This window comes from Lygodium microphyllum, chromosome 6, assembly GCF_053477565.2.
Source record: "Lygodium microphyllum isolate KBCC chromosome 6, Lygodium_microphyllum_v1.1.10, whole genome shotgun sequence".
In the NCBI taxonomy this organism is placed as follows: domain Eukaryota; kingdom Viridiplantae; phylum Streptophyta; class Polypodiopsida; order Schizaeales; family Lygodiaceae; genus Lygodium; species Lygodium microphyllum.
Window position 1 is genome coordinate 69558701 of NC_141140.1, and position 144179 is coordinate 69702879.

General features: G+C 41.3%; 1 protein-coding gene across 2 annotated transcripts; it reads left to right on the forward strand.

Moving 5' to 3' along the window:
• The first annotated feature begins 41872 nt into the window (after nucleotides 1-41872).
• Nucleotides 41873-105050, forward strand: CPB (Subunits of heterodimeric actin filament capping protein Capz superfamily). 2 transcript variants are annotated; one of them, XM_087679610.1, is made up of 8 exons: nucleotides 41873-42229; nucleotides 42475-42545; nucleotides 71611-71724; nucleotides 71844-71929; nucleotides 72074-72147; nucleotides 72233-72355; nucleotides 104207-104344; nucleotides 104476-105050. In XM_087679610.1, the coding sequence occupies exons 1-8, from the start codon at nucleotides 42101-42103 to the stop codon at nucleotides 104602-104604; spliced, it is 864 nt and encodes a 287-aa protein (XP_087535736.1). In that variant the 5' UTR covers nucleotides 41873-42100; the 3' UTR covers nucleotides 104605-105050. The 2 variants fall into 2 exon arrangements, with proteins under 2 accessions (XP_087535736.1, XP_087535737.1); XM_087679611.1 differs by having other exon boundaries at nucleotides 41881-42229; nucleotides 104249-104344; nucleotides 104476-104984.
• Nucleotides 105051-144179: the final 39129 nt, after the last annotated feature.

The following is a 144179-nucleotide window of genomic DNA, read 5'->3' on the forward strand; positions in this document are numbered from 1 at the left end:
AAATTGCAAGAAAACTACCTTGAAACTGCAAGGAGTCTAATCTTGAAAGTGCAAGGAGTCTGATCATGAAACTACAAGGAGTCTAATCTTGAAACTACATGGAGTCTAATCTTGAAACTGAAAGGAGTCACGTATTTACAAGTTGTATACTACATTGAATAAATAGAGTTGCAGAGATGGCAAATGCTGAAAAAACTAATAACATAACTCAAATAGTGGGTGACAAATTAGACAATAACAACTATACTATCTAGAAGTTCAAGATGGATAACTTTCTCATTGGCAAGGGCTACTGGGACTTGGTTACAGGTACGGAGACTGAGAGCCCAAAGTCCCCTATAGGAATGCAACTCCTAATCAGCTTAGGGCACATCGAGCATGGATTGAGAGAGCTCGTAGGGTACTACATTGGCTATCCCTATGTATTTCTAATACTATGGTTATGCAAATAATGAATTGCAACTCACCAAAGGATGCATGGGATATTTTTATGAGATACTATGGTACTACCACTAGTGCCAAAAAAATACAATCGAAGCAAATGTTTAACACAATGGAAAGGAAAGGACGGTCCATTCAGGACTATGTGATTGAGATAAAGATTATTTTGGGTCAGCTCTAGCATCCATTGGGACTAAGGTAGACGATGAGGATTTGGTGGCTGTGACCCTGAATGGTCTAGGGCCTAAATAATACAAGTCCTTTGATACATCAATTTCAGTCAGGGCTGAAATGCCTAACTTTAATGAACTTGTATCCTTGCTTATCCATGAAGAAGTGAATTTGGGTTTTGCTACAAGGTCGAGTAGCTCTAAAAGCAAAGATGTATCTTTTTACTCTAATCAAAAAGGCCATGGTTATCATGGAAGAGGTTCTAGCCATGGTAGGGGAACTCATCAACATGCATCTCAGGGATTTTTCGATAGAGGTGGTGGATACTCCTGTGCAAGGGGGAGATCTCAATCTAGGGACAGAATATCCTAGCATACTCAGTCTACTCATGAAAATGCTAATAGGGATAAAGATTACCATCTCTTGATTGGTTTATCCATACGAATCTCCAAGTCATCCATCAACTTAACTAGCCATGCAGCCTCACATGTAGCTAATGTTGCACCCCTATATTCTGCTTTTGTACTTGAGAGAGCCACAATAGGTTGTTTTTTACTACTACAACTGACCATGCTACTTCCAAGACCAAATGCATATTCGTTGGTCGCGATCTCCTGTCATACATACAGCAAACCCAATCTACATCACAATAACTTGTAAGCTCAATAGGCTTACCATGCTCATAGAATAGCCCATAAGACAATGTACCCTTCACATATCTCAAAATCCTCCTCTCAGCATCTAAGTAAGGTTTCCTTGGCTATTGCATAAACTAGCTTATCAAACCAATTGCATAACTCAAGTCCAATCTAGTGATAGTGAGATAGATGAGACTACCAACCATCTATCTATACATAGTCACATTCTCTATCACATTTCATGTATCAACAACCAACTTTACATTTTGCTCTAGTGGTGTGTCCATGGGTTTGCATTCTAGCATGCCATACTTCTCCAACATATTATGTGCATACTATTTTGATATCATCCATGTCCCATGAGATGTATGCATAACTTCAATGCCTAAGAAAATTTTCAATTCTCCCAAGTCTATAATCTGGAACTCTTTCTACAACATAACTTTTATGTCATCAATGACCTATATGTCATCACTTGTGATTACTAGATCATCTACATAGAGCACCAAAATCACAAATCATGTCTCTGTTTTCCTGGTAAATAAGTTGTGATCAGCGTCGTCTGATCAACTTTGCCTTGCTGAAATCCAAGCGTCTACAAGTAGGAAGTAATCCTAGCATTGTAAGCTCGTGAAGCTTTCTTTAAGCCATACAATGCTTTCTTTAATCTGCATACATACCAGGGATAGTTGGGATGCACATGCCCTCTGGCTGATCCATATAAACCTCTTCTTCCAAATCACCATTTAAGAAAGCATTTTTAACATCCATCTGATAAAGATTCTAGCCTTTGGGGATGCATCCAATGCTATAATAGTCCTTACAATTGCCATCTTAGAAATTGGACTAAAGGTTTCCTCATAATCTAGCTAATACTACTGGGCCCTTCACTACCAATCTGGCTTTATACCTCTCTAGTGAGTCATCAAACCTACATTTTACTTTATAGACCCACTTGCATCGAATAGGCACTTTGCCCTTAGGAAACTCTATCAAATCCCATGCTCTATTTTTCAACAAAGCCTCATAGTCATTATCCATAGCCTTGCACCAGCTCTCATCCTTAACTACTTCTGCAAAAGATGTAGATTCTTTTTATTTCAACACTTCTGTCATGTATGCATAATGTCTCACTGAGCATCCATTGTAGGTAAGCCTATCCACAAGCTTCGTTTCTCTTTGCAATCTTCGCAAAATGGAGGTGAACTAGATTTTTCTCTCTCATGAAATGGTACATATCTCTGCTTAACTTTAAGTGTAACCACTATAAATATGCCAAACTTGCTATCAAGACTCTCACTAGAGTCATATCTTGAAGTCAATGGACCTATAACAACATCAGAAACATTCTCTTTTCCTGTATCTCTTCCCCTCACTGACATGTCCATGTTGGTGGATGGAGATCCATGGTTGTGTAGCCTAAGTCTCCAAGGACTTACACTGCCAGATGCATCCTGAATAGGTCCACTAATAGAAGAAGTCCCTCGCTGTCCATTTTCAGCATATGTGCCACCCTGTGAAGTGTCATCATATATTGCAGCCTGCTTGGCACCATATGAAGATGCTAACCTATCAAATATGATATCATGGCTAAGAAACATCTCTCGTGTAGTCACAAAAATCCACTTATATGCCTTTCTTTCTTGTGAGTATCCAATCAAAGCACACTTCACTACTTTAGGGTCAAACTTCTTCTGTTTGTCATCAGAAACATGAACATAGGCAATACTACCAAATACTTTCAAATGTCATATGTCAGGCTTGTAGCCATATAGCTACTCATAAGGTGTCTTTTCATGTATTTCTATAGTAGGTGTTCTATTCATAACATAGATAGTTGTAAGTGCTGCTTTAGCCTAATAAGATAAAGGCATATCCTTCTCATTGAACATGGCCCTAGTTGCCTCCATAATCACCGTGTTCTTTCTTTCAGCAACTCTGTTTTGCTGTGGAGTATAGTTGCAAGTTAAATGCCTCCTAATCCCATGCTTTGCTAAGCATCTTTCAAACTCCTTTGAGACATACTCTCATCACCATCAGATTGTAAGCATGAGACATAATACTTAAGCTCTTTCTTAGCATGAGCTTTAAAATCCATAAAGCTCTCCAACACCTCATGTTTATGCTTTAAGATATATATCCATGTGTACTTACTATAGTCATCCACAAATGTCACATAGTATTAAGACCCACCAAGTTATGCATTATGTGCAAATCCCCAAACATCTAAGTGCACAAACTGTAAAGGCGTGTTGCTATTCCGTGTATTCCTGGAAAAAACCTGGATTGTTTCCCAAGCTAACATATTAAGCATACATGTCCCAAATTAGCATACTTAAACCTTGGTAGGCATGTAACAAGCTCCTTATGCTGCATATTTTTCAATTTTTGAACATTTATATGTCCAATTTGTTTATGTCATATATCAATGTCTCGATTACTTGCCTCATCATGAGCAAACATAGTAGCATTCAACTCATGTATGTTTACATCCAGTGTAACCATCCTACCATGTCTCTAGCCTTTAGCAACCAATCTACATCCTCTGCCATACTCATTTATGAAGCAACCATCTCTATTAAATCATACATGCAAGTTTTGCTCAACCATTTGACCTATAGATAACAAATTCTTGGTAATCGATGGTAATGCAATACATCATGCAAGTGCTTTTTCTTGTCATAAGGCATAACCAAAGGAATAATCCCTGTGTGTGCCATGTCATGCTAAGAATCATCTCCAGTACATACATAGCCATTAGCACCTGATTTCAGCTCAGCAAGCCACTCACCATGTGATACCATGAGGTTTGAGGCACCAGAATCTATATACCACACATCAACAGACTTTCCTTACCACTTGCCCTTGTTGCATACATGAGTCATAGCAAAGAGTTTTTCACTAGTCATAGGCTCTACCTGACTAGAAGATGCACAGTGATCTTGTTGTCTACCCTTCTGATCAGCCTACTTCTTCGAACACTTTTGCATAGTGATTTCATGAGCAGTGTGCTTTTAGCAAGCAATCCAATTTATCATGCTAGCTCAAAGCACATAGAGGTACATTACCATTTCAATAAAGAAATGGTGCTTGGACCTCATACATGTGAAGACTGAAGACCAAGTGGTAGATATATTTACCAAATCCTTTGGCAGAGATAAGTTCACTCATTTTAGATCATTACTTGGGATAGATGAAGTGACTCTGAGCTTGAGGGAGACTGTTGAGATATACAAGCTCAATTTACCCACCATGAATCTATCTAGCAGTAGATTAGATGTATGACATGTGTGTATAATAAAGTCAACCAAACTTAGCTAGTACAATTAGACTAAGTCTCTTTACACTACTTGAATTGGGTTGTAATACATTGTACTTTGTGTTACTCAATTAGAAAAAGTGTGATGAATAATGAAGAAGAAGAACATTAGAGATGTCTGCTCTCTGTTGCCCCTATCTCTCTCTCATCTTTCTAACAAGTAAGCACCTAGGGAATTGTACCACAAGTTTGATGCCTTTATGCATTCACGTGGATATTTTTGTAGTGATATAGATCCATGTTTATATATGAAGAAGGCTCGTGATGGAAACCTTATGATTTTGATCCTCTTTGTGGATGATATGTTGATTGCTGGGAGTGCTCATGATGAGTTAGATGCCTTGAAAGGGTTTGCTCAAGAAGAGCTTTAAGATGAGGAATATGGGACAAGCCTCACATATTCTTGGGATATGCAATATGCATGATCGCTCTAAGGGGCTCCTCTATTGTCACATAAGAAGTACATATGAGTGCTAGTGTTAGCATCAATGCCAATGCAAGTGCCAATGCTAGTGCACATGCATTTACAAGTGCACGTTAGTGTATACTAGTGCATTGCAACGTTCCCCCTCCTCCCTTCTCCTTTCCTTTGATCCTCCTTTATAAACAAGTGTGGGTGTTGTGGTTGGAAACGAGAGGAAAAAGACAATTTTAAGCACATGCAAGCATGGCATGTGATGTCCACTTGTGTGTACATTAGGAGGTAGTACTACACACTAGTGCACAATGTGATCTAGTGAAGTCAATCTAGCAATGGGTGCACAATGGTATGCATGTGTAGTGCAAGTAATTACACAAGGCTATAAGCAAGGTGCAGTGCACTAAGTGGGGCAGTGCACACATGTGTGTGCACTAGGTAGTGAACTAGTGCACAATGCACATATATGTAGTGCTCTAGAGGATGTGCAAGGCTAGGGTTAGTGCATTCTAGTGCACTAAGATGGAGAGTGGAGTGCAACCGGTGGTATATTGTCATCTTTGGGGTGCAAGTGTACATGCACTAGTGTACTTGGGTGATGGGCTATGTGTAAGTGTGCATGCACTAGTGTAGTGCACTAGGCTTACTGCACTAGGGTGAAACTAATGTACTTTGGTGTGCAAGGTGTTAATGAGTAAAAACTAGTGCACTTTGATATGCAAGGTGTTAGTGAGTAAAAACAAAAGTGCAAGAAGGTGGGTTTAGTACTCGTGTGTACCAGTGCACATGCCAATGTCAATGCGAATATATGTGCATGTGCACACTAGTATACGCAAGTGTACTATGTGGGTGCAAGTGCAAAAAGGTGTATAGTAGGATGCAGCAAGTTCATCCAAGCACCTCCACAAAGTCGGATTAACATTCAGGGTGATGCAAACACATCGCTAACCAAAGTCGGCCAAAGCCGTAGTAAGCTCAAGACGGTCAGCAATTTTTCCATGAGATTGCCTCAAGATGTCGAGTTGTGTTTACAACAAAGTGAAGGAAGTGGAAAAAAAGGCATCAAGAGGAAAAGCGCAAGACAAAAAAAAAAGGAAAATATGCCCTACAAGAGAGTGAGCCTGAAAGAAATCTAAAAGCATCGGAACAACCTCTAGAAGTACTAGACGCAACCATGAAAGCCGCAAGAAGGCACATCTTTAAATATAAAGGCACAGCCAAAACCTCTGTAAAAGAGTGCCAAGCTCCCTCCTATGCAATTTATAACCATGAATGGGTGGTAGGACTAAGCTAGGAAGAGAGGACGACAATGGGAAAAAGGTCCTATGGCCAGCCATGTAAGAAAAGGGGGATAAGGGGATGACCGCCCAAAAGGGATTTAGGGTTTTGTATATAAAGTTTAAAAAGTAAATGAGAGCTCATTCTTGGCGTGTGGCAAAACGCTTCTTCTTCTTCTTCTCTTCTTTTGTCTTCTTGATTGTGCTTGAGTGAGGTAGTGAGGGAGTGAGTGTGTGAGAGTGAGGGATCAAGGAGAAGAAGCTCCCCATCTCCTCTCTTTATCTTCTTCTCTTCTCTTCTCTTCTCTTCTCTCGCACGGCTACGGAGGATGGAGCTTGATGAAGAGGGATTGAGGTTGCTTGAGCTTGTCTCAAGGATCGTGGAGCTACCGGTGTGCAAGAGAGAGGAAGGTACTCAATCAAGCATCAAGGTAAGCTCACTACACCCCATGGGTAGGGATAGCACGTCGGCTATGTGAGAGGTAGCCATGGCTGCTTGGCTTGAAACTCTTGACCAATAAGCAGTCCGTAGGTCCCGAGGGTTGAGCTAGAGAGCTCCCTTCATTTTGGTTCTATTGCCGGGACCAATAGATTCAAGCCTTGAGCACTGGGTGCTTCGAATCGAGCATGGAAGTAGGGTTTCATCCCCAAACTAGTGCTTGAGGTAGATAGGAGATTTAGGCATTTTAATCTATGAAATAAGTAAGTATTTTGGATTTATGATGTGTAGATGAGCAGGATAATTCAACACGAGCATTGTCTTGTGATTTTTGTTTGCATTAAGGTAGAATAGGACTAATAGACTGTGAGAAAATAGTAGGGTTTTGCTGATGTAAACAGGGCACAACCAAGAAAGAGCGGGAAAAAGATAGGCTTCCAAGCCTAATCACTAAGGAAGGTGAGTTGGGAGAGGTAAGGACTGAGTAAGGCACGACCCTAAAACCCCAAGGATAGGGGGAAAGAGCTCATTTCTACACACTGAGAGTGAAAGAGAGAGCTTGAGAGAGAGAGAGGGTTACAGATCAAGGAAGAGATCACTTGGAGCTTTTCAGCCACCCCAGGTAGATACAAAATTTCCTTGCTATGTATTTGCTCAATCTGGAAAGTCTTCTAGGCAGCCACAACCACTGTGTGGAGAAATCAATCAAGATGCATCGTGACGCATTGTTGGGTTTGCAATCACTGTGTCCTCGACTCCCATAGTTGGGTAGTCAGACCATCCCCAACTGGGAGAATCGGACCATCCAACTCCAGGAGTCAAACCGCCACCCTAGGTCCGATCAGACCACCCATCTAGTCAAATACACTTTGACAATCAGACCAACCCCTTTGGTTCGATCAAATCAACAGTCCAATTGAACACCCACCCGCCCACCTGTCCAATCGGACGACTTTTCCAATCAAACCATCCAACTGGTCTAGTCGGACCACCACTCAATCAGACACCTAATTGCCTCTTGGACCAAACTCTAAGTCGGACCAACCCGGTCCAATCAGACGTACCACCGTCCCACCACCCCCCAGGTTAGGACCAATTGGAACACATTCTCGAACACCCCCAAAAACTCAACACGACTCGTTGAAGCCAAAGACTAGAGAAAACAGCAACGATGCAGTCTAGAAGCAAGCTCTAGCAAGCTAGCCAAGAGACCAATGTGACTTAGAGCCATTCTAGGTCATGGACAAGCCAAGGAGGTAGCCATATCTGTATGATTGTTTTGTTTTGTTTGCGCATCCCACAGTGACTTCTTTTACATAAGTGCACCAAAAGGAAGAAAAGCCTAAATTTGCATTATTCACATTAGAGCACCCAGCACTGAGTGTACACAAGTTGAGGATTGTTTTCAATAACAAGGAACGCAGTCAGACATAATAACTCGAAGGAACCCACCAATAGGAGGAGACCCCAAAACATAGTCAGGTGTCTCAGAGCCCCATTAATAGGACCCTTCAAGACGGCGACAGAATAGAAAAAACATCAAGATTGAGGGCAAAGTGCTACCAGAGCTACTTGGATTGATCGATGACCTCATGGAGCAGGAAGCAGGAATGATGTCAGGAGCAAATGTAGATCAAGGAGACGATCAATTGGACTTGGGTGAGTTCCCAGTCGCTGTCCAAGACATGGTCAACGAATATGACCTGCTCACCAGAACAATAATCCATGGTAGGCCAGTAGAGGAGGTAGTGGCAAGCCTAAAGAAAGAGAGGAAAGCAGTTAGGAAAGCACTACAATGCATAGCGGCCTATAATTGCAAGCAGAGAGCTAGGAAGCTGCAGCAGGACATAAACACAATATTAGTGAGTTTGGGAATCTCCCAATTCCCATTTTTTGAATACTAAAAAGGTGACACCCGTATAACATGCCCATAAGTTTCTCAAAACCATATGATGTGACTATCATTGGAAAGCACTTGAAAAATTGAATCTATTGAGCTATAGAGCGCTCAATTTGGAGTTATATCGTTCAAATTATGAAAAATCAAAAGATTTGACCACATATCCCAAACTTATGGAAAATTCCCATATTCCCCAATATGGTGTTCATAGATGTGCACGAAGTACGATGCATGCTAGCCTTAGCCAGCAAAAGCAAGGCAAGACCAAACTCGAAGAGTGAGAAAGTGCTAGAGGCAAACCTCACAATGAGCAAGCTTGTGACCAAGCAGCTCATGGACAACACGGCTCTGCTGAATAGAGTGTAGCAACACTAGCGACCTCTCTACTCTCAGGCCTAGGAATTACTCAGGGGGCAAAGAGCCAATCAAAAATCCCTACAATAGCTAAGCAGCTGGACAAATACTAGCCTAGTAGTGACCTATACAGTTTTGTAGAGCAGTTTGAGCAAGTTTGTGGAGCCAACGGTCTCACGGACCTTGCACAACGCTCCTAAGCATTTGGGCTCCGCTTAGGCGATAAAGGTAGGACATGGTACACCAACTTAGACATGGTGGAGTATGCAAACTTTACCTAACTAAAAGATCTCTTCATTAAGAGATTCTTGGAAGTAGGATACTCTGATAACCTCATAGTTCGACTGATAAACGTCAGTCAAAAGGACAAGAAGGACATAAGAGACTACATCACTCATGTGCACAGCATCTTCAAGAGAATCCCCATGAATGAGTGACCCAATGAAAGAGCTATCTCCACCATGTTCATAAATAGAATCTGCAAGAGGAGTTGTACAAGGCTTTGGCAAGTAACTCTAGCTTGCAACGAGACATGTTAACTAGGGACTTTGACAAAGCAATTAGGGTGGATGACCAGCTAAGAGAGAGTAGCTCTCGAACACCCCTAGCACACGAACGCAAGACAAGGGGAAGAGTGTAGATCAAGGCCAGGAGCTAGTCGAGGTGAGAATGCGACCGCATGTGCAATGTGTGCATTGCGGCGACAACCACCTTCCAACTAAGTGCTAGGATCCTAGATCTAGGCCTTGTGCGAATTGTGGTAGGTTCGCGGCCATGATGCCATGGCACTGTAGGTTGCTTAAGAGATTCCCCTATGTTCAACAGTACAATCTACCGTACCTAGGGAATAAGCCACAAAATTTCTTTGGAAGAGGAGCCCAGCTAGTGCTCCCAGCACCAATACGACGCAAAACCCGTCATCCCTAAGATGGAGATCAACCCGACAGTGAGTATACCCAAGCCACCAGGACCCTACATGATCCATCCATCAAGTGATACTCTAGTCCATTACATGGAGGACCCTAACGAAGATCAATCCTACATGAGCCCTTACATCTTGTATGACAAAGAGGGTAGTCTACTCCTGATGGATTATCAACTAGTACCAGTGGTGGCATTAGGTAGAGGTAGGGGAAGAGGATTCACAGGGCCAACACAAGATCCGATCTCATGTTGGACTTGCGATCACCCAAGCCATATCTCATCGCGCTATCCAAAGAGAGAACAAGCGAATAAGGAAAAAACTAACCTCAGATGTGTTGAGTGCAGCATCATTCATCTCTTTGTCGATTGCCCTAGATGGAAGCCATCACCTAGCTCGGCAATCGTGCCATCAGTACCCTTGGGGTTGTTCAGAGTCAAGACATTCGAAAGCGAGGATACACCCATCCCTCTGCATGTCATGACCAGAGCACAGACAAAGCAAGCAGGCATATCACTGCCAGGTCCTAGCAATTTAGATGCAGCCTCAATAGGAAAGAAGAGCCAAAGGAGAAGGAAGAAAAATACTGATGCAAAGGTCACACTTAAGACTGAGGGTGCAACAACACTAGTGACCAACAAGAAGGTCACGAATGCAGAGGCAAAGACTACCGCTCCAAAGACGGTAGAGAAAGGAAGTGCCAAGGTAGGGGAGTATCCTCATCCTAGGCACCAACTTGAAGCAATAGCCAAAGTAAAAGAGTGGGTAAAAGAAGCTCAGGAGCACCTCAAGCATGTTGAGCCTATATTAGAGGACAAGATCAAGGATCTCTCTAGCATGAGCATGCCAGTCTTGCCTGCACGACCAAGGTCGAGAAATGCACCCATGCCACAGGCGGCCCCTTTGAGGCCAAGTTTAGATGCTATGGACCAGCCAGTCAATCAAGACCAATGGTCAAGAGGCACAACAGTAGGAGAGAGGCAAGCAACCAGCAACCCCCTCGCAATGTTGGTAACCACCACAGTGACTCTATGTGTCAGAGACCTACTCAAGCAGCACCCCACGCTATGGTAGGAGTTGAAACATTGGGTGGAAGAACCGATGGAGGATGTTGTAGCTGACTTGCAAGATCATGATGCAATCACGCAGATACCGAGCTTGACACTGCACTCAATGCCAAAGTCACTACATATCAATGCCTTGTGGGAAGGCATTGAGATGCACATAGTCTTGCCTATCCTAACCTTAGGAGACGTAACACAGAAGGGAATCGTAGATACTAGGGCAAGAGTGAGTGTGTTGAGCCATGCAGTGCTCCAGGCTAGGGGAAATCTACATGTCAAAATAGCTAAGTTCAACATCACTCTAGCTAACAAAACGAAAGTAAGGCCATTTGGAGTCTTGAAGAATTGGCCAATGAAGATCGTGGGTGTCTAGTTCTCTGTGAACTTCATCATCCTGAAAGGAGTGGACTATGACATTCTACTAGGCCGTGAGGAATGCTCGAGTCATTGAAGACTGGGGCAATGGTTTAATCTTCCTATGAATCTAAATGGAAGCAGTAAGGGTCGAGATGGACACTTGGAAGATGACCCCTGTCGACCTAGATGCCATCTCTACGATGCTTAGAGGCGACAAGCTAGTAAGGAAGTCTTACGGGCCTCTGACCAAATACATCCCTTGTCCTAAGGATGAGTGAGATTGGATGCATGTCCTATCGACCATCGATCTCCCATTCTCCAACGAAGAGGGGATGTACAAACAGGCTACAAAAATAGTGAGCATGTCAAAGAAGAAGTCCCCTAGTGCCACTCTGGCATGATGGCCAAGAGCTCCAGCAGTCCCCTAGTGCCACTTTGCATGATGGCCAAGAGCTCAAGCAGTTGACCAAGGCCTATCTCTTTCCATGTTCCTAGCAATAGGCTAGAACTTCACAAGATCCTCAAGTATCCGACAAGCAAATTGACTGGCAACCTCGCTGCTAATCTCAAGCCTCTCATAGACCTCTTGGACAAACCTAAGTGGAGATGGACCAAAGTGCATGATCTGAGCTTATTGTACAATTGGGCTTTAGTCACTGATGAGGAAGAAGCTAGAGATGAGAGTCTAGGAGATGATGAGCAGTTAGAAGATGGCGATTCCGATGATGAGTACAAGGATTGGCTCTCGGTTATTAGTGAGTAAAGCAAGGAAAAAATAGACACCACAGAATATGACACCGAAGGAAGGGTAATAGAGCAGATAAGAGTAGACTCCAAGCCCCAAAGAGGGAATGCCTCCAGGGTTGAGAGAGAAGTCATGCAGATGGAGTGTGATTGCTCCTAGTTGGAGCATGTTGGAGCAGTGGAGTACAAACAAGTAGGAGTGGCCCAACCACTGACAACACCCTTGCTTAGGACAATAGATGCACCCTCCGAGATACAACCACCAGGGGAAACCCCTTCCTCTAGTGAGGATTGCAAGTTTAATTCTGAATCGGAGGTTAGTATGGACAGTGACCCAGAGATACCCCGACCTCCTAGGACTAGACGTACCAACTGGGATCTGCCAATCCACCTAAGGCACAAACAATTGAAGGAAGATAGGAAAGGATAGACGAAGAAGTCAGAGGCAGAACAATAGAAGAAGCTGTAGGACCTACCAAAATGTTTCACGAAGTTTAAGAAAGGTGACAGGGTAGTGATCTTGCTGGGGGCAAAACGACAAGGACAGTAAAGTGAGCCGATCGAGGGACCCGCCAAGGTCAAGGAAGTCAACTTGGCAAGGGAAGGCAAGAAGCCTCGACTTGTGTTTATAGCTAATGACCTGACCAAGGGGGAAGAGGCCGATCTCATTGCACTCTTGCAAGAGTACATGAACATGTTCACCTGCTCCTTAGATGACCTCAAAGGAGTGGATCCTAGAATGGTGACACATAACATATCGATGGCCCTTGATGCGGTGCCTATAAAACTACGATCGTACCCTATGAATCCAAAACATGCCCAAGCCGTGAGGGAGGAAATCGATAAGTTGATGAGGGCAAGATTCATCTATGAAATAGAGCACACATACTGGGTATCATCGATCATGATAGTCATGAAGAAGAATGGGAAGATACGAGTGCGCGTGAACTATAAGAAGGTTAACATTGCAATAAAAAGGGATAGTTACCCATTACCATACACGGAGCACATGCATAAAAGGGTAGCAGGCAAAGAGGCCTATAGCTTTCTAGACAGCTTCTCAGGATACAACTAGGTGCAAGTACATCTCGATGATAGGCACAAGACCACGTTTGCTACTGAGTGGGGTGTCTTTGCTTACATTGTGATGCCCTTTGGGTTGATGAACACACCTGCAACCTTTCAACTGGCCAATGTGCACCATCTTCAAAGATATGCTTAGATGAGAGCTAGAGGTGTTTGTAGACAACCTATGCGTGCACTCTAGTTGGGCAGAACACTTGGAGAAGTTGCAAGAAGTCTTTGAACGATGCAGGCTTTACAACCTGTCATTGAACCCCTTGAAATGCCAGTTCTAGATCAAGCATGGATGCATCCTAGGGCACATGGTGTCCAAGAATGGCATAGTCACTGACTCTTCAAAGGTCAGGGTCATTGTCGACTTGCCACCACCAAAGGACTATAAGGGAGTTCAGTTTTTCTTAGGTCATACCGAATCACTTCATGTTGAACTACACATTGATTACAAGACCATTGTATAAGCTACTGATCGTGTTTGAATGGACTAATGAGTGCCAACGAGCATATGAGGAGTTGAAGAAGGCTCTTACAACTGCACCCATCTTGCGAGCCCCAGACTGGAACATCACCTTCCACGTGCATATAGACGCATCTAAATTTGCTATTGGAGCTATCTTGTGCCAGGCTAGTGAACATAATTTGAATTACCCCATGATTTTCACTAGCAGGCAACTCAATGACACGGAGATAAACTACTCCACCACATAAAGGGAGGGGCTAGCCATGGTGTTCACTGTAAAGAAGTTTCAAAACTATCTCCTAGCCATGCCTTTCACTTTTTTCGTAGGCCATCAAGCATTGTTGTATCTCTCATGAATAAGCCATGTGGTATTGAACACATTGCTAGCTGGTTTATTCTTCTTCTAGAATTTGATTCTCTGTGGTGGTATCCAAGGGCAAGTAGCACTACATGGCTGCGCCGGAATACCTATAGGAGAAGTTGTTGGACAAGGCATAGCTGACAATTTATCGGACACGCATCTTTTTAGCTTGTCTAGCAAGAAAGATTTGTTCAATGCGATCTACCACCATACTGAGCGGATGATATAGTCTAATGGCTAGCTGTTGATAAACCTATTGAGAAGGCCAAGCTCAGGAGACTTATTCTAAAAATCCAACCTTACCAGTTGATAGCCGGTTAACGTTATAGGCTAGGGCAAGACGGGTTGCTATGGTGATGTGTGTGCGAACATGAAATGCATGACATGTTGAGTGAAGCGCATGAAGGAATTGCTAGAGGCCACTTCAGTAGGGATACGACGACTCATAAGGTGCTGCAATCTCAGTTGTGGTGGCCCACCCTATTCCGTGATGTTGCTAAGTTCGTAAAGCATTGCGACGAGTACCAACGGAGTAAAGTTCCTGCACAAAAGGATAAGATGGAGTTGACACCTATCATTGCATGACAACCCTTTGAGAAATGGGGAGTTGACATCATTGGACCCGTCAGTCCCACAGCACAATACTCATAGGCTAGATACATGATCATAGCAATTGATTATCTCATGAAATGGGCCAAAGCACAAGCCACCAGGAAGAACAATGCTAGGACCATAGCGAAGTTCTTGTGTGAGCAAGTTATCTCACAATTTGGTTGCCCTATTGAATTAGTAAGATGGAGTTGACCCCTATCATTGCAACCCTTTGAGAAATGGGGAGTTGAATTCATTGGACTCGTTAGTCTCACAGCACAATACTCACAGGCTAGATACATCATTGTAGCAACTGATTATCTCACAAAATGGACCGAGGCATGAGTCACCAAGAAGAACGATGCTAGGACCATAGCGAAGTTCTTGTGGGAGCAAGTTATCTCATGATTTGGTTGCCCTATTGAATTAGTAAGCGATCAAAGCACTCACTTCATCAATGAGGTGATTGCCCACCTCCTCTCAACCTTCTTAGTCATCCAATAGAAATCCTCACCCTACTACCTCAAGCTTATGGGCAAAAAGAATCCATGAACAAGATCTTAGTCAATGTCCTTACGAAGGTAGTTTCTACCTCGCAAAGTGAGTGGGACAACAAACTTATGGCAACATTATGGGCTTATTGGATGGGGCCTATAAAACGGCTGTGGGACAAATGCCCTTTAGGCTAATCTATGGGACTGATGCAATTTTTCCATTAGAATTCTTTGTTCGTAGCTTGAGAATAGCAATGCAGGAGAGATGGGAAGGGAAGGAATCTTGGACCACTGCCTCATGGAGTTGGAACGACTCATTGAGACTCAACTCCTAGCCACCCATGCCCTAATTTGTGAGAAAGCACAACGGAAGATGTGGCTCGACAAGCATGTCAAATAACATGACTTTGAGCAAGGAAACCTTATTTTGATCTACTCGGTAAAGGGCCACAAGTAGAAGATGAAATTTTGAGGGTTGAGACCTTTTTGAGTGTGCACCATTAGTAGGACGAGCAACGTAGAACTTGAAACCCTTGAAGGTGAGGGATAGGCTTCTTTAATGGCAGTCGCATGAAGAAGTACTACCCTCCCACACACCCACTGCATGAGCCCCTTATGCTAGAAGCCCTTGTCAATGTCCCCATAGCCACCATCACCAAACTAGAGGACGAGGATGAAGAGGTAGTAGCACTAGCATACCTACGCATCATGGCCACTGCTCGACACACACATACTTTTGAGGTCTTAATTGACAAGGGAGCTGACTTCAATGTCTTGACTCACGCTCATTGGACCCTCATTGGTCAAACACAGTTACAGCCCACCAATACTAAACTTAACCCATTCGGGGAGCAAGCCATATGCACTCCTAGGGAAGTGCAAAATTACAGTCTCTATCGAGTCTAATAGCCCATTAGTCATCTTTTATGTATTGCCAAACACAAAGGATGCAGGTCAGGAATCACTATTAGGGCACGCTTTCAAGAAGCAAGCACACTACAATGCAAATTACGATCTGCAGCATATTCACCTTGTCATTGGCAATGTTCAAATCAGGATAGCTTTCAGCAAGGGTAGCGAGGCTCCACTCAAGCCTGCTATGCCACTAATAGAGCTACCTAGGACCAAGGCTAAGGAGGGGGGTCGTGACTCATCACAACCCACCCAGATTACAAAACCACCACTGGAGCCCCAAGAGGAACACCAAGGAAAAGGGAATTCTCTTGCAAGAAAATCTATCTTGTAACATCAACAAGCTTTTTTATTAGGGTTTATACGATCACAATGAAGAAAAGAACACCAGGCACAACAAATCTTCATGCAGCATCATGTAGATCTCCCACGGATTTGATAGAATCAACCATATTCTCCAACATCTTCACAAAATCCATCAATATAACAAAGAAAGCAAAGGAATACACCATCTTTGAATGGAAATACATCACATAGTATTCATCTTCAATATCTTCATAGTCTTCTCTCTCAATCTCTCATATACAATCACTCTGTTTTGATAGAATTGACTATCTCTGACTCTCTCTCTCTCTCTCTCTCTCTCTCTCTCTCTCTCTCTCTCTCTCTCTCTCTCTCTCTCTCTCTCTCTCTCTCTCTCTCTCCATCAATAATACATCATATCCTCACTACAACACTCTCATAATCACTCACAATAATCCTTCTTAGGTCATGGATATCCCTCCCAAGAGGTATGTCTGATATGAAGAGTCACCAGAGCCACTACAGTGTCCTTTCATAGCTCACCAATGTCACTTCACTTCAGTCTTTACTTGAGTCTTCAACAGCTACTTCTTTCACTTCTTTTAGCTCTTTTGCACTTGTATTCACCTCTTTCCAAGGCTAGAAAACTTTCCCAAGCTACACATACATTCTACAGAACACCTACAGAAGCATATAGAAGGTCTACAGAACAGTCACAATACAGTACCAGAACAGCTACAGTACAGAGATAGAAGCTCTACAGAAGATCTACAGAAGGTTACAGAAGGTCATCAAAATCTCATAACTCATACCAAACCATTCCAAACCTTTAAAAACTATTCAATAAGCTTCCAAATAATCTCAAACCCTATCAATCAATACTCCATCTCTCCTTACAGAGAGAAAACGGAACAAAACAGAACAAAACAGAAGCTCATCAGGACCTATCAGAACTTCATCAAAACTTTACATCTCTACTAATAAACATCATGAGCTTAATAAAACCATTCCAACCTATCCAAAACACTTCCAAACTAATCAATCGTCTCATAAAATCAAACATTCAACTCTCAAAAACAACAAAAAACAGGTCATTTCAACACTCAACATACCCCCACACTTAATAAGGAAGCGTCCTCGCGAGCCAGGAAAAAGGGAATACAAGTTCATTCAAAAGCTCAACTTGATCTTCAATATCTCTTCAAAAACAGTCCATCCAACCACGACCCCAACTTATCACCTGTATCTGATATAAAAATACAACGAAAGGAAAACCCTTTATACATTAACACTTCTTATCAAACTGGAAATCACAACAAACTTGTAAAGGATATAAGAGGTTTCTTCTTCTTCTTCATCAGCATCTTCAACTATTCAACCAGCAACACCATCACCACAATTCTCCAAAAATGTAGCTCGCATGAAAGCCAATCGAATAGGCAACCACCACGATCGTATTACATAAATTAAGCCACAACATAAACACTACACACAACACAACCATCTGAATGACTTCTCCAAAAAGAGATATTTTATCATTAAAAATCATCCATTATACATGGCAAAGGTATCAATGAAGATGATCCCTCTTGAAAGATTGGTGATTTCAGAAATGATCCATAGACAAAGATTCATCTACAAATGTCTTGGGAGGATTCTGAAAAAACTAAAGACAGCACATCCTTTCCAATATGACAAAATATCTGCTAGGCAAACACAGGGCATGAAAATATAGGACATCCAACTGGTGGGAGTCAATATTTACATTGACATTCATACAAAGTTTTGGAATGGCCTTTTGATCATTATGGGAATGCCTATGCATATACACCAGGTACCAAGCAAAATGAGCTGTTAATCTCACCGAAGGATCCAGAGACTGTAAATATTGGTGAGCAAAATGAATATAGTTCTGGTATGCTTGACTGGCAGTTATCCATTCTCCTAGAATTATTGGCCAGTTTATCTAAGGTCCTGTAAGAGAATCATTCGAGCTCCATCCCCTTCTTCTGGAAATCTGATGATCAAACCTGTCATAGTCACTAACCAACTGAGGTGGTTGAGATATAGAAGTGGCAGGAGATGGAAGTGGAATAAGGAAAAGTGGATGAAGAGATGGGCAGGCAAAATCATAAAAGGAGGAATAATTTAAAGGAGTGGCTGAAAATTGTAGGGAATCACTTAGGAAGGGTGTTAACTAATAAATAGGAAAGGTAGAAGGTACATGAATGGATGGAGAAGGACATGGTGGAGAAGGGGAAAATACTCTATCCTCGATAAAAGAACAGTATGTAAATATGGGAATTTGAGGAAAAGATTGAGGTTGGAAAAGAAGGGGTAAGATGGTTGTGGAATTGGTTTGATAGAGGAAAAGATATATATCATAACGGTGAGCCATTTGTTGGTAATACAGTAGGGTAGGAACAGAAGGACCTAAGATAGATCTTCTCTGATAGGCATCAAAAAAGGTAGAATCAAATGGATTATGTTTTGAAAGATAAGCTAAGAGATCCACCCTCAGTTGATTAGTGCTCTGTACATAGGTAGGGGCTATGTTCTGTCTTTGATTCAAGACCACAGACTCAATCATGGTATGCCATGAATTATCAGGGCAAGTAACCATTTTGGAGGAGTAACTCTGAAACATGTCATCTATTCGTAACTCCAAATGGTTGACATACAAAACAGCTTGTAAAACCACGTCTCCCACATACCAAGCCATATCCACTTCAATTGGAATCAACAAGTCTCCTCATAGATACATATATGACATCAACATGGTATCAGTCATTACAGAATCTTCAAACACCATATGGACCACCTCTATCAGCAACTCAGAAGACCAAGCCCCACTCCAACCATCCTCTAGAAGAGGAAGATCCATTGTGGAAAGCTTCATATAGAATGCCAACTTCTGTAATTGATAGTGGACAAAGAAAGAATGGTCCGAAGGAACATATTCCTGGAATTGCTCAAAAGAAGACCATAGCAAATCCATTTGAGATTGCAATCTTTCCACTTTATCTTGAAAGAGAGGACACAAGGTAGCATGTCTCTGAAGAGCTGCCAAGTCCTGCTGTGAGAGAGAAGGGATCAAGGGAACATGAGGGCTTTGAGGAACAAACCGTGACTTTGCCAGTTGATCTTGCAACTGCTTGATTTGGGAAGCTTGTGATTCCATTGTGTCATTAGCAATCTGTAAGGCTGAAAGTTTGACATCTAAAAGAGTTTGGAACTTGTGCGCTTCTTTGGACATCCTCTCCTTCTCCTCTGAGAGGCTAGTAACCTCTGATTGAGCCTCTAACTGAATCTTCAAAGAAGATATCTCATCTCTTTGGGTTTAAATCAATTGCGTTTGTTGCTCCATCTGCTTAAACAAATCTGCTAGGGTATCCTTAGCAGAGGCTAACTCGGATGTTGCCTTATGCAACTGGTCCTTAGACTGCATCAGTTCTTCATAAAAGGAAGCGTACAGCTGTTGAACACAGGCTGTCACTGACAGCTCAATGGAACTTTGAATGTCTTTACATAGGAAAGGAATGGCATCTCTCGAGACTAGACTATTCAGTGAGGGGACTGATATGTCCAACGAACCTTCTCGATGTGCTCTGAACAGGTTATTACATGTGAGATAACCATGGAGATCACTGCCAGAGGTAGCAGGAATGGGCACTGAAGGAAGAAGTGAAGGAGCTTTATCTGCTACCCGCTTCAAGCGTTTGCGCTGTATGACCAGGGGAGGCAGAGAATCCAAATCCTCTATATCAATTGGTTCTGACTCATCTGAAGGTGAAGGAGGAGGTACTGGATCAGATGGAGGAGGTGGAGGCACACTCTTCTGTAAACCTAAGTAGGTCAAGAAGGCAGACAAGTACGATCCATAGGTGACCTTGGTAACATTGCCTCTGGTGACTTTGACGAAATGTTGATCCATCTTAGTGAGTAGGTAAGTGCTCCAATCAATAGCTACTCCTTTTAACACCATCCTTGAAGCTGTAAAGAGCTCTTTGGACAAGTAATGGGATGGCATTTTTACAGGCATAAACCTGTCTTGGAGAAACTGACAGACCAACTTCCACACAGGATCAGTGATCATGGAAAAGGAAACTCCTGAAGAGTTGATCACCTTCTTAACATCCAGAATTTCCATGGTCTGCTTTTGTAACAGCTTCAAAATCTCTTCGTTAGAGAAAAGCTGGCAAGTTGTAACAAAGGGTTCACCTTTGGAGGGAAGAGACAGAGCCTTCCCGAGGCCTCGAGGTGTCAAAGTCATGGAAGTACCCTGGACCAGTCCCGACTTCTTGCTGTAGGAGGCCAGAAACTCGTCACACATCGATGGATCCTCTGGAAGCAATGGAAAGGAGGTAGCCACAAAAGTTGCGAGTCCCGCCTTCGTGAGAGGCTCAAAAGTGAGTAGGGAAGAGTAATCCCTACTGACTAGTGGGACATACTGGATAGGGGGAGGAGCGTGAGGCGCCATTCAGATAGTTACACACACCACAAACACAGACAATCAAGAAGAATGCCGACAAAGCAACAGACAAAAACCAAGGATAAGATATCAACCAAAACGATAAAACGTGACTCGACCAACTATCCCCAAGCAAACCATAGCCTAGAAAAAATTCGACATGACCTCTAGATATATGCGATCGAAAGCTTCATGTTATGCAACATGCAAACACCCAAATCCCCGTATCAGGCAATAAAGAAAAAAAAACTACACACCGTACCCTTAACCGTAACAAAGAAACTGAACCAAAACATAACAACAACCCACACATATCAAGACCACAACTTTGATAATCAGGTTTGACCATGGAGACAACTCCGAAGACTTCGCATACCCATCCCACGAAACGAGTTCATTAAAAAGGGGAAATAAGTGCAGTGACGGGGAAATTAATTTTAATGAAATGTTCATTTTAATAAATTATTAAAAAATGGGTGAATTTTTATTAAGTGATAAATCTTAACAAGAAAACGGTGGTTCCTTCTTAAAATTTTAATTACCAATTATTAGGTTAGAGTGCTTTAATTCGAATCCTGGACTTCGATACCTAGACTGGGTCTCTAAATGCAAATTCATTTATTAAAAATTAAGGCGATGTGGAGCGCTTTTTTGCTAGCGCATGCTTTTGTGACGGCTGGTTTATTTTAATTAAAAATATTAAAGTGCCTCTTAAGCACACTTAGCGCGTGCTAAGTGAACGGCGGGTTAATTTTTATTGTGTGTTTAGCGCGAGCGCGCGCCATGGTGATGTTTAGGGTTCATTTTAAAAATTAACCGTGGATTTTGGGATAGCAGGAAAAAAAAATAAAAATATAAAAGGAAAAATACCTGGTAGTGGGTGTATGTGAATGCAATGAATGCGCTCTTCTCAATCCCAAAAATGTATCTGGATGTTTTTCTAAATTTTTCAGTTGGTATTTTGAATAAAAAATGTGTTTTTTAAATTTTAAATGAATTTAGGATTTAATGAAGTATTTTTACAACTTAGAAAATATGCCAAAAATAAGTAAAAATATTAATGGAATTTTTTGGCAATTAAAATGGATTTTTTACCAGTTTTAATGAATTGTTTTCATTTTTTGGTATTTTTAAAAGAATTTTTAATTTTAAAATGGTCTGAATTTATTTTTTCTTGAAATTTCAGTTCAAAAAATAGTGCAATTTACTGCAAAAAGATTGGGAATTTTTCAAGATTTTTCTATAATTTTTTTTGTTAATTTTAAGTGTTTTTTAATGATTTTTTGGTAATTTTTCAATGTAGTTTGAAGGTTTTCGGGTTTTTGGAATTAAAAATCCGAGAACATACCCAGAAATAGGTTGCGTGGCAGTTGCGTGTGAACAGCCGGCTACACACCACCTCACGAACCACCTAACGCGCGTCCCCGCGCGTGAACATCCGCGAATGGTCTCCCGCACACGATCCCGCACAATCACAATCAACCACACGCGCGTGTGTCAAGGGCTGAGAAAAGGGCCTGCGGGTTTCTACGTCTCGAGGGGGAACAGGGGTTTGGAGGGTGGGGTCTGCGGGTTTCTACATGACGGGGGCTTACAGGGGGGTGGGTGTGTGTTGTGACAGTGGGCTTAAGAAGGGGTAAGGTTTTGCGGGTCTGCGGGGGAACAGGGCTTATGGGGGGTTAGGGGGGATTTGTGTCAATGGGGGGAAAGGGGGCTTAGATGGGGGGGTGGGGTGGGGTGGGGTGTGTGTTTGGGGGGAAGGGGGGCTTAGATGGGGGATGTTGTGGGTGGTTGTGTGTACAGGGCACGTGGCGGGCACTCGACGGCAAAGGGAGGTAGGGAGGGGACCGTGGCGGGAGGTAGGCATCAAAGGCGGGGCCCAGCGGCGGCCAATAGGAGGGCGACGGCGGCAGCAGAGGCTGCACGGCGGCAGAGTCCACGTGGCGAAGGCGGGGCAGGCAGGCGACCGGCATCACAGGCGGCAAAGGGGCGTCCACATGGCGGGCGCGGGCGTCGGTGGAGCACCCGACGGGTAGGGCGGTCATCGTGGAGGAGGGGGAAGGCCACAGCGGGGCCACATGCGGCGTGGGAGAGGGGCACACGGCAGGCAGGGCGGTCGTCGTGGAGGAGAGGGAAGGCCACAGCGGGGTGGCGTCGAGGATAGGGCGCAGGGCACTCTGGCGGCGGGGCAGATGGCGCCGTGGAGGAGGGGGAAGGAGAAGAGGAGTAGGAGGGGAGGGAGAGGAGGAGGAGGGAGCAGGGAGACAGAGATAGAGGGGAGGAGTGGGCACGACAGGGAGAGGGAGGGAGAGAGGAAGGGAGGTAGTTGGGGGGGGAAGGGTCGGGGAGAGAGAAGGGTGGGTTGGGGGATAGGGAAGGGTGTGGGGGGCTGCCTGAGGGGAAGGGTAGGGGGGAGGTGCCCGTGGATGGGTTGGGGAAAGGGTGGGGGGGTTGTCCATGGGGGTGCCCATGGGAAAGAATGGGCGGGGGGCCCCATAAAAGAGAGGCGTACCCTCGTCCCACGCGCGTGCGCAGGGCGGGGTAAAAAAATTTGCCGTAACGGGATCGAAATAGCGCCGGGATGGCGGGACGGGGCACGCAGATGCGACCGGGGCGCGTGGAGACGCGTGAAATCGAAAACGGGCACGTTCACGCACGGGACGAGTCACGCGAAAACACAAAAAAAATTAAAAAAAAAGGAATATCTCCCAATCCGAACGTCAAAACGAAATGTCATAAAAACAAAACTTGGGCAGGACGGCAGGGGGAAGACAAGAAAAATGTGCAACGGAGGTTATGGGGGGGTAAAAGGGCGTTCACATACAAAAAACACAAAAAACGGGTCTAAAAATGCAATTAAAAATTAATATCAAAAGATCCGTGCATCGGAACGAGGTGTAGGAAAAAGGAAATATGCGCAGAAAGACATGCCTGACAATCCTATCACATCAAAACATAGTTCCGACTAAGATAAGACGTGTTCACGTGGAAAAAATCCAAAAAACAAACCCGAAAATGGAATCGGAAATTAATATTGGATGAACCGCTAGCCGAAAGGACATGCAATAAAAAGGGAAAATGTCTGCAAGAAGGGGGGGTACAGGATTGTCATATCAAAACATAGTTTCGGCAGAAGTAGGAGGGTTCACATGCGAAAAACACCAAAAATACGCTCGAAAACACATTGAAAAATTAATAGTTAAAAATTTAGAAGTCGAAAGAGGGTGGAGGAAAAAGGAAAAAGGTGGAAGAAGGCGCGATGGACACGGCTGTCAAATCAAATTGGAATTCCGATGCAAACAGGGCAGGTTCACATGGAAAAATGTCAAAAAGACGTACGAAAAAGGCTCGAGAAACCGCAAAATTAATATTAGACAAAGCGTGCATCAAAAAGACACGGAGTAAAAAGGAAAAATGTTAGGGAGAAAGTGATTGTCAATGCTATGACATTAGATCACGGTTTCGAAGCAAGCAAAGCGCATTCACATGGAAAACCGGCTAATGTGCGTAAAATACTTCATAATTAATAACTCGAAAACCGTGCACCAGAACAGGGGTGGGTAAAAAGGAAAAATGGTCAATTAAAAGGGATGAAAAGGTTTGTAAAGTCAGATTGGAAGTCCGCTGAACGTAGGGTGTGTTCACATGGCAGGACCGCAAAATCAAGGAATAAAGGAAAACTGCAAGGGAACAGCCCCAAGGGTGGGTGGAAAATGGATGGGTGGGTGGGAAGGGACCTCATCAGGGTAAAAGCAAGTCATGGCATAGAGGCATTAGCATGTTAAGACATATGCAGAAGGGTAGGCAATGTAGACGCGCAAGGACGCATCTCCACACTTAAAACCTTAACGGATAGGGTTAACCGAGCAACAGGGACCTAGGACCACATAACAGACCATCCGCTAACGTCTCCACACTTAAAACATGAACGTCACTGAGAACAGAAGGTGTAGGGTTAGAAAAACTTGGCCCATGTTATCGAGAATCAAGATTGATTGTCGATGGCACGTCCTATGTTGTTGTCGACTGCAGCAGGAGGTACCAAGGCATCTCCACAGCACACGTCCTTCGTGGCAGGGACCACGCAGCAGCACCTAGGGAGGTAGCTGGTTGAAGGAATCACAGGAAATTTGTCGATGATGAGGGATATTGCACGCAACTCACAATCACTCATATGGAATGAAAGAACTGTCACTCGCCCCAGGACTAATATCACTCGAGGAAGAATGATTGAAACCCATATCTCGTACCCGATTTAGAAATCGACAAGGGAGATGATGCAGAGGGAGTATGCCAAGGTGCCCAGTTAATGGTACATTAGTGCGTCCAACCCGGCTGGCATAAGTGCAAGGAGGAAGGCAAGGAAGCCTTACAGTGCAGTGTACAGAACAGGGTGACGTGTCTTGTGATGACGGTAGAGACCCATTCCGTGGGTGCATAGGGAAACGGGAATATACATGACTCCAAGTGTCGTAACGTCCCTCAATCTCACCTCTCGGTAATTGATTGAAGAAACGCCAATCACACTCAGCCCACCCTCTGTCTCACGCTCTGCTGATAGATACAGGAGGGCAGCCCTTTCCTGAAACCCATTGATGTAATCCTCACAGTCACTTGTGCAAAGGTTGTATGCCTTGTATGCATTTGATGGTGCAACTGTGCATCCCGCCCTGTGCTGGCATAAGGTGCGTGAAGAAAGGCCAGGGAGCCTTATGGTGCAGTAAACAGAAACAGATTGTGCTTTATGCATTGAGAGGCCCATCCCATGCGTGCAACACTTCATCCACGCTCCTCAACTCTCATTTGATTTGAAGGGAAAAGACTGGTCACTCGCCCCACCCTCTGTCTCACTCTCTGATAGATACAGAGGGCAACCATACTCACAACCCCATCCGGTTAGGATGAAAGCGCACATCACTCGATTGTTTGTCGATGAAGAGCGCGTCATCAGTTGTTGAAGAGGCGTACCCAGGGAGGTAGCCATCAAATCGAACATTGTGTTGGATAGGACATGTCGTCTGCTAGATGACAGTTAGACGCTCTGCAGAAAGACACAGGACACAGCGTACCAAGGGAGGCAGCTGCAGAACTGGATCCTGGGGATATCAATTGATGAATCCACTTTCTGGACTGCTGGGTATTGCCACCTTTTCCATAGCCAGCTTCTCGCCCAAGGGTGTGTGCCACCTTTTCTTGGAGCGAGGCCTGCTATGACAGGGAATTTCTTCCTTTTCTCCCATAACAGATTTTTTTTTCTTGTTTTTTTTCTTCTTCTTTTTTTTCTTGATTTCCCCTATTCCCGAGGGTGTCTCCACCTTTTCTCGAAGAATAGGTCAGCATGACAGGGACCTAAGTCCTTTTCTCCCATGACCGAGATGTATATATTTTTTTTCTTTTTTTTTTCTCTTCGAATTAAGGAAGGGAATGGTAGAAATACTATTTGTCAGAACCAACCTCGCCACTGGCGCTGGTGGAAAATAGAGGATAAGAGATCAGGGCTGGAAGGTGGGGCTGAGGGGACAGAGGGTTGTGTCCACTTCATCAGGAGTGGCTGAAGAATGGCTATCAGAAGTAGCATCATAAGAGTAACAGTGCCACGCCAACGAGGGAAAGGATCAGGTGACCGTGATTGTCAAGATCCCCAAGGAGGAAAGTACTTCTTCAGGCGATATCCATTGATCAGGAAGGGATCATCAGAGGCATCAACGGTCTGCACTTGGACAAAGCCATTAGGGTTGACAGCAAGTACCTTATATGGGCCCATCCACCGTTGTTGAAGCTTGCCAGGAAACTTGCCAAATCGTGAATCATAGGCTAGGACCAAATCACTTTCCTTGAACTCCTTATGCTTGATGAAGCTGTCATGGTAAGCCTTGCATCGAGCTTGCGTGGCTTCCATGTACTGGAGAGCCATCCTGCGAGTTTCGTCAAACATTCTAGGTGCAGGAGACAGCATTGCAGTGAATCATCGTCCCCCAAACGCTCTTTGATAGCCACTCTCAAAGAGGATAATTCCAGTTCAACAGGGAAAATAGCTTCTGTACCATACACCAGCTGGAAGGGTGTCTGTCCTATTGCTGCTTTATGGGAGGTTCTATACGCCCAGAGGGCCTCTGTAAGTCGATCATCCCAATCACGACGATGTGCGGAAATTGTTCTTGTCAGGATCGAGCAGAGGATTCGATTCGTGACTTCGACTTGGCCATTGGCTCTGGGGTAATAAGGAGTGGACTTGCGATGGTGGATCTTATACAGCTCTGTCAACTCTTCCATGACTTTATTAATGAAATGAGTGCCTCTGTCACTTACTAGCTCTAAGGGACTGCCAAAACGGGTGATGATATTCTTGTACATGAACAGGGCCACGCTGTTACCATCGTCCCGCTTTAGGGCTTTAGCTTCACACCACTTTGTGATATAATACGTACATACGAGGATGTATCTGTTATGTTTCCTTCTGGTGGGAGGATCGATCGGCGGGCCTACGAAGTCAATACCCCACTTCTCAAATGGCTTCAAAGAAAGGATAGGTTGCAGTGGCATGGCACTTGTTTTCGTGGGTTTTCCCATTCTCTGACAAGCATCACATCTTTTACAGTAATCATAAGCATCCTTATGAATGGTAGGCCACCAGTATCCTGCTAGCAGAGCCTTCCTAGCTGTGGCTTCTCCTGCAAAGTGGCCTCCACATGGCTCGTCATGGCAAGCCTTCAGAACAATCCCAATCTCATCTCCTGCAACACATCTTCTAAGCACTTCATCTTTGCCTTTCTTGTACAATGCACCGCCTAACAGGGTGTAGGGGGCTGATTCTAACATAAGCTTCTTCCTTTCCCGACTAGAAATGCTAGGAGGGTACTGTTGGGTTGCCAGCAGATTGGCAATGTCTGCATACCAAGGAGTTACAGTTTCTACCAGGAATAGGGAAGCATCAGGGAGGTCTGGATCATCCTGCTCCTCGTCTGCAATTTGTGGGATACGCGACAAATGATCAGCCAGAACATGGGAACGACCAGGCTTTGTAATTACCTCAAAGTTGAACTCCTGGAATAGAAGGAGCCATCTCATCATTCGTCCTTTCACATCCGCTTTGTTCATCAAGAAGGACAGGGCCTCATGATCCACATAAAATTTAAAGTAGGTAGACAGGAGGTAGTGGCGGAACTTTTCTAGGGCAAACACCATTGCCAAGCACTCCAGCTCTGTCACTGTATAGTTCCGTTCCCTATCAGTGACTTTTCGGCTTGCATAATAGATGGGTTGATCCAGCTTCGAGGAGCCCTTCTAGCAAAGAACTACGCCTAAGCCTTCAATAGATACATCAGTGTGTACATGAAACTCCTTTGTCCAGTCAGGAGGTTGCAGAATGGGTGCCTCAATCAAACACTGCTTCAGAGTGTTGAAGGCTTTGTCACATTCTTCTGTCCAAGTAAACTCTGCATCTTTCCTTAGAAGCTTGTGCAAGGAGGTTGCCTTTGTTGCAAAATGAGCTATGAACCTTCTGTAGTAACCCACATGGCCTAGGAATCCCCTCAACTGTTTGAGGTTGGTGGGTGCTGTCAGAGCTGCGATCTTTTCGATCTTTGCAGGATTTGTTGATATCCCTTGTGCAGAGATAATGTGGCCCAACAGAACTCCAGAAGAGACCCCAAAGATGCATTTGTCGGGGTTGAGGGAAATCCCATACTCCCGGCATCGATCAAAGCATTGTTCCAGGTGTCCCCAATGTTCGCGGATCAAACTATAGACACAGAAGTCATCCAAATATACCTCAATAAAGTCGTGTAGATGATTTTGGAATGCGGCCATCATGATTCGCTGGAAAGTAGCAGGGGCATTGCAGAGCCCAAATGGCATCACTCGATAAGCGTAGGTCCCCCATTCTGTGGTGAAGGTTGTTTTGGATTGGTCTTCTTCTGCTATCTGCACATGGTTGTATCCACTGAATCCATCCAGAAGGGAATAAAGCTCATGTCCTGCCACTGTGTCCAATAGTTGGTCTGTGAAAGGGATAGGAAAGTGATCCTTCTTCATCTTGGAATTCAACTTGCGAAAATCCACACATATGCGAAGCTTGCCATTCTTCTTGGGTACAACCACGATGGGTGAAACCCATTCACTATTTGCCACTGGATAGATGAACTCGACTTCCAGAAGCTTCAACAGCTCTGCTTTCACCAATGTGGAATAATTTGGGTTCATCCGCCTCTGTCGTTGCCGTACTGGCTTGGCATCAGGCTCCAAGTCAATATGATGCTGACATATTGTGGGATCAATCCCCTTTAGGTCTTTATAGGACCACGCAAACACGTCCAAATTCTCTTTCAACAAGTTGCACAAGGTTGACAACTCCTCTTCTGGGAGGCTGCTACCCACCTTCAAATGGCGTTCAGTGCCATCTACATCCACAAAAGTTAACCGCCTTTCACCTTCTACTTCACGGATGAAGGTCCCACGGACCGCTTCTAGATATAGATCCGACTCCTTCAAGGGAGTGGTGTCCTCTTCTGATGTCCCACTAGAACTAACTTCTTCTTTTGGTGGAGACTTAGGTTGCTCCTTGAGATGTTGAAATGGGATTAGAGCCGTTTCGGGTTTGGTTTCAAGATTAGTTACCTCTTGGCTTGGAAACTCATCTTCGGATGATACGTCCAAGAATGTCACATAACAGGGACCTACTGATGCCTGTTGGAATTGTGAGACTGGTGCTTGTTGGCACGGTGCATCATCATCATCTTTCTTTGGCAAGGATGGGTGAGGACGGCAAGAGCCACTGCTGAAAGACGGCTTGGTCTTCTTCAACCATTTCTTATAAAGATTTTGCATATGAGAAGATCCATTTACCAGACCAAATGATACCATCGCCATCCTATCCCACAGCATGAGCTCATCTGCTTCTGATGCCTCTGGAACTTCTTCTTCATATATATCCTCTTCGGGTGGGATAGACTCTTCTATCTCGCTTTCATAACCTTCCTCTTCCATATCATCTCCATCCTCTTCTGTCTCTGTTTCTGTCTCTGTCTCTGTCTCTAGCTCTGTAGGAGCTCTGTAAGAGAAGAACAGGTTCTCTGTTTCATCTTCTGCCTCTGTCTCTGGCTCTGGCACTGGCTCTAGCTCCGTCTCTGTAGGAGCTCTGTAAGAGAAGAACAAGTTCTCTATTTCATCTTCTGCCTCTGTCTCTGGCTCTGCTATGGCCATGTAACAAGGAGAGCAGTACATCCATGCTTCTATCTCACTATCAGAAGTGATTTCGGAAATCGTTCGTGGTTCAGGCAGTAAGTATTCATCCATTGGATAATGGCTTTGCATCTTTTGGGAGTTGGCTTACAGTATCCACTGTTAAGGAACGGGCCACTGTTTTCTTGGGAAGGATCTGTTTGACAGCATCTTTGTCTGCTGATGTTCCATCTGTAGCCTCATTAGGGGAGTCATAAGATAATTCCAAGGAGGTGGATCCATGCCCTTTTTGAGCACCATATAGCTTCAGCACCACTTTGTTGGGTCCTCTACCCAAGGTCAAGGTTCCTTTGAACCAATCTGTCTTTGCTCTGGCTTCAAAAAGCCATGGTCTGCCCAATAACAGAGGGTAGAATGTATCATAAGAGTTTGGCTTCACCACCAGATAGGTTAGCCAATAATCTTTTCCAACCACTGTAGTCTTCACATATGGGAGAATGCCCAAAGGCTTGATTCTGCTCTGATCCGCCAGTCTGATGAGCCATTGGGTTGGTTGCACACCTTGTAGGCCGAGATCCTTCATTGTCACATCCGTCATAATGTTCACTGATGAACCACCATCAATTAGTGCATTTGCAATGAAGCAGCCTTCTATCCACATGCCAGTCTCTGGGGTACTCGAATCTAGGAAGGCGTTAGTCACGTCCACTTCTTTTACAGGCTCTGGAGCTTTGTTGGACTTTGTTGCTGTTGAGGGAGCAATCCTTAATCCGCGTCTTCTTGTCAGTATACTTTTAAACCGTTTTCGGCAACTGGGAGACAGCATCAATAATTGTCGGAATGTGAGGTTTGGTTTAAAGGTATCTAGATCTCTGACCAGATCGTATTCCTTAATAGGATCCACTGGCTTCTCTAACCGGTTAGGAAATGGGGCAACACCCATTTTCATTTTCCTTGTTTCTTCCAACAAGGGCATCATGGGAACTTCTTCTGCCACTTGTGGCACTTCCTCCTCTTCTATTTCCTGGACCTCTGGTCTTGTCTCTGTGACTCTCTGTGGCACTGTGGTGCTCTGTACAGCACTGTCAGGCTCTGTTCTGTTCTATTTTTCTGGTGGAAGATTGAACTTCACTGTTCTGACAGGAGGATTATTTTCTTTCTGGTTAGGCGGTTCCTTCTTCTTTGCACGCGTGATGGCAACAACTTCCAATTCCACTAAATTGGAGGTAGGCTCTTGGGCCTTGGCCGGACTATCAGTAGCACTGTTTTTCATTGGGGCTGGGCTTGGACAGTCTTTTGCAGTGTGGCCTTCTCCTTTGCATCGACTGCATAAGGGTTTGTAATCCACCAACCTTCTGGGATTTGGACCATTTGGTGAAATGTGTCCCTTTTCTCCGCATCTGTAACACTCCACTTCTGATCTCTGACCACCGCCAGACTGTCTTCCTCTATAACTTTGGGATGGAAATCTTTTGGGTCCGAAATTAGGACCAAACTCTCTAGGCTTGGGTGCATTATGCCTAGTAGGTCAAACGAGAGTGCTATCTTTAACATTGAGAAGTTGAATGGCACAAATTGTAGCTATTGAAGGCAAAAATCCGGTAGGTTCTAGTGCAAAAATTTTAGATTAAGCCATTAAGCCATTAAGACATGAGGTTGTAAAGCCTGAATGCTTTGATGCAAGTCTCTAAGCAAGTCTACTCTCTAAGCAAGTCTACTATAATGTTGTCTTTGATGGGTAGACCACTTACAGTAATTATGGGATAAGATTTGTAATGTATATGATAAGCATTGGTTGAAGTAACTCATGGACCTTCATGTGAAGGAGGGGACCTCCATGTTCACCCATGTGAATGAGTTTCAATCTATTTTTAGCCACTTGTCTTTGTAGGGAATGGAATTTAAGGACAATCTTCCTCCCTTGTTCTTGTTGGTTACATTGCCTGAGTCATGGGGTATATTTCGTACTACTATCTGTGCAAATATGGCTACTGATGGGCTAAAATTGTACGATGTAGAGGGTGTACTATTGAATCAAGAGACTAATAGAAATAATGTCGATCCTTCCCACACCTCTCATGCTTTGATAGTCAGAGGCAATAATGGTTGGAGCGGTAATGATCACCATGGGAGAGACTCTTAGAGGTCTCATTCTCAATCATGTGGATGGTCTCACAATAAGTCCCATGGCTGTAGGTCTGCATTGGCTTATCACTATTATGGTTGGAGTGGTAATGACCGCCATGGGAGAGACTCTTAGAGGTTTCATTCTCAATCATGTGGACGGTCTCGCAATAAGTCCCGTGGTTGTAAGTCCGCATTGACGTATCACTATTATGGGAAGAAAGGTTATATTCAGCCATAGTGCTATAAATGCATGATGACAAGCACAAGAAAAGGGAAAATGATAAAGTGCGAGAAAATAATGATAATCACAGCATTGTCCCTAGCAAGTCTAGTGTCAAGGTTGAAGAGGTTAATGCCATGTAGATTAATTCTGATGTTGACAACATACTTGCAGCTTCTTCTCTTGATGCATCACAGTTGAATGATGCCTTGTCAACCTATGCTGAATGTTGGTTGCTTGATTCAGGGGCTTCATTTCATGTCACTCCTCATTGAGAGTAATTTCACTTCTATCGTAGCATGACAGGATCTGTCAAATTGGATAATGACTTGGCATTGGCTATAGTTGGTATTGGAGATGTCCAACTGTAGTTTCCTTAAGATAATATGTTTACTTTGCCTGATATATACCATGTTCTGGCTTTTACTAAAAGCCTACTTTCATTTGGATAGTTGAATGATGCAGGTTATGCTATCTCTTTTGGTGATTCCTCATGAAAGCTTACCTATGGAAATCTTGTCATGGCACGAGGTGCCAAGTTTGGCACTCTTTATTCCTTACTTGTATTTGGGTCTATCAACCATGTTTTGGCTGTATCATTATGGAATCATTGCCTTGGGCACATGTCATTAAAGGAAATGAAAATGCTTACCCATTTTCAATACCTTCTACCCCTTGACAAAGTGTTTTCATTCTTGTGATCATTGTCTTTATGGCAGGCAAACTTGTAATTCATATAAGAAGTCTGGCATTACACACATGGGTGAGCCTTTGGCTCTTGTTCATTCTAATGTTTGTGGACCTACACCTTGCAAGTCTTTAGGCGACGTGAAGTATTTCATTACTTTCATTTATGATTGCTCACATAAGGTTTGGGTATACCCCATAAAGCAAAAATAAAAAGTCTTGGCTACATTTTAGTGTTGGCATGCTTTTGTTTAGAACTAGTTTGGGTGTAAAGTAAAATGCCTATGTTTTAACAATGGGGGAGAGTATGTATCTAAAGCCTTTGAGTAGTTTTGTGATGAGAGGGGTATTAAGCATCAATTGACTACCCTATACACCCCACCCCCGAATAGTATGGTTAAGCACATGAATATAATAATTTAGAAGCGAGTTTATAGTATGCTTAGCCAAGCAGGCTTGCCACAACACTTTTAAGCTGAGGCAATTAATAATGCCATACATTTGATTAATTAATCCCCATGCACTGCTCTTGACTATCAGGTTGCAAAGGACATATGATATGGAAAACCTCCATCATATGCTCATTTGTGTGACTTTGGTTATAAGGCTTTTTGCCATGTTTCCAAAAACAAGCACAATAAGCTGGATTCTAAGTCCATGAAATGCATCTTTCTTGGTTATGGGGGTACAAGTGAGATGGGCTATTGCCTATGGCGTCCATAGGCTCATAAGGTTATCCATAGCCATGACGTTGTTTTTCATGGGAAAAAATGCATAAGCAGCCTGAGCAGATCATTGAGATACATAGGATAATATTTTAGAAGGAGCCTCCTGTTACTGTACAGCTAGTTAGATGGCCTATAGCAACTAATGCTCTAGTGGCCCAGGACCATGATGTTAGGCAAGAGGTACATATCCCACATCCTATTTTGTAGTGGTCTACTAGAGATAGATGCCAGCCTGATCGGTTTGTGCCCTCTATGGATTATGTATGGTGACAAATGCTAGCGAACCTCTTACCTATGATGAAGTCATGCATAAAGGTGATAGTCACTCTTGGGAGAGGGCCATGCAGTCAGAGTATGCCTCGTTGTAGAAAAATCATATGTGGGATTTGGTTCCTTTGCCTAGTGGAAAATGTCATTTGCCATGCAAATGGGTGTACAAGTTGAGGAGTACCCCTAGATACCCCAAGCCAACCTATAAGGCCAAAGTGGTTGCTAAGGGTTTTAAGTAGGAGCATGGTATGGACTTTGATGAAGTCTTCTCTCCTGTCATCAAGATGACTATCCTACACTTGGTTTTAGCTTTGGTTGCACAACTTGATTTGGACCTCTATCAGATAGATGTCAAAACAACTTTCTTACATGGGGACTTGCATAATGAGATTTATATGCAGTAGCCTAAGGGCTTTGAGGAAAAAGGCAATGAGCACCTAGTATGCAAGTTGAGAAAGAGTCTTTATGGCCTTAAGCATGCACCTAAAGAATGGTACCACAAGTTTAATACCTTTATGCACTCACATGGATATATTCGCAATGATATGGATCCATGTTTATACATGAAGAAGGCCTATGATGGCATAATCATGATTTTAGTACTCTATGTGGATGATATGATTTTTTTTGCTGGGAATGCTTATGATGAGTTGGATGCCTTGAAAGGTCAACTCAAGAAGAGCTTTGAGATTAAAGACATGGGACATGCCTCAAATATTCTTGGGATGTCTATCACACATGATCACTCTAAGGGTCTCCTTTACTTGTCATAGAAGGAGTATATCCATAAGGTTCTTGAGAGATTTCATATGTAGAATGTTAAGCCGATTAGCTGACCTTTACCTTCTCATGTGAAGGTTAGTTAGGCTAATTGTTTACAGTTTGATGAGCAGAAGACTGAGATGGCCAAGATCCCTTATGCGTCTCCAGTGTGGGTAGTTTGACGTATGCCATGATAACCACTCGTCCCAACATAGCATTTGCAATGGGAGTTGTGGCGCCTTACATGGCTACACCTGGCAGGTGGCATTAGGATGCCATGAAGGGTATTGTGAGGTAACTTAAGGGCACTACATATATGTGCATATGTTATGATGGCCAGGATACAAGAGTTGTGGGTGCACTAACTCTGATTATGCAGGACATGCAAACAGTAAGAAGTCCACCTCTTGTATGTCTTCACCTTTGTTGGAGGTGTTGATTAGATGTCTAGAGTGTAAAATGCATGGCTCGTTACACTAGAGAGATAGAGTATGTTGCAACCACTAAGGCTTGCAGGGAGGCTCTCAGGTTGCAGACTATGATATTATTGATATGGTCTCTGCACTGTATTCGGATTCTGTGAGTGCCAAGAATTCGATCTTTCATGCGAAGACAAAGCACATCGAGGTGTGATATCACTTCATCAAGGAGGTGGTAGAGGACAATTCTATTGAGCTTGTTAAGATCTTGATTGATAAGAATCTTGTAGATTTGCTCACTAAAAGTTTCTCAACAAAATGTTTTGCCTTCCTTGGGAAGATGATGGGTGTAAGATGAGATGACATCTATTTTTCACCCTGTTGTACTTTATGTACATTTGTACTTTGCCACTTTTTCTCATTCTCTACTTACTAGGGACACATTTGTCTTTGACTAGGAGGTTGTTGGGGGTAAAGGCACCTGTTTCTAACCACATGTATTTATTACACTAATAGTACTCACACACCTGTATACTATAGATGACGGGCGCCCATCACTATCACTTTATTCTTTATTCTTTTAGTGATATTTGAATAATGGAAGGTTGGTCACACATTGTGATTGTTGGAGTTCCCACATATGGTCTCTCTCTCTCTCTCTCTCTCTCTCTCGCTCTCTTGCTCCGTCTGTCATAGCTCTTCCTTCTCCTTGTGTGGTTCCACTACCTTTCAAAAGGAAGTGTTTACAAAAATATCATGAAATGACGTAATGTTCCTTCATGGTATGCTAGTTATCTTCATTATTCTACAAAACCTTTACTCATGAAAACAAGATTGCTACCTAAGTGGGTTGAGTTATGGGTGTGTACATGGGTGCATGAGTTCAAACCTTGGGTATTTTCTTCATCACTATGTGACATGGAGAAGGGATTCCCTAGGTGTTTGGGATCAACATGGTTGAGGGGATTGCACAAATCTCTAGATCAATCTCACTTTTTTTATGTCACACAAGTAAGCCATGTAAGATTGAAATGGCATCGACTTTTAATGTGGATAGGGAACGGCATCATACTGAAATTGCCTCTAACTAGGCTAATTAAAAATTAAAATTTTTTGATGCTCATTTGGACTTGAAATCCTCTCCAAATTTTACATGTGTCTCCAATTTTTCTATTAGTTCATTTGATGCATTCATATAGGGAGTTGCATGTCTTTCCTAAAACAAAGCCCTAGGCAACATATCATGTAGGATCAAAGACTCATGCTTGACTTGAATCAACCATTCATTCTCAAGGATTTTTTAGAAGCACCATGTAGGATCAGAGAGACTCATGCTTGAATCACCCATGTGAGTCAAGCTCATCAATATAAGGGTGAGAGTTTGCCCTTTTGTATGATTTCTATCTAAGGGCACCATGTCTTCTCTTCAACTCTCATTATTGCCTTTTATTGAAGCCAAATGACTAAATGGATGGCCTATTTGTGAAATAGTAGTTGCATATGGCTCTAAGGAATAGAAATGCATTTTGCATATGATCAATGGTTTACTCTAAAGCCACATTCTTTGGCAAATCAGAGAGAAACCTACTACACTAGCACGAGAGCATGATACAAGGGGCTAATATCAATGCATGCATTGTCTCAAGGTTATTGAACAAGTAAGAATTAGAGATTGCAATATTATCCATCCTTACACTAAGCATAATAGTTTGTGTGTTAGCCTAGAAATATTAGATTTTTGCAATATGTTAAGAGTCATTCAACAATTTGTTCACTATCCAATTGGTAAACTTAGAGTGCCTCATCCACATCTACTACTAAACTAGTTATTAGCAAGACATTTTTTTGAGACATCAAAAGTCTACACCATTAATTAGACTCAACTAGATAAGGAATCAAAAAAATCGCAATAAAACATAAGACACAACTTATGTTTGAGTGGTCCACTAAACATGCATTAAAACCATCAAAGTCTATTGTTGATATTTGTGTAATCAAGGTGGCAAAGGGCTTTGTAGATATAGAAAGATTCAAGACTTGAAAAAAATGTGATTGTTCATTATGGCCCAAAGTGAAATATATGTAAGGAGGGGAGAGTGTCAATGTACACATCCATGTTGTTCATTTTAGACATTCCCCAAGCTCAAGAGAAGACCTACATCACCTCCTAGTTCACCAAGTGCCATTCAAAGTTGCATGGATAATCTATTTGATGGGGGCACATATCGTACATGGCAAAAAATGAGCTACTATTCAAGCTGAAAAAAGTTTTCCTTCGTTTTAAATCTCATATATGGATTACCCTATAGCATTCTTCAAAATTTGCATTGATTGTGAGTACACAAAACCATCCAAGTTAACCAAATGCCCTTCTTTCTTCTAAGGACCTTTTCCATTCATTCACTCTTTAGAACCCTAGGCCAAACCTTTGTGAAATAATATATAGGCTACCAAACGGAAGCCTTATGAAGGGAGTGAGCCCTAAAGTGGAAGCATGAAGTGGAAGCAAGAGCTATGGTGGAAGGAGCAAGAGCAAGAGAGAGAGAGATACACACAAGATATGGGAACTTCAATAGTCACATTGTGTGACTAATAGCCTTCCCTTTATTCAAATGTCACTGAAAGAATAAAGAATAAAGTGATAGTGATGGGCATCTGCCACACCTGCAGTGTAGAGGTGTGCAGGTAACTAATACACAGTGTGGGTGCTGTCAATGTAACTAATGTATGGGCGGCTAGGCAGAGGCACCTTTACCCCCAACAATGAGGACTTTCATTTCTATCAAGCATCCCCAAAAAGTTTACATGACTTTCAAATTCTCCATGATTTTGATAGTCCAAATGATGTTATTGCAACTACAAGATCAAAGTATTCATCTTCATTATATGTTTCATTTGTAATGTTTACAATAAATAAGTGACTAAAACTTGATGTATATCTCACAATGACTAGACCTTGATGTATATGGAGGCAAAGGAGCTTCTCACTTGAGAAGGAAGGTCTTCTACTTCCAATCCTACAATCTCATGGCAAATAATGAGATCAAGAGACCATTTCTTTTGATCATCCAAGATAAGTGAATGTTGGAGATAATGATACATTTGCCTACCAAAACTGCATGGGCATTGATGGCACTTTTTAAACCAATGTGTGTGGGCTTCCACTTTATGCTACAGTGGCACCTAAACAGTTAGGCCTTCATATCACATTGTGTTTTGTGATTTGTACACGTGCTCATGTTCCAATCAAGAGAAACTGGCTTTATGGATAAATCTCCAATAGATTTTCTCTTGCATGAACCTTTAGACATTATTATTGACAAGTGTTTCCTCAAACTAGCTATAGCAATCCTTACTATTGGATTCTAGACCACCACCCAGTGAGGCACCAAGCAAAATACCACATTCTATTGTGTTGGTTTCATGCAATGAAGACATGGGTTGAGAATCCTTTTGTAGATGTGCTTTATTTGTCTTTTAGGTTACTTAAGAAACCTACTTGAGCATATAAGAGACAATGACATGGGAATTTGGTCATTCTTATGCAAATATGTAGGTGACAACAAAGTCTCATGATGCGATTTATTCATCTATGTCAAAATTGATACACTTATGCAAGGAGGACAATTTCAAAGCCAAATACCATGTCTAAAGGTACATTAAAAAATGGTTGGTGTAGTGAAGCTTAAATTTGAAGAAGACATTGGCCCAAGTTCAATTGTCTCTTTCAGTATGGTAATGTGGACACAATCAACCTAGTGGTGAGACTCTAGCAATACATAAAGTAAACATGGCTTAGTTGTTGAATCAATCACAGAAGACATGCCCTCTACATATCAATAAATGCAACAATATCATTGGTAATCTAATTCCACTTATAAAAGTTGATATACCCATGAAGGGAATATTTGTGGAATTTAAGTCAATGTACATGTGTCATGGGATTGGAAAGCAACCATGGATGTCATTACATGTGCCAACCTACATCTATGAGCCCCGTCTTGACAAGTCTCTTTTGGGATACACACTAGACAAGCCGCACCACCAAAAGGGTGCATTGAGGCATAAACATCGATGTGGAAGTCAATGCCTGCATTTCCCCAAACACAAATGCATTTATTACTACCATTGCACAAGGACCCTTGTGTTGTATATATAAATATAAATATAAATATAAATACATGTATTATTATATTTAAAATATATATAATAAATAATAACAATGATATACTTGATATAATTGTATGTTAATCCAATAATAATGTAAAAAATATAGTTATTAATATATTAATTAATTATTAAATAAAGATGTATAATGTATATAAAAATTACTAAATAAATTAGCATGTATGTATGTATGTATGTATGTATGTATGTATGTATGTGTATACATACATACATACATATATACATACATACATATATATGTGTGTGTGTGTGTGTACATACATACATACATACATGCATATATACATACATACATACATATATATACATATATATATATACTAGACGAGGACTCCTATAGCCTGATCAAGAAGTATTTCTGTTAGCACATTTCTTCTTTTAGGTTTTTATTTCCCCATAGTTGGGCGTGTAAAAAGGAGGGAGCTGAGCGTAGTGACCCAAGGAGAACAGGGCATCGGCCTCAAGTCCTGTCTCGGTACCTAAGAACCTACCAAGCCCTCGCGAGGTGACACTTAATTCTTTTTTGACGCTCACTTTTATTTTCGCTCCAACCTTCCTTACTTTCTTCTTTTCCAGTGGTACGCCACCCTTAGGAAGACAAGGCATTGGCCCCGAGTCTTGTCTCGTCCCCAAGAACCTACCAGGCTTTCGCAAGGCGATGATCAACTGCCATATACATACATACATACATACATACATACATACATACATACATACATATATATATATATATATACATATATATATATATATATATATATATATATATATATATATATATATATATATATAATAGATTAATTAATGTACTATTATTTTAAATTATTATTATTATATTTAATTATCCTCCACAATACATATATTATAACTATTAATATTTTAATATACTTGATTACATATATAATAATTAACATATATAATAATATAATTAATTAAGTATTAATATATTAATATATTATAAATAAAAGATGCATAATTATATTTCAATATGATTATGTATGTAAGTTATTAATGATTAATTATGAGAGAGAGAGAGAGAGAGAGAGAGAGAGAGAGAGAGAGAGAGAGAGAGAGAGAGAGAGAGAGAGAGAGAGAGAGAGGAGGAGGAGGAGGAGGGAAGAAGAAGAAGAAGAAGAAGAAGAAGAAGAAGAAGAAGAAGAAGAAGCAATTCTCAATATAGTTTATGGGTTGCTAAATTTATGTAATATTATAGCCTAAGTGTGTGAGGATAATATGCATGCCATGATAGGCTCAATGTGTGATGCCAGGAGGCATATTTCACGGTGGATTCCGTAAACTTTGATGACTGGGGCTCATACACAAAGTGGATTCTTTGTGCGAGAAGTTGATGGGGACGCCTGTCCTTTTCGGGCGTTTCATTAATTTAGTGTGTACATGGGTGATTCCATAGCGGGTGATTCCGCAAAATGCATATTAAATTAATAAACGTTTATGAGTTTAGAGTTCGCACTCGTAATAAATTAAGGTTAGGATTTATTTCTAACTATTTGATTTATTTATGTAGCTGAAGACTGCTAGGTATTCACTTTTGTTGGTTTAATTGTATTATTTTACTAACGATTGTGAATGCTTCAGTTGATGTGTAGAGATAGCAACAGTGGCAGAGGAAAGCATTGGAGGATAGCGAGTATTCGATTTATGGATTATAGTTTGATGGGCGCATATCTTAGGCATGGCGCCTATATTTTGTCGCGCCTATTTATTGAGGCGTTGGATATTTATTATTATTTTGTATGCGCATGGGCGCACGATTATGTTATTTCTACTTGGACATTGTATTGGGCGTGCCAGACTCTTTGGGCACCGTCCATTAGCTTTATTCCTATTTGTGTTAAAGCAAACTCAAAAGTTAAAAGCTTGCTATTTTGTAATTTGGGCTATTATTTGAGCTTGAAGATGAATAATACATAAAATACATGCTTTGTGGAGCGCTCACACAAGGCATGGGGGGAGATTGCACCCAATTGGTCTCTTGCTCTTGTCGTTCATGCTTTTTACCTTGTAATTTGTGCAAAAAATAGAGTTCTATTGTTCTTGGGGACCTTCCGGCATTCACTACGCGAGCGTACAACATCCGATCTGCGCACCAATGTGAGAGGATATGCATGTCACAATAGGCTCAATGGGAATAGAAGTCACCATAAATGTGTTTGTCTTTGATAAATGGTTATAAAGGTTATTTAGAAATATTGTTTAGGTTTGATCTTGTTAATATTGGTTGTCCACTCCTTATATATTGATATTGATGGGTGTTACATCCTTATATATTGCATTTTCGTGCGTTCAACATTGCACTAGTTTTAGTTGCCAAAGATTTTGAAGTTCAGATTATATTCCTTATATCAACCTCCAAGAATTGTCTTGCTACATGAAACATGCTTTCGAACCTCGGTGAGGAGTATTGGAAAAACATCAGTGCGAAGCACTCGAAAAACAATAGTACGAAATGCTAGGAGAATCTAAGTATGGAGCACCTAGTTGGATTTAACATTAGGTTAGTCCTTGCGCTAGGGTGGTCTTTCATGATCGAGATGTGTGTGATTCTTTGGCTATTTGGGGGTGCCGGGGTACTTCCTCATCTTATTGATTGCGACCTTCTCAAAAACATTAAAAGGAAGAAAACACTTGCTTGCAAGCTGCGATAGTAGATACAGAAAAAACGCGAAGCACTGAAGGGGTAACGGGTTGCGTTGGCCGGCTAGGTAGGTAGGTGCAGGTAGATCGAGAAAAGCAACCGGGCAGGCGCACAGAGAGAGAGAGAGAGGAGAGAGAGAGAGAGAGCATGGAGGCTGCATTGGGCCTGATGAGAAGAATGCCTCCTTCTTTGTCTCGGACCGCTCTCTCTTCCCTGCTGCTTCTCCTTCCCAGCCATTCTTCGGACCTCCTCTCCCTCGTCGATCAGCCCCTCGAGGTAAGTAATCTTCAGACCATCTGCCAGCCTGCATTATCTCTATGTTTCTCCTATCGATTCCGACTGCTAATGCATCATTCCAATAAGGCGATCCGTAATGGACTGAAATGCACAGGCTGATCTGCGCTGGTCTTTATCACCAGCACTGCCGATTCTGTTATAGACCACCATAGTAGCACGATTCATACGTTGGTCTGGTGTCTACAAAGATGTCGGAAATGTTTTGATTGTTTTTGATCTGACAGGTTGTCTGGGACGACGAAAGTGGTAAGCAGTTTCTTCTTTGCGACTACAATAGAGATGGCGATTCATACAGGTAGAATCGCATTATTCGTTTTCTATTCTTCGAGAGAACAAAAGGATCTAGATTATGAATCTGCTAGTTTCAAATTGCCATTGCTGTCCTTTAAATTGGTGGTTCAGAAATCTTTTCCTGTGGAAGATTCTGAAAATATGTAGGGTTTAGTTAACTTTGACTTCAGCCAAAGTTGTAGGAGTCAATGTGTGATGGAGGCAAATGCACTCATTGCCATTGATACACAGAGAAATTTGAGGGACACGCTCAGAAAAGATGATGCAGAAACTTTGTGACGTCGAGAATCAGGGCATACAAGGGTTTATGACAATCTTACAACTAATTATGATAACTTTTTAATATTATTGCTCTAGCCAGTAGTACATTAATCAAGCTAGGTATTGAAGTTGAAAATGATGATTAGAGTACTGACACAGAAGCATTCCGTCTTGATTTGCTATTGGGATTCCATTTCCAAGTTCTCACGACCTATTATCAATTATATCATATTGCCATGATTGTTAGAAATAAAGCGTTTCATCTGTGCGCAAGAGAATTCATAATGGATGATTTTTTGCAATTTATTGTGGATCCACATAGTTGGCTTGTTGGCTAACCGATTGAGAATATTATGGTCAATCAGCAAATTAGAAGGATCAGTACCTTGAATTGTGGGCTAGATTCAGACATATTGAGGTCTAGCGCAACATCATGAAATCATCTAGCGATGGCCATTGAACAATCATGATATAGCGATAGATAATGAATTGCTCGACATGTATGCCAAGTGTGGCATGCTTGCAAAGTGTAAGCAACATTCAATGAGCTTCCAAGGTGGGAATTAAATCTCTTAGAATGCATAGATTGATGGATATTGCGAGCATGGACATGGTGATGAAGCTCCAAAATGCGGTGAAGAGATTCATGCTGCCGCCTCCTCCTCCTCCTCCTCCTCCTCTACTTTCCCTCTTCTTCCTCATGGAGTGCATGAATCAAGAGGGAGTGACAGAGTGAGAGGAGCATCTAGAGCTTGGAAGCAAGGATGTGTGTTGCCATCTTCTTCCAGATGACAAAGAGTAATGAAAAAGCCAACATGTGCCCTCCTCTATTTGAGACCGGTTGAAAATGTAGTCCAAAACATTGATTTAAGGCATCACATTATTCTCTCAAGTCTTTTGCCTTTATTGAGTGCACTTGCAAAGATGATGATCTTTTGCTTGTACAATGTCATTAAAGAATGTGTAATGCAATCGGGTATCATCCATATATCTTTCTCATCGGTTGGTCGTCGGCAATGGGACTAGTGGAGGTGCATAATGTGGCCAAGAAAGCATGTTAGAAACGGATCATGTGATAGGTGAGAAATGTTTGCTAGGCAAGGTGAATCACGGGCAGTAGATGGTCTTTATGATTGTGGTAGGAGGCCCTTTTTGGGTGCAAGGCTGAAATCAACCTTTTTGTGCAAAGGCATTTTTTGGTGACATGGCACAAACCTTAAGTTGACTGAAGTGACGATTAATAAAAGTGACGGTTGCATTAGTCTAATGGAAAAAAAGCAACTTTATTTGATGATTAGAAGTATCAACTATTTGATGTGTAAGCTATAAGAATTCCTAGGCATCAATAAAAATGGATTGATGGGGAGTTGAGAGATCATCATGGTGGTGCATTGTGGCAATTAGGAAACACATGTCCTTTTTTTCTTTTTGTGATGAGTTGCAAGAAGGAGTGAGCAAGTCTACTCTTTGCTAGAATGCACGCGAGATTGAGCTGAGTGTTCATGGCTTGATCAAGGGGAAGATTGTTTGGGGTAGATTGGGATGGAGTGAAGAGCTATCTTGGATAGGATAGTTAGGCATCTTTGTGGATTCGAAGTGTTAATTAGAGCTTGGGCTCATGAAGTTGGTACTTGTACAAATCTCTATTTGACTATTGCAATAAAGATTTGAGGATCTTTTCAGCCTTTTTTGGGTTCCCTTATCTTTTGTTGCATCACTCATTAGGAGTACGAGTCTTTACAATTGGTTTCAAAGCCAACTCTTAATGATGAGTGACAAGCGAATGGGTGGTGGATTTAAAAAATTTGTGCTTCTTCTTTACAACAGGTTGCATGGTTTTGCTTTTTCGACCATGGGTGCTTTATATGAAGATGCTTTGTACAACGATCTCACGATGCAAGTGGAGGCTCCAAGTGCCGTGGTAGAGCCGACACGCTTGGGAGGCTGTATCACTTCGTCAAGAGCTCATACTCTCCAAAGTCACACGACTTCTTGTTTGATGCTCTCCCAACCTTGAGGGAAGGTTATTAGAGTGCAAGGGATGCGGAAGTATGGTGGACAAGACTAAAAGACAATAAGTACGAGACAAGAGGGAGAGAGAAAGGAGACAGAAGAACTCTAGAAAACAGTAAAAAAATGTTGAAATGAAGAGGGCAGATGTACAAGGGCTGTCGATGTATCTCCTTGAGCCGTGTCTCTCTTATTGGCACTTGAAACACAAGCGATGGAGGGCAAGCTACAAAGTGCCTATATATAGCACAAAAAGATTGCAATAAAATATGCAAATCAACTTACAAAATTGGCCGACCAGTAGGCAGCCATCATAAATGCAGCTGATTGGCTGCATGCAGCCCAAGAAATCAATGATTTGTTATCAGGCTGCCATATAGCATTGCCCCTACTTGTAATCAAGTGCCCGTACATTGTGAATGCTGAAAATGCCCAAATAACTGATAGGTAATGCGTAAGTGCTCCTGAGAGAATTGACTGTAGCAATTGTATCTTGAGAATGCTACTCTAGGGGATGACTAATCTCTAACACCCTCTCTAAGATCCTAGACATAGCATAAGGCTCAAGGATTAGGGTGTTGTCGGAGAACAACATGAGGAAGCGCCTTTGTAAATAATTTTGCTAGATTATCCTCTGTCTTATAGTAAACCACATTAAAAGTCTCATCCAAGATCTCTCGAATGAATTGGTACTGTATCTCAATGTGCTTTGGCCTAGCATGAAATACAATGTTTCGTGTCAAAGCAATGCACTCTCATTGTCACAATGAAGGGTTGTAGGACCTGTTTGAGGGTAGCCAAGCTCTCCTAGTAACCTTCGAAGCCACATTGACTCACATGTGGTAGAAGATACCGCTCTATACTTCGTCTTTGTGGAAGAAAGGGCAACTATGGGTTGCTTCTTGCTCCTCCACGAGATAACACCTGCACCCAAAGTAAAGCAATATTGTGTCATTGACCTTTGCTGGTCAACATCTCCGTCGTCTAGCTCATAAGAACCAAAGTTGAATCTCCAGTACTTGTGTCTTTGTGGAAGAAAGTGTAATTGTGGGTTGTTTTTTGCTCCTTCATAAAATAACACTTGCACCCAAAGTAAAGCAATATCTTGTCGTTGACCTCCGTTAGTAAACATCTCTAGTCCAATCTGAATTCCCTTTGCAATGATCCATGCCTTGTGCTTATCTAAAGTGCCATCACTAGGTGGGTCCTTCTAGGTCTCTTTAAAGGTTGATGATCAGCAAGAGGAAGATGAATTTGATGACTTGTTTAAAGATTAGTTGAGGTCAACAAATGAAATGTTTACGCAATTGGCAAATGATCCTCACTTCATACACTTTTTGAACCCATTAAAGGAGGGAAGCAAAGGCAAGAAGAGAAAATCGTCTTCGAGATCTTCAGGGCATCAAGATGCACTGAAGTAAGAGCCAATACAATAGCATGATGTTCCAAATGTGGGTAGTAAGCATAAGCAAATGATGCCAGTGTGGCAAGTGATGCATATGCAAGGCCAACTTGGAAGTGCCAATCCAATGCTTTTTGGACAACAAGGTATGCATGCAATTATGGGGTATCCAAGTTACTTTGGTGGTGGCACTAGTTTCCATACTATGGTGGGCTTGGGATTGCATATGGGGATTTATGGCACAACTCCTTATGGTATGTAGCGACCAATGCATGGTGTGCAAGGCCTAGTGTATCCAGTTATGGATGGTAATGAAATTAGCACCCTTCCCCTGAAAATCCTTGCAATCGTCCTCAATTGCCTTGCTAGATGTATCAAAAGTAAAATAGTGGATTGGAATTTCCAAAAGACATCATAGTTAACATAACATTGCGCACTACTTCTCAACCATTCCATATGCCCAACACATGCTAAAAATTACCAGCCAATCATAACATGACATAATACTCACAAAGAATCTAAAAAACATTGCTAGATTATCAAGTGACATGTCTATCTCACATGAGCTCAACTCATCTGGCAAAACCAAACCATAGCATAGCATAACCAAGCATGAACCATGGCTAAAACATCAACGACATCATAACATATGCTGTTGTCCATGGAATTAGATGTAAACCATTGAAAACTGAGCATAATTTGATCATAAACTGATCTCTTGCTGATTTGAGGACTAATAACAAACTGCTGCAAATGTGGCTTCAAATTGATCACAAACTCATTGCAAAAATTGACCAGTAATCAATGCAAAAACTGATCCCAAAAGTAACCATAAACGATTCTCAAACGGATAAAAAATGATCAAAATTTTTGTCTCCAAATTGAGGTAAAATTCATGCCAAATTGATCATAAGCTGATGCAAAAGTATAGTTTTAGTGCCCGGGTGAAACTCATACTCATTTGCATACATCTCACAGCTCTATTTTTGATCAGTTTGAGAACTGTTTATGGTCACTTTTGGGATCAATTTTGCATTAGTTACTGATTAGTTTTTTCAATCAGTTTGGAGTCACATTTGTAGCAGTTTATGATTAGTTCTCAAATCAGCAAGTGATTAGATCATGCTTAGTTTTCAATGGTTTATAGGTGGTTCCACGGACAACAGTATGTTAGCAAATGCCATTGATAGTTTCAGCCATAGTTTATGCTGAGGATATGCTCTACAATGGTTTTGAAGTGAGAATAGCCGAGAAACATGAGTTATGGATGCATGCAATGGGTTTCTAGCAACAGTTTGGAAGTATTTCTCAGTATTATTTGATGTTTATGTAGACTAGAAAATTTTAGTAAGCTTTGGGGCATAATGGGGGGTTAGACAAGAGTGTCAATGTTGTGACCTTGATGCTTTATGGAAATTCTTGTGCAGTATGCTTTTGTTTTGGCACAATGCAATGTAATTGAGGACGATTGTAGGGATTTCAAGGGGGGAGGTTTTTAACGGGGATGTGAAATTTTGAGATGCTTTAATCTTATTGATAATATTTGATTAAGCTATTAATCAAATGTGCAAGGTTGTTTAAGCACATGTGATGCACGTGGTAGATATTTCATAGTAACAGGCCAAAGACTCCGAGAATATAATGGGTGTCAAAGGCAAATGTGGTGATAAGTTATGCTTACTGGGTCCTGTTGGTCAGTTGGAATCAAAATCGGCCCTTAGACAATTATTTGGCCAATAAGTGTCGGTGGTGATACTAGGGACTAACATTAATTAATTAATTAATTAATGCCAGTCTAAGGGTCAACAGAGGTTGGGGACTACTCCAAATTGCAAATGGTCTAGCGAATTTAATCATGAATGGGCACATTTGATTTTGGGTAGGGTCAGAAGGGCTAGAATTAATTTTCAGCATTATTTAATTCTGAAAATGAATTAAATGGCTGGATAATGTTGAAAAATAGGTTTAGAAGATTGCCACTAGGCCAAAATGCCCATGCAAATTGAGAAAACGTTTTTGGGGGTTGAGTCTCAACCATTTGGTTAGTTTATAACTTGGGAGAGAGAGAGAGAGAGAGGGAGTTGTCGGTCCATTTTTTGATCAGAGAATAGCAATTTAGCACTTTGAGAAGTATAGGAATACTTTCCTTGGGAAAGAAAGTAGTTTTTGAATAGTACAAAGGCTTGTATGTTGGAAAACACTATAGAGACATCTTAACATGGCCAAGATATGTGAGACTTTGTGCTTTGTTTCTTGAAAATGAAATACAACTTGAGAGTGGATAGGAGTTGTCTAAGTTGCTACATGCCAAAAGGCATGCTGTTGTAAATATTTTGCTTGACCTCCATTGTGTGCAAGTTTACATCACTTGGAATTGGATCCATCTCCAACTTGATGGTAGGGGACAGCAGGGAGTCATCTTCTAAGGACTGGCAATAACATTGTTGATCAGATGACATATTTTGGAGGTGCCTAGTAGTAGGTGACTACATTAAATGTAGGCTGGAGTAGGCAACAGACTGAATCTAGGGTTTCTTCGCAAAGAAAATCAAATTTCTTTCTCATCGTGGCTTTCTCTCACCTTCCTTAATCCATTCTCAGGAGATCTTAGCATTTCTTAGTGATTTTGAGCAGATCTCAACGAAATTTGGTGAACAACAGAGAGATCTTTGGTAGGATTTAGTAGCCACCTTGGGAGTTGTGCCAACAGGAGAAGGGATTGTACATTGAAATCAACAACTGAAATTCGTGGAATTAATAGGGATTTCAGGTGCCAAGCCTTCCATTGTGAATTGGGGCAATATTTAGTGAGTTGAACGTTTCATTTGTGCAATTCCTAGGTGAAAATCAAGGGGCAATTGGTCCAAATTTCTTGCTGATTATATGTATAGCAAGGGGGTTTTGGATTAGCAAAGGAGATTGTGGAATTTCAACTTGCACTCAATGCATTAGCAATTATAAGATAAATAAATATCACAAGGGGTACCAGTTTTGGGGTGAGCTAGATGTTCAATGTTGAAGATTAAAGTGGTAAATTGTGCATTTTCAATTTATATGAATTTAATGCTTGCTGTAATTAGTGCCTCACTACTCTATCCTAGCAGGAAGGTTGGTTGCAAGCCGATTCTTTTCTTACCTCTCCTTGTGCCAAAGTCTATGGAAGATCCACTGAGGTTGACTCAATGAGTGAAATTTGGGGGTGAAGCAATCTCCTTCTCCACTAAGAGTGGAGCCTAAATAAGCAGAGGCTTGGAAGTCATTGGAGTAGGTGCCCAACTGTCATCCGGATCTCCAATACCGCCTTTGTAGTGGAAACTCCACTATATCTTGACTCGTGTACACCTCTCGGGAAGTGGGATCATAAAGCTTGTATCCTTCGGACTATGATCTATATCCCACAAACATCTATTTCTTGGGAAGCTGGCTCAAACTTGTCCCTCTTCTTCTTTGGGATGTGAATATAGGCATCACACCCGAACACCCTAAAATGTGAGACATCCAGCTTTTTGTTCAAAGTAAGTCTCAAAAGGGTCCATATCATCCATGGTTGAAGTAGGGAATCGATTATGGATGCGGATGGCGGTGGTCACTGCTTCGGTCCGTAGATACTGAGATGTCTGCCGATACTCCATCATAGTTTGCGCCATCTTGATCACACATTGATTCTTCCATTTCAATTTGTCATTCTCTTGAGGGGTACACATACTGGCAAGCTCTTGGTGAATGCCACAATCTGCACAGAAATGAGTTAGCTCTTGGGAGACAAACTTCCCTCCCTTGTCACAATGTAGGGTCTTGAGTTTGCTGCGAGACCTGTTCTCTTCAAAGATCAACCAATCCTTAAGGTGTGAGAATGCTTCGGACTTCAAGGCCAAGAAATACGCCCATGTTATCTTGCTAAAATCATCAACAATTAGCATAAAATACAAAATCCCCGTAAGGGGCTTTGTCCTCATGGGTCCACATAAGTCCACCGAAACAAGCTCTAAGGGCTTCTCAGCCAGTCGTGAAGCCTTGCTAGGAATAGTATCTCTATGTTGCTTACCATGAATACAAGATACACATGGTGTGTGGCTTACTTGAATCTTTGGCAATCCATGTACGGGCTGAACACGAGTTGCCTTTCAAAAGTACTCATAGTTGAGGTGGCCAAACCGAGCATGCTAAACGTCTGTCTGAGTCTATGAAGAAAGAAGAAGAGAAGAAAAGGTAGAAGAAGACCGCATCTTGTAGATTCCATTCTCCTCATGTCCTGCACAAAGAACTTGTCGAGATACACTATTAAGAACTTAAGAGTTCTTATCAAATTGGATTGTCAAACCAAGAGTATAGATCTTACTCACTAAAAGATGTTACTCAAGACTTGGCACATAGAGCATCTCTGATGTGTGGGCAATGCCTTGCCCATCTAGAATCAGTTGTATGTCACCCTTGTCTTTGATGGGGATTGAAGAATTGTTACCTGTAAGGATTTGCCCATGTATTGAATGCATACATGCAATCTCGAAGGAGTCATGTGGCGGGAAGCGTCACTGTCCACAAATTGTGGGGCCATCATCATTGCATTAGTGGCGGTCAGAGGAACATCCTTTGTCATCTCCAGATGGAGGAAGGCGGTCAATGAAGGAGGAGCCATCGCTCTTCAGTCCTTTGTGGTCTTCTCCTTCTTGGAATTGAATTGGCGCAGTAATTGAGAAAGAGAGTTATTGCCATGTCCTTTGAGGTAATCACTTACCTTGCATTTTGGACCTGCATCTGCAATTGCCGAAGCTCATTGACATGCCCTTGCATAGAAGAAGACTTGGTAGGACTTAAAGTCCTCATCTAAATCTCTAGAGGCACCCGCTTCATCATGGTCGTCCAATTGTACATTTGATCTAGCGCTAGCCATATCTTCTGAGGCATGGCCAAGTGCTCGATGTGGGCAATGGGGGCTAGAGTGCAAAAGAGAGAAAGAGGAAAGAACGGATATGGGCATTCAATCTGTCCCAATGTGCATGTATTTTCATCGATTCGGCGTTTCTCAGCTATAGAAAGCTTGGAGGCATCACAGGTTGTAGGATGGTCTATAGTCTCGGTCACGAGTTCTGCAAAATCATAAGACTCCAGTATGGCAAGCACGATTACATGCCAAATGCAGTAATTCTTCCCATGGAGCTTTTGATTGAAGGAAGAGCCGGTAACACGGGGACCTTATGGTCCATAATAGCGTGAAACTTTGCGTCAATGTCGGCTGACATTGTAAATGGAATGATGTGTACAAAAACAAGGGCAGCCCCCTTTGATGGTGCACGGTGGTGGTGCCTACTAGGGCTTCCTCTTCTCGTCCTCTTCACGTGTCGGAGGCAATGAAAACTCAAAATCTGCTGCAAAAGGCTGAAAATGCATCCTTTCCTCCTTCGCCAACGGCAAGAACCTGCAAAAAACAGGATCTTCTTCGTTCTTTGTGTTGTACCTATTCACCTCAGCCTCCAAAGGCTGAAAACACAAAGTTTTGGCACGAAGAATCCTCCCGATCAGGTCTGCCCACGATCAATTAGCCCTTCTATATTGCTTTGATACCATGTTAGAGTGCAGTGAATGCAGATGTGTATGGACAAGACTGAAATACAATTGTTGATATATCTCCTTGAGCCGGATCTCTCTCACCAACACATGAAACACAAGTGATGGAGGGCAAGCTGAAATCAACCTTCCTTCTTGGAAAGGGTGGTGAAATCTTGATCAAGCACTTAATTACAGCAATTAGCAAATTCACAAAAATTGAAATGCACACTTTACCATACAATCTTGGACATTGGACACCCAATTGGCCCCAAAATTGGCGTCCCTTGTGGTATTTCTTTATCTTGTATTGCGATCGGATGGAATACAATTGAGATTTCTTAATCTCCTTTACTAATCCAATGGCCCCTTGCTGTCATAAACTATCAACAAGCCTTTTTGGGCAATTTGCCCCTTGACCTTTACCTAGGAGTTCTTGGAATTGGACTCTTGACTTGCCAAATGCTGCCCTAAATCAAATGGAATGGGCTGGCATCTGAAATCTCTGGCAAATTCTTGAATTCCAGCTGCTGATTTTAGTCCTCTATACCTCCAATTGTTGGCATGGGTCCCGAGGTGGATTCTAAAACCTGCTCCTATTGTAAAATAGGGTTTACAGCAGAAATTCCTTTGTTGTCCACCAAATTTTGCTGAGATCTTCTCCAAATGGTTGAGATTTGTTCAAATTATCAGGGAATGGGTTGGAGAAGGTGAGAGAATGCTATAAACATAGTTGTTAGGTACGAAAGGTACGGTACGATAAAATAGTTGCCGGCCCTAGGAGAGGGCAACTCTGCTATTGCTCGTCTTCTGGAGGGTGTTGGCTGTTGTCACTTGCCCTAGATGGGATAGGCATTAATTGATTAATTAATGTCTAGCCCCTACTGTCACCACTGACACTTATGGGCCAATCAATTGTCTTAGGGCCAAATTGATACCAATTGTCATCTAGAACCTAGCTACCATAACTTGTTGCAACATTTGCCTTTGACAACCATTGTTTCCTTCAGGTCCTTTACTTGCTACCGTGAAAGATTTGCTATGTACATCACATGTGTATCTCAATATTACACATTTGATTATTAAATTAATCAAATGTCTTAGCATAAGCAAAGCATCCAAAAAATTCATGTCCCTGTGATAGACCTCCCCCTTGAAATCCATTCAATTGTCCTTGATTGCAATGCAATGCGCTAAAGCAAAAGTATGATGCACTAGAATTTCCATAAGGTACCACAGTCAACACAACATTGGCTACTATTGTTTAACCATGCCACATGCCCAACACTTGTTGCAAATTTCCAGCGGGCACAAACATAACATAAAATTGAAAGATTGTTTAGAATTGCTGCTTGAAACCCATCAAATGCATCCATTTCTCATGTTTCTGAACTTTTATGACTTAAGAACCATAGTAAAGCATAAACAGAGCCTAAACCATGGTTGTACTGTCAATGGTGTTGTGCTAAGAAATGCAATTAGCCATGGCCCCAAAACATGCTTATTTTAGGCTTATTTTAGCCAAAACCCTAAAATGGAGAGCGGATCAATAAAGTTAAGTGGGAGAGGATCTAGAATCCTAATTTTCTATAAATTGGTAGCCAGCCCTCCACTCTTTTACAATCTCGTTTTTGCGGGTTTCAGGTGTTACCGGCTTGCTGTTTACGCCTTGGTCACGGAGGACATCTCAGCCCTTGCTGTCCATCACTGTTCCCTACAGTCTGGCACTTGTTTCCAGCCCTCCACACACTGATTGCTGCTGTCTCTGCGTGGCGACTGACTGTTATTCATCTGCACTGCTGTCGTACAGACTGCCACGCTAGCAAATTGTTGCGTTTTCAGGCTCCAGCTGCCGCCCTGACAGTTTTCTCTCTCCTGTCTGCAGTCGTTTTCAGTCTTTCTCTCTCCTACAAGCTGTCTTGCCTGCGTTTTCAGTCTCTCCTACAGGCTTCGTTTTTAGTCTTTCTCTCTCTTGCAAGCTATCCTGCCTGCGTTTTTAGTCTTTCTCTCTCCTGTAGGCTCCGTTTTTAGTCTCTCTCTTGTAGGCTGTCCTGCCTGTGTTATAGTCTCTCTCTCTTCTGAAGGCTCCGTTTTTAGTCTTTCTCTCTCCTGCAGGCTCCGTTTTTAGTTTTTCTCTCTCTTGCAAGCTTTTCTGCTTGCGTTTTTAGTCTCTCTCTCTTGCAGGCTCCGTTTTTAGTCTTTCTCTCTTCTCACTACTGTCTGCATCAGATCCAACTTCTCATTGCTGCGTTTGTTGGTGTTCGACATCCAGAGGTTGCCTTGCTGCGATTCGAGATCCGTTCAGAGTACGACATGCTCTCCAGCTCATTACCCCTGCTCTGATCCTAGAGATATAGAAGTTCGGGGTTCAGTATTCATTCATTGCATAGTGTGTTTGCTGCATGAGCATTGTATTATTAGTAGTCATATCATTTCATTTATTCATTGTGCTCATTGTTTTTGAGTTACTCTAATCCTAACCCTAACTGTGTTCTTTTTATCAGTCTGTGCTTTGTCGTACGGTTTTTGTTTATGTTTCCATGTTAGGGTATTTTTCTTTACATGGTATCAGAGCTTGGTACTCTTTGAGAAACCTAGGCCTTTGATCTGAAAGCTCTTTGCAAGAAGCAAGAATAATAGTAGATTCAAATGACTTCGAACGTATCAACACCTATTCAGTCTCCAGATCAGCCTATGTCGAGAATCGAGCGAGAGTGGACCGATCAACTTGCTTCACAAAGTTCCGACATGGTGGGAGAAACATTTGAGTACATGGAAAAAAAGATATGCAAGCTGATCTCTGAGGAATATAAACTGATCATAGCCTATTGACAAAAGAAGATTGAGAAGCTCGACCGAAGGATTGCCATTTAAGAAAAACTTCCAAATGAAGGTATGCATGGATTTCACTCTTTAGATGTTGCGCGTAAGTTTGATGATGTTGGAGGGCCGTCGAGACCTCCATCAGGAATGGGCCCCTCTCTTAGAGAGCAAGATCCGGAGTATGTTCCATTTTTTCAGACTCTTCCGTCCTCTCCGTTGCAAGGTACTTTTGATTCGTCTTTTGTGCCTTCTTTTTTTACTTCTTCTGTTTTGCAATATACTGGTAGAGATCATGTGGAAGAAAGAGTCCAGTTTGTTGACTACGGAAAAGATTCTCTAGAGGACCAATTCTTGTATGTCAGTACACGTTGCGGGGATTATAAAAAAAAGCCAGGTAACTCTTCTTCTGTCCTTTCTTCTTTTCCGTCTACTTTACATAATCAGAATGAATTTGGTGTTCCTTTCACTTCATTATATGGTGTATCATCATCTTCACAGTTTTATTTTCAATCTTTAAATGATAAAAATGAACAAAAAGAATCTGCATCTCATACACCTCACTTTCAAAACCCACCCATCCCACCACATTCTTCTGCTGCTTCACCACTTCCATTTACACCATTTACATTTCCATTTCAGACACCTCATGTCGCACCGCACATCACTCCGGGGGGTTATGAAAACATAGGCATATCCTTTAGGACCTCATCCTTCCCTCAGCCAGGTGGTGTTTCACCTACCTTATACACACTTTCGGGATCATTGCAGTGTGGGTATCCCACTCAGTCTCTCCCGAGTGTGGATTAGTTGCCTTCACAGTTTGCCTCCATGGCATTGCCTAGTGGACCTTCTGGTCATAATGCTGTGTTCCAACTTTACTTTGGACAAGGCTACTGTGTCCTAGTGCCTCCACTTACACCGGCACCTTATGGAAACATTCATGTTCCAGTGCCTCGGCATGAATCGGCACTCATTGGATACTCACAGCCTACTTCTGCCTACCCACCTCTTTTCCCTTCTTCTTACTCTTATTAGACACTCTCACCTCCACCATCTTTCCCACCATCATCTTACTCCATCCACCCAACACCTCATGGTTCTAGCTCATCTTCTGCCAAGAATGCATTTAATGACAAGACTCGTTTTAACGGGTCAAACTTTACTACTTGGTCGAATTTGATGAGACATGCCCTTGATTCACAGAACCTATGGGATCCAGTGCAGGGGTTGGAACCCCAACCCGATCCCGCATTTGTTCCATATGAGGTCGTCCGCTTATGGAAGGTTAGGAATGTCTCCGTTATTGTCAAGCTAATGCAGGGCTTATTGCCAGAGTTTCATTCTCAGCTTCAGCATTTTGACTTAGCGTCAGAGCGATGGGCCCACTTGACTGACCACTATGCGGCTTAGGATAAGACCGATCATATTAACTTGACCATGAGCTTCAGCTTTTCAAAATCACTGACCGAGATGACTTGAGAGTCAAGTTGGCTGAGTATCGGTGTCTCCTCGCTGAATTCTCCACTACGGGGACTCCCAAGTCCTTTGACAATGAGGTCACATTGTTCCTAAATAAACTCCCCAAGAAATACTTTAATTTTGTTGAAGGAATAGTTTCAAAGCCTACCATGCCTACATTCTATGAATTTGAGTGTCAGCTGTTGCGTTACGCACGGTTGTTCGATTAGTTTCATATGAATTCTTCTTCAGAGGGGGCTCTTCTTGCTCATTCTCAGAAAGGGCAACAAGGGAAGGGCAAACCAAACCAAACCTCCACTCAAAATCAAAATCAAACTCAAAAGCTAAATCAATCTAGGGATTCTTGAGGAAACTCCCAGTCACAACTCAAACTTGGGTAGCAGAATGTACCTAAAAAGAATAGGTATTGTCAACATTGTCAAAAGGTTGGCCATTTTGACGACGAGTGTCGATCAAAGGCACGATACCAAAACCTAAGTCTTAGACCCGCGCCCCTCAGTCGGGTAACCCCCAGCAAGGGAGGCAGGGTGATGGCAAGGAGCAGTTTAAAGGTCAGACTCACACTGCCACCACACAGTCATCTCAGTCGACAACGTTCTCAACTCCAGAGGGCTTGTCTGACTGGTCTGTAGAGGCCCATATCGTCTCCATAGAGACATTAGATGCGAGTCTCGTCCATATCTGTGAGTTGTCTCCTGATGAGGTTACTGTAGAGGCCTACACGTCACAGTCGAGCACTTCAGCTCCAGTTTGGATTGTGAACAATGGAGCTACACATCACATGACTCCTATAGAGGACATTTTCCGTACCCGAGCCCGTGGAGTCGGGCGGGTCTGTGTAGGAAACAACTTCTCGGTCAAGATTTAGGCTCAAGGTTGCGTCAGTTTTGCCACTAACAAGGATCCAGATTTGGCTTGGCTGGGCAATGTATATCATGTCCCTCAGCTTGGGGTGAATTTGTTATTTGTTTAGCAACTTTGCCGGTTGGGGCAAGCAGTTTTCTTTACAACGATCATAGTCGAGGTCCTTGACTCTCTAACTGGTTTAGTGATTGCTCGCGGTGAGGCACAGCCTAATGGCCTATACCACATGATATACTTTTTGACCAAGACGACCGTCAAAGGCTCCGAGTTCCATAGCTTCCAAGCCTTAGCCACATCTCGGGAGTCTACGCACAATGAGCGTCTTTGGCATTTTCGCTTAGAGCATCTTGGTTATGACTCACTTTATGAGTTGTCACGCCGTGAGCTGGTTGAGGGCCTTCCACGTCTAAAGCTAGCTCGAGATGTCTGTAAAGCCTGTCAGCTCGGGAAGCAGCATCGTATCCCGTTTCCTCAGTAGTCTACACATAGAGTTAAGGATCCTCTTAGACTGATTCACGTTGATCTTTGTGGGCCGACATCCACTATTGCTTTGAACGGCGTACTGTATTTCTTTTTGATAGTGGATGATCATTCTCGATACATATGGGTGTACTTCCTCAAGTATAAGTCAGATGCTTTCACATATTTTTCTGCTTGGGTGTTGTTGGTTTGTAACCAGTCTGGTCGTCGTGTTGGGTGCATTAAGAGTGATAGCGGTAGTGAGTTTATCTCCCACGAGTTTTTCGAGTTTCTACAGAAGCATGGTATTTCTCGCCAGCTCACCTCTACCAACTACTCCTCTCAGAATGGAGCCGTAGAGCGTAGGAACCGCACAATCATGGAAATTACACGCTCTATGCTGTTCGTAGCAGAGCTTCCTGAGTGCCTTTGGGTCGAGGCTGTTAACACTTTGGTGTACATCCTCAACCGGTGCTTGATTGTGGCTCTTCCTCAGAAGACCCCGTATGAGGCATTTTTTGGCTCTCGGCATGTTATTTTCCATTTCAGAGTCTTCGGGTGTCGTGCGTATACACACACGCCTGATGACAAGATAGGTAAGCGTACTCCCTGAGCTGATCTCCTTATTTTGGTGGGATATTCCTCTGAAGCGAAAGCCTATCGTTTGTTCGATCCTCGGACAAACAAGGTGATTGTTAGGTGGGATGTTGTTTTTGACGAGAGGGATACCCTAGGACAGCCCTTTGATGCACACATATATCGTTCTGTTGTAGGAAAACTTCTTTGGTTAATTCACACTAGGCCAGATTTAGCTTACTCAGTTAGCATACTCAGTCAGTATTTCACAGCACCTAGGATGTCACATTGGATTGCATATCTTCGTGTGTTGCGTTATTTGCGGTGTACTTTTTCTTATGGCTTGACATATGGTTTTGATTTATGTTTGCAGGGGTACACTGATTTTGATTGGGCAGGAGATCCTGACACCCAGCGTTCCCATGGCGGCTACCTCTTTACCTTGGGCGCGGCTCCCATTTCTTAGTCCAGCCGTAAGCAAGAGACGGTGGCGGCTTCCACGGCCGAGGCTGAGTACCGGGCTCTCTTCGATGGTATCAGCAAGGCCATCTATTTGAGGAGTTTACTGGCGACGCTTCATTTTCCATTGCTCTTCCACAGTTGTCTATTGCGACAACCAGAGTGCCATTGCCCTTGCGAGCAATGCAATTATCACACCACGGACACGGCATGTGGGAGTCCACTTCCACTTTTCCAGAGAGCAGGTTGAGCTAGGCACTATTCGCCTAGAGTTTGTGCCTTCATCAAATAATTTGGAAGATATCTTGACCAAAGCGGTCAACTGGCCGGTTCTTCAGTACTTCTTACCTAGGATCGGCTTGGGTACACTCTCTCCTACTTCTTCAGCTTGACGGGGAGAGGGTGCTTTTCTCTTGCTTTCCCTTCTAGGTTGAGAGGGGACGACTCCTACTCTTGATTCTAACAGTGATGATACTTATAGTTTTTTAGACATTACATTCACTTATTCTTTTATATTGTATTATGGGCATTTGTAACTTCATCCGCACTATCAGGATGACCTAATTGTAAAAGGGCACTTAGACAAGTGAACACTTCCCCTGCGAGGGCATCGTCCTAGTGGCACCGTTGTATAGCATATTGCATGAGCATGACATCTTGCATCTCTCTTTGCATTATCCTATGCATTGGCATTCTGGTCATGTCAACATGTATCTGTGTGCATTTATCCCTTTTCGGTCTTTTGGAGTGGTCGACTCTAGGATCCACCATATTCGTAGCATAACACATGGTAGTTCTTCTAAAGGCAGTTTCCCTACCCTTGCGTGCTTTGCTTGTCTTGCTAAGCCTACCGTTTTTTTTGCCTCTTAGATATTCAACACATGATTGGCACATACACTCACTTTTATCATCCTTAGGCACTTATTCTCGTTAGTGCCAGAGATTGGCTTGCCAGTTTTGTGAATAACTTGGGTTTAAAATTCTCTTTATCTTTTCCTATCTGTCACTTAATCGACTGCTGCCCCTATATTACTCATGTATTTTCAAAACACTTTAAAAAAAAAAGTCCATTGTTGATTCTATCCACCTTTGTAGGCCTTGGTAGGCCCTTGGGCAGTCGATGAGCACCCTTGGTCCGATGCCCTGACCTCTCTGGGGTGATCACTTGGGCTCCCTTGGTAAGATATCCATTGCCTCTGTAGTCTTGGTAGGCCACTGGCCAGCCGACGTGCACCTTTTGTTCGATGCCCTGGTTGCTTTGGGGTGAGACGCCTTGGGGTGAATCAAAATTTAGGTTGGCCTACTTTTCTCGCCCTATTTTGGGCCTGAGAGGGGGTGTTGTGCTAAGAAATGCACTTAGCTACTTAAACAGTCCCAAAACATGCTTATTTTAGGGTTATTTTAGCCAAAATCCTAAAACAAGGAGCGGATCGAGAAAGTTAAGTGGGAGAGGATCTAGAACCCTAATTTTCTATAAATTGGCAGCTAGCTCTCCACTCTTTTACAATCTCGTTTTGGTAGGTTCCAAGTGTTACCAGCTTGCTGCCCACACCCTGGTCATGGAGGACATCTCAGCCCTTGTTGTCCATCACTATTCCCTACAGTCTGGCGCCTGTTTCCAGCCCTCCACATGTTGATTGCTGTTGTTTCTACCTACAACTAACTGCTGTTCATCTGCACTGCTGTCGTATAGTCTGCCATGCGAGCAAATTGCTACGCTTGCAAGCTCCAGCTGTCGCCCTGACAGTTTTCTCTTTTTTGTCTGCAGTCATTTTCAGTCTTTCTCTCTCTTGCAAGCTGTCCTGCTTGCGTTTTCAGTCTTTTTCTCAACTGCAGGCTCCGTTTTTAGTCTTTCTCTCTCCTGCAAGCTGTCATGCCTGCGTTTTTAGTCTTTCTCTCTCTTGCAGCTCCATTTTTAGTCTTTCTCTCTCTTGCGGGCTCCGTTTTTAGTATTTCTCTCTTCTCACTATTTTTTGCATCAGGTCTAGCTTCTCACTGCTACATTTGTTGGTGTTCGACATCCGTAGGCTGCCTTGCTGCGATTCGGGATCTGTTCGGAGCACGACACACTCTCTAGCTCATTACCCCTGCCCTGATCCTAGAGATACAAGAGTTCGAGGTTCAATATTCATTCACTACATAGTGTGTTTGCTGCATGAGTATCGTATTATTAGTAGTCATATCATTTCATTTATTCATTGTGTTCATTGTCTCTGAGTTACTCTAACCCTAACACTAATTGTGTTCTTTTTATCAGTCTGTGCTTTGTCGTACGGTTTCTGTGTATGTTTCTGTGTTAGGGTATTTTTCTTTACAAATGGCATTCACTAGACATGTTGCTGGCCATAGAATAAGCTGAATACCATTGATAATTGAGCATAAACTGATCATACGCTGATCTGAAAATTGTCACAAACTGATGCAAATGTAATCCCAAACTAATCTCAAGCTAATCATAAACTGATCTCTAACTGAATGGAAAAGTATAGTTCTAGAGCCATGGTAAAATCCATACTCATTTGCATACATCTCATAGTGACTAGTATACTGAGTAGTGACCTCATGGTAGATATACTATTAGTATAGTATCTTGGATGCATGTTGAATACATCCGAGATCCACTACATACAAGAGATGACCATCATTGGAGGAGTGGAAGTGCTATCTCCCCCTTGAGCATCAGACATTGCTCTGCTGAACTTGATTGAGCCCAAACCAAAGTCGGCTCTATCTTAAAAGTATCAAGGCAAAGCTATAACAATTAAGGATGGTTTGCCAAGTCATCCCGTTGAGATCTTTGAAGTGCATACTTGATCTTTGCATAGGCTACATCCAAACTTTCCACATAGTGATCAGCCTCAAAGATATTATCCTTAGTGTGCAAGATAGGTGGTACCTTTTTGCCACCCTTAACAACCTTGAATGGAGTTAAGCCAGTGGAACTATGCACCATATTGTTGTATGCAAACTCTACTAATGACAAATATTGCTTCCACCTTGTCTTATGTTTTGATACATAACACCTTAAAAGATCTAGCACTGTGGAATTTGCCTCTTGAGACTTACCATCTAGCTGCGGATGGAAGGATGATGACAATTTTAGCATGATACCCATATTCTCAAACAACCCCTTTCAAAATAAATTGGTCATTGGAGGATTTGAATCACGGACAACCTCAAATGGAGTTATGCTAGTGGAACTATGCACCATATTATTGTATGCAAACTCTACCAATGACAAATACTACTCCCACCTTGTTTTATGTTTTGATACATAACACCTCAAAAGATCTAGCACTGTAGAATTTGCCTATTTAGACTGACCATCCTCAACAACCTCAAATGGCATTATGCCAGTGGAACTATGCACCATACTGTTGTATACAAACTCTACCAATGGCAAATACTGATTCCACCTTGTCTTATGTTTTGATACATAACACCTTAAAAGATCTAGCACTATGGAATTTGCCTCTTCAGACCGATCATCTGTCTGTGATAGAAGGATGATGATAATTTCAACATGGTACCCATATTCTCAAACAACCCCTTCCAAAATAAACTAGTCATTTGAGGATTTGAATCACTAATGATGGACTTTGGCATATCATGGTACTTAAATATATGCTGCAAAAATAAGCATGTCATATGATGAGCCTTTATTTTCTTCCTCACCAGAATGAAACGGGCTTGTTTGTTGAACTTGCAAATGATAGTCCATATCCCATCATTCCCAATATGTATCCTAGGAAGCTCAAAGATGAAATCCATAGCCATGCTTTGCCAAGTCCCATCATTCCCTATATGTATTCTAGGAAGCTCAAATATGAAATCCATAGCAATGCTTTGCCAAGGTCTGGAATAGACAAGGGTTGTAACAATTTGAGCATCTTTTGCCTATCATGCTTTACTTTTTGACATTGATGTATGTCCTAACAAACTACTCTATATTATGCCTCAAAGCTAGCCAATGAAAGAAATGCTTCATTGCTTTAATTGTTGCATCGATCTCTCTATGCCTTATATAAGGAGAAGCATGACTCTTAATGATCACTCTAGGCCTCAACTGCTTTGTGATACATAGTTTCCATGTATCATCAAAAGACCATCTCTAAGCACAAAGTGCTCATGCCTCTGGCTATTGCAAAGTTGATCATACACATCGGTAAAATTTGAAATAGTAGCATATTGATCCTTCATGGCATCCAACTCAGTGTAATTAATGATACTGATGGCTGAGATCTGAGGCTTGCGTGATAGTGTATTTGATGCTAGGAGGCATATTCCACGGTGGATTTCGTGATTATATTTATTTGCCGGGGCTCGTATATAAGGTGGATTCCTTGTACGAGAAGCTGACAGGGACGCTTGTCCTTTTCAGGAGGCAGATTAATTTAATGTGCACGTGGGTGATTCCACAGCGGGTGATTTTGCAAAATACATATCAAATTAATGGACGTTTATGAGTTTAGAGTGCGTACTTGAATTAAATTAAGGTCAGGACAGAGTTCCAATCTATTTAATTATTTTGTAGTTGAAGACTGCTAGGTATTCACTTGGGTTGGATTTTATTTTATTATTTTCTAACAATTGTGAATGCTTCAATTGACGCGTAGAGCAGGCGGCAGTGGCGTTGAGTAGCATTGGGCGATGATGTGAATTCAAATGTCTAGAAGAATCACCATTTTTGATGGGTACGCGTCTTATCACTAAAGGTGTGGCGCCAATATTTATTCAAGCATGCTTGACAAAATATTGATTATCTTGTATATGCATAGGTCCCCGGTTAAATATTTCATTATTTGACATTTGTATTTGGGCACAACCCGATTTTAGGACGCCCAAATGTCTTACTTTATATTTGGGCAAAAGCAAACACAAAAGCAAAAGCATGCTATTTGTAAAGTGAGCTAAATGATAAATAAATCTATAAATACATGCCTTATGAAGCGCTCATACAAGGCATGGGAGGAGATTGCATCCAATTGGTCTTTTTGGTCTCATTTCGTGCATTGATGCGCAGATCGAATGCTGTATGCGTGCGTAACGAATGTCAGAAGGTCCCCAAGAACAAAGAACTCTACAAAACCTTCATAAAAGCAAAAGGGAAATTGCACGACATGAGACCAAAAAGACCAATTGGGTGCAATCTCCCCCCAAGCCTTGTGTGAGTGCTTTTGGGGATCTTCCGACATTCGCTACGCACGCATATAGCATCCGATTTGCGCAGATTAGATGTATGCGTGCGTAGCAAATGTCAGAAGGTCCCCAAGAACAAAGAACTCTACAAAACCTTCATAAAAGCAAAAGAAAAATTGCAGGACATGAGACCAAAAAGATCAATTGGGTGCAATCTCTTCCCATGCATTGTGTGAGTGCTTCACAAGGCATGTGTTTATAGATTTATTTATCTTTTAGCTCACTTTACAAATAGCATGCTTTTGCTTTTGCGTTTGCTTTTGCCCAAATATAAAGTAAGGTGTTTGGATGCCCAAAAATCGGGCTGTGCCCAAATATAAATGTCAAATAATGAAATATTTAATCGAGCGCCTATGCGCATATAAGATAATAAATATTTTGTCAAGCACTTTAATAAATAAGCATGCTTAAATAAATATTGACGCCACACCTTTAGTGATAAGGTGCGTGCCCATAAAAAATGGTAATTTTTCTAGGCATTTGGATTCATATCATTGCCCGGTGCTACCCAACGCCACTGCCGCTTGCTCTACACATCAACTGAAGCATTCACAATTGTTAGAAAATAATAAAATAAAACCCAACAAAAGTGAATATCTAGTAGTCTTTAGCTACAAAATAATTAAATAGGTTGGAACTTTGTCCTGACCTTAATTTAATTCAAGTGCGCACTCTAAACTCATAAACATCCATTAATTTGATATGTATTTTGCAGAATCACCCGCTATGGAATCACCCACATGCACATTAAATTAATTTGACGTCGGAAAACGATAGGCGTCCCCGTCAACTTCTCGCACAAGGAATCCACCTTGTGTACGAGCCCAACAAATAAATATAATCGCGGAATCCACCGTGGAATATGCCTCCTGGCATCATATCCGCGGGGTGGGATGTATTAGCTACAACATTCTTTTTACCATCAATGTGTACAATCTAAAAATGAAACACAGAGAGAAAATTTGCCCATCTCATATTCTTCTCTGACAACTTTGTTTGCATCAAAAAGTACCTCAATGTTTGATGATTTGTTTGCATTGTAAAATCAGCCCCTAAGAAGTAATGTTTCCGCGTAGATAGTGCATGATTATAGCTAAGAGCTCTTTCTCATAGACGTGCAAATTCCTCTTTGCATTGCGGAGAAGATGTCTCTCATAAGCAAGAACTCGGCCATCTTGCATTAAAACAACCCCAAAGTTGGTTTTTATATGCATCACACTAGACCAAATGACTTCCTTGGATCGGGCAACACAAGCATAAGATTTGAAGGCATCTTTTTTTTAAACTTATCAAATGCTGAAATTTCTACTATTGTCCATCTAAATAGCACATTCTTTTTTTGCAAAGCATGCAATGGAGATGCAATTTCAACAGAATCATGTATATACTTTCTGTAATAGAAGCATAGACCCAAAAAGCTGCGGATCTCATATACATTTCTCTAATGTTGCCATGAACGTATTGCCTCAACCTTTGTAGGGTCCATATGAATACCATCAGTCAATATAGTGTGCCCCAAAAAGTGGATTTCATGCAAAAAGAATTCACTTTTCTTGTCATTAATGACTAACTTGTGCTTATGTAGCTCATTGAACACCATGTCCAAATGCTTTCTATGCTATGTCTCATTCTTTGAGTATACAATCGTGCCATTGAAGAAGGTGTCCATAAATTCCCTATGTGGTCTAAAGATGCCATCCATCATCCAATTTAAAGTGGAAGGAGCATTCATGAAGTTCAAAGGGCATGACAAGAAACTTATACAACTCGAAAGATGTCTTGGAAGTTGTCTTACGCACATTCCCCAGTCTAATGGGTATCTGATTATACCCACTTTTCAAATCTATACGGTTGAATATGGCTGTCCCTTGCAAAATCTATCCATATCATCATTGATCCGAGGGATCATAAATAGATTTTTTGTTGTGATTTTATTCAAAGCACCATAGTCAATGCATATACGCCATGATGCCTCTGTTAGCAGATATTAGTCAGCTCATGGTGTGAGTCTGTGTGCAGAGGCTGGGCATTTTATGTAGCATTTTATGCAGTATTTTATGGCACATTTTTGTGGCCATTTATGATGTATTTGTAGCATTTATTGCTGGCCGACCAGCATTAAATGCTGGCCGACCTGCATTTTATGCTCCCCACTTTTGTGGCTATTTATTGGGCTCCTCCTCCACAATCTTCAGTCATCAGTGGAGATCCTTCTGAGAGAGAGGAGCCGGTGCTGAGGAGCCCACGCAGCCAGTGACTCACCGTTGTATGCTGTTGTCTCGTGTTCGATATATGGATTCCATTTCCCGTGCATACATCTGAGTTCTCATCTGTATTGTGTTCTTTTCTTTTCTCTTTTTGTCTTGTGTTTCAGCAGTTTATTTCAGCACATGTTTATGCTTCCACCGCTACTCCACTTCTGACATGGTATCAGATTTCAGGCTGCAACCTATTTGTGCTGTGTTTTCTTGCCGATTTCAGGATTTACACCCTTCTTGCTGATCAGCCAGCTGTCCTTCCTGCTGGCGACTGCTGATTTGCTGCTGGCGACAGTGTTTCAGCATTTGCGTTTTGCGTTTTTCTGGTCAGATTTGCGTTTACTGCTGTTCCACTCTTTGCTGCCCGTCTTTCCTTCATCAAACTGCTGGCAACAGTCTTTAGCCCCTGTTTCTTCAGTTTGCAGCCTGTGTTTTGCTGTTTACAGCATTATTTTTGCCTGTTTTTCTGATTATTCAGGCCGTTTTTGCTGTTTTTGACAGTTTTAACCTGATTTTTTCACTTTGTGCAGCAGCTTTTGGCTTATTTTGGTCAGCCTTTGGGTTATATTGCATGTGAACTCACTATTTTTGGTGTTTTTGGTTGCGTTCTGGCTGTGCTCACTCTCTCAACGACCCTCTTTTCTTCTACTTCTCTTCTTATCCTCTCCATATGGCTCCTCCGTGCACTTCCTACAAGCTCCCCCCGGAGTTTGATGGAGTGGCCAATGCTTTGCGGGCGCAGACATCATCGACTCCTGTCAGTTTTACACATATGACCTCGATGCTTCTTGAGCATGAGGCATCCTTGAGATTACAGGGGCGGCTTCCGGCACATTATGGAGGTGAGGCTTATGTAGCTTCAGAGAGGGGTGACGGGAAGAAGAAGTCGAAGGCCCAGTGTTACCACTGTGGCAAGAAGGGACATTTGCGGAAGGACTGCAAGAAGTTAGCGGCGTCCAAGAAGAAGGAGAAGAAGTCGAAGCGGGATGCGGACTCCTCCGATGAGTCATCATCTGCCTCTGATTCTGACTCCGATCCTCCAGCCTCGGCCACGGCCAAGACGCGGAAGGGATCGTCTTCGACAGATCGTGGGAAGGGATTGATGGTCCCTTCCACAGCTGCTTTCTAATGATGGCATGATGTCATCCCTCACGACTCCTCGGTGCCAGAGAGGGAGTGTGAGCGGGTGTTGGTGGGGCTGCAGTGCCTCATCTATATTTTGATACAGGTGCACAGGTTCCAGAGAGGGACGTCCCTGACGCATCGACGGTATCTGGCAGTAAAATCCTAGAGACTGGTGTTGATTTCTGGGTTCATGATGAGCTGTTCTTCTTGACAGAGAGCGAGAGGCTTTCGTCTGGAGCTCACATGAGGGGACACTTTGGTGGTTTGGCCAAAGGCGGGAACTCCATGGTCACATGTTCAGAGACATGTTTGGCAGATTGGCTTTGTATGTCCTGAGTGACATAGGTGACATTACACAGAGAGCTGCTATGAGTCTTCTCTATTTTCAGGTGTTGTTGGTACGATCGACATCGACATCAGATACTCTTCGAGGCTTCTTGGTGGTGGGCTGGCCACTCACCGCTTGGACATCCATGGTCCTTCTGGTGTTTCTTTGTTGTGTAGTTTATGATTCTTCATCATTGTACTATTTTATTGTATCAGATCACACATGATCTGAGAGAGGGTGTTAGCAGATATTAGTCAGCTCATGGTGTGAGTCTGTGTGCAGAGGCTGGGCATTTTATGTAGCATTTTATGTAGCATTTTATGCAGTATTTTATGGCACATTTTTGTGGCCATTTATGATGTATTTGTAGCATTTATTGCTGGCCGACCTGCATTTTATGCTCCCCACTTTTGTGGCTATTTATTGGGCTCCTCCTCCACAGTCTTTAGTGCTTCAGTCATCAGTGGAGATCCTTCTGAGAGAGAGGAGCCGGTGCTGAGGAGCCCACGCAGCCAGTGACTCACCGTTGTATGCTGTTGTCTCGTGTTCGATATATGGATTCCATTTCCCGTGCATACATCTGAGTTCTCATCTGTATCGTGTTCTTTTCTTTTCTCTTTTTGTCTTGTGTTTCAGCAGTTTATTTCAGCACATGTTTATGCTTCCACCGCTGCTCCACTTCTGACAGCCTCGGGCCCACCAAGTCAAGAGAGTTGATGGAATCTTGGCAATGGAACCATGAAACTAGCCTTCCTTCTTGGAAAGGGTGGTAAAGTCCTGATCAAATACTTAATTACAGCAATTAGCAAATTCACAAAAACTGAAATGTAACTTTACCATACAATCTTAGACATTGGACACCTAATTGGGCCCAAAATTGGTGCCCCTCGCGGTATTTCTTTATCTTGTATTGCAATTGAATGGAATACATTTGAGATTTCTTAATCTCCTCCACTGATCCAATGGCCCCTTGCTGTCATAAATGATCAATAAGCCTTTTTTGGCCAAATTGCCCCTTCACCCAAGAGTTGTACCAATTGGACCCTTGACTTGCCAAATGCTACACCAAAGCAAATGGGATGGGCTGGCATTTGAAATCTCTGGCAATTCCTTGAATTCTATGTGCTGATTTCAGTCCTATATGCATCCAATTGCTGGCATGGGTCCCAAGGTGGATGCTGAACCCTACTCCTACTGTGAAATAGGGTTTACAGTAGAGATTTCTTCGCTGTCCACCAAATTTGTCTGAGATATTCTCCTAATGGCTGAGATTTGTTCAGATTATTAGAGAATGGGTTGGAGAAGGCGAGAGAATGCTTTAAAGAGAGAAATATCTGATTTTCTTTGCGTGGGACTCTCTAGAATGCAGTTGCCAGACCTAGGACGTCAGCTGATGGCTAGAAAATGTAGTATAGCACAGGCTGCCAGGTGGCTACTGGCATTGTGGCAGTTGCGATCAGTTCTAGTGCTGGTGATGATGTGGCAATAATGGTGGATAGAAATTATGAAAAAATTTCGTAGCTCATGGCCTCCATCATCATCTTTTAGATGCTAAAGTTGTCGCCATCTAGCTTTTGATCTTGCAAATGGGGACCTTGTGGTCCATGTCCCAGTTTGCTGGACATCCTTCTCTCGCCTTGAATTCTATCACGCTTCTTAGGTGGCCCTCCTTTGACTTAGAAAATGTGGGTGGCTAGGCCCTTTTTCACTTGATTGCTGAGGCTTCTTGACTATTGAAGGCGATGAAAACATGAAATCTGCTCCAAAGGCTGAAAACACAGCCTTCTTAGTACTTTTGCTGATTCCTTTGCAAAATCAGACCCGCATGCCTTAGCCCTCTTGATCAGCAACAAACATGACACTCCTTCCTCCATTCACGTGCTCATCAACTTGCCCTAGCCATAGCCCGATGTGCAACTCTCCTGCTCACACTCGTATTCTGGAAACATATCTCCTTTTACGTGCTAAGAACTTCTCTTATGGCCCACCTTTGTACAACCCTTCATTGCCTTAATACCATGTTAGAATCTAGCATCGTGGAAGTGGAGGCATAGGCTGAGAGAAAGTAGAACGGAGAGAGAGAGAGAGAGCGAGAGAGAGAGAGAGAGAGAGAGAGAGAGAGAGAGAGAGAGAGAGTGTGTGTGTGTGTGTGTACGTTATAGAAGTATGCACTTAGCTCGATATCACAATATTCTTATGACAAATGTATAAGACTACATGGGCATGGGCCCTAGGCTATAAATAGCGAGCAAGAGAAGATCATAATGATTAGGCTAGGCTGAAACTGGCTGACCCGTAGTTCTAAATGTGTTGCTAGCTGTTTGAAAACGTGTCCGACTACCCACTGACTTGCTTGATTGCTCATCTTGGCCGATTGGCTACGTGACTGCATTGTACCTTGGCCGATTCACTGCTCGTCGACTATACTCTACCTGCCTGATGCCCTTCCCCAACTGTTCGACTACCCTTCTACTTGTTGTCGAGGGGATGATCCTCTAACAAATTTTAGCGGCTTAACAAAGTAGTCATGGAAACCATCCTTCCTTCTGGGATGGGTTGGTAAAGAACTTGCTTATATACTAATTATAGCAAGCAGAAAATTCACATAAATTGAAAATGCAAATGTTTCCATTTAATCTTGGACAATGGATACCTAGTTGGCCCCAAAATTGGTGCTCCTTGCATTATTTCTTTAACATGTATTGCTAAAGGTTAAAGTACATTGAGATCCAACTTGATCTCCTTCAATCTTCAATACATCTTGTTGGCTGAAATTCAATGCTGCCCTGTTGTAAATGACTAATTGACTGCAGCCAACCATTAACGAGAGCCCCACATGCAGTCACCTGCCCTTGTGGGCCCCAAACTTGTTGTCACTTGTCTGTAGACAGCTTATAGGGGCTATCACTTGCCTCTGATGGCCTCCTAATCAGTTGGGGGTAGCTCTTCGACAACCTCCAATGGCTGGGCTGATCACCAATGGTTGGAAAATTGTAGCAATAGCTCTCTCTCCCCTCCTCTCCTAACCTCCACATGCTGGAATGAGGCTCCACCAGCATCTAATAGCCTTTCCCTCACTTGCATGGGCAAGTTTTGCCAAGTGGCAAGCTTCCAAATGCAATTTTCAGCCTAATTAAATTCATTTTCGGAATATTAATTCTGAAAATTAATTTAATCATTAACTCTTGCTCAAAAAAATAACTGTGCTAGCCAATAGTTAAATTGGCTAGGCCAATTTGTCATCCAAGTATTCCTAGCATTTGTTAGTCCTTGAATTGGTATTAATTAATTAATTAATGCCTAGTGTCTAATGCCACCACTAACATTAAGTGGCTAATAAAATAATCTAGGAAAAAATCTGTAACCAAGTATCACTTAGTACCTATTAAGTACAACTTATTGGAACTTTTGCCTTTGACATCCCCATTGACATCTCGGGGTCCTTGGCTTGTCATTGTGAAATAACTAACTTGCATATCACATATGCACCTCACATTTGCACATTTGATCAACTCTTAATCAAATGCTAAGCAAAGCATTAAAAATTCACATCCCTATGGCGGTCATCATCTATGCACATGTTTGCTGTGTACTGCAGTCACCTCCATTTATAATTGAGCCCATGTTTGCTTAGCTATCCTAAAGACTGATAGTCATGAACCCAGGATTCTGTTTACATCCTGAATTGATATACTTTTTGTTAAAACCCAGTTTTTTCTATAAAAATGTTGTTGTATCTACAAACAACTCCATCGACGGATATTGCCCATGTTGTTGAGTCCCCTCCTTGCCTAGCACCAGCAGCTTTTGAAATCTCGTAGTATCCACAAACAAAATTTCTAGGATATTGGATTAAGTCCTAAGCATGCAAGATGCCCTTTTGGTCGTATAGCAAGTGTTGGTGGGTTTTGGTATACCTGAAGAATGGATGATTTTATTGAAAGATAGGAAGAATGTTCAAGTAGTTGAAAGTACGAGGGTGTGTGCTATTTAGGTCTTTTCCCCTCTCCTCCAAAAAATATTTATTCAATCAAACAATCCTTCTTTTAAACAAAGTGATATATTTCTTCAATCAAACAACCCTTCTTTTAAACAAAGTGAGAATCCATGCCACCCATGGCACAATAAGTTGTCCTTACTGTTTTGAAAATTCTGTTGAATTGTTCCTTAAATCTGTTCTTTCTTAGACCTTAGTTGCTTTAATTGCAAAAAGTAAATTACCACAAGCTGGATTCATCATTTGTTCTTCACTCACAATCTGGTGAATATTTGTTCTTCGCAGGTCCCCGTGGTCTAATACTTACATTCCACCTCTAGAAGATGGCACACAACCTTCTCCTGCCCTGCGTGAACTTGAAATCGAAGCAAATGATATCTTTGCTTTATATCGTGACCAGTGAGGTCCTACCGTCCTTGCCTTGCCTTTTCATGTGCCCTTGTTTGCATTGGTTAGTTGTTGTGTTTAAGTTTTCTAGCAATTTAATGAATCATCTTGCACCTTGTACAAATTATCAGATATTATGAAGGTGGGATCTCCTCTGTTTACTTCTGGGAGACTGATTCACCACAAGGATTTGCAGCTTGCTTTTTGATTAAAAAAGGTGGGAGTCGCTATTGTAGTCTGAAGTCTTACAGTGCTGCCTTTAAGGACAGTTGAATGTACAAATCGAAGTTACTGTGGATCTGAAAAAGCAAGTGTCAGTTCTCATTTCCTGTACTAGCTGAATAATTTTTAAGGATGCCAGATGGTTCACAAAGTGGAGAAGGTAGGAGAGGGTTGCTAGAGCAAGGCTTATGGGATGCCATTCATGTCATAGAGGTGAACATTTTAAAGCTGCAATAATTTTGTGAGTGTCTTTTCTTAGAGGCTCATCAAACATGACCTTATGAAAGTTTTATTTTAGGTGGAGAAATCTGATGATGACATCACAGCTCATTACTGTCTAACGAGCACTGTGATGCTATCCATGACATCGAACACTGGATTGGAAGGGTATTTTAGTCTTTCTGGATCAATCACTCGTCAGGTATTTATGGTGTTAGTAAGCAAACCTATCTTATTGTCATTTTGGCGCAATGTAGCATTGTGAGAACTTCAAATTTATTGTTAGGATATCAGTGCTCGTGTCTTTATAGTATTGATGTAAGATGCAAAGGGTGAACTGGCATCAGCTTCCTGCTGACAACAGAAGTGAACCCATTTTGCAACTCTCTGCATGCTTGCATTCGACCCTGCTTTCTCGCTTCTCTCACATGATGTCTCCAGAGTTCACATGACAAAGAGATCTTTTCTTTGAATAAGAAAGGTTTTCCACAACATCTGTGATGATAACTGTTATTAAGTTGCATAGTCTAGGGTAATGAAAGGAGATAGGATGCATGCCCCTTGCTTTCTTGGCCAGGTAAGAAATAGCCAACAGTGGCTACCTCTATAGGGAGTCTTAACTGATCTGTGTGTTGGACAGTTGTTTGCTACATGCATTTTCATTGACAGTTGGAGTGCATTGGCTGTTGCAAACAATGAAGTTTTTCATGCTTTCACAAAGCACACTGAGGTACTCTATAAACATTTTAGGGAAAGGCTTTATGTAGGTGAGATTAACATAGTCTATGTGGCTACACTGGATAACATAGCTGACATGTTCACAAAAGTTTCATCTAGAGTAATCTGCACCGGAATATGCTTGGCATAGAAGACTTTTAGCTGATGTGAGTGTTGGACAAGTGTATGCTGCATGAATCTTCATTCATGGTCAGTGCATGGGTCATTGCAAGGGATCAAGTTTTCATGCTTGCATTAGGGAAAACTCAACATGGGGGAGATTGACATACTCTGTTTTACTAAAATATTGTAGGCGTTAGTCCTTCAAGTTGTCTGGGTGCTAAAATATTGTAGGCGTTAGTCCTTCAAGTTGTTTGGGTGTGATTGCACTCTATGACCAAGCCTTTTCAACTCTTGGCAACAATGGAAGAATACATTACACACTTTTTTGTGTGTGGTCCTGCGAATTGTCTCCTGATCTAATGTGAACCCAACAAGGAAAAAATTGCGCACTGGTTGGCAAGTTGAGTGGAGACAATCTGAATCTCCTTTTGGTACTACATTCTAGAAATTGCTACTAATTGAGACATGATGTTGACAAATAAGGGTATTGATGGATACAGACGCCATTCTCTGCTTGACGTAGTACTTCCAAATGCTTGTGATCATAGTGCCAGCCTCTGGTGATTGAAGTGCAAGAATTGAGAATAGAGGACTAGAAAAAATACTAGAAAATCTTAGAAAATGCTAGGTTGGAGCACTAGACCTATTGGCATCAGCTCTTAGTCAAGACAACGTGATACACTAGGGAGGCATGGGGTGATAGGATATATTAAGAGGTGCTTAGAGATGGAGACAAAGTAGTGTGCTATGCTAGTTACGTAGAAGACGAGTGTCAGGCGATGACCTTGACATGAGGCTCTGAAGAAGACGGTGAAGACCCGAGGAAAGGAGTCCGATACCAAATGAGCACGAGCCATCGTTTCACCTCCTAGCCTTGCCTAGTTCTTTGCTGGCCATCTTCATCGTGATCCGATTGCCAGCCGCAAACCTTGGTGAGTCCTACTATTCTTGGACTCTCTTTGGTTCTAGGCTCCCCTAAACCCCGTTCGGGCGCCCAAGACCCCGGACGGTCATCCCATCCTCGTGCATGTTTCCCTTAATTTACCTTATAATGTAACATTTCCTTCCCCTTAAGAATCGGTTTCGTCCTCGAAAACAATACTTGGAAGGTCTAACTGTAAATTGGGAAACCTTTTCTATAAAGTACTTACTCGCTCCCATGTTGAGCTTTCTACTGAACAATCTTTCCACTTAACCAAACATTCTTGATAAATAGTATTCCTTGTTCGTCTATTACGAACATTTAATATTCTTTCTGGTTCATGTGGATTAGATTGGTCATTTAATAGCTCCTCAATGTTATCATTTAAGATTAGATTATCCAAATCACCCAGCTTCTTTCTTAATTTACTTACATGAAAAATTGGATGTATTTTACTACCAGCAGGTAGTTGGAGCTTGTAAGCCAGTTCTCCCAGCTTTTTAAGTATTATGAAAGGACCACAATATCTGGGTGAAAGCTTTGGACATTGTCCCTTTTTCATAGTTTTAGTTTGTTCAGGTACTTTAAGATAGACCAATTCTCATTCTTTAAAGGAGATGTCTCTTCGGTGAGGATCTGCATATGCTCTAGCTCGATTTTGAGCTTTTTTAATATTTTCTTGAGCAAATTTTAACATATTATTCATTTCTTGCAAAAAATCCTTAGCTGCTTGAACCTTTTCCTTATGCAGTCCTACTACAAAAGGAGCTCTGGGCTGAAACCCTTACATTAACATAAATGGACTATATCCAGTGGAAGAGTGCTTGGCACTATTATATGCAAACTTTGCTATTGGTAGATACTCTTCCCAATTAGTTTATCTTTTACTTACATATGCCCTAAGCATATCTTCAAGGATTTGGTTAACCCTTTCAGTTTGCCCATCAGTTTGCGGATGATCCGCCGTACGCATGCTAAGTTTAGTATCCAACTTCCTAAATACCGCACGCCAAAATTGACTATCAAATTTTCTATCCCGATCAGAAATTATATTTGTCGGAAGGCCATACAATCGGTATATGTTCTCTACAAACAATCTAGCCAATTCTGGTGTTTTAACATCAGTTGAAGTTGGAATGAATCTAGCCATTTTGGTCAACCTATCCACAATCACCCACAGAGAGTCGTGTCCCCTTTGTGTTCTGGGTAATGCGACAGTAAAGTCCATGGAGATACTCTCCCATTTTCCCGAAGGAATCTCTAGTGGATGGAGAAGTCCTCCCATTTTCAATCTTTCAGCTTTATTAACTTGGCATTTATTACATTTGACCACATAGTCAAGGACGTCCTTATTCATTCCAGGCCAATAGAACTGCCTTTTAATAAGACTATAAGTCTTATTAACTCCTGGATGTCCCGCGCTAGGGGTATCATGACACTCAAAGAGTATCTGATGCCTTATTTCTGTTTCTTTCGGGACACATACCCTACCCTTGTAGAGTAAATAACCATTATCAATGGTAAAATTTTTCCACTTGAATCCGGTTTGAGCAACCTCTAATACTCCATTTCCTTGTTGAATATCCTTAGATATTCCTTTCTCAGTAGAAGCACTTTCATTTGGATCCCCATTTTTTATTGCTTCCCATATGTTGGAATATGCCGGATCAACCTGGCATTTTCCTTTTAGTGCCTCCATTTCTTCATTGCATGTACTATTGCATATAGCTCCCTCTCATAAACAGAATAATTCTGTTTTGCACGGTCTAATTTCTTGCTTTCAAAAGCAATTGGTCGACCTTCTTGTAATAAGACCGCGCCTATCGCCTTATCACTGGCATCAGCTTCAACCACAAATGGTTTATTGGGATCCACAATTAATAGTACTGGAGCTGTAGCAATAGCTACCTTAAGTTTTTGAAAACTTTCATTTTGGTCTGTTCCCCAATTAAAACTTTTTCCTTTCCCTTTAAGTTGGTCTGTCATTGGAACAACTATTTTGGCATAATCTCGAATGAATCTACGATAAAATCCAGATAAACGTAGGAAGATCTGTAGCTCTTCCAGGTTCCTTGGAGATGGCCATTCAATAATTGCCCTTACTTTTTCTGGATCCATGTTGATTCCTTCTTTCGAGATAATATGCCCTAAATATTTGACCTCTTGTGCAAAGAATTCACATTTAGTTTTTTTCGCTTAAAGGGAATGTGTTCTTAACAGTTGGAATACTAATTGTAAGTGTTCCAAATGTTCTTCTTTTGATTTACTAAAGATCAAGATATCATCCAAGAAGACTACTACAAAATGTCCTAGATAGGGCCGTAAAACACTATTCATCAGCTTCATAAAGGTAGCTGGGCACTAGTGAGGCTAAAAGGCATCACTGAAAAATCATAATGCCCGTATCTAGTACGAAATGCTGTCTTGGGAACATCTTGTGCCTTAATTCTTACTTGGTGATAGCCTGATCTTAAATCTATCTTTGTGAAGAATTTTGCCCCTTGTAATTGATCAAAAAGATCTTCCATTCTGGGCATAGGAAATTTATTCTTCACCGTTATTTTATTAAGTGCTCTATAGTCAACACAAAGTCGCATAGAACCATCTTTTTTCTTTACTAATAAAATTGGTGAAGCCCAAGGTGAATTACTGGGTTGTATAAACCCTTTGTCAAGGTAATCCTTAATTTGTCTTTCAACTTCTTGGTGTTGTGTTTCACTTAACTTATATGGTGGTTTAGAAATAGGGTGTGTATCCTTATTTGTGTCAATTGGGTGATTTATATCACTCCTAACTGGTGGAAGGCCACTTGGTAAATCAGAAGGAAACACATATTTAAATTCATCTAACAAACTGCTCAATTCATTATTTACATTCAACTCACAAACATAAGAAAATTGTTGCTTTATATTACAGAAAGTAAAAGTGTTTTGTACAGAAAGGGACCATAACATATATACATCACAAGCTTCCTTCTTTATCAGCTTCTGAACCTTAGTGGAACACAACAAAGGATTATTAGATACTTCATGTTCACCTTGAATGACAAAAGTCTTACCATCCCTTTCAAATTCCAGTGTATTATGATGGTAACTACGTTTTAAGGATGGTTCTAATCCCCATTGCCACTCCCTTCCTAGAGCAATATCAGCTCTTTCCATGTTCATAATTTGAAAATCAAGTTTATCTTTATATCCTTGAATCTCAATTTCCAAATTGGATACCATTGTATCCCATATTTTATTATCTTGATCTTGCATCATACGAACAACATATTGATGCCCACTCTTTTGTTGGGGAAGTTTCAATTTTTTGACAAGTGCATAATTTATAAAATTATGTGTAGCAGAGTCATCAATCTTGACTCTAACTCTCTTTCCAGCTATCAATCCATGCACTCTAACTAAATCATGTGGCCCAAAGGTAGGCTGCCACATAGAGGTTGACATACAACACTTGTGTTGTACATCCATGTGCAAGACCTCTAAAGATTTATACCTTTCATGCCCCTTTAATTCTAAGGTCTGCACTATATGGATTTGCTTTTCTTTTCCCTTGCTCTTGTCCTTATCCTTTCCTTTGTCTTCCCCCTTTTTCCTTTGAGGGAAATTCCAAGCAGCATGGTTAGGGGATAGGCAATTGAAACACAGCTTTTCTTTTTTGGCCTTATCAAAGTCGTCTGGACTTAACTTTGGCCTTACATATTGTTTCTTTTCAAAAGATTGTTTTTTTACCTTTAAAAAATGGCATTTTTCTTTTAAATTTGCCCACAAATTTTAAGGTTTCCAATTTCTTAGACTTGGGCTTCGTATAAGTGAGACTAGTGAGTGTACCTGGATGCATACTATCTTCATTAATTAATGCAAATTTAATTGCCTCTTCTAGCGTCTTAGGTGACCTCCTTTTTACTTCCTTTTTACAGGCTTTATCTAGTCCCCTAATGAATCCTCTTGTCTTTTGAAATTCATCTATTCCTTCCAATTTGAGGATTATCTCACGATATTCCTCCAGATATGTCAGCAGGGGTCTTCCCTTTTGTCTGACATAATCCCAATCTTCCCAATTTCTTTCCATTTCATTTTCAGGAAGGAATTCTTTCAAAAAGACGGATTTAAATTGAGCCCAAGTTTCAGGTATTTTATTTGCCTCCTTTAAAGTTCGCCACCATTTATATGCTTTGGGTCCCAAAGTTAAACTAGCCTCCAGTGCTTGGAGATGTGGTGGAGTATTTTTAAGTTTATGTAAATCTTTCCATTTTTGGAGGAAATTAAAGATTGTATCTTTATTTCTATCTTTTTCCTCCCCGGGAAATTGAGGGGGTTTCATATCTTTTAGAATTGGATTATCCCAGAAGACGGTGAAGACCCGAGAAAAGCAGTCCAATACCAAATGAGCACGAGCCATCGTTTCACCTCCCAGCCTTGCCTAGTTCTTTGCTGGCCATCTTCATCATGATCCGATTGCCAGCCGTCAAACCTTGGTGAGTCCTACTATTCTTGGACTCTCTTTGGTTCTAGGCTCCCCTAAACCCCGTTCAGGCGCCCAAGACCCCGGTCGGTCATCCTGGTGCATGTTTCCCTTAATTTACCTTATAATGTAACAACGAGCTATACAAAGTATGAGGTCGTTATCATTACCTTAGCATGAGGGATTTTCCATGAGTTAGATTATGTCATTCCTTGATGATGAGAGATACCTACTAGGACTTTACCTTTTGGAGATCTACAAACACTAAGGTTCATTGATTTGGTCGAAGTAGTGGTAATTTATGTACATGACAAAAGACATTAGACACTTGTAAACTTCTTTAGGGCTCCACCTCCACTATCATATACTTTGGCATTCACAAGCTAAAGTACTGGACTGCGTAGAGGACTGTGCATGTTGATCATTGACAAATCTATAGAGATAGAGCTAGGTGACCTAGTTTCCCTAGGGCTAGGTGACATTGTGGGACTCTCTAATTATCCAAGCTATCATTTTCCATCATGTATGGCCATTCTCAAGGAGACTCATCTCATTAGACAATGTGAAAGACATTAGAGATCCTCATAACCCTACATTGGTATAGTAGAGGCTAGAGCCAAGAGCTTTTGTACATTGTACACTTTAATGACATTACTTTTGTTGTCTTTATTAAATCCATGGTGAGATATACCATGTGTCAGCTTTGTTTATCACTTTAATCTTATACATTGAGTAGACATTAAGCCTCCCTTTGTGTGTGTGTGTGTGTGTGAAGCAAGCATACATACCAGCATGCATGCACATGTGAACATGCTCATAAATTCTTGCTCTTGTAGGAGGCTAGTCTTTGTGAATGCCCATTAAGATGGGCTATAGGAGGATGTGAGTGCTCACCAACCCACTAATACATGCCAGTTAGATCTTGTAACTCTAGAGCACAAGATTACCCTTGTGGGGGCATACAGGTGCTAGCCTAGCTCATAAGATCCAAATATGTGGTCCACCATGATATTTCTATTTCCATGTGGGAAACATGTATACTTGCTCAATTGTGGCGAGCTCCTTAGCTAGTTATAGATGAGGAAATGACACTCTGAACCTAGGTTGTGACTCCAGTAGCTCTTAGACATAATATGATAGCCCAAGTGTCAGTAGCAAAAGTATATGTAATCACCTTTCACCTGTTTGCTTCTTTGTTAATCGTAAAATGGATAGGCGGCAAAATGACAAAATAATTGGCAAAAGCAGACAAAGGAGGCAAAAGCAAAGAGAAGTGCAAATCAAGCGAAAGTCACAAGTGAATAATTTTGGGTCAATGTCCGTAGTCGTATAATTATTTGTAATATTATTTTGAGAGCTAGGTGTAGTGCCCTTGCAAGTTGTAATATTTTTTGTTGAGAAGAAAGACCCATAGCTTGGCAAGGGCACAGGTGCTAGCTTTCATTCACTTTTGTGACGGTCAGTGTAATCTAAGTATCCATGTATAGCTCGACAAGGGCACGAGCACTAGCTTTCATTCACTTTTGTGATGGACAATGTAATCTAAATACGCATGCATAAACCGGGAAAGATCGGCCAAGAGCCAAATAGGAGAGATGGGCGCCCAACTTAAGTGGAAGCCCAACCTCAAAGCCCTATGTAAAAATCTAGAAAGTGTATGGATAAGCTCATTCTTTTGGTGTGCAAACTTGAGAGCATGCTTCTTCTTCTTGCTTCTTTTCTATCTATTTGTGCTTCATCTTGAGAGTGAGGGAGAGAGAAAGTGTGAGAGTGAGGGACTTGAGAGGTGAAGCCTCTTCCTTGCGCGTGCTCTTTTCTCCTTTCCCTCCTTGGGTGAGAGGGGGATTCAAGGAGAGATCAAGTTTTCTTTCTTTTTCTTTGAATTTCCTCTCGTGGATCGAGTGCTTGCAGATTCGATCGGGGGCTATGGAGTCAAGGATGCAAATTAAGTACCATTGCATGGATGGTGGAGCCACCATGGAGCCTTTTCTTCACGATGTCGAGGAGAAGGTAAGGCAGTGAGTTCATTATACTCTTGTCGGTTTCTTCATTCTTGCTTTCGTGTGGTTTGGGAGAGGAATGGATAGATTGATGAGTGTGGAGGATTTGTGGGCTATGTGAGAGGTAGCCATTGCCAAATCGCATGAAGCACTTGAAATAATATGCGTCTCATCAAGTCCGGTGATCGAGCTTGTGAAAGCTTCGACATTTTGGTTTTGTTGCTGAGACGCGATGGAAGCATCCGTGATGGCATACATTCTCTTTATTATGCATTGGAATAGAAGCACTACCCCAAAACAAAATAGGAGCGCGTACTTTGAAATAAATTAGGTGTGGTTTTGAAATGGGTATGGGATAGCGTAGGGTGGTGATTCTTAGATGAAAATGCGGAGTTAGAATAGAATAGGGAAATTGGAAGAACCTTAGGAATGACCTTAAATAATAACAACTAGTTTTAAAAAAAATCTAACTTCTGGTTCTTCGTTCAATACTTCGTGGGATTTGAGGGGCTTGCTTTTGAGATTGAGGTAAGGGTTTTGGATAAGCAAGGGGTTTGAGCTACCTCGAAACTCTCTGTAGCATGTTTGTTTTAATTTGTTTCACGAGTTTTGGGAGCTCTCTCCCCTTATCTGTCTTCCTTGTCTCTTCCATGTCCTCTATCTTGATACACTCCATGGAGAGCCATAGGGCACCTTGGTAAAAGCTTAAGGCCCCAAGGCCTTTAGTCACCGTTCAATTGAAGGGCATAAAGTCCTAGGCCTAAAGGCTCCATGGTCGACCGTAGACCTTGTTTGATTTGGATGGCTTAAGGCTATTGCCTTAGGCCATAAGACCTTGGAATGAATTTACTTGAATGGAGTGAATCAAGCCAAAAGACCTTTTGTTACCACAATCGGTTGAAAGACCTTAAGCCTTGGGCCTTGTCTTAGGCCGTAATCACTTAGCCCAAAAGGCCTTTCTAAATAATGTTTGGCCGCTCAAAGGATTTCTCATATGTTTGGTAGAAAGGCCATAGGCCTTTCATGGAAACACTTGACTGAATAGACCTAGGCCTAAAGGTCTTGCAACAAACAAATGGCCTTGCTATTCTGTTCTTAGGCCATTGAGACTCATTGTTCGGCTAGAGGTCTATCTGTTAGGCTGCTTGATATGGCCGTAAGGCCTATGGCATTGGCCAATTAGCCCTCCCTCCCGCATGGCCGATTTACCTGCCATCCCACCTCTCGACTTAATCGTGATGTGAATGGCCAATTAGGCCTCCCTCCCACTAATGGGATCACGTATGGGCTCCCTTCCACATATCGGCCGTGAGACCATGAGAACCTGGCTCGGGAGAAAGGCTTCTTCTATGTAGCCAAACTGACCAATGGCTGAATTAGCCAATGAGGCCGAATTGTTTAAAAGCGGCTGATGAAGCCATCATGAGGCGGCTGATAAGAGCTGCCACCTTGGTGTGTTGAGGCCCTTGTCTCCTCATGAATTGGTTCCACACTTACCCACTGTTGAGCTAAGAAATGCATTCTATGCTGATTAGCCACTTAAACAACCCCAAAGCAAGCTTAGTTTAATGAAAACCCTAAAACAAGGAGCGGTTCAAGAGAGTTTAGTGAAACCCTATTTTGGGAGGGTCCATCCTCATCTATAAATAGACAAGTTGCCCCCATTCAATTTCAATCCCTTCTATGCAGGTTTCTCACTTGTGAGTGCAGATTTCAGCCATTAGTCCACACACATGTGATTGTCCAGCCCCAACAATTGTTGCCACACCTTCCTTTGCATTTAGCGCTCCTCCATCAGCATTGGCAATAGTTTTTTGACCCTCCTCTGTGTGCTATTGGAGCTCCCACAACTTGGCGGTAGACAGTGTATGTTAGTCCTCTTTTGCTTGCGTTTGGTGTCCATCAGCATCAGGCAACAGTTCCTACATTAGGCGACAACATCCCTACATTTGGTGCTTTAGGCCCTCGTGACGCTTGCATTTGCTGCATTCTCTGCATTCTACACTCCAATTGGTGGTCACAAACTTGTGATCCATCTCTAGTGGACATCACTCTCCAACACACTGCTCTGCTCTCGGGGACATTGTACACTCTTACATTCATTTACAGCATTCATTCACTTCAGAGTTGTGTTCTTTCTATCCCTTCTTCCGTTTGTGTTTGAGCATCTGTATTTGAGTTTTGAGTTTTGCGTTTAGGGTTTGGGTTTGTGTTTTGCTCTCTGTGTTTGTGTTTCTCTCATTGTGCTTCTGTCATGGTTGTACACTCTATGTTTCCTCAATGCAAACCCTAGCGGTGCCTCCACACTCTTCTTCACACCTACTTTGATGGCCGAGTTGGAGTTGATACAAAGTCATGCTAGAATCTCAAGGTGGTCTGGGGAGGGATTGTCAGAAGTGGTGCAACAATGGAAGCGTAAACATAAGCTGTAATAAACTGCTGAAACACAAGACAAAAGAGAAAAGGGAAAGAAAGAACACAATACAGATGAGAACTTAGATGTATGCTCAGGAAATGGAATCCATATATCAGACACGAGACTGTCGCATACAACAGTGAGTCACTGGCTGCGTGGGCATCAGCACTGACTCCTCTCTTCTTGGGAACTCTAGGTGGTGAATTGACTAACTGAGGAGGAGGAGCCCAAAATAAATAGGCACAAATAATGCCATAAAATATGTTAGGTTGACCAGCATTTAATGCTGGTCGACCAGCAATAAATGCCCAATATGGCCACAAAATGACACAATAAAAAATACTTAAATAACCTAAATAATGTGCCCAAGCCTTTGCAGCTCAGATTCACACATGAGCTGACATATTTGCTAACACCCTCTCTCAGATCATGGGTAATCTGATACAATAAAATGAGAATGAATCATAAACCATACAACTTAGAACCACCAAGTAGAACCATGGATACCCAAGCAATGGGTGATCAAGCCACCACCAAGGTGCCTCGGAGAGCACTTGATGTCGATGGCAATCGTACCAGCTTCGAAAAATAGAGAAGATCATAGTAGCTTTCAAAGTCTGTCAACGATGCCTCTGATGTAGCACACGTGACCATCTTGTCACCAATGCCGTAGCGCATAAATGACCATGAATTCCCCTTCTTTGACCAGACTACCAAAGTGTCCCCTCATGTGAGCTCAAACGAAAGCCATCCGCTCTCTGTCAAACAACTAGCCCATCATGAACCTGGATGTCAATCCTAGCTCCAGGATTTGTACTTGCTAGACTTCGGTCGATGCATTAGGGGCGTCCCTCTTTGGATCCTCTGCATTTGTATAGAAATATAGATGAGGCACGATTGCCCCATCTCACCACCCTCTCACACTCCCTCTTTGGCACTGGAGAGTCGTGAAGGATGACCTCATCACCACCACTAGAAAGTAGCTGAGGAAGGGGCCACCTAGCCCTTCCCATGATCCGAAGAAGAGGATTCTTTCTGCGTCTCGGACTTCACCTTGGTCGGAGGATCTGAGTCCGAATTTGAGGTAGATGATGAGTCATCGGAGGAGTCCACATCCCACTTCGTCTTCTGCTCCTATTTCTTCCTAGAAGCCACTAACTCTTTGCAGTCCTTCCGCAAGTGGCCCTCCTTGCCACAATGATAACACTGGGTCTTCGACTTCTTCATCTTCAAACCCCTCTTTGAAGCTGCAAGAGCCTCACTAGAATCTCCATGGAATGTATCATGAGTGGATGAGCATGGAGGAGCCATCTGTAGAGGATTTAGAAGAGGAGTAGAGAAAAGAAGATATTTGGAGAGGGAACATAGCCAAAACACGAGCACAGACTACAAAAAACAAGAGTTCACATACAGTATAACCCAAAATCTGACCAAAAGAAGACAAAAGATGTTGCAAAAAATAAACAAATCAGTCAAAAACTGCCAAAAACAGCTTGAAGGTACAGTTGTCCAGCCAGGGAGGAGTCAAGAACACCAAAACGCAGGCTGAATGCTGCTACAAATGGGCTGGAGAACTATTGCAGCAGCCTGAAAACTGAAAACATAGGCAATAGAGGGGTTGTAGATAGTAGGCGATGGCAAATCTGTAGAAAACGCAGGTAAAACAAGTTGCCTGTATGGAGCAGCGGTCACCTGATCAGCAAGGGTGAAAACAGTCCTGAAATCAGCAAGAAAACACAGCAGGAGCACAACTCCTGAAATTTGATATCGTGTCAGAAGTGGTGCAGCAATGGAAGCATAAACATAAGCTGTAATAAACTGTTGAAACACAAGATGAAAGAGGAAAGGGAAAGAAAGAACACAATACAGATGAGAACTCAGATGCATAGCAGCTAAGAAACACGTTTCTTTGAGTTTGAAACTTACGAAATGTTTCTTAAAGTATGAAATTTTTTTGAGAGTAAAAAACATAGTTTTTTTATTTTTTAAATTTTCTTTTGGTGAGTTGGAACTCAAAACATGGTTTTTTTGACAAAAACTATTGGGCAATGTTAAACATGATGATGATGATGTGTGATGACTCGTGAGGACTCAAGATTTTGGATAAGAGATTGATTTTTTTGTGATTTTGTTTAGTTATTGGACTTTGTCAATCTAGTATCTATTCTTGTCTTGAGATTTGAATATTATACGACTTTAGTCTCATTTATGAGTTATTTATGATATATTACGATTCATTCTCGATTTTGACATTTTGTCAGTTTGTTTTGAAATGAGAATCATGGTATTGCAACTTGACTTAGTCCATATTATAGATAGGCTATTTACATGTTAATTTCAATTTTCTTTGTATGATATGTATGAATCATAATGTTTGAGTTCTAAACTATAGTATAGCTTGTCCAAAGACTAACTTTGATATAAGTGACAAGTCAATAATGGATCATGGATATGTAATATATAATGTATTATTCTCAATTGACTCTATTATCACTCAAACTCAATTAGCCATTCTTTGTTCAAGAGAGAGAACCGTAGAGGTCTAGAATCTCTTTCCCCAGTCAAAACTATTAAAAATCCCTATATAAAAAAACCCGCGTTTCTTATTTTACCCCCTTTTGAAAGAAACTTATGAAACGCATTTCTGACATTTCGTTTCTAAATGTTTCTAACATTTCTGGCTGCTATGCTCAGATGTATGCTCGGAAAATGGAATCTATATATCAGACACGAGACTGTCGCATACAACAGTGAGTCACTGGATGCGTGGGCACTGACACTGGCTCCTCTCTCCACAGGAACTCTAGGTGGTGAACTAACTAAGTGAGGAGGAGGAGCCCAAAATAAATAGGCACAAATGATGCCATAAAATATGTCAGATCGACCAGCTGTTAATGCTGGTCATCTAGCAATAAATGCCCAATATGACCACAAAATGACACAATAAAAAATGCCTAAATAACCTAAATAACGTGCCCAAGCCTTTGCACCTCAGACTCACACATGAGCTGACATATCTGTTAACAAGAATGGGGATAGAAGCCATGGAGGAGGAGGATATCGTTACTTGGGGTTGCTTGCCTGCATCGTGAAGAACTAATCATGACCGCCCAAGATATGTAAGAAGTGGTGTTGCAACTTCTTACGAGCTTGAGAGTCACCTTGCACCTAATCCCGACAGCTGCAAAGGGAGCGGATGATACAAGTCCAAAGTTCTACCAAAGTTGCATATGTAGACATGCACTTCTCACTCATAACCAACTCGCAACGTGCCTTCTAGATGTGCCAAACTATGAGGCTCCCAATAATCTCCCATACCTCCTAATGCATTGCTATTGGCTCTAATACTTGCTAGACGGTAGTGTCTCCAAGCCGACCATAGCATAGCAACTTGCCTTGATTGGAAAAATAGTATCATGCATCTTAGCCTTATATAGTAATTTGCAGCCCTAGCTAATTGCTTGCTAGTAGCTAGTAGACCCCCCCCCCCCCCCCCCCCCCTTCCATGGCTTCCCAGAAGAGATAAATCCTAGGTTGGGTGCCACTAGGGGGAGAACATGGCATGCTCCTCTCCACATCAATTGTGCTATCTCGCAAGACTAGAGATAATCCTTTGGAGTTTCCAAGTGTTGCAGTGGACAACATTTGTAGAGTGCATCTAACTGCATTTGAAGTAGCCAAAATCCTAGACTTGTATAAAGCAAATACCCCTTTGACCCACTCCTGGGGGAAAGCCCAATTGTGCCATAGTACTTTCCAGTGACTTTGTCATAGGCCCTCTTGAAATCCAATAGAAGTACTGCCATCCTGTGGTCACTATGTTGAGCCCACTCAATGGCCTCAAAGAAGCTAAAGATGTTGTCTAGGATGCTCCTATCCTGGACGAAACTTGTTTGTGTCATGGATGATGTTTGGGAGAATGGGGTGAAGCTTGTTGTTGGGAATAAAGGCCCTTGTGCCTTTAAATGTGCTCGGGTGTGAACACACCCTTAGCACTTGTACTTACTCATATATATATATATCTATCTAAAAAAACCTAATGGTACACTCGTCATTGTACCTAAAATTGTGCTCACTCTCTGCTTTTGCTCTCTCGCACTCTCTCTATCTCTTCGTGACTAAGGAACACCCACTGTCTCGATCTTCGTGCTTGACACATCACTACAAACTGGTATCAGAGCGGGCAAGAGATAGCTTAGGTGTTACAGGAGTTGCAGGTAGACTCGATAAGTGTCAGTAGGCAGTCAGGTGCAAGCAGGAGTCTCTTGCAGGCAATAGTCGCAGGCAGTGAGGACGATCGATAACTGCAGGCATCATGGGCAGTCGCAGGTAGTGAGGACAGTCGACAGCCGCAAGCATCATAGGCAGGCGTAGGCAGTGAGGGCAGTTGATAGGCGCCACGTGAGACTCCAGCGAGGAGACAAGATAAGCGAGGCATAGGTCGCGTAACGTGACCGGCAGCAGAAAGCTGACGGGTGACCTGCGGACGGGACGACCAGCGGGTGGCCGTTTGGCAGGTGTGATAGGTCATGGACCTGAACGGCTATTGACCCGACTTGGAAAATTTGGGGATTTGTCCAGATTTGGTATGAGCAAGATGCAACAGTGATATCTGTCTCAAAAATTGTAGGAATTTGTGACATTTTGCCTTCGACATTTGGGGCTTTTCATGTACATGCACAAATTGGGCTGAAATTTACCCAATTTCTTGACATTGATGCACATTGGACCCTGGCAACTTGGGGCTTTTGCAGTTTGGGCAAAATCTGTGCAGCATTTGGTCATTTTATGTATACGCAGGTCAAAATCTGTGCAGCATTTGGTCATTTTATGTATACGCAGGTTCAATTCCACTCAATTTGGACATCAACACTTGGTAAAATTTAGGGGTTTTGCTGAAATTGCTCTATTTTGGCAAAATTGGCCTGTTCTATGCATGACAGAGAAAATGCAAATGTGTGGTTGATGCTTTAAGCACAAAAATTTTAGGGCTTTTGACTGTTCGTGTCAAATTTTATGCCCATGGGTACATGTACAACAGAAATTGCAGCTAAAATTTGGGATTTCTCATGTAATGTGATGCATATGCCCTTGGAACAGCTGTAATCAGTTGTGGAATCTGTAGCACATGGTTTGGTGCTTCTGAAAATTTAATTACAGATCTGAAATCTGTGCTTCTAAGTGGTCATTTATTGTTGGTTGGTACTTGTTTGTACCTTGGTCACTTGGATGATAGTTTTGGGCCTGCATTTGCTGTTTTTTTTTGGGTCACATTTGGGCTGAGAATCATGGCTGGCAGCAATGATAGCAGTAATCTAATGCACATAAAGAAGCTTGAAGGAGCACATAACTTTGTAGTTTGGCAAAAACAGTGTTATAATATCCTGTTGCAAAAGAAGCATGCAAAGCCCATTAAAACCAAAAGGGCAAAGCCCGCGGACATGGGGCAGGAAGATTGGGATGACTTAAATGAGCTTGCATGCTCAACCATTGAGCTATTGATTTCCGATGCCTTGTTGTTTAACATTGAAGGTTTGGATTCTGCATATGCTATATGGACTAGACTGGAAGGACTGTATGCACAGAAAAGTGTTGCAAGCAAAGTGCATTGGCTGAAAAAGCTTATGGATTTGCATATGAAAGAGGGTATAGCAATGTCTACTCACTTGAGTGAGTTTAACTCTCTTTTCAGCTAGTTGGCTGCCTTGAAGTTCTAGATTGATGAAGAATTTAAGGCTACGTTCTTGCTTTGCACTCTTCTAGAGAGTTGGGATACATTTAGGATTGCTATGAGCAATTCGAATGTGGTTCTTTTGTATGCTGATGTAGAGAGTGCTCTACTCATGGAAGAAATGAATCGGCAAAACAATGCATCTAGTAAGTCTTCTAGTGCTTTGCATACTAGGGGCAGATCACAACAGAAAGGCAAATCTGATATCAAGGGACGCAACAAATCACGTGGCGAAGATGTTGAATGTCATCATTGTGGCAAGAAGGGTCCCTTCAAACGTGACTGCTACAAATGAGAGAAAGAGAAAGGAAAGAGCAAGAAGACAGATGATAGCATGGAAGAGAAGAAAGACAGTCAGCCTAAGAAGAGCAATGCCAAAATTGAAGAGGTGAATGTAGTCACTCATGACAGTGATAGTGGGAGTGACATACTCTTTGTCTCTTCACACTTTGGTGCACATGCTTTACTTGCGGATATAGATGATGACATGCATACTTGGATTCTCGATTCAGGTGCTTCCTTATCGTGAGTGGTTCTCTGCCTATACAGGGGGTTGACATGGTGTTGTCCATCTTGGGGACAACTATGCATGTGAGATTACAGGTATTGGCAGTGTGTAGTTACAGTTTCAGCATGGCTCTGTCTTTACACTTCAGCATGTACGGCATGTACCTCAGCTCAAGAAGAGCTTGATTAGTATAAGGTAGCTAGATGATGATGGCTTTCATCAAGGTTGTCTCCGTACGGTATGATCCGTACAGTACGGTACATATCCGTACGATTTAGTATGAAAAAATGGGCACTTTTTGGCCACTCTCCTTTAAGTCTACAACTTTCTTTTTTTCTTTCTCATTTCTTTTGTTTTTCTTCATTCTTTTTTCTTTCTCCTCCAAGCATCTCTCTCTCTCTATCTCTCAAGCTTCTCATACTCTCTTTTTATCTCAAGCCTCTCCTCTCTCTCTCTCTCTCTCAACCTTCTCTCTCTCTCTCTCTCTCTCTCTAGCCTCTTTCTCTCTCTAGTTGCACTAGTACTATGTACGAAAGATTTGATACTATACCATACTTTAGGTACCGTACCTTACATATTAGTACCATAAGTATTACATGGTTATTTCCTAGTGTCGACACTCTCCGATCTCTGTCGACTTTCTTTCCATAGCACGAGAAGTCTTTCTCACCACCCAACCGTGCCTAGGAAGATGTTGGAGAGAGAGAACGACATCATGACTCCTTCGTCGGCCGTCATACCCAGGTGAGTGATACTATATTTGAACTCACTTACTTCCTAAGCTTCCCTTAACCCCATACGGGCGCCCAAGGCCCCCAGACGGTCATCTCTCATGCTTGTTTCCCAACAAGTTACACAATAAATGTAACATTTCCTCCCCCTTAAGAATCGGTTTCGTCCTCGAAAGCGATACTTGAAAGGTCCAAATGTAAATTGGGAAACCTTTTCCTTAAAGTACTTACTCGCTCCCATGTTGAGCTTTCTTTTGAATAATCTTTCCATTTCACCAGATATTCTTGATAAATAGTATGCCTTGTTCGTCTATTACGAACATTTAAAATTCTTTCTGGTTCATGTGGAATAGATTGGTCACCTAATAGCTCCTCAATGTTATAATTTAAAATTAGATTATCAATATCACCCAACTTCTTTCTTAACTTGCTTACATGGAAAACTGGATGTGTTTTACTATTAGTAGGTAGTTGGAGCTTGTAAGCCTGTTTTCCTACCCTCTTTAAGTATTGTGAAAGGATCACAATTCCTGGGTGAAAGCTTTGGACATCGTCTCGTTTTCATGGTTTTAGTTTGTTCAGGCACCTTAAGATAGACCAATTTCCCTTCCTCAAAGGAGATGTCTCTTCAGTGAGGATCTGCATAAGCTCTAGCTCGATTTTGAGCTTTTTTAATATTTTCTTGAGCAAATTTTAACATATTATTAATATTCTTCCAAAAATCCTTTGCTGCCTGAACTTTTTCCTTGTGCAGTCCTACTGCATGAGGAGCTCTGGGCTGAAACCCATACATTAGCATAAATGGACTATATCCAGTGGAAGAGTGCTTGGCACTATTATATGCAAACTCTACTATCGCTAAATACTCTTCCCAATTAGTTTGCCTTCTACTTACATATGCTCTCAACATATCTTCAAGGATTTGGTTAACCCTTTCAGTTTGCCCATTAGTTTGCGGATGCTCTGCGTGCTCATGCTAAGTTTAGTATCCAACTTCCTAAATATAGTGCGCCAAAATTGACTATCAAATTTTCTATTCCGATCAGAAACTATATTTACGGGAAGGCCATACAATCGGTTTTAACATCAGTTGAAGTTGGAATAAACTTAGCCATTTTGGTCAACCTATCCACAATCACCCACAGAGAGTCGTGTCCCCTTTGTGTTCTGGGTAATGCGACAGTAAAGTCCATGGAGATACTCTTCCATTTTCCCAAAGGAATCTCTAATGGGTGGAGAAGTCCTCCCATTTTCAATCTTTTAGCTTTATTAACGTGGCATTTATTACATTTGACCACATAGTCAAGGACATCCTTATTCATTCCAGGCCAATAGAATTGCCTTTTAATAAGACTATAAGTCTTATTAACTCCTAGATGTCCCGCACTAGGGGTATCATGACACTTAAAGAGTATCTGGCGTCTTATTTCTTCATCTTTCGAGACATATACCCTATCCTTGTAGAGTAAATAACCATTATCAATGGTAAAATTTTTCCACTTGAATCCGGTTTGAGCAACCTCTAATACTCCATTTCCTTATTGAATATCCTTTAGATATTTCTTCCTCAGTAGAAGCACTTTCATTTGGATCCCCATTTTTTATTGCTTCCCATATGTTGGAATATGCCGGATCAACCTGGCATTTCTCTTTTAAAGATTCAAGCAAATCGGAAGTGAAGTGAGTAAAACTCAATTCATTTATGATGGGCATTCTGTTGAGTGCATCAGCCACTATATTATACTTTCCTTTTCTATACCTTATCTCATAGTCGAACTCTTGGAGGAGTTCGGCCCATCTGGCTTTACGCCCTTGTAGATCCGGTTGGTCATTAAGCCACTTAATGCTTTCATGATCCGACAAGATCAAAAGTTTGGCACCGTACAGATAGTGCCTCCATTTCTTCATTGCATGTACTATTGCATACAACTCCCTCTCATAAACGGAATAATTCTGTTTTGTATGGTTTAATTTCTTGCTTTCAAAAGCAACTGGTCGACCCTCTTCGAATAAGACCGCGCCTACTGCCCTGTCATTGGCATCAGCTTCAACCACGAATGGTTTATTGGGATCCACAATTAATAGTACTGGAGCTGTAGCAATAGTTACCTTAAGTTTTTGAAAACTTTCATTTTGGTATGTTCCCCAATTAAAACTCTTCCCTTTCCCTTTAAGTTGGTCCGTCATTTGAACAACTATCTTGGCATAATCTCGAATGAATCTATGATAAAATCCAGATAAACCTAGGAAGATTTGCAGCTCTTCCAGGTTCCTTGGAGATGGCCATTCAATAATTGCCCTTACTTTTTTTGGATCCATCTTGATTCTCTCTTTCTAGATAATATGCCCCAAATATTTAACCTCTTGTGCGAAGAATTCACATTTAGTTTTCTTCGCATAAAGGGAATGGGTTCTTAACAATTGGAATACTAACTGTAAGTGTTTCAAATGTTCTTTTTTTGATTTACTAAAGATCAATATATTATCCAAGAAGACTACTACAAAGTGTCCTAGATAGGGCCGTAACACACTATTCATCAGCTTCATAAAAGTAGCTGGTGCATTAGTGAGGTCAAAAGGCATCACCAAAAAATCATAATGCCCATATCTAGTACGAAATGCTATCTTAGGAACATCTTGGGCCTTAATTCTTACTTGGTGATAGCCTGATCTTAAGTCAATCTTTGTGAAGAATTTTGCCCCTTGTATTTGATAAAAAAGATCTTCCATTTTGGGCGTAGGAAACTTATTCTTCACCGTTATCTTATTAAGTGCTCTATAATCAACACAAAGTCGTATAGAACCATCTTTTTTCTTTACCAATAAAATTGGCGATGCCCAAGGTGAATTGCTGGGTTGTATAAACCCTTTATCAAGGTAATCCTTAATTTGTCTTTCGACTTCTTGGTGTTGTGTTTCACTTAGCCTATAAGGTGGTTTAGAAACAAGGTGTGTATCCCTATCTATATCAATTGGGTGATTTACATCACCCCTATCTGGTGGAAGGCCACTTGGTAAATCAGAAGGAAACACATCTTTAAATTCATCTAACAAACCACTTAATTCATTATTTACATTCAACTCACAAACATAAGAAAATTGTTGCTTTATATTACAAAAAGTAAAAGTATCGTATATAGGAAGGGACCATAACATATATATCTCACAAGCTTTCTTCTTTATCAGCTTCTGAACTTCAAGGGAACACATCAAAGGGTTATCAGATACTTCATGTTCACCTTGAATCACAAAAGTCTTACCATCCCTTTCAAATTCCAGTGTATTATGATGATAACTACGCTTTAAGGATGGTTCCAATCCCCATAGCCACTCCCTTCCTAAAGCAATATTGGCTCTTTTCATATTCATAATTTGGAAATCAACTTATCTTTATATCCTTGGATCTCGATTTCCAAATTGGATACCATTGTATTCCATATTTTATTATCGTGACCTTGAATCATACGAACAACATATTGATGCTCACTCTTTTGTTGGGGAAGTTTTAACTTTTTGACAAGTGCATAATTTATGAAGTTGTGGGTTGCAGAGTCATCAATCATGACTCTAACCCTCTTTCTAGCTATCAATCCATGCACTCTAACTAAATCATGTGGCCTGAAAGTAGGCTGCCACATAAAAGTTGACATACAACACCTGTGTTGTACATCCTTGTGCAAGACTTCTAAAGATTTATACTTTTCATGCCCCTTTAGTTCCAGGGTCTGCACTACATGGATTTGTTTCTCTTTTCCCTTGCCCTTGTCCTTATCCTTTCCTTTATCTTTCCCCTTCTTTCTTTGAGGGCAATTCCAAGTAACATGGTAGGGGATAGGCAATTGAAACACAACCTTTCTTTTTTGGCCTTATCAAAGTCATCTTGACTTAACTTCGGCCTTACATATTGTTTCTTTTCAAAGGGTTGTTTCTTACCCTTAAGGAATGGCATTTTTCTTTTGGATTTGCCTACAAATTTTGAGGCTTCAAATTCCTTAGTCTTGGGCTCCATATTAGTGAGACTAGTGAGTACACCTGGACGCGTATTATCTTCATTGATTAATGCAAATTTAATTGCCTGTTCAAGCATCTTAGGTGAACTCCTTTTCACTTCCTTTTTACAGGCCTTATCTAGTCTCCTTATGAATCCTCTTATCTTTTGAAATTCATCTATTTCTTTCAATTTGAGGATTATCTCACGATACTTCTCGAGATATGCCAGCAAAGGTTTTCCCTTTTGTCTGACAAATTCCAATCTTCGCAATTACATTTCATTTTCAGAAAGGAATTGTTTTAAAAAGACCGATTCAAATTGAGCCCAAGTTTCAGGTATTTTATTTGCCTCCTTTAAAGTTCTCCACTATTTATATGCCTTTGGCCCCAAGGTTAAACTAGCCTCCAGTGCTTGAAGATGTAGTGGAGTATTCTTTAATTTGTGCAAATCTTTCCATTTTTGGAGGAAGTTAAAGATAGTATCTTTATTTCTGTCTTTTTTCTCTCCATGAAACTGAGGGGGTTTCATATCTCTTAACATTGGGTTATCCCTCAAATTTTGATGGGGTTCCCTAGGATCTCGCATAGTTATATCTAGATTTTTCGATGAAGATGGAATATCTGAGGTCTCCACCTTACCTTTATCCCTTTCTAGTAATAAGGCTAATTGGGATTTTATTTCGGTGAGTGCTTGAGTTAGCAACTCCATTTGAACCCCCTGCGCTTGCACACGAGCTGTTAGATCATCAAATTGTTCTCGTATAGCAAAAAAGTCTTCCTAGTGTTCTTGCATTTCAGTTTCATGGGGATCCACCATAGGGTGGTCCCCGGAACTAGAGCCTTCCGTTACCCCCTCTCTCTCTTTCCCCTCCATCTATATACTGGAATTGGAAAGAAATTGTAAGAAATTTGGAAACAAAGGATGAGATACTCGTATTTCGTCCGCTTGATTTTTGTTGGGCAGTGTGATAGTAAACGGGCCGTAAAAGAAGAGGTGGAGTTTTCGTGCTTTCTTGTTGAGCAGTTGAGCAGGAAAGATGGGCTGCCCTGTCACACTGAAGGTGGAAGAAGGTTTATTGCCGAAAGGGAAAAACACCACTGGCCATGTGTCACAGGTCGCGTGAAGTCGGACGATGGCTCTGACGTATTACGGGTCACTTGGAGTTGAGTGATGACCCAGACAAATTGCGGATTGTTTAGAGTCAAGCGCCGGTCCAGTCGGATTACGGGGTCGCTTGGCCCCTAAACACCAGCCATGTCGCCTGTCTTTGATCATGGGAGTCCTGGTTTTAAAGCTTCCCGTTTTTAGTGCAGCGGGACAGGATGTCGCTGAAGTGGTAGTTAGCGTGGCTCGGCTTCAGATTTCGTGGCTCTGATACTAGTATTACGTGGTTATTTCCTAGTGTCGACACTCTCTGATCTCTGTCGACTTTTTTCCCATAGCACGAGAAGTCTTTCTCACCACCCAACCGCGCCTAGGAAGATGTTGGAGAGCGAGAACGACATTGTGACTCCTCTGCCAGCCGTCATACCGAGATGAGTTATACTATATTTGAACTCACTTACTTCCTAAGCTCCCCTTAACCCCGTACGGGTGCCCAAGGCCCACAGACGGTCATCTCTCGCGCTTGTTTCCCAACAAGTTACACAATAAATGTAACAATAAGGTACCAACTTAATGGATGCATCTTTCCCATTCGAACTACACTTTGGGATGAGCTAAATGCTCCTTATATAAAATATGATTCTCCCATGAGATTAGATTACTTGAGATTCAAACAATCTCTCTCAACCTTCTCTCTCTGAAGCCCACACTTCTCTTATTTGTATGATCATGCATGTATGATGTATTCACTCCCATCTATGTAGTTATAAGTTATAGGTAGATGTAGCGCATGTTGCACATTCTGTATTAGGTTTTGGCATGTTACCCTCAAGTACTCATCTTATATACTCTAATAGCATTGCTATTTAGACTTGAAATATCTATTATATTATCTTTAGTCCAAAATAATCAAGTTTTTTTTTTTTGTCGTACTAATATCATACCGCACCATATAAAATCTTAAGGTACTATTTAGTACTGTATTTTATCGTAGTGTACTGTATCGTACATTTTGTACTACCTGACAACTATGGTTTTTATACCACCTTTGGTGTTGGAAAATGGAAGATTTGTAAGGGATCTAGAGTGATTGCCAAAGGTTGTAAAAGTGATACTTCATATTCTCTCCATGTATCTAGTGTGAGTGATCATATTGTTATGGTGACCGAGCAGCCAAGCGTTTCTTTGTGGCATGGCCGGTTGGGATACATGAGCCAAACAGGAATGAAAGTTCTTTCTTGGTTGGGTTACTTGCCTTGTCTTCATTATGCTGATTTTGAGCATTGCGATCATTGTATTTATGGTAAACATGCACATACGTCTCATAAAAAGTCTCTTTCGTTGAAATCTTCTTCTCTCTAGAGTTAATACATTCGGACGTATATTAGATGCTAGGATTATCTTTAGGGGGAATGTAATATATTGTCACCTTTGTCGATGATGCTACACGAAAGCTATGGGTTTATCCTATTCGTAGCAAGGATGAAGTGCTTGACAAGTTTAAAAAATTCTTGGCATTGGCTGAAAATCAGACAGATAAGACACTCAAGTGTCTTCGCTTTGACAATGGTGGGGAATATGTGTCCAAGGCCTTTCAGGCATTTTGTGACAACAAAGGGATAAATAGGGAGCTCATTGCCTCTCATAATCCACCCCAAAATGGAGTTGCAGAGCGTATGAATTGGACCATATAGGATAAGGTCCGTACGATGTTGTCTCATGCTGCATTACCCCATGGTTTTTGGGCAGAGGTTGTTATGACAGCCGTACACATGATTAATCGGTCACCAAACAGGTCTTTGGGGGGGGGGGGGGGAGTGGAGTTCCCCAAGGAGCGTGGTTGGGCAAGTCACCTTCATATGCTCATCTGAAAGTGTTTGGCTGCGAGGCTTTTGTGTAGATTCGTAAAGAAAAACTTAGCAAACTTCAGCCAAAGTCCTGTAAATGCATTTTCCTAGGATATGGTAACAAGGGTGAAATGGGGTATAGATTGTGGGATCTTGAGAAAAGGAAAGTAGTACGCAGCAATGATGTTATCTTTTGGGAAGATCACATGAATAAACAGCCCGAAAAGATTGAGGAGGTCTGTAGGATTGTATTCCGGGAAGAAATACATTTTGGACAGCAAAATGTGCCCGTTGTACAGCAGCAAATACTTGCTGTAAATGAATCTGTAAATACGGAAAATAATGCTAAAAATGATCAGCCAGCTATTGCCCATGATAATGAGCCACTACATGTGTAGGAACAGCTAGGACAACAAGCTGCTAATGCTGATTTGTAGGTTGAAATGCCAGGACAGCAAGTTGAAAATGCTCAACAACCAGCAAACAATGATCATTGGGTTAGGAGATCGTCTAGGGCTACTAGACAACCTGACAGATTTGTTCCTAGTTGACAGAATGTGGTGAACCATCTTGTTTCAAGGAAGCAATGGATAAACATGACAACAAGAAATGGTATAAAGCCATGTTGTCAGAAATGGAAGGTTACTTCTGGTTCCTTACCAAAGTACAAAGCAAGATTGGTTGCGAAGGGGTACAAGCGGAAACATGGAATTGACTTTGATGAGATCTTTTCTCCTATAGTCAAAATGACTATATTGAGAACCCTTTTGGGCTTGGTTGGAGCTGAAGATATGGAGCCCATACAGATGGATGTAAAGATTGCATTCTTACATGGTGATCTGCATGAAGACATATATATGCAGCAGCCTGAAGGGTTTGTTGAAAAAGGAAAAGAAAAGACGGTATGTAAACTCAAAAGGAGTTTGTATGGCCTGAAACAAGCACTAAGAGAATGGTATCATAAGTTTGATACATTCATGCAATCTCAAGGTTTCCATAGAAGTCAAGTGGATCATGCTTGTACACTAAGAAGGTAGCAGATGGCAGCTTGATTATCTTGGTTCTGTATGTAGATGACATGTTGATTGCTGGCAGGGATACTCATGCTTGGACTCATTGAAGCAAAGTCTTTATGGCAGCTTTGACATGAAGGATCTTGGTGATGCAAATCACATTCTTGGTATACGAATACTCAGAGATAGATCAAAAGGCCTACTCTATCTACCTCAACAGGAGTATATCTTCAAGGTTTTACAACGTTTCAATATGAAGGGGGGGGGGGGGGGAGAAATAATTGGGGTTCCATTGCCTCTATATGTGAAACTCAGTGTAGAGGACAACCCTACATTTGATGATAAAGAGGTTGAAATGGCTAAGATACCATATGCTTCTCAGCTGTTGACAGTTTGATGTATGCTATGGTTGCTACACGTCCTGACATTGCCTTTGTAGTGGGAGTGGTTAGCAGGTACATGGCAACCCTTGGCAAGAAGCATTGGGATGCAGTGAAAGGTATTATGAGATATCTCAAAGGCACAAAGGAGTTGTGCATTTGCTTTGGGAAGCAGATGCATAGGAATGTGTTGTTGGCTTTATGAATGCAGACTATGTTGGTCATGCGGATTGCAAGGAGTCCACCTCTGGGTATGTGTTTAATTTCACAGGAGAAGCAGTCTCTTGGATCTCCAGGCCACAAAAGTGTTTTGCATTGTCTATTACAGAGGCAAAGTATGTGGCTGCCATTGTGGCATGCAAGGAGGCTTTATGGCTTTCATGCCTGGTGGGAGAGCTTGGCATCATAGAGTTACCTGTTCTTCATTGTGATATTTAGAGTGCTATCATGCTAGCACAGAATCGTGTCTTTGATGCAAAGACAAAGCACATACAGGTGAAGTACCACTTCATTAGAGATGTACTTGACAACAAGAGCATGGAGCTTGTCAAAGTACATACAGATGATAATCTTGCAGACCTTCTCACGAAGGGTCTTTTAGCAGAGCGGTTTGCTCATTGCCGACAGATGATGGGAGTTGGATAGATATATGTATTTCAGCTTTGTACATACCTAGACTTATAGGTGGGAGATTGTTAGGAATAAAGGCTCTCGTGCCTTTAAATGTGCTCGTGTGTGAACACAACCTTAGCACTTGTACTTACACATATATATATCTATCTAAAAAACCTAAAGGTACACTCGTCATTGTATCTACAATCGTGCTCACTCTTTGCTTTTGCTCTCCCGCACTCTCTTTGTTTCTCTGCGACTAAGGAACACCCATTGTCTCGATCTTCGTGCATGACACATCACGTCACTTGTTGCCAATCATCTTGGCTAGGGCCTTATAGGTGATTGACAACAAGGTGATCGGCCACCATTGGAAGACCTCAAAATAGTCTCTCCCTTTGGAAAGGAGGTTGACTAGTCGTGCTTATAGGCTGTTCTGTTGAGCTAAAAATGCATTAGCTTTACTTAAACAATCCCAAAACTTGCTTAATTAATGAAGAAACCTTGTTTATTTAAAAGAAACGCGATCCTAGAGAGTTTCTGTGTCCCATAATAACAAACCCACTTGGGAGGGCCCAAACTTTCTATAAATACGTATGTTGCTCTCCATTCAGCCGATAATCTCATTTTTGCAGATTTCAAATGTTTAAGCTTGCTACCCACATCCCGTTCGCAGAGGACATCTTAGCCGAAGCTGTCCATTGCTATCTACATTAGTTGGCCCATGATTTCTAGCTCTCTTTTCGCAGTTTGGAGCTGATTCCAGCCAGGCGACTGCTTTTCCAACACAAACCTGTTGTCGTACTACCTGCCACGTCATCTGCAGCCTGCATTTGGCAATCTTCTCTCTCCTCCAGTTGTCGCTCGGCTTCTGGAGGCTGTCGCCAGGCTGTCCAGCTTGTGTTTGACCGTTTTTTCTCTCCTGAAGGCTGTCCTGCTTGTGTTTTTAGTCTCTCTCTCTCATTGATGTTTGCATCAGATCCAGCTTCTCATTGCTGTGTTTGCTAGTGTTCGATATCCGGAGGCTTTCTTGCTGCGATTCGGGATCCGTTCAGAGTATGACACTCTCTCTAGCTTATTATCCTTGCTCTGATACCATGTAAAGAAATACTTTGATATAGAAGCACAAATAACAATCGTACAACAAAGCACAGATTGATAAAAGAACATAGTTAGGGTTAGGGTAACTCAGTGACAATGAATACAGAAAATAACTGAAGTGATATAACAGCTGAATATACAATGCTCATGCAACAAACACACTATGCAGTGAATGAATACTGAATCTCGAATTCTTGTATCATTGAAGAGAGCTCGATACTCAGTCTCGGTCATGGAAGTCGCCACCGTCTCTTGCTTATGGCTTGACCAAGAAATGGGAGCCGTGCCCAAGGTAAAGAGGTAGCCGCCATGAGAACGTCGGGTGTCGGGATCTCTTGCCCAATCAGAATCAGTGTACCCTTGCAAACGTAAACCGGAACCATATGTCAGGCCATAAGAATAAGCACATCGTAAATAATGCAACACATAAAGACATGCAATCCAATGTGACATCCTAGGTGCTGTGAAATATTGACTGAGTAAGCTAAATTTGGCCTAGTGTGAATTAACCAAAGAAGTTTTTCTACAACAGAGCGATAGGTGTGTGCATCGAAGGGCTGTCCTATTTGGGGTGATCACTTAGGCTTCCTTGGTAAGATAACCATCACTTGTGTAGTCTTAGTAGGCCACTGGGCAGTTGACACACATCCTTTGCCCAATGCTTTGGCTGCTTTGGGGTGGGATGCCTTGGGATAAAAGATATTTCTCGTGGCACCGTTGTTGGTCTTGAGCTAAAAATGCATTAGCTTTACTTAAATAGTCCCAAAATTTGCTTAATTAATGAAGAAACCTTGTTTATTTAAAAGAAACACGATCCTAGAGAGTTTCTGTGTTCCATAAGCACAAATCCACTTGGGAGGGCCCAAACTTTCTATAAATACTTGTAGATTTCAGGCGTTTCAGCTTGTTGCCTACACCTCGTTCGCGAATGACATCCCAGTCAAAGCTGTCCATTGTTGTCTACATCAATTGGCGCCTGATTTCCAGCCCTCTTCTTGCAGTTTGGAGCTGATCCCAACTAGGTGACTGTTGTTATTGCACAGACCTGCTGCCGTATTGCCTTCCACGTCATCTACAGTATGTATTTGGCAGTTTTCTCTCTCCTCCAACTGTTGCCTAGCTTCTGCAGGCTGTCCAGCTTGCGTTTGGCAGTTTTCTCTCTCGTGTAGGCTGTCCTGCCTGCGTTTTTAGTCTTTCTCTCTCCTCACTGCTGTTTCCATTAGATCTAGCTTCTCACTGCTGCGTTTGCTGGTGTTTGACATCTGGAGGTTGCCTTGCAGTGATTGGGGATCCGTTCAGAGTACAACTCTCTCCAGCTCATTATCCGTGCCCTGATCCTTGAGATACAGGAGTTCGAGGTTCAATATTCATTCACTGCATAGTGTGTTTGCTGCATGAGCATTGCATATTCAGCAGTTATATCACTTCAGTTATTTTCTGTGTTCATTGTCTCCGAGTTACCCTAACCCTGTGTTCTTTTATTAGTCTGTTCTTTGTCATATGATTGTTATTTGTGCTTCTGTGTCAGAGTATTTCTTTGCATGCTCGACATCTAACTTGAGCTGAAGATCTCGTGAAAAGCCTAGTGTAGGGGATTCTTCACCACCTCCAATAAGTGGTGAAGAAGGCTCTAGACAGCCTATTCTCTTCAGGGCACTTTTGCCCATCCAATGTGTGGAACACCTAAGATAGTTCCTTCTCCGTGAAGTGTTCAAGGAGTGCTTGTCCCATCACCTCCGCCACAAGGGGCGGAAAGCACTCCCACACCTACTATCTATATTGGAGCATCATGTTTGATATTGTCTCTTGCTGAAAAAGCTGTGTAGAAGACCGTACCAAGTTCCATCACCTCCTCCAAGCATCCCGTTGATGAATGTGGCTAGTTTGGTATAGGGTTCTGACTTGGGATACATTGCCATTTAATCAAGCACTCCTTGAATTTTGCACTCAATCCCTCTTGTTTCTGAGATTGGGTCATGGTATGATCTAGCTATACTGGCTGGTGGTTGGATGTATGAGGTCACATGGGAGTTCCTCGTTTAGTAGGTTGGATGAGTGTGCACGCGCGTATGCATGCATGTGTGTGTCTTTGTTTTCGCAATTGATCAATGACCAATATGGCAAAAGAGAGAAATAAATAAATAAACAAACATGTATAAAGGTCTACTAGAAGCTAAAATGGCCCATGAAACAAAAGTATTGATACATTCAAAACTCAAGGAATCTAAATGTCTTGAGTAGAGAATGAAAATATGGACCGGAAAATAAAAGTACCTATCTACATCCTGGGGCCAAGAAAAAACAATGGCCCGATACAAAAGCCAGGATAGGACTGATAGAAGTGTGGAACTAAACACTCTATTGAAAGAAGCCTTTGAGCCTCATCTCATGATGTCTTGGATGAGTTGGTCCAGCATAGACATAACTGAAGCGTTGGGGTGGTAATGGTGCCCCACCAAAATTCTTGGATCCTCTGAGGGGTTCTCTACTGGTCCTTGGTCTGGCAGCTCGTGGGCATTGAAACCAGCCTTTCTTCTTGGAATGGGTGGTGATAACCTGATTTAAGAGTTAATTACAACAATAAATAAATGCACATAAAATGAAATACACACTTTACCATAACATTCTTGGACAGTAGACGCCTTGTTGGCCCCAAAATTGGCGCCCCTTGCGGTATTTCTTTAGCTTTCATTCAATTGAAAGGAGTACAACTTGAGATTCTTCAATCTCCTCTTGCTAACCAATTGCTCTTGCTGTCATAAATGACCAGCAAGCCTTTTGGGTCATTTGCCCCTTAATTGACCCAGGATTTCTTCTCCAATTTGACCCTAGGCTGGCCAAATGCTGCACCAAATCAATTTGGGATGGGTTGGCTCTTGAATTCCCTTGATAATCTTCAATTGGCACGGATCCCAAGGTGGCTGCTAAACCCTAATTTTTGCTGTAAATTAGGGTTTATTGCAGAAATTCTAGATTAGCCCATCAAAAATGGCTGAAATCTCCTCCAAATGGTTGAGAATGGCTGAGCATAGGCTAAAGGAGATGAGAGAATGTTGTAAAGAGAGAAAATTTTGAGATTTGTCTCGAAGAACTAATCAAAATCAGTTGCTGCCCTGCTGTACCAGCCCCAAACGGATGCACTGCTAACAATAGGAGCATTAGAGACTATGATCTTCAGGAGAAAGTGCATCAGCAGCAATTGTCAGCTTCCCAAGGTCAAGAATATGCAATCTCCATCACCAAAATGGTCCACTGCATGGGAAAGTTTTGCCAAATGGCAGCTTTCTTAATCCATTTTCAGCAATTTCCAACCATTTAATTAAATTTCATAATTAATTAATTCTGAAAATTAATTCAGCCCTTAATCCATGCCCAGAAAATTGACCGTGCCCATCCAAAAATTAATTGGCTAGGCCATTTGCAACCCAAAGTGGTCCCATGCATTAATTGACCCTTGGACAAGCATTAATACATTAATTAATGCCTAGTCCCTAGTGTCACCACTGACACTTAACGGCCAATTAATGGTTCTAGGGGCAAACTGACACCAAAATTCACCTAGAATCTAACAAGTGTAACTTGTTACAACTTTTGCTTTTGACACCCATCTTTTTCACAGTTTTCCTTCGGCTTTCAACTGTGAGAAAGTAGCTTGCACCTCACATGTGCAACACATGTGCATCTTTTAATTGCACATTTGATTAATCCTTTAATCACATGTCAATTAAACATAAGCAAAGCATCAAATTTTCACGTCCTCGTGACAGGCATTGTGCTCTACATAGTTTTTCTGCTCTATCTATGGTGACCCCTCAACGACATAGTTCATCTGCTCTATCTATGGTGATCCCTCAATGTGAATGAGTGGGTCTAGAGGCTCCTGGATTTGTGGTTTCCAAGGTTACTACTGCTCCAAAGAAGTTGGTGAGTGCGTTGACCAGTCTCTCTGATGATCTCCCCCCCCTCATTGTAGAATGTGGTCAGAGTGTTTGTGTAGGTGAATTGAGGAAGAGCCCAAGGCAATAATGATCTCAGAAGTCCATCACTTTGGTAAATTGGCCGAAACCATCCTGAAAGAGGCGATGGAAGTGTCTCCAGATCTCACAGCATATTGGGCAGCAACATTTAGTGCTCCACGATCTTTGTTTCCAGCTCACATAACTGGCTGATCCGGTCCTCAGGCAAGGGGGACAGCTCTGTACTGACTAGTTTCTATCCTCAGCTGGTGTGAGGATGTATGAACCTGACTGATAGCACGAGAGAGAGAGAGAGAGAGAGAGAGAGAGAGAGAGAGAGAGAGAGAACCTGTTGTCATATGCTTTACTGGTATGATTACCCTTCGCTCTGGCTGAGGGTAGTGTAATGGTGCTGTCTGTGTTTCTTTCTGTAGTGTGTTTTTCAAGCTACCTCATTCAGTGGTGTCAAATGGCAGATGGAGTCTGATTTTTCTGTGTCAGAAGGGCATTTGAGCAACATGGGAAGGATGATTGAGGACATGGAGAGCAAATTGAGGAATGGTTTGGATCAGGTACTATCACAGATAGTGCTGGTTTTCTAGCCTGATTCTTTTTGGTGTTTCGACCTTGTTCATTAGCTATATAGCGCTGAAAACTGCCCAATATGTTCTTACATCAAAACAACTTTCCTGAGGGAAACCAGGTCTATTTTGGGAAGACAAAGGAGATGGTTTTCACATTGAGAGAGCCTTTGGGGACATTGACAGCAACATCTGCTACAGGCCAAAGTATCCAACATGATGTTATCAGTGATATCATTAGAAGCAGATAAGCAGTGTGTGATGATCTGCCTTATGAGCTGCGAAGGACGGTTCATTTTTTGTCAGTGATCTTATGTCAAATAAGTTGGGCTTGTGGTTTGGTTGTTGATTGTCCTAAGGTGTGCTTAACTATTTGGAACGTTTGAAATTCATTTCTGTGAGAGTCCTGTTGCAGCGTTGTGTTCAGTATGCTAGCTAGCATAAAAGGTTTACCTGTGAACACTTGAATTGATAGATCGATTTCGCGAGTTTGTAATCACATTTGCAGTTGCAACCGAGTACATGTTCTGATTCTATCATGCTGTAATGCAGACTGGATAATCCCATTAGACATGATACAGTTATTTTTTGAGAGTGCATTAACCAGTGATGTGAGAAGATGTGATGTAGCAATGTTGGTCTTATGCATTTTAGCTCGGGATCACAGGGCAGCCTTTATCTTGGATCACTCCTGGCTCATTGGTGGTCCTCTAGTGATGCTGCACATATCCCACTTTTGTCCCACTAGAGGGGCACAGTAGGAAGCGAGAGAGGGGAGCATGCTGATGGTCTCATCTTTTTGTGTAAGTGGTTCTGTTCCCTGCATTCACATACACGCTATTTCTTGTCTCTATGGTCACATGAGAGAGGGCCATAACCCACATAAGGAAGTTCTAAACCTTAGACTCGAATTTAGCTTTACTCGATCTATCTGCCCATGAACGCAAAGGCTGTCGAAAGCATGAGATTTCGAACTGCAAAGCACGAGCATGAGATTTGAGTTGATAAGGAGGATGACGACGGAAGCACGCCGCGTGAGAAGGTAAAGAGGAGATTTCGTGACGTCTTGCGTTCAAACCCTACGGACACCTCAAAGCTGGCCTATTCGTATGGGTGGGGCGATGCATGGTACCTTAATCGTATGAGAACGCATTATAAACAAGATAAGGAGGGTGAAGGCATTAGCCTAAAAGCCGCATCGAGTCCCTCTCCAAATAGCCCGGTTAACAATACCCCAATCCTTTATAAAGAGGACTATTGTTGCGCTCACATATCTTTCAAAGTGGTGGCTTGCTTTTATTTTTTTCGGGGGTGGGGGGGGGGGGGGGGGGGGTGTGTGGGTGGCTTGCTTTTATTTTTTTCGGGGGTGGGGGGGGGGGGGTGTGTGGGGAGAGGGAGAGAGAGAAAAGTAGAGGACACCATCTTCATACCTCCTCAATCAATCATCTTTTGATTTCATCCATTACCCAAAATTTGCAAGCTAGTATGGCACCTAACTGAAGGGGAGAGGTGAAGAAAAATTCCATGCGAGACAAAGATGACAGTGAAGCTGTTGAGGTCATGATCATCTCTGCCATGGAGTAGTTGATCTTCCATCGTTAAGCTTCAAGCCTAGGTTTTTCATAATGTTGATATGTATTAATTTATTCTTATTGTTAGCATTTCTTAGAATTGTGTGCATTGTGTTAGTATGATTACTTTATGATTACACTTGTGATTATAATAAGAAGAATCAACTGGATATATGGTAGTTGGATTTGTGAGATCAATGAAGTTCTTTAGTTGGACTTATCGGCCTAGGTTCAATGAGAATACCAAAGAAAATGAGAGAAAACCTAAAAGGGCATTGCTTGGTATCTAGGGTTGAGATCCTAGTATTGAAAAGGGCCAAGTATATTACTGTTTCATCATCATATAATGAGCTTAGAGGGGCATTGAGCAAATGAATCTCTTGGTGGCATACAATAGGCTTATAGAACTTTCCAATTTCCAATTTTTGGACAAGGATAGAAGACCGTGGATTTTAGACGGGATGGAGCAACTTTGGCGGAGTCCAATCTCTTATGGAGATTGTAATGGAGTGACTTTGTGGATGTTGGCATCCCATGAGGAATGCAATAAAGGAATTGAATCCTAATAAAAACGAGTTATTTTTCAAGGATTGATTGTTTATGAATGAATCATATGAAATGCAATAGTAAAAGGGGGTGGATGGAGATTTCAATGACCCTATCCTAATAATAGTGGATATAATAAGTTGGATGGCATTTTACGTGATTAGTTAGGGTTTTAGTCAATTGATAAAAAAATTGTCTACGTAGTAAGATAAAATAAATCCAACAATGTTTTAGGAGAATGAGGTCTTAGAATATTGGTCTTTGAGGCAACGCAAGTTTAAAGACTGTCACTCTACTTAAACCAAATTCACATATTCCATGCGAGCTTGCTACCTAAGACTCGTGTGAATATATCTTCTTGCATACCAACTTATTTTTGATAGAGTACAGTTGTAGTATCAATACCTTGTCTCAACTAGCAACATTGATTCTAGCCTTTGATATAGGGCTTACATGTTATTAGACCTCTACAACTTGTTGGAGTCTGTTCTAGCTTGTTGACTATTGTCCTCTACTCTATTTTGGTGTTGGAGAGCTATTGGTGATAGTTGATGGTGTGGTTTCAATATTTAGGTGTGTTGGAGGTTGCAATTTTCGCATAAATAACAACTCTTGGCAGTGCGAGTTGAGGTAGATATACCCTTCGATAGATTAGCTTGAAGTTCTTTTGATGGATAGTCCCTTCCATCTTTAGGTGTCTAGTGTTTATATGACATTGAGGTATTACTTTCAGTATTCTCAGCATGGATTTCTAGTTTGATGCACCTTCTCCTACGACCTCTTCTCAACCTACTAGTGGCCACAAGGTCTCAACTTCGTTTCTCTTTCCGTGCATAGGTAGTGCATGTTTCCATTCTTCCCATCAACCTTCACCAAGCTTAGAAGTTGGAAATCTCCAACTATTTCGTATGGAAGATTAAGGCCTATCACATTCTAGACATTGATGAGATGTGGACATTTGTCTCGTCTGCTTCCGTCTGGTGGGTGGATCAATGGGACCCACAAAATCAATCCCCCACTTCTCGAACGGCTTTAGGGGAAGAATAGGTTGTAGTGGCATGGCACTTGTTTTGGTGGGTTTCCCCATTCGCTGACAAGCATCACATAGCTTACAGTAGTCATATGCATCCTTGTGGAGGGTTGACCACCAGTATCCTGCTAATAGAGCCTTCTTGGTGGTCGCTTCTCCTGCGAAGTGTCCACCACATGGTTCGTCATGGCATGCTTTCAATACTATGCCGATTTCATCCCCTACAACACATCTTTGCAGCCCTTCATCTTTGCCTCTCTTGTACAGTGCACCGCTTAGCAAAGTGTAGGGGGTTGATTCTAACAGAAGCTTCTTCTCACGGCTTGAGATGCTAGGAGGATATTGTTGAGTTGCCAGGAACTTGGCTGTGTCTGCATACCAGGGAGTCACTGTTTCAAATAGAAACAAGGAAGCATCAGGAAGGTCTGGATTATCTTATTCCTCTTCTGCAGTTTGAGGGATCTGTGATAGATGATCAGCTAGGACATGGGAACGGCCAGGCCTAGTGACCACTTCAAAATCAAACTCCTGGAACAGGAGCAACATCTCATTAGCCGTCCTTTAACATCTACTTTGTTCATCAGAAAGGATAGGGCTTCATGATCCACGTAGAACTTGAAATGCGTGGACAGTAGATAGTGTCAAAACTTCTCTAGTGCAAACACCATTGCCAAGCACTCAAGCTCTGTCAATGTATAGTTCCATTCCCTATCAGTGACCTTTTGGCTTGCATAATATATTGGTTGATCTAATTTAGAGGGGTCCTTTTGATATAGGAGAGAACCTAGCCCTTCAATTGATGCATTTGTGTGCACATGAAACTCCTTCGTCCAGTCAGGAGGCTGTAAGATAGGTGCTTTGATAAGGCACTGTTTTAGGGTATTAAAGGCTTCTTCATAGTCATTAGTCCAAAGAAAATCTACATATTTCCTTAGGAGCTTGTGCAGAGGGATTGCCTTGGTTGCAAAATGTGCAATAAATCTTCTGTAGTAACCCACATGGCCAATAAATCCTCTCAATTGCTTGAGGTTTGTTGGTGTTGTCAAGGCGGCAATCTTTTCAATCTTCGTCGGGTCTATTGCAATCCCTTGTGCAGAGACTATATGGCCCAAAATAACTCCTAATGAGATACCAAAGACACATTTGTCGGGGTTGAGAGAAATCCCATACTCAGCATCTGTCAAAACATTGCTCTAGATATCCCCAATGCTCATGGATTAAACTATAGACACAGAAGTCATTAAGATACACCTTAATGAAATCATGAAGATGATTCTAGAAGGTAGCCATCATCTCTCATTGGAAGGTGGTAGGAAATCATGAAGATGATTCTAGAAGGCAGCCATCATCTCTCATTGGAAGGTGGCAGGAGCATTATAGAGCCCAAATGGCATTACTCTAGGCATAGGTCCCTCATTCTGTGGTGAAGGTTGTTTTGGATTGGTCCTCTTCTGCGATTTGGACTTAGTTATATCCGCTGGATCCATCCAAGAGGGAATAGAGCTCATGGCCTGCCACTGTGTCTAACAGTTGGTCTGTAAAAGTTATAGGAAAATGATTCTTCTTCGTCTTCGAATTGAGCTTTCAAAAGTCTACACATATTCGAAGTTTCCCGTTCTTCTTGGGTACTACCACAATGGATGAAACCCATTCACTATTAGCCACGGGATAAATGAACTCAGCTTCAAGAAGTTTCAATAATTCAGCCTTCACCAGAGCAGAATAATTAGGATTCATACGTCTTTGTCTTTGCCTTACAGGTTTGGCATCAGGCTCTAGTTCAATGTGATGTTGGCATACTACGGGATCAATCCCCTTTAGATCTTTATATGACCAATCAAATACGTCTAAGTTCTCCTTTAAAGATCTCGCAAGACCGCTAGTTCCTCTTCTAGAAGATTGAGACCCACTTTCAGGTGACGTTCAGTGCTGTCAGTATCCAAGAACATTACTTGTCTTTGACCTTCCACTTCATGAATAAATGTCCCACGGATTGCTTCTGGATAGAGGTTTGACTCTTTCAAGGGAGTAGTGTCATCATCTAAGGTTCCACTAGAACTAGTGTCCTTCTTCTGAACAGATGACTCATTTGTCTGTTGAGGTTGCTGGGAGGGTATCAAAGCTTTGTTTGCTTCTATGTGATTGGTGATGTCTTCTGGACTTAGGGATTTATCTTCAGAGGATGCGTCTAGGAATGTCACACAGCAGGGACCTTCTAGAAGTCGGGGCTTTGATAGCTCTGGCAGGGGGTATCATCATCGTCTTTTCTCTGGACTAAATGGTCACAGGGCGACATGAGCCACTAGTGAACTTAATTTTTATACCTTTGATCCATTGCTTATGTAGATTCTATATACTTTGTGGTCCATTGGTCAATCCAAATGGAACCATGGTCATTCCATCCAACACCTTGATATCTTCGGCCTTTGAGGTCTTTGTAGGGCCATCAACAAGATCGTCTGCTATCAGAGGAAATTCTTCATCTGTACTTTTATATCTTGCTTCATTTTCTTCCTCATCATTTTCATTCTCTTCCCCTGGAGGTTCTGTCTCTACTTCTATAGAGGCTATGTAGGAGAAGAACAGATCTTTTGCCTCTGTGTCTGATCCTGCCTCTGGCTCTGTCTTTGCTACTGTCTTTTTGGCTGCCATGTAACAAGGAGAATAATACATCCATGCTTCTATTTCACTGTCAGAGGTGATTTCAGAAGTCAATTCTAGTTGAGGCAGGAGGTATTCTCCCATGGACAAGGACTTTGCTTCCCTTGGTAGTTGGCTTACAATACCCACTGTTAGGGATTGTGCCTCTATTTTCTTGGGAAAGATCTGTTTAACAGTCTTTTCATCTCCTGATGTACCATCTGTTACCTCGTTGGAGGAGTCAGTTATGACTTTGATGGATGTGGATCCATTGCCTTTTTGCGATCCATACAATTTCAGCACCACTTTGTTGGGTCCTCTGCCTAGGGTTAGGGTTCCTTTGAATCAATCCGTCCTGGCCCTCGCTTCAAAATGCCAAGGTCTTCCCAACAACAGAGAGTATGAGGTCCCATAATAATTTGGTTTGACCACCAAATAGGTCAGCTAGTAATCTTTTCCTGCAAGGGTTGTTTTTACGTATGGGAGGATGCCCAATGGTTTAATTCTGCTTTGGTATGCCAAACTAATAAGCCTCTGTGTAGGTTGAATTCCTTGCAACCCTAAGTCCTTCATTGTCACATCCATCATTATGTTTACTGATGAGCCTCCATCAATCAATGCATCTGAAATAAAGCATCCTTCTATCCATACACTAATCTTTGGGGTTCTAGGATCTAGGAAGGCATTAGTCACATCTACTTCCTTTGCAGGTTCTATGGCTCTGTTGGACTTTATTGTTGTTGGGGGAGAAATCCTTAGTCCACATCTTCTTGTCAAGATGCTTTTGAATTTCTTTCAGCAGCTGGGAGACAACATCAGCAACTATCGGAATGTTAAGTTAGGTTTAAAAGTGTCTTAGTCTTTTATCAAGTCATAATCTTTGATAGGGTCCACAGGCTTTTCCAGCCTACTTGGGAATGGAGCTACACCCATTTTCATATTTCCTTTTTCTTCTAGTAATGGTAGCATTAGCATTTCTTCTGTTTCTAGAGGTGCCTCTGCATCATCTATCTCCTGGACCTCTGGTCTTATTTCTAGGACTGTCTCTGTGACTCTCTATGGCACTACAGTGCTCTGTACTGCACTGTTCTGTCCTGTACTATTCTGTGCCTCTGTTTGGTAGGTTGAACTTCACAGTCTTAGCAGGAGAATTATTTTCTTTCTTAACAACTTGTTCCTTCTTTTTGGCGCGTGTGATAGCGGCAACTTCCAATTCTACCAAATTGGAGGTAGGCTCTTGTACCTTTTGTTGGCTATCAGTGCCATTGGCTTTTACAGGGGCTGGACTTGGACAGTCCTTTGCAGTGTGGCCTTCTCCTTTGCATCGGTTGCATAAGGGCTTGTAAACCATAGATCGTCTAGGGTTTGGACAAATTGGGGAGATATGACCATTTTCTCCAAACATATAACATTCCACCTCTGATCTCTGACCACCACCAGACTGTCATCCTCTGTAACTTTGAGAGGAAAACCTCCTTGGATCAAAATTAGGACCAAACTCCCTAAGCTTTGGTTCAATATCCTGTGTTGCCATTTTGGATTCTAGCAAGTTGAATCTAGCATTTTCATCCTTCTGTCTTCGTTCGTGCATCTCTTTTAGAGCTAGCAGATATCCTTTGTATGGTTCTTCCGCAAACAGTAGGAACAGAAGGCTCCACAAATGGTTGGTTTTCGGGTACATTCAGTGGCTAAATGTCCCACTTGATGAAACTTTCCGCACCATATATTAGAGTGTATCACATCTCTCCCAGTTCCCGTAGGAGTGGATATATTGGTGGTATTCATCTTCAATGTCTATAGCTGCCTTGTAATCACATCCATAAGCTCTTTCTTGATACTTGCAACTGAGTTGGCTTTAGATTTTTCCCTCCTGAAGTACTTGTAGTAGGATTTTGGGAAGCTTTTGTAATTACTGCATACACTGGTTGGGTCGATCCAAAGGGTCCTTTACTCTGGTTCTGATTCAGAGCTCCTGTTGAGACTTAGGGTTGTTGATTCCAGTTGGGAGAGTTCCACTGTCATTTATTTTAGTTCTGATTCAGAGCTCTTGTTGAGACTTGGGGTTGTTGATTCTAATTGAGAGGGTTCCACTGTTGTTAAGTCGCCATTGGAGGAACTGTTTGAGGCCATTGTTGTTGTGGTTGAACCTTCATTTGAGGTACTGTCGTTTGTGGTGACCACAGTGGATTAGGTGCATTATACTGTGGCACTATTTGCATCCGGGGATAGGAATAGGGAACAGTCCATGGGATTGCATTTGGTGGGTATACCATTCGTGGCATAGAAGGAGGTAAGACTCCTCTTCCTGGAGTCATTGACAACCTTGCTTCAACTTCATCATACAATCTTCCACCTTCCACTGCAACTTGCAGATTGAGTGGTCTTATCAATTCCACGAGCTTGCAAACTTCTGGTTGTAGGCCTTTAAGAAACACTCCTTTCTGGATACCTTCATCCAAATGATGGTTAGTCCATCTCTTTAGGATGGATTCTATTCGCGAGACATAAGCTTCTACTCTTTCTCCTCCAGGGGACTGACTTAGGTTCATGAACTCCTCTTGCATCCGCTCTTCAAAACCTTCACGTCTGAATTTAGTGAGGAAAGCCAACTTCAGATCGTCCCATGTGCCAAAACTTCTTGCTGCTTGTCTCTCATACCACTGAAACGCCGCATCCTTGAAAGCGGCAGGGAATATTGCTAACCAATGCTCAGGGGTTTTGGCATTGTTAGCCACACATGCTACCATAAATTCTGCTACATGAAGGTCAGGGTCTTCATTGTACTCTCCCTTAAAAACTGGCAATGGGACTACATTTACTGGCCTGTCATCAATATTTCTAGGACAAATCTGACTAGGAAGGGGACTTTGAGTTGCCATGGGGACTTCTATAAAGAGTGCTTTTAGGGCGTCAAAGAAGACTTCTGCTGCGAGCTCGTTCTCGGCTTTGATTTTTTCATTCTCTCTTCTCACGTATCTTTGGACTCATTCTAACGCTTGCCTCTTGATTGCGTCATTCATCAGGGGCTTGGCTCCAACCAGCTGTTCAGTACTCAACAGAATAGAATCAGAGAGGTCAGTCTCTAGGGGATTCTTTGGCCAACATCTCTTCTACTTCCTTCTTTTCAACATCTCTGAATTTGGCTTTCAAACCACTACAGATGGGGAGATATTTTATTCTGAAAGTATCAAAACTCATTATTATTAGAATCATTGTTGTGCCATTATAATAATGCCAGCTTCCAAGGGTTTCAACAGTGTATGTTGTGAAAAACACTATGTCTACCAACTTCCAGTGGGATGCTATAATTGGACAAACAGAAGATTATCAGTGCACCAAGCATCCCACATATCTTTCTGTTGAGCATCCACGAATAAATTCCAACTCTTTTTCTTCTTGTTTTCGTGAACCTCCATAGACCAAGACTCCTGAATCTTCTTCACAATCTCCCACTTGATGATGTCTAGAAACTTCTCAATGAATGCCAAATCTTTCATGGATAGTCATTCTCTTTGCTTTTGTTTTTTAGTTTGTTCTCAAACAATTTGCCACCAAGATGCACGTCTTTTGCCTCAATAGGAAGAGGAAATAGTCCACCACATAGAGCTTGCATCATGATGGTAACATGTTTCCGCCATTGTGGGATGAACTTTTTGTGGAAAGTGGCTTTGGCAATAAGAATCTCCAACTCTTCAATGAAAGTAGGAACTTTGCAGATATCCATTGAATTCTTCTATTCTTGGCAATGCCATTTCTTTCATTTTTAGTCTCTTCTAATGCTTCTTGATGGCAAGTTTCCTCGGCTGCGCACCAAAAACATGGAGCCCCAAGAGGAACACGAAGGAAAAGGGGATTCTACTGCAAGAAAATATATATTGTAGCATCAACAAGCTTTTATTTCATTCTTTTGATGACCAAAACAAAGAAAACAACAAATCTTCACACAACATCATAGTAGATATTTCCCACGGATTTGATAGAATCAACCATAATCTTCAACATCTTCATAGAATCCATCAATAGAACAATGAATATAAAGGAATACACCATTTTTGAACGGAAATCAATCATATAGTATTCATCTTCAATGTGTTCATAGTTTTCTCTCTCAATCTCTCGTATACAGATACACTATTTTAATAGAATTTGACTATCTTTGACTTTCTCTTTCTCTCTCTCTCTATCAATAATACATCATCTCCTCACTACAATACTCAATAATAACTCTCAATAATCCTTCTTAGGTTGTGCATGCACCTCCCAAGAGATATGTCTAATGTGAAGAGGCACTAGAGCCACTACAGTGTCTTTTCATAGCTTACTATTACAATTGTCACTCTAGTCTTCTCTTTAGTCTTCAGCAGCTGCTTCTTCCATTTGTTTCAGCTCTTTTGAACTTAGATTCATCCTTTCCAAAAGTTAGAAAACTTTTCCAAAGTCACATATACATTCCACAGAACACTTACAAAAGATCTATAGAACAGAACATAACAGGAACTGAGCAAATACATAATAGAGACAGAGGGTCTACATAAGGTCTATAGAGGGTTACAGAAGGTCATCAGAGAACAATAGATCCTTATAACTCATAGTAAAACCATTCCAAACTATAAAAACCTATTCAATAAGCTTTCAAAATATTTTAACCTTTATCAATTATCAATCCATGCTTCATACAGAAGAAAATCAGAACAAAACAAAAGCTATACAGAAGGTATGAGAACCAATCAGAACCTCAACAAAACCTATCAGAACATCACAAAGCCTCATATTTCTACTAAAAATCATAACGAGTTTCCAAAACATAATCAATATCATCCAAAACACTCTCAAACACTTCCATTAACAACCATACATCACTCTAGATCCATCTAAAATCAACCATTCAGACCTCAAAAACAACAAAAAAATCAATAAAAAATTCATTCTTTTTCCACTCTCAACAGTTGCATAGGTGTAAGGTATTATTTTGTATGTATTTTTCGCATAAAACAAAAAAAAACATGAACTATAATGCATAAAAAACACCTAAATAAAGCCAAAATTCATACCTCAACTTTGTTATACAGCCACAACCACGAATCATAATTTTCTAGATTTTTATAACGCAAAAATCTTATTTTTTCTTAATTTTAGCTATTTTTGTCTATTTTTTGTGTATAAAAATAGATTATTTTTTGATTCATGATTATGGACTAATTATGACAGCTGAAAGATATTTTGTCTCAGAATTTTATCCCATGTGCATCTATTTTTTCCACCCGAAACTAATAAAACCTTCATTTTTACACTAAAAATACACTTTTCGGGCCATAATTTAATTATTACAACTATTTATCATTTCAAGTCTACAAATTTTTAAATGCAAAGCCCTCAATCATAATGAAAAAAATATCCAAACAAATTTTTGTTCCATATGAATTCCATTTTAACCATCAAAACATCAACAAAAATCAAATTTCCTTTGTAAAAATAGCGCATATCGCTTATTTGCATGTTGCTGGTTTTTTGATTATTTTCTTAAGTTGCCAATGGACCGACCAACAATAAGTCTTCAATGCTGAACATCTCCCCTCAGCCTTCTCTTGATCTTGGAGCAATCTGGTTTATGCTGGGCAAGCATCCTTCAACCGGTCTTCATTCTTCTTCATGGGCATGAACTGCCCCTTAAGGGGAGAGAGAAGAGAGAAAGATTGGTTTTGCACCTCCTCATCCGGGCAGCCATTTCAGAGGCAGAATGTGGTGATAGGAAGCGAAGATAAGATGGAGATTAGGGATATGATCAGAAGGGGGGTTGTTTGCAACCTCCCCATAGTCCCTCTCCCCCACACGCGCCTCCTTCATCCATGGCGTTCAATTTCTCTCAGGCAGTGAAAAAACTGGGTCCCCCCCATGAAATCAAGATTTTTAGGGGTCCCCCAAAGGGAACCCCCAAGGGTCACACCCTTTGGCCCTTTCTAAAGTCCATTTCCACTTGACCTTTGCCCCTTGGCCTCCCGGGCATCCCCATTTCCACGTCCGACGTCCGAATCAAAGTCTGAAAATTTTTGCTCGACCGTCTCAAAGAGTTGGGGGTAAAGGCGCCTCTACCTAGCCGCCTATGTATTACTACACTGACCTGCCACACTGCACACTGGAGGTGGCGAGCGCCCATCACCGTCACTTTGTTCTTTATTCTTTTAGTGACAGTTTGAATAAAGGAAAGCCCAGTCACACATTGTGACTATTGGAGTTCCCATTTGTGTCTCTCTCTCCGGGGGGGGGGGGGAGGGAGGGGGATCACTCGTGAATATATGTATATATAATGTGAGTTCAAAATAAGGGGTTTTTAAAACACAAATTTTATACATTTTTTACATACAGAAGGGTGTCATATAAAGGGGTTACTTACAGATTGAATAGAAAAGGATTGTGTTTTATTCAAGAAAAATTCACAGATTAGGATATTTATAAATAGGCCATGAACGCATGTTATATAGAGAATATATATATAGTGAACCCCTTGAGGTCTCTCATTCTTCTTGCTCTTTCTCTCTGCCATAGCTCACTTTCAAGAAAGCTTTGATCCTTCTCACCTTTCAACTATTATTAGAGCTTGATCATGGAGCTTGGCTCGGCATTACTTTAGCCCGGATTGAAGACTTAGAGCTTGGAGCTTCAATGCTAGCCATGGCTTCTTCCCCCCGAGGTAAGATTTCATCTCCTGCCTCTCCTCGGCCCTCATAGGCTCTTTGTAGGTGTTCCTTGGCTTCATTGGGCACCTTGTATGCCTCCACTTACCCCCTCATCCTCAGCATAACCAGTAGGCCCCACAGTCAGCTCACGTTGTGTTTGCGTCTATTTCAAAAATTGGCTCAAAAATCCAATTTTTTCTCATATCTCGGGCATTCGAAACCCGATTTAAGCAAGGTTAGAGTCTAACTCGGGGTTTTTGGCACGCTTCGGACGCGATGGCGATGTAAGATCTGCCAAATTCTGATCATAACATTTTTTGCAACAGATATGAGTTGATTTACAACAAGAAAATGTCATGCTCATAGCTTATGTAATGCTCCCAAGGCTTGATATTTGATGCCAAGATACTTTGGGGATGTTTGCCCAATGTTTGGAGATGCTTTGAAACTTGGTTTGAGCTTCCATAGCTTGATCTATGCAGGGATTTACTGCTGTACATTGTTTGGGCAGCAAGGTTTTATTAGGGATGGCTTATGCATAATGCTCTTTGTTGACATTCGGGTGTCTTGTTGGATATATTGATGCTTGGTCATCATGGTTTATGCCCAGATATGCTATTTGAGAGGTATTGAGCCTTGATTTGGATGTGGATACTTTGTTGTTGGTTGGAATTTATGCTACCTTGGTTGATAGGTTATTTTACCTCCAGTTTGGGCTATGTCTTTAGAATATACAATGAAGTATTGACCTTCGGGGTATGACATCAAGCTTGTCTTTGGTTTAGAATCTTCACTTGAGCTTGAGCTTGGCTTTGGAATGCATTTGATGCTCCGTCTTGGATGTACATATGGCATGTATGTTAGCTATGTCTGATCGCTCTTGAAATGCTTGGCCTATGCCACTACTACATTGCTACTTACATTGTTTGGAGCCGATTGCTACTAATGCCTTGTCTTGGCTTGCATCTGGCTTTCAGGAACTTACTTGAGATATGTCTTGGCTTGCTTGAGTTGTATTTGGGATACAATTGATGTCTATGGATGCTCTAATTGGAGGCTACAGAGCCTATACACTCATGATGTCTTGTTGATGTTTGGTCTTGGATCTTTCATCATTGGTGCTCTCATATGCCCTTCTTGAGCTTCTTGGCTTGATCCATACAGCTTTTGTGCTAGTGGGAGAATCGTTGGATGTTTGACAGACATTGAGCAGGTGGTTTATGCTATTGAGCTTTGAGTCTTCCGAGACTGGGATCTTCTTCACTTGGATGTTGCATGGTTGATATGTCGTGGTCCACATATATGTACTTGGGCTGATTTGGGATTCGCACTCCCTGATCATACACCTCTTTGTGTCAAGTCTTGCCAGTGTTGTGTACACTTTGCCCTATTACACACAGGGGGTATGCCGGCTTACTAACATATTTTTTTGACATGATTTGGTGTTTGCTCGATGTCTGTATGATTGTCATATGCTGATTTATGCCCGCTTGATGCTGGTTATGCTTTGATAGTCAGTGACTTGATGCATTGATTTTTTCTAAAGTTTGCTCTCATTATACTTGATTGTAATTTATTACAGCAAGCAATTATGTATATATTGATGTGGAATTTTCATGTTGAATCATCCTGATTTTATGTACTTTTGATGGTACTTGGTGGGCAACATCATTAGCTATCAGTTTGTGGTCATTTTGCCTCGGTTTCGGTGGTATTTTTGGCTATTTACAGTAGAAAAAACAAGCAGTTTTGAACTGTTTGCAATGTTTTGGACTACATTATGGGTTCTTCTTCCACTGACAGTGCTATCTTCAACATTACTAAGCTTGATGGTACAAATTATGCCTATTGGAAGAGCCAAGTTTGGTAGGTATTGGTCCCGAAATTGCAGATAAAGCCACTAAGGATGCATGGCGAGCAACTTGAAACTATGACTGATGAGATGAATGGGATGAGCTTGATGAGTTACGGAAGTCCACCCTCATCTTGTCTCTTAGTGAACATGTGCATTACAATGTGGTTGAGGAAGCACAGAGTGCTTGGGAGATTTGGGATAAAATTAAGAACCTCTATGACAAGAAAAGTCCAACAAGTTAGATGTATTGGTTGAAGCAGCTTATGGACTTGTGCATGAAGGAGAATATGACAATGTCTGCTCATTTGAGCCAATTCCATGCTATTCTCAAGAACTTGACTTTGCAGGGTATTATCTTTAATGATGAGGTTACTCCATTGTTTTTGCTTGGGACTCTAAGTGAGTCATGGGATGTATTTTGCACTGCCTTATATGCTCATGCTACTATTTTGAACTTGCCTGATGTAGAGAGTGCTCTTCTACAGGAAGAGATCCACTGTAAGAACTTGGATGCCTCTCGTGTGTTGCATGCTTTGACTGTTAGAGGTAGAGATGGTAATGCCAAGAATGATCGTGGGAATGACCATGGTAGAGACTCGCAGAAGTCTAGGTCTAAGCTGCATGGTAAGTCACATAGCAAGTCTCATGGGAGAAATGCTAATGTGACATGTCATCATTGTGGCAAAAAGGGTCATATACGCCCACAGTGTCATGAGTTGCACAATGAGAAGCGCAAAGAGAAGGGGAAAGACAAAGTATAGGAAAAGTCCTCTGATCGCATCATTATGCTTGCGAAATCCAGTGTGAAAATCAAGGAGATAAATGTCATGCAGACTGATGACTTTGATGACGAGTACATACTTGCAACTAGTTCTTATGATGCTACGTTGTTAATCGATGTTCACTCTATGTATGCACAATGCTGGCTTTTGGATTCTAGTGCTTCATTTCATGTTACACCATGCTGTGAGTGGTTCCACTCCTACCACACTGTCTCTGGTTCAGTTCGCTTGGGTAATGACAAGTCACTTGTAGTTGATGGGTCCTCTATTGTCCATTTTTTGTCAGTGGGTTCCATCCCACATGTATCTCTTTGGCATGCCCATTTGGGCCATATGTCCTTGAAGGGAATGAAAATACTTTTTGGTTTGCAGTACTTACCACCCCTTGACTATGCATGTTTTGATTCATGTGAGCATTGTCTTTATGGTAGACAAACTAGGAATACACATAAGAAGTCTTGTAGGGCACGCATGAGTGAGCCCTTGGCATTGGTACATTTGGATGTCTGTGGACCCATGCCCTGTCACTCTATGAGTGGTGCAAATTATTTTGTAACATTCATTGATGATTTTTCACGTAAAGTCTGGACTTACCCCCATTAATCTTAAGTCCGATGTCTTTGTTGCATTTCAGAGATGACTTGCATTTGTTGAAAACCAGACTGGGCATAGGCTGAAATGCCTTAGGATTGACAATGGGAGAGAATATGTGTCACGTGCTTTTGAGCACCTATGTGATGAGAGGGGTATTAAGTGTCAATTGACCACCTCCTATACCCCACCTCGGAATGGTTTGGCTGAGTGGATGAATAGAACTATCCAGGAGCATGTACGTAGTATGCTTAGCCATGCAGGCTTACCACAGAGCTTTTGGGCTGAGGCAATCAGTACAATTGTAAATGTCATAAATAGATCACCTTCTAGTGGTTTGGATTTCCAACTTGTAGAGGAGGTATGGACTGGGAAACCTCCATCTTATGCGCATCTACGTGTCTTTGGATGTGAGGCATTCTGCCGTGTGCCCAAAGACAAGCATACTAAGTTGGATCCTAAGAGTGTCAAATGCATTTTCCTTGGCTATGGGGATGTAGGTGAGATGGGTTACCGCCTCTAGGATCCGCAAGTACGGAAAGTCATTTGCAGTCATGATATAGTCTTCCATGAAGTAAAGATGCATAGGCAACCCGGGTAGGTGGTAGAGATACGCAGGGTTATATTCGAGGAGGAGCCACGTGCTCCTGCATAGCTAGTTGGACAGCCTGCAACAACAGTTTGTATACATGGCCAAGGTGTTGGACTGGCCGCATAGCCCGGTCTACTAGAGATAGATGTCCACCTGCTAGATTTGAGCCCTCGATGCATTATGTCTTGGTTATAGATGTAGGAGAGTCTCTCACCTATGATGAGGCTATGCGCAGGGGTGACAATCACTCCTGGGAGAGAGCTATGCAGTCTGAGATAGACTGCCTGCACAAGAATACGACTTGGGATTTGGTTGCACTACCTCAAGGCAAGAAGGCTTTGCCATGAAAATGGGTGTACAAGCCGAAAAGTACCCTTGGAAACCCCAAGCTAGTTTATAAGGCAAGACTTGTCCCTAAGGGTTTTAAATAGGAGCATGGAGTTGACTTTGATGAAGTCTTTTTTCCTATAGTCAAGATGACCACCCTACACTTGGTTTTGGTCTTAGTCACATAGCTTGACTTGGATATCAAGATTGCATTCTTGCATGGGGATTTGCATGATGAGATATACATGGAGTAGCCTAAGGGCTTTGCAGAACTTGGCAGGGAGCACCTAGTGTGCAAGTTGAAGAGAAGTCTTTATGGCTTGAAGCAGGCACCTAGGGAGTGATATCATAAGTTTGATGCCTTTATGCAGTCACAGGGCTATATCATAAGTGCATTGGATCCGTGTCTTTACACGAAGAAAGTCTGTGATGGCTCATTGCTTATTTTGGTACTTTATGTGGATGATATGCTGATAGTGCGACAGGCATCAGGGACTACTCTACCTCTCACAGAGGGAGTACATTCATAAAGTCCTTGAGCATTTCTGCATGCAGGACTGAAGAGCACCCTGCCACGGCACCATGAGAACCATGAACCAGCCAAGAGAGGTTGCAAGCACACTTGCTGGCCACAAAAACCTGCAAGAAAACTCTCCTTCTTCTCACCAAGAACCATGCTCTCCAAACGCACAAGAGGAAGGCACACAATAAATTGGACAATTCTTCCATCCTCACCCTCTTCCTCTTCCTCACTCTCCATAAAAATGAGCATGAAGCACAAGAGAGGAAAGCAAGAACAAGAAGGCAAGTGTTGTGCCAAAATGAGAGAGGGAGAAATTAACCGTGAGAGGAGAAGATAAAGGAAGAGAGAGGGTGTAACCACCTCAACCTCCCACCTCCCTAAATCCCACGGCTGCAACCACCTCCTTTTACTTTCTTGATTTATAAAATTCAAATTTGCATACATGGACTAAGGTCTAAGGACCTTTCAATTTTTGAAATGAGACAAAAGGGTTTGACCTTTCCTTTTCCTAGCAATATTTTAAGATGTGAGCTTAAGGACCCACATTGTTACATTGCTTCATAAATGATTTTTGATAAAAATTACATTTGCAATGGATCATTTTACAAAAGATGTTTGATTTAGATGCATCCATAACAGCTCTTGAGGATGTCAATGACTAGGATGGTACCAAATGTGATACTAACAAGATTTAACTCGATACTTGCACTATCCAATAATACCATGGGTCCACGTTAAGGGATCCTAAATTTAGGGGTGCATCAATTACCCCCTCTTGTAGGGCCAATTGTAACCAACTAAGACCTACAATGTCTATGAGTAGCAGGGAAGCCCTGATTGTAAACCAAGGGCTCGTGCAACCACCAGTCCCTTTACACATTGTAAAACCTAGTGTGATGGTGGCTCCTAATACCATTGGTTAAGAATCCTCTACATCAAATATTATAGAGGAAGTTAAGGACATGATGAAACATTATACTAACATGATTACTGAACAATATCGATAAATAGTAGTGAATGTTAATTTCTTGAAATGTTAGCAAAATCTAATGGGTACTTGAATGCTTGATGATACATGTCCATCAAGATTTAGCTATAAGCAATGTGGTGGTTAGCACCTCTCACAAAATTTTCCTCATATGAAGTGCAATATATATGTGGAAATTTGGGACATTAGTTCACTTCAGTAAGGTAGTCAAAAAACTAGGCCAATGAATCATCATGCAAATAATGTGAATACTCAAGGGGAGGGCCTTAAGAAAATATTGCAAAGGAAAAAAGCCACCCTAGAGGAAATTTCCATTGGGTTTAGTTTGGTAGAGGTGCTTCCAATCAATGAGAATGGAATCTCTAACAATGTAAGAGCAGTCACATTAGGAGTCAAAAAATGAAAGAGGTTCAGAATGATGACCCAAGTATAAGCAAAGCTAATTATAAGCCTAATATGTTTGATGAGAAGGTTGTGGATACCAACACTCAAAAAAGTCCTCTTAAACTTGAAAGTATCTAAGAGGAGCAGATGGTTAAGAGCAAGTGCAAGTCAAAAGTGAAGGAGGTTGTTAAGGCTCTCAAAAAGTTAAAAGAGAGGATGGTGTGGCAAGAGAAGAAAGCTATTGCAAACTTTCCATGAGTTTGATCTAGCAAATGTGTTATGTAAATTCAAGCCAGATGTGAATATGATACAATTAATTTGGTTTTCGCCAAAGCTTTGTAAGGAGTTTGAGAAAACCTTGCAAATGGGTTGTGTTGTAGAACATGTTGGTGCTAATCAAGTAGGTAGCAAATGGTGGAAACACATGAAGAAGCACTACCTAGGGTGCACACATATGTGGATAGCATGTTGGTGTCAATCGAGTGGGTAGTGAATGGTGGAAACATGTGAAGAAACATTACCTTAGGGTGCACACATATGTGGATGGCATGTTGGTGTCAATTGAGTGGGTAGCGAATGGGGGAAACATGTGGAGAAACACTACCCTAGGGTGCACACATATGTGGATGGCATATTGATAGAGAGTGCAGTGGTAGACTCAAGCTCATGTTCGTGAATATAATAAGTATGGGCTCATTGGAGAGGCTTGGTCTATCCATCCAAAAGAATGCCATGATGATGCTAAAAATTGCTGATGATAGTTTGAGATAGCTCAAAGGAGTGGTATCTCAAGTCTATGTAACCATAGCACATATTTAGTGTGTTCTTGACTTCTACATTATCTGATTCACTGGGAGGCCAAGCTACTAGTTGTTGCTTGGATGGCCATGGATCTTGCACTTTGATTGTTTGGTGGATATCCTAACCAATTAGTTGATCTTTGGCCATGGGTCAAAGATAACAATTTTGGATGCTTATCCTCAGTGCTCACTGAATGAAATGGCTTTATCTCCCACTATAGAATGGGAGGAACTTAAGGGCACCTCTACCATGGGACCATCAAGCTCCATTGATTTTGATAAGGGTTTCACAACAGAAAAGGTCTATCAAGTGGGTTTAAATGAGCCAATAGGGTCAAAAGATTAGATACGTGATACTAATGTAGTAGAGTTGGATCTTGGGACTCCTGATGATCCCCATCTAGTCAAACTTAGTACTATATTATTTGATGATGAGAAAGCATACTATATGGCACTTCTATAGGAGTTTAGGAATGTATTTGCATGGAGTTATGATGAATTGAAGGGGATTCCCCCTACTATTGTTGTGCATACAATCCCTTTGAAAGAAGGTAGTAAGCTAGTAAGACAGAAGGTTAGACGAATGCCTTTTGAGATTAGGGAGTCTCTTTTTGAGGAATTGATGCCTCTAAGGAAGGTAGGTCTAATTTTCTTAATCCTTATTGCTCTAAATCCTCGGAAGTGTATTCATGAGTACTATATTGATCTAAATCCTCGAGAGTGTATTCGAGATTCCTTATGGCTTATTGTTGGGCCATGTTGCGATTGCAGTTGGTATTACCATTAATTCTAAGAAAGTAGTAGTCATTCTAGACAAGCCTATTCCTTGCCCAAAACTCAAATTTTTCACATTATGGAAGGTTAAGGCCCACCAATGCATCTCACATTCTTAACACTTATGAGACGTGGACATTTGTGCCCTAGCCTATTTCCTATTGGAAGCCTACACATGATATATTTCTTTGGCCCATCATTATTTTTGGGATAGGTCAATGACAAAGCCTTGACATTCTTTGCCTTGATTGCATTGACAGTGTGTTGGTTCATGTGAAAGATATTCTAGTACAACACACATTAGAAGAAAATTGAGCTCATTTGGGGACCTTTTAGGTTGGAGGAAGAAAGGAGATCCTCTTATAACAGAGAGACCAATATTATATAGAAAAAAGAGGTTAATATTGGTCTCTCTCTTATAAGAGGATCTCCTTTTTTCCTCTCTTATAAGAAACCCCCGCCCCCCCCCCCCCCCCCCCCCCCCCCCCCCTCTCTACACACACACACACACACACACACATCTATCTATCTATCTTGAGCTATGAAAATGATATTTTACTCATATGTTCAAAAGCTATAATTTATTCTTAATATCTATTTACATTTTGGTGTAAAGTGCAATATTTTTGATATCACTACTATCATCCAACACATGCTGAAATACAACAAATGGGTTTTGAAACACAAAATTGACACTCGGAGGGCCAAAGGCTTTTTGAGAGTTTTTTTTTTTGGGTGTTTGACTTGCTTTGGATGCATTGACAATGTTAAAAACACCAACATCTATATTGAGATACTAGTTTAGGAGATTTATAGACCCAATTATTTAAGAAGTCTAGGTGTGTAGTACTTTTACATATCTAAAAGATGATGTAAGGCAGATATAATGAAGTCCACATCATTTGAAAATTGTATACTCATTGAGTGCAAACTCAATAACTTTTGCTCAAATGTGATCTTGTTTTGATTTGAACTTTTTAAATAAACAATTTCAACTTTACATTTGGCTCTTGGCTTGCTTGTTTACGTCTACAATTTCAAAAACAATGTTTTAATATTATTGTTGTGTAAGATGTACTTTGATAAACACATTGTATAAGGAACATCCAATTGAATGCTTTGCAAAATAAAGTTGTCTCTTTCCAAAATTTGTTGATTTTGAGGCTTGAAAATTACGAAAATCATAGATTCTTAGAAGCTCCCAAAATAAACTCTATATTTTTGTAATGTACGTATGGATCTAGATAAGGAACCTCTATGTACTTCCCACTTTTTCTCACTAGGTCACATTGAAGATGTTGCTTTGATAGATAGTAAATGGCACCATCCAATCCCCTATCATGGGGAATGACATCAACAATATAGAATAGGTTTGGTTTGAGTTGGTGACTTGGGCGATTCTAGAGATTTGGGAGCCATATTGATTACCCATGTTTCTTTACCAAGAATGGTGTGCTTTATGCCATATTGCTTACCTCATAGCATTTTAGTCTTTGACTTGGAAAGAGCTAGTTCCATTAGTGCTCAAGTAGGAGGCTTGGCATTTAGATAGTGGAAAGGAAAGTACTTATATTTAGATAGTGGAAAGAGCTTATATTTAGATAGTGGAAAGGAAAGTACTTATATTTAGATAGTGGAAAGAGCTAGTTCCATTAGTGCTCAAGTATATTCAGGAGGCAAACTCTTAAGTAGAACACCGATGCAAACATCTTCATCCATTTTAATGTTGATTCCTGCAAGTTGGGTTAGGAGTCCTTCCATGTAATTGAGATGTGTGGCAAGTGATGTGCTGGACTTCATTTCAAGCCTGAAGAACTCAATCAGGAGACCATACTTTGATGATTTAGATTGTGCACCGAACAAGGTGTTAAGTCTTTTCCATGTATCCTGTGAGGTCTCACAGTTATCCACATGGTGGATATAACTGTTGTCTAGCTCCAGTTTGATAATGGCCTCGGCTCTGTCATCATTCTTTTGCCAAGTAGTTGCAAGGTCCGCATCCCGAGGTTTCTTCTCTTTGCCATTTGTGATGGCCTAGAGACCCTTTTTCATCAAGATGAGCTTGATGCGGGTTTGCCAGGTGTGAAACCCAACTCCTTTGAATCGAGCATTTGGAGAGTCTTTTCCCATGTTGAGGTTGCAAGATCAGCAGCAAATCAACACCAGAATTCTGAGATTTTATCAGTAGAAGAGCAGAATGCAGTGTGTCAAGAGACATAGTTAGTGACAGTGTGAAAACACACTATGTCAGTGTTGATGTTGAGCTTGATTCTTCTTGTTCGGGATCGTTTGGTCGTTCTTCAATCTTCTCAGGTCCTTCCCCTCCTTGATTTGATGCTCGGTCAATGGATTAGAGTGACAGAGGCTTGGGTTGAGTGTCATGGGATGGAACTAAGCTGACCAGAGATTATCATGAGCTGAGAGAGAGCAGAGGAGAGCTAAGCCAAGTTGAGCCATGCCCGACTGGGCTTTGATACCATGTGAGAAATGCGGGATCTAGAGCATGGCAGTGAGTTATGGTGGATGAAAGGAGAAGTGTGGACTCATGATGAAGAAGATAAAGACAATGTTTGTTACACAAGTGAATTAGGTTCCAAGATTGAGACTTGGACTCATAAACACAATCTTGTGTATGTGGACAATGACATTGACACTTCACTGAAAAGAAAAGAGTATTATCATTGCATTAAGAAAAGGAAGCAAGTACAATGCTTTATAGGAAAGTAGGAAACTGCAATAGGCACCATTATGCATATGGGATAGGTTAGCCTGCATGTCCTTGGCCCTGAAGCTCCATACAAAAAGGCTGTTTAGTGAGTGTGATTGCTGATTCTCAACAGAAAGGACTTGTGCTGAAAGATCAACCATAATAATGGTAAGAGTGCAAAGCAAACTCATTTTCCCCTATTCCAAATGTTGGAGTAGCTACATAATTCCAATTGTTTGTGTTGTCAAATATGTGCAAGAAAATTCATAAGTATCTCTCGACTCTTGAAGTTTCTCCTAATCTTCCTTGTTGCTGATGTAAGAATGGCACAATGACACTCAATAGCTTGAGCAGCACGAAAAATGTACCAAAGTTGTTTTCTAGCTTTGTCTCAAATAACAACTCTACCTACACTCAATTCAACCCTTGCTCACACAAATCATATCTCAATTCCTTCTCAAGGAAATGCAATCCATCAATAGATCTAATTTTCTTACTAAAGCTCCTCCTTTCTAGCTATCTTTATCAATACTAGCCAAGCATGAAACTTCAAAATACTAACTTGTCAAGCAACCCAATTCGAGACCTGACTAAATGAAAATTGAAACCTATAAATAGGCAAGCCTAACCTAAGATCCTCTAACACATTCTCAAAATCCTCTAGGATAGTGTCCCAATCCAAAAAAATGGATGGGGACCAAAAACATGGAGATTATTTTAAATAATTAAACCCAAATTGAGCTCCTAATGTCCCTTATTGACTCAATGTAAGGTATCTCTACTGGGAGATACCCATGAATGCTAACACCGCCTCTCCAATCTTGGGTGTGCTTGAACTCCCAAGGACGTATTTCATGAAGAAGAAAAGGAAATGGAAAAGCCTTTTGAAAGATGTCTACCACACATTTTCTATGACAAGATAGTATGTCAACTTCATCTCCCTGCTCTAAATATGGTCCCTCTCCGACCATAGTGACACTAGATCTTAATGTGCTTCATGCACGCATGAAATTCTAGTTTCCTTGCCATGGCCATGCAACTCTAATCCTCGTCTCTTACTATACATTGTGATTCTGGAAAACCAATCTTAGCAAACATCTACCTCAACCAAACAACATCATGGAAGGCCACTTAAGCTACTCTATACTCTGCCCTATGGATGAAATATCAACAATGGGCTATTGCTTATTTCTTTAGGAATTGGCAACTAATCCAAGGTATAGAAATAACCTATAGTGGACCTCTAGGAGTCTATGTCACCTATCCTATAAATGAGGCTCCCTCTAAATGCAAAAATTCCTTGTGTCAGGATGCCCTACAAGTAATGAAAAATCTCAAAGCAACCAAACAATGAGGCTAAAGAGATCTTTGTATGAATGAACTCAAGATGGAACCACATAAGAAATATCTAATCAGGTATGAATGAGTCAACCAAGCACCTATACCTAGTGAGATCCATCACTACATGTAAGGTGTATTGGGATAACATGGACCTTAGGTCCATGGCAAACAAAATCAAGTTACAAGTAACCATGCAAAATTGGAAACAACTCAACCACATATCTTTGTTATGAGATGAAAATCTTTATGGGGATACAAAACACCTCTAGTCCAGGTAAAGGGTAAAGGAGACTAAGATCTTTCATCTTGAAGTGCATGTATTACCAATGTGCTCAATAAGACTCAATGTAATCATCGATTCATCCACATAAAGAATGATAAAGATTACCAACCATCTAATAATCTAAAGCTAAGGTTGGGACCAAAATCTGTGGTTCAATCCATTGATGCCAAGCTTAGGGTGTGTCTTTCAAGCCATGGAGGGCCTTCTACAATTAATAAACTAGATCCTTTGATTTTGGATAAACCCTTTGGCTTCTGGGAAAAACCCTTGGAAAAAAGCATGGCTTTGTTCTTGTCCAAGCACTTGGTCTTATAGGCCCATTTGACACCAATCAGGTAACCAAGTTTGATCAATAAAAACCATCACATCCTAAATGGTAGAGCACCACAAGTATCCTATGCCAAAGCCTCCTCAAACTAAAGCATGCTCTCTATCCTCCATAATCTTGTGTATAAGGGCATAGTTCACACTAAGTGAACCAACATGGTATTGCACCCCCTATAAATGTTCTATCCTTTGGGATATCCTAAGCCCATCCTAAATGGTCTTTGAAATAGATTGAACTCCAAAATCTTGTGTGACAATCCCAAATTATCATTGGACCTAAAAATCTAACTTTTGTGAAGTATGTAGCTTGTTCTATGCTTCTTAATCTTGTAAGTCCATCTCACTCTCTTCATCATACCCCTCAAGTAGCAACAACTCTATCACCACAAGCTAGGGCATGAACCTTACTAGAGAGGGTGGTTAAGCTTAGCTCCTACATGGTGAAAAACTTTATTGCTTCCACATACGTATAGTAATAGACATATACTAATACAAATCTGTCAACACTCCCCCTCAAGCTCAAGTTGAGCTTTCATATGTTAAAATCCTAATGTGCTTCTAAAGTACGAACTTATTTTTACCCAATGCCTTGATAAAGATGTCTATCTCTTAGTCATTTGCCTTTATATGGACCATTCTCTTTGTCCTTCCAAAACCTTCTTCATAATGAAGTGATAATGTACTTCAATGTGCTTCATCCTTGCATGATATATTGGGTTCCTTGCCAATATGATATTACATGTGTTTTCACAGTAAAGTATGACACTTCTATCTATTTCAATCCTCAAATCATAAAGTAGTCTCAACAAGGATTGTTAACATGCTGCAATGGCTATCCCACAATATTCTGCCTCCATATTAGGTTATACTATGATAGTTTGTTTCTTGCTACTCCAATTAATTATAGCTATCCCTAATGAGAAAGCATATCCACTAGTAGATCCCCTATCCATAATACTACTAGTACAATTTACATCACAAAATCCAAACAGTGTACTTTTCATAATGAGGACAATATCAAATTTCCAAGAAATATGTAGGTTGCCCCAAATCATTAATATAAGACTCCTTGCATAATCCATATTTCATAAGATTAATCTTCTTGTCAACATTTTTTGTAAATATAAGATCGCCCCTATAAATAACTATCACAACCATTTCTTCTTCTATGTTTTGATATAAAGAGAGTAATAAGCCTTAATCTACATAGATGTCATACTCGCCACAAAAACCTACTATTCCTTTTGCACCAAGATATTGGTGATTATTTCATCCCATACGATGCCTTCTTCAATCTACACAGACAATGTGTGTATTTTGGATACACATAATCTTTTCGTTTCTACATATAAACTTCCTCATCTTGGTTTTCATTCAAGAAAACATTCTTGACATCCATCTACCATAATTCCATCCATATATAGCATAGCCAATGCAATTACTATTCTCATTGCGGTCATCTTTGCAATCGAAGTAAATGTTTTATCATAATACCATGAGTTCATCCATAACTCTTAACAACCAAGCTTTCCTTATCTTGTTTAAGCATACCACCACCCTTATTCTTGAGTTATATACTCAATTACATCCAATTGCCTTATTTCCTACAGGTAACTTAACAAGATCCCGTGTGATTATTCTCTAGTGCATCCATTTCAACATCCATGGCTTCTCTCCAATGCTTATTCTCAACTTCCCCTTCAACGTAAGTAGGTTCTACATATTATATATTAGATACCATGTATGCATAATGCATACACATATACCCATTATATGTTAATCTATCCACTAAATGTCTCACCCTTTGTGATCTTCTCAATTGTGGTGTGTTATTTGGTGTTTCTACAACCCTGGCATGCAATAGTACATACTTTCTTACACTTGACTCTAGGAGTTCTTACTTGTTGTATCCCATATTCATCATCCCATGAAGCATCCTTTGAATTTTCCACCATAAGTTTCTTTCCTTTTGCAATTTTAGACCCTTTCTACTCATCTCTCAACCTTTCTAGCCATGGGTCCACACTCCCACTACTTTGTGTTTGTTCTTGAGGTCCTATTACATCTTTAATATGTTGCTCATGAGTCTTGTTCATAGAATATTTTCCACCATTCATTGAACTTTACATCCTTACTTGTATATACTTGCCTTGACATTGGGTCATAACATTTGTACTCCTCCTCGTCTAGATATCCAATGAAAATACCTTTTACTATCTTAGGTCCCATGTTCTTTCTTAAGTGATCTAGCACATGAATATAGCATATATAACCCAACACAGTAAATTATGCCATGATCAATCTTCTCCCATACATTTTTTCATATGGTGATGTGTTGTGTGTAATTTTTGTAGGTGTTCTATTCATGATGTGCATCTGGTTCATGAAAGCCCTCGTAACTTCAAAAATTATATGATTTCTCCATTCTATTGTGGCATATATGTACAAGTAACTTGCCTCTTGATATCAATGGTTGTCAAATAGTCACTAAATTCATTTGAGATGTTTTCACCACAATTATCCGATATCAAGTGCTTTAGGTATGTCCCAAACTATTTTTTAACCATAGCTTCAAAATCCAAAAATATTTTTAAGTGCCTCACTTTTATATTGCCAGAAAATATACCCACATCATTCTGCTGAAATCATGAATAAAAGTGATATAATACTTTACATGACCACTCAAGGAAACATTTTGACAATGACTCTAAATATTTTAATGTACCATTTTCAAAGGATACATGATTATTGTCTATTCATATACACACACTAATACATGGATTTCTAACACTCAAATCAACACCTCCCATAAAATACCTGTATCCAAATTGTTATATGTCTTAATCCCCCCCCCCCCCCCCCCCCCTGAATCTATGTCTTGCCTCTCAAGCCCATACAACATAGTGTCTCTTATTGTTTTACATGATGCAATTGCTCTCTTATGGAGCATGCTACCAAAGGCTAGTGAAGAGAGATCAAATTTTGGGGATACATAGTGACAAACTTATGATATGATGCTCAGTTAATGACTCAATCCAAAATGTAAGGATCCAAATTTTTAGGGTAGACTTGTCCTCATGGGTGGGGGTCTTTGTCCAACAGGCACATGTCAATACCTCATAAACCATCCCTTTTGTGTACTCAAGCTTGAACTCAATCTAATCAATTAGCTTTAGAATTGACTCACACTCCAACCTACAATTGTTATCCATGTAGTTTATTTTCTTATTTCCACATCCATTACATTGCATTATATTGACTTGCTTATTTTCTACTCTCATATCATTCATAGGCTCCACATCATTGTTATTTTCCACAATTGCATCATGCAATATCCAAAATTTGTAAATGTGTTAAAAATATCCATTTGAGTCATTTGCATTGTGTTTAGTTTCACCATTGCAAGCATCCATGTCAACTATCAAAGCATCATTGTATAAATAATTGTCTCTTGGTAATTCCTATCTCATCACCTTGATCAATAGGTGCAGTAATTTCCTTCAACTCAACTCAAGGTCCTAATTTAAATTCCAATATTTCTTTCTTGTTTTCATCATCTAGAGTAAGGATATCAACATCTCCATCAAGCAAGTAAGGTTTATTGTGACAATTATTGTCATCCACAAAGGTACCTTGACATAGCTCAAATACATCCAGATCATCAAATACATGAATACTCATTTTCATCCATTAATAGCTTATATCTTAGTGGGAATAGTGTGAATGGTCCTTAAAATTTTTCCAGATAAGGTTTCAAGGTGCTTCCTTGGTTTCGACTACTCTATTTTTGCTTCTTCTTCTTCTTCTTTTTAAAAATTTAAAAAATAAGAAATAAACTCTTGCTAACAATGAGAAAATATCTAGTAGTTTCTTCTTCTCTCTCTTTTTTACATGCACTTGAAAGTACTAGTTGTGCTATTATAAATGCCTTAACAAGGCTATTCAAAACCTTCACTTTATTTTCTTCATTGCCCTAATATGTTACTCTCCTCCAAAGAGCTGCCACCATTGTACTTGTGGCCTTATCAAGACATTTGAAGCCTTCTATTGGCACTCTTTGTGATTCTCTTGCCTCTTATGGTGCTAACATGATTGTCCTACTCACATTGGAGTTATGATACCTTGACATTAGCTAGAGTGTTATCTATTCTCTTCTCTATCTTTGCCTACTCTTCTACAACCTTTCTCATAGCCTCTTCCATTTTTCTATGATTCTCTCCTTACATTCTTTGCAACTCTCCATTTGTTGTTGATTTTCCTCCTCTTTTTTGGAAGTTTCATAACCACTTCTTGCCTCTCCTTTTCCCATTGGCTCAACACTTCCAAGAAGAGCTCGAAATTGCAACTCAAAAAATATGCAACCATTCCATCTTTATTAACCTTGTTGTTCCAAAGTAGTGAATTATGTTTGGAGAATGTTGTATCTACCCTAAGGTTCCCGAGTGTGAGACTTATGCTTTTTACCACCTAATGCTTCAAATCTTCGCTTCCACTCCTATACAACTCTTTGTGCAAAGTGTAGTTGCTTTATTCTTCTCTAGCATTGCTATCAATCTCTCAAGCATCCATATCTAATGCTTATTTGCCAATGGCATTGTGTACCCATAATTGTACAATCGCCAAATTGATGAAAGACCTCAATCCTCACGTCAGAGTTATGTCACCTTGATGTTAGCTAGAGGATTGTCTATTCCCTTCTCTATCCTTGCCTAATCTTTTATAGCCTTCCTCATAGCCTCTTCCATTTTTCTTTAATTCTCTTCCTACATTATCTACAACCCTTCCATTTGTTGTTGAGCTTCCTCCTCTTTTTGGTAAGTTTCCAAAATAGTTTCTTGCCTCTCCTTTTCTAGTTGGCTCAGTACTTCCAATAAGAGCTGAAAATTGCAACTCCAAAAATATGCAAATTGTCCCTCTTTATTAACATTGTAGCCTTGTTGCTAAATTGTGTTTGGAGAAGGTTGCATCTTTCTTATGGCTCATGAGTATAGAACTTATGCTTTGCACCTAATGCTTCAAATCTTCTCTTCCACTACTTGCAGATCTCTCTATGTGGAGTGAAGCTACTTTATTCTTCTCTAGCATTTCTATTACTCTCTCAAGTGTCCACGCTTAATGCTTATTTGCTAGTGGCATTGTCCACCCATAGTTGTAGGACTACCAAATTGATGAAAGGCCTCATTGCTTTGCTAAATCCACGCCACAAATCCATTGAACTTTCATTTCTTATCTTTTAATATTCGAGATTTCCTTGTCTTCATAGGCTTGCTTTTGGTTGGTGAAGACAATCCTAATTTCTAGTTGTTCAACAACATAGATAGAAGAAGTTTAAACCCCAAATTTGAAACATAAAAGACCAAAAAATTTGGCATGCATCCCTTTGGATCTAGCAATAAAGAAACAAACTAGTACTGAAGACTGGTGATTGGGCTCCCTCTTTCTTGAACATCATTTAACCACTCTTTGTTGGAATCATGTGGCAAGTGTTCCACTATCCACCAACTAGGGCTTCAACTTTGGAGATTCTTAAATCGTCTCCTCTTTGGAATCACAAAGGGTTCTTGAACATCATGTAACCAATGTTTGTTGGAATAATATGGCTAATGGCTCCACTATCCAGCAACCAATGCTTCAACTTTGGGGATGCCAAAATCATTGCAACTACTTGGGGATGCCACAATCTTGTGTATCTAAAGATTGAGAAGAAACCTCGGGATGCGGACCTTGCAACTACTTGGCAAAAGAATGATGACAGAGCCGAGGCCATTATCAAACTGGAGCTAGACAACAGTTATATCCACCATGTGGATAACTGTGAGACCTCACAGGATACATGGAAAAGACTTAACACCTTGTTCGGTGCACAATCTAAATCATCAAAGTATGGTCTCCTGATTGAGTTCTTCAGGCTTGAAATGAAGTCCAGCACATCACTTGCCACACATCTCAATTACATGGAAGGACTCCTAACCCAACTTGCAGGAATCAACATTAAAATGGATGAAGATGTTTGCATCGGTGTTCTACTTAAGAGCTTGCCTCCTGAATATAATAACGTATCAACAACTTTAATCAACATGCCAAATCCTGAACTTGTTGATATCCATGCATCACTGTTAGAAGAGGAAAAGAAGCTAAAAACTATGGAAGAACCAAGTACCTCTAGAGATGAGCATGCATTATATGTTGGCAACAGGTACAAAGGCAAGAAGGATCAGCTCTTCCGTGACTTCTGCAAAAGGACCGGACACACCGAGAAGTTCTGCCACGCAAGAAAGAGATCCCAAAAGGCCTATCTAGTCGCAGTCAAAGAAGAAGAAGAAAATGGAGCAAAGGAAGAAGAAGATGAAGATGAAGACCACCAGGATTGGAAGGACAAGACTCATAAGTCATTCTACTCTCGTAACTCTGATAGACTGTTTTAAAAGCCTTGTACTTCCTTGCCCTAATGCTTCCTGCCATAAGCTTTTGTAAACTCCTTATGTAACTTGGCATTACAGTCCCTGTACACTTTGTGAGGCCCCTGTTACAGCCTCTGGATGTCCATCATGTTTTGGTGCCCACACTTAGCCTTTTCTGCCAGCCTCTGGTGTCTACCATGTTTGTGGTGTGCCCACACTTTGCAGGTGGTTCTCATTACAACCTCTACACACTTTGTGCCTTTTTTAGTTGTGATTGTGGAGGGGTGTTGAGAATCAGCAATCACACTCACTAACTAAATAGCCTCTTTGTATGGAGCTTCAGGGCCAAGGACATGCAGGCTAACCTATCCCATATGCACAATGGTGCCTACTGCAGTTTCCTACTTTCCTATAAAGCATTGTACTTGCTTCCTTTTCTTAATGCAATGATAGTACTCTTTTCTTTTTAGTGAAGTGTCAATGTCATTGTCCACATACACAAGATTGTGTTTATGAGTCCAAGTCTCAATCTTGGAACCTAATTCACTTGTGTAACAAACAGTGTCTTTATCTTCTTCATCATGAGTCCACACTTCTCCTTTCATCCACCATAACTCACTGCCATGCTCTAGATCCCGCATTTCTCACACTTTCCAAAAAGAAGTATGGATACACCCCCTACAACTCCCCTATGATATGATATATTTTGGAGGAATTTGGTAATTTTAACTTATTAGCAAGACGGATCAACTATAGTGAATTGTGCAATGACACTTTTGTAAAGTGGCCTCAAGTCTACAAGCTTTGACAAGGTAGGCCTCTGTAGAGATGTGATTTATGATATGAAGTTTGGCCTTGTTACGATATCGTTTGCATGGATTTATTTTTTCCGCTAATGAAATCTACCAAAATGCTTTGATTTGTTTCATAGTCATTTTTGCACCGTAAGACCTTGAACATAACTCACTCAAGTTTGAAAGTGCAAGGGTGTGAGTTATTGATCCAATCTTTTAAGTATTAGGAATGGACCACAATACATTGAAAATAGTTCAAAACTCTTGAGCATTTAAAGATACAATGTTTCAAAACTTTAAAGCATGGTTTATCTCCCTCTTAAAAATAAACTTGTCATTATCTAGGCTTTGCAAAATTCTTGCATCTCTATCTTCTTAGGCAAAAGCCAACATTTGGATTATTTTGTTGCTTCCTTTTCCTCATAGACACACTTGATTTGCAAATCATCTAGGTTGATAGCTATGCTTAAGATTGAATTATCTATAACCTATTGATCACGATGAGCACTTTATGATAGGCAAATATTTATGATTGTTCACATGTTTTGACATCTATTCTAGTAGGGATGAAATAGGTCATCTTTATTTGTCTCTAAACATTCACTAAGATAGCATCTAGACAAGCCTTGTTTTTAGTTTGGCTATTAATAAAATACATAGATGTCCTCTCTTTTTTTCTAATGGTATTTCTAAAGGATTCAACAATCGATTCACTTTAATGCTCATTAGTTTATTGACCTGGTAGGAAATGCAATACATCTCTTTTATGCTCTTAAACATGTTAGGCCAATAACACCATCTTTTTTAAAAAGAACCCATCATGTTGGAATTAAAGGCACCATGACTATATGATCTTACATAAATGTTGACATATGCAATCAAAATCACTAACTTAGCTTTGTAGAAAATGACAATAATAGTGAAGTTATTTTTGGGTGTAGAACCATGTGACCCAATCGAGAAATCTACTAAACTTTTATCTTTCAATCATTGGATCCATTTGGTAATTGCCTTTCCATATTTATACATGAACGATTCCTCTCATAAAGTGTTCTACTAGCTCAAATCAACCACTATTCATGGAAAAAAATGAAGTTCAAGTATCTTATGTATGTGGCTAAGGAAATTGACAACAACAATTTACATTCTCTTTGTACAATAATTGAAAATTATCCTCTTTCATGTTTGGGCCGCCCAACATACATGTTGAACCTTAAAGAGCCCTTGAGCCGTGATTGGGTAGTCAAACAATTAACATTGAAGTAACACCTTGGCACATTACAACTTTCTATAGGTCATTTTATGGACTGTGCAACATTGATGCCCTTTGATCCATGATTCAAGCTTCCAAAGCATATAAACTATCATTAAACATAGTTGTTACCTCTAGTATCCTACACACTAATTGACACTAGGATTAGGGTTTTCTATGATAGTTTAAGCTATCTAGGGTTAGGATTTTTTTATTAAAAGGAACTTTGTGTATCATTAGTACGCAAGTGTGGCATTTTTCATTGCGATCACCTTGAGCATTGTGCTCTCTCTTATTCACTAATACATTGCCTCATATTTTGTGATTGAGTTATTATGCATGGGTTAATTCTTGTATTATCTTTCATTCTCTATCAATTAATTGCACAATTAATCATTAGGAAAATTTTGACTCACTTTTGGGCATTTTAAGCTCTTTAGGGTTCTAAGGAATATTCTAAGGACAAATGAGGGTGAGGCTATCGTTGCAGAACTTTTGAGGTTACTTTTTAGTCGGGAGGCCATAACTTCAACATATAAACTCCAAAGTTGTTAATTGCTGCTTTAGAATCCTCTCATCAAGACCTTTCTAATGATATGTTACATGATATAGTTTTAAGGTACAATGGATATAGTGATCCATGGCCCTCTCTTTTTTTAATGGGATGATGATATGGCAATCCTTACAAGGCCCAAACGTGAGTCAAAATTTCGTCTAATGGTACACTTGGGCTAACAATGGTATCAAAGCCACTTACCTCCACTATCATAGCTTGGGACCATCTTCCTTGCAGCCAGTGGAATGAGCACCATACATTGGTTGGTTGCTACCCAAAGCCATTTCCATCATGCCATCTTTTACCACCCATACTAAGTGGGTTGCATGGCACAATGTTACTTGGTCTTATGGTCAACTTCTTGGGAGTTGGTCCTTCACCTCAAGATCTCATCATCACAACAAGATTTATGTACCCACTACCAAAATGATGGCTAGTGGCTTTCCAGAGGGATTGATATTGCCTTAGGCAAGTTACTATCTTGTTAGTTTGAAGCTACAATGTGTTCCACTACCCACTTGATATCCTAGCCAAGTATATCATTGATGTTTGGACTATTGACCTACCCATGACATAAGGACACTTGCTTTGCCATGCCAATAAAAAGTGACCCTCTCATTCACATGCTGGTAACCTTAATTGATACACCACATGTTTTATCCCAATGCCCATCGTGTTTTTCTGCCTAGGATACCAAGCTCTTGCTGTGCTAAGTTTGACCAATTTGCCCATTCCCATTGTCACTGCTTAGATCCAACCTTGATTAGCTGATTGCTCGGTTTGCTACCTTCCTGACACAACCTCTCTAGCCACATCAACCTTGTAAACTGTCACCTCTCTTCAATTGGGCAAACACAACATTGGTTCTTTAAAAGATTGATTCCTCCAAAGGTTTGTTACACATTATATTACTTTAACCAGGGCTCTTGTTTATGCGCACACCCTCTAACAATCACATATTTATTGAAAATTTTGGGTTTTGTATCAATCCTCAAAATCAACATGAAATTGGTAGGAAAGAGGGAGATTGTCATTGATTATTTGGACTTTTGTGCAAAATGGTAAAATTTTGCCTTTAGCATGCCAAAATTTGGGCTTCTTATCCAGTTTGCCAAAATTTTCCCAAATTTCTTTGAAAAATTTGGGCTTTTCAAGGATTTGGTGTTCTTCATCAAAGTTGAGGCCCAAATCATCTTTTGACTTGACATTCGACATCTTTTGGTAATATTCAAATAAAAACTAAAAAAAAAATTCAAATATCTCTTCAATTTCTTGTTAAATTATTGCCTTTTCACTATTTGAGCTAAATTTGCCAAATTTCATTGATAAATTTGGGTTTTTTTTGAAATTTGGCCCAGTTCATCAAAATCAAGTTTCCATTTGGCTCCAAGTGTGATATTCGGCAGAAGAACTGCTCACAATTTCTACAATTTCAATCTGACAAATAATTTGGGATGTTTGCCCAATTTCACTTTCTTTCCATCTGAATCGCCCATCTCGACATTATCTTCATGCTTCTTCACCTTTGGGCTACCAAAATTTGGGGCTTTTGCCTCAAATCATATTCTTTGGTTATTGGTCATTGAAGACATCCTTTATGGAACAATTGATATTGATTTCCAATAATGTTAAATATAAATTGCATCTATTGGGAATATTTTGAAAAGCTATTATTGTTTGCATTGTCAAAGCATTATTAGCCATGAATCCTTGATTTCAACACATTGCGAATTGTTGTTGGCCCCAAGTCCTTGATTTCTACATATTGTTGATTGTTGCCACCTTGTTTGAGTAATATTTTATTTCACAAAGTGATTATTTGCAACATATTTTTCTCTTTCCTTGGCAAGAAAGCAACAATATAAATAATTATTTCCCTATTATTTAACTCCATTGAAGTGGCCAACAATACTTCTATATTAGTGGTTCACACAATTATTTGGGGATTATTTTTCTTCTTCCCTTGGAAACTATTATTTTATTGTTGATTTGCACTCATGGTCAACAATAACAATGATTCGCACACTTCAAAAACCTTTTTAAAATTCTTAGTATTATTTGTTATCTTTAAATCATTTTCTTGTGCTAGAGGTTTACCTCACACTTTAAAAGTATTTTTCAATTTAGTCTCTCTTTATTTGTACATTAGAGGCTTGCTTTACACTCCAAAATATAGATATTCAAAAGTATGTGTGCGACTAGCAGTGGCCATGATGCGTAGGTATGCTAGTCCTACTGCCTCTTCATCCTCGTCCTCTAGTTTGGTGATGGTGGCTATCGGGACATTGACAAGGGCTTCTAGCATAAGGGGCTCATGCAGTGGGGGTGTGGGAGGGTAGTACTTCTTCATGCGACTGCCATTAAAGAAGCCTATCCCTCACCTTCAAGGGTTTCAAGTTCTACGTTGCTTGTCCTACTAATGGTGCACACTCAAAAAGGTCTCAACCCTCAAAATTTCATCCTCTGCTTGTGGCCCTTTATCGAGTAGATCAAAATAAGGTTTCCTTGCTCAAAGTCACGTTGTTTGACATGCTTGTCGAGCCACATCTTTCGTTGTGCTTTCTCACAAATTAGGGCGTGGGTGGCTAGGAGTTGAGTCTCAGTGAGTCGTTCCAATTCCATGAGGCGGTGGTCCAAGATTCCTTCCCTTCCCATCTCTCCTGCACTGCTATCCTCAAGTTAGGGACAAAGAATTCTAATGGCAAAATTGACTCAGTCCCATAGGTTAGCCTAAAGGGCATTTGTCCCACAGCCATTTTATAGGCCCCATCCGATAAGCCCATAATGTTGCTTACTAATGACTAAGAAGGTTGAGAGGAGGTGGGCAATCACCTCATTGATGAAGTGAGTGCTTTGATCGCTTACTAATTCAATAGGGCAACCAAATCGTGAGATAAATTGCTCCCACAAGAACTTCGCTGTGGTCCTAGCATCGTTCTTCCTGGTGACTCATGCCTCGGTCCATTTTGTGAGATAGTCAGTTGCTACAACGATGTATCTAGCCTGTGAGTATTGTGCTGTGAGACTAACGAGTCCAATGAAGTTGACTCCCCATTTCTCAAAGGGTTGTTGTGCAATGATAGGGGTCAACTCCATCTTACTAATTCAATAGGGCAACCAAATTGCGAGATAACTTGCTCACACAAGAACTTCACTATGGTCCTAGCATTGTTATTCCTGGTGGCTTGTGCTTTGGCCCACTTCATGAGATAGTCAATTGCTATGATGATGTATCTAGCCTATGAGTATTGTGCTGTGGGACTGACGGGTCCAATGAAGTCAACTCCCCATTTCTCAAAGGGTTGTCATGCAATGATAGGTGTCAACTCCATCTTATCCTTTTGTGCACGAACTTTACTCCATACATGTCATGCATTTCATGTTCGCACACACATCACCATAGCAACCCGTCTTGCCCTAGCCTATAAAGTTAACTGGCTATCAACTGGTAAGGTTGGATTTTCAGAATAAGTCTCCTAAGCTTGGCCTTCTCAATAGGTTTATCAGGCAGCTAGCCATGAGACTATATCATCCGCTCAGTATGGTGGTAGATCGCATTGAACAAATCTTTCTTGCTAGACAAGCTAAAAAGATGCGTGTCCGACAAATTGTTAGCTACGCCTTGTCCAGCAACTTCTCCTATAGGTATTCCGGCGCAGTCATGTAGTGCTACTTGCCCTTGGATACCACCACAGAGAATCAAATTCTAGAAGAAGAATAAACCATCTAGCAATGTGTTCAATAGCACATGGCTTATTCACGAGAGATACAGCAATGCTTGATGGTCTACGAAAAAAGTGAAAGGCATGGCTAGGAGATAATGTTGAAACTTCTTTACAGCGAACACCATGGCTAGTCCCTCCCTTTATGTGGTGGAGTTGTTCATCTCTGTGTCATTGAGTTGCTTGCTAGTAAAAGTCATGGGGTAATTCAAATTATGTTCACTAGGCTGGCACAAGATAGCTCCAATAGCAAATTTCGATGCGTCTATATGCACGTGAAAGGTGATGTTCCAGTCTGGGGCTCGCAAGATGGGTGCAATTGTAAGAGCCTTCTTCAACTCCTCATATGCTCATTGGCACTCATTAGTCCATTCAAACACGATCAGTAGCTTATACAATGGTCTTGCAATCAATGTGTAGTTCAACATGAAGTGATTCGGTATGACCTAAGAAAAACTGAACTCCCTTATAGTCCTTTGGTGGTGGCAAGTCGACAATGACCCTGACCTTCAAAGAGTCAGTGGCTATGCCATTCTTGGACACCATGTGCCCTAGGATGCATCCATGCTTGATCTAGAACTGGCATTTCAAGGGGTTCAATGATAGATTGTAAAGCCTGCATCATTCAAAGACTGCTTACAGCTTCTCCAAGTGTTCTGCCCAACTAGAGTGCTTGCATAGGTTGTCTACAAACACCTCTAGCTCTCATCTAAGCATATCTTTGAAGATGGTGTACATTAGCCCGTTGAAAGGTTGTAGGTGTGTTCATCAACCGAAAGGGCATCACGATGTAAGCAAAGACACCCCACTCAGTAGCAAACATGGTCTTGTGCCTATCGTCGAGATGTACTTGCATCTGGTTGTATCCTGAGAAGCTGTCCAGAAAGATATAGGCCTCTTTGCCTGGTACCCTTTCATGCATGTGCTCTATGTATGGTAATGGGTAACTATCCCTTTTTATTGCAACGTTAACCTTCTTATAGTTCACGCGCACTCGTATCTTCCCATTCTTCTTCATGACTATCATGATCGATGATACCAAGTATGTGTGCTCTATTTCATAGATGAATCTTGCCCTCATCAACTTATCAATTTTCTCCCTCACGGCTTGGGCATGTTTTGGATTCATAGGCTATGATCATAGTTTTATAGGCGCCGCATCAAGGGCCATTGATATGTTATGTGCCACCATTCTAGGATCCACTCCTTTGAGGTCATCTAAGGAGCAGGTGAACATGTCCATGTACTCTTGCAAGAGTGCAATGAGATCGGCCTCTTCCCCCTTGGTCAGGTCATTAGCTATAAACAAAAGTTGAGGCTTCTTGCCTTCCCTTGCCAAGTTGACTTCCTTGACCTTGGCGGGTTTCCCTCAATCGGCTCACTTTACTGTCCTTGTCGTTTTGCACCTAGCAAGATCACTACCCTGTCACCTTTCTTAAACTTCGTGAAATATTTTGGTAGGTCCTATAGCTTCTTCTACTGTTCCGCCTCTGACTTCTTCGTCTATCCTTTCCTATCTTCCTTCAATTGTTTGTGCCTTAGGTGGATTGGCAGGTCCCCCTTGGTGCGTCTAGTTCTAGGAGGTCGTGGTATCTCTAGGTCACTATCCATACTGACCTCCGATTCAGAATTAAACTTGCAATCCTCACTAGAGGAAGGAGTTTCCCCTGGTGGTTGTATCTCGGAGGGTGCGTCTATTGTCCTAAGCAAGGGTGTTGTCAGTGGATGGGCCACTCTTGCTTGTTTGTACTCCACTGCTCCAACATGCTCCAACTAGGAGCGATCACACTCCATCTGCATGACTTCTCTCTCAACCCTGGAGGTATTCCCTCTTTGGGGCTTGGAGTCTGCTCTTATCTGCTCTATTACCCTTCCTTCGGTGTCATATTCTATGGTGTCTATTTTTTCCTTTCTTTCCTCACTAATAACCGAGAGCTAGTCCTTGTACTCATCATCGGAATCGCCATCTTCTGACTGCTCATCATCTCCTAGACTCTCATCTCTAGATTCTTCCTCATCAGTGACTAAAGCCCAATTGTACAATAAGCTCAGATTATGCACTTTGGTCCATCTCCACTTAGGTTTGTCCAGGAGGTCTATGAGAGGCTTGAGATTAGCAGTGAGGTTGCCAGTCAATTTGCTTGTCAAATACTTGAGGATCTTGTGAAGTTCTAGCCTATTGCTAGGAACATGGAAAGAGATAGGCCTTGGTCGACTGCTTGAGCTCTTGGCCATCATGCAGAGTGGCACTAGGGGACTGCTTGAGCTCTTGGCCATCATGCTAGAGTGGCACTAGGGGACTCCTTCTTTGACATGCTCACTATTTTTGTAGCCTGTTCGTACATCCCCTCTTCGTTGGAGAATGG

Bases quoted from the DNA above. Each gene is read 5' to 3' on its own strand.
- CPB (XM_087679610.1), top strand. From the start codon at position 42,101: ATGGAGGCTGCATTGGGCCTGATGAGAAGAATGCCTCCTTCTTTGTCT. The intron at 42,546-71,610 runs GTAGAATCGCAT...TGTTCTTCGCAG, and splicing joins AGAGATGGCGATTCATACAG to GTCCCCGTGGTCTAATACTT. The intron at 104,345-104,475 runs GTACTATCACAG...GAGGGAAACCAG, and splicing joins TGAGGAATGGTTTGGATCAG to GTCTATTTTGGGAAGACAAA.